The sequence below is a fragment of the Bufo bufo genome, chromosome 2 (assembly GCF_905171765.1).
Source record: "Bufo bufo chromosome 2, aBufBuf1.1, whole genome shotgun sequence".
NCBI classification, from domain to species: Eukaryota; Metazoa; Chordata; class Amphibia; order Anura; family Bufonidae; genus Bufo; species Bufo bufo.
The window spans coordinates 429,611,977-429,755,803 of NC_053390.1; the positions used below are offsets into that span (position 1 = coordinate 429,611,977).

Consider the following 143,827-nt stretch of genomic DNA (forward strand, 5'->3'; position numbering starts at 1 on the left):
ATGGAGAGCTGAACGCTTCCGTGGGACATTTTGGAGATGTTTGGTGACCCAGGTGGTGGTGTTGCTGGCAGATCCTCTGTTTAAGGGGTGGCAGGTGGCACTGTCACTCCAGAGGTGGATGAAGAGGCCGAGACTGCAGCAGAAGAGGAAGCAGGAGGAGCCAGAGACCTTTCTTGGTTTTTGAGGTGTCTACTCCACTGCAGCTCGTGCTTTGCACTTAGATGCCTGGTCATGCAGGTTGTGCTCAGGTTGAGATCGTTTATGCTTCACTTCAGGCTCTGATTGCACAGCGTGCAAACCACTCGTGTCTTGTCGTCAGAACATTTTCTGAAGAACTGCCACGCCAGGGAACTCCTTGGAGATGGCTTTGGTGTGCTCGGTCCCTTGCTGCAGTGGGCAGTAGCAGGCGTACTGTCTAGGGGACGGCTGCTCCGCTTTTGCACCCTGCTCACTCTTCTTCTGTGCTGGTGGCACTGTGCAACCACCGCCTCTTCCTCCGAACTACACAGGTCACTCGCATGACCTTGATTCCATGTGGGGTCGAGGACCTCATCGTCCTCCACCTCATCTTCCACCCAGTCTTCACCCCTGCCCTCCTTGTCGGTCTGCACACTTTTGAAAGCCACAGCAGTTGGCACCTGTGTTTTGTCATCATCCAAGACGTGCTGCGGTGGTCCTCCCATGTACTCATCTTGAAACATAAGTGGTTGGGCATCGGTGCACTGAATATCTTCCACTTCTGGGGCAGGGTTAGGTGGATGGGCCTGGGAAACCCTGCTAGCAGAGTCATCAAAAAGCAGAAGAGACTGCTGCATGATTTGGGGCTCAGACTGCTTGGCTGATTTGCAAGGGGGTGAGGTGAAAGACTGATGGACATCGGCTGCAGGTGCCAACTCTGATCATTCAGCAGGAGACTGGGTGGGAGACAATGTAAATGAACTGGAGGCACTGTCAGCAAGCCAATCTACTATCGCCTGTACTTGTTCTGGCCTCACCATTCGTAGAGCCGCATTAGGCCCGACAAAATACCGCTGAAGGTTCTGTCGCCTACTCGCACCTGGGGAAGGTGTTTCACTTGTGCGTGTAGCTGGCACAGATCGACCACTTCCTCTCCCTGCAACAGGAGCTCCACCAGCAGCACCACGAGCGGGGCCACGTTCCTTATTTGACGCTCTCCTCATATTTCTCAAATTTAGGATCTTGCCCAAAATGGGTGTTTTTTTAATAACAGAATAAAACAACAGTATCTAATGCGTGTATCTCACAATGACAAATGCAGCAAAGGCTGCAAAATTAAGATTTTTGCCCTAAATGGGTGTTTTTTTTTAATACCAGAATAGAACAACAGTATCTAAAGCGTGTATCTCACACGTACAGATGCAGACAAGGCCGCAAATTAAGATTTTTGCCCAAAATGGGTGTTTTTTTAAACTACTAGAATAGCACAGCAGTATCTAAAGCGTGTATCTCACACGTACAGATGCAGACAAGGCCGCAAATTAAGATTTTTGCCCAAAATGGGTGTTTATTTTATACCAGAATAGCACAGCAGCATGTAAAGGGTGTATCTCCCAATGACAGATGCAGCAAAGGCTGCAAAATTAATATTTTTGCCCTAAATGGGTGGTTTTTAATAACAGAATAGAACAACAGTATCTAAAGCATGTATCTCACACGTAGAGATGCAGACAAGGCGCAAATTAAGATTTTTGCCCAAAATGGGTGTTTTTTTAATAACAGAATAGCACAGCAGTATGTATAGGGTGTATCTCACAATGACAGATACAGCAAAGGCTGCAAAATTAAGATTTTTGCCCTAAATGGGTGTTTTTTTCATTAGCAGAATAGAACAACAGTATCTAAAGCGTGTATCTCACACGTACAGACGCAAACAAGGACGCAAATTAAAATCTTTGGCCAAAATGGGTGTTTATTTTATACCAGAATAGCACAGTAGTAGGTAAAGGGTGTATCTCACAATGACCGATGCAGCAAAGGCTGCAAAATTAAGATTTTTGCCCTAAATGGGTGTTTTTTTTTAATAGCAGAATAGAACAACAGTATCTAAAGCGTGTATCTCACACGTACAGATGCAGACAAGGACGCAAATTAACATTTTTGGCCAAAATGGGTGTTTGTTTTATACCAGAATAGCACAGCAGTATGTAAAGGGTGTATCTCACAATGACAGATGCAGCAAAGGCTGCAAAATTAAGATTTTTGCCCTAAATGGGTGGTTTTTAATAACAGAATAGAACAACAGTATCTAAAGCATGTATCTGACACGTACAGATGCAGACAAGGCCGCAAATTAAGATTTTTGCCCAAAATGGGTGTTTTTTTAATACCAGAATAGCACAGCAGTATCTAAAGCGTGTATCTGACACTGACAGATGCAGACAAGGCCGCAAATTAAGTATTTTGACCAAAATGTGTGTTTTTTGAATAACAGAATATGACAGCAGTATATAACGCTTGAATTTTACACGTACAGATGCAGCAAGGGCTGTAAAATTAAGTTTTTTTGCCCCAAAGGGGTGTTTTTTAAAACCCAGAAAATTATTGAAGTATTTTAAGCTTGTTTTAACAATAACAGATGAGGCAAAGGCTGCAATATTAAGTACTTTGCACAAAAAGGGTGTCTTTTTAATAACAAAATATGACAGTATATAACGCTTGAATTTCACACGTACAAATGCAGACAAGGTCACAAATTAAGTATTTTGCCCTAAATGGATGTTTTTTTAATACCAGAATAGCACAGCAGTATCTAAAGCGTGTATCTCACACTGACAGATGCAGACAAGGCCGCAAATTAAGTATTTTGCCCAAAATGCGTGTTTTTTAAAACCCAGAAAATTTTAGCTGTATTTCCAGCTTACATTGCACACTGACTAATGCGACAGAGGCCCCAGATGGAGGGTATTGCCAAAAATGGGTGTTTTTTAGAACCCAGAAAATCATTTAAGTATTTCAAGCTTGTTTTAACAATCACAGATGCAGCAAAGGCTGCAATATTAAGTTATTTCCCCAAAATGGGTGTTTTTTTAATAACAAAATATGACAGCAGTATATAACGCTTGAATTTCACACGTACAGATGCAGACAAGGCCGCAAATTAAGTATTTTGCCCAAAATGGGTGTTTTTTTATACCAGAATAGCGCAGCTGTATCTAAAGCATGTATCTCACACTGACAGATGCAGAAAGGGCTGCAAATTAAGTATTTTTCCCAAAATGTTTTTTATTTTAATAACAGAATATGACAGTAGTATATAACGCTTGAATTTCACACGTACAGATGAAGCAAAAACTGTAAAATTGAGTATTTTGCCCAAAAAGGGTGTTTTTTTAAAACCCAGAAAATTATTGCTGTATTTCTAGCTTAAATTGCACACTGACTAATGCGGCAGAGGCCCCAGATGCAGGGTATTGCCAAAAATGGGTGTTTTTTAAAACCCCAAAAATTATTGAAGTATTTCAAGCTTGTTTTAACAATCACAGATGCAGCAAAGGCTGCAATATTAAGTACTTTGCCCAAAATGGGTGTTTTTTTTAATAACAGAATATGACAACAGTATATAACGCTTGAATTTCACAAGTACAGATGCAGACAAGGCTGCAAATTAAGTATTTTGCACAAAATGGGTGTTTTTTTAAAATACCAGAATAGCACAGCAAGCAGTATCTAAAGCGTGTATCTCACACGTAAAGATGCAGACAAGGCCGCAAATTAAGATTTTTGCCCTAAATGGGTGTTTTTTTAATAGCAGAATAGAACAGTATCTAACGCGTGTATCTCACACGTACAGATGCAGACAAGGACGCAAAGTAAATTTTTTGGCCAAAATGGGTGTTTATTTTATACCAGAATAGCACAGCAGTATGTAAAGGGTGTATCTCAAAATGACAGATGCAGCAAAGGTTGCAAAATTAAGATTTTTGCCCTAAATGGGTGTTTTTTTTAATAGCAGAATAGAACAACAGTATCTAAAGCATGTATCCCACACGTACAGATGCAGACAAGGCCGCAAATTACGATTTCTGCCCAAAATGGGTGTTTATTTTATACCAGAATAGCACAGCAGTATGTAAAGGGTGTATCTCACAATGACAGATGCAGCAAAGGCTGCAAAATTAAGATTTTTGCCCTAAATGGGTGGTTTTTAATACCAGAATAGAACAACAGTATCTAAAGCGTGTATCTCACACGTACAGATGCAGACAAGGCCACAAATTAAGATTTTTGCCCAAAATGGGTGTTTTTTTAATACCAGAATAGCACAGCAGTATCTAAAGTGTGTATCTGACACTGACAGATGCAGACAAGGCCGCAAATTAAGTATTTTGACCAAAATGGGTGTTTTTGAATAACAGAATATGACAGCAGTATATAACGCTTGAATTTCACACGTACAGATGCAGCAAGGGCTGTAAAATTGTGTTTTTTGCCCCAAAAGGGTGTTTTTTAAAACCCAGAAAATTATTGCTGTATTTCTAGCTTAAACTGCACATTGACTAATGCGGCAGAGGCCCCAGATGGAGGGTATTGCCAAAATTTGGTGTTTTTTAAAACCCAGAAAATTCTTGAAGTACTGTATTTCAAGCTTGTTTTAACAATAACAGATGAGGCAAATGCTGCAATATTAAGTACTTTGCATAAAAAGGGTGTTTTTTTAATAACAAAATATGACAGCAGTATATAACGCTTGAATTTCACACGTACAAATGCGGACAAGGACGCAAATTAAGTATTTTGCACAAAATGGGTGTTTTTTTTAATAGCAGAATAGCACAGCAGTATCTAAAGCGTGTATCTCACACTGACAGATGCAGACAAGGCCGCAAATTAAGTATTTTGCCCTAAATGGGTGTTTTTTTAATAGCAGAATAGCACAGCAGTATCTAAAGCGTGTATCTCACACTGACAGATGCAGACAAGGCCGCAAATTAAGTATTTTGCCCAAAATGCGTGTTTTTTAAAACCCAGAAAATTATAGCTGTATTTCTAGCTTACATTGCACACTGACTAATGCGGCAGAGGCCCCAGATGGAGGGTATTACCAGAAATTGGTGTTTTTTAAAACTCAGAAAATTATTGAAGTATTTCAAGCTTGTTTTAGCAATCACAGATGACGCGAAGGCTGCAATATTAAGTACTTTGCCCAAAAAGGATTTTTTTTTTGTTAATAACAGAATATGACAGCAGTATATAACGCTTTAATTTCACATGTACAGATGCAGACAAGGCCGCAAATTAAGTATTTTGCCAAAAATTTGTGTTTTTTTAATACCAGAATAGCACAGTAGTATCTAAAGCATGTATCTCACACTGACAGATGCAGACAAGGCTGCAAATTAAGTATTTTGCCTAAAATGTTATTTTTTTTAAATAACAGAATATGACAGCAGTATATAACGCTTGAATTTCACACGTACAGATGCAGCAAGGGCTGTAGAATTTAGTATTTTGCCCAAAAAGGGTGTTTCTTTAAAACCCAGAAAATTATAGCTGTATTTCTAGTTTAAATTGCATACTGACAAATGCGGCAGATGCCCCAGATGGAGGGTATTGCCAAAAATGGGTGATTTTTAAAACCCAGAAAATTATATTGAAGTATTTCAAGTTTGTTTTAACAATAACAGATGCAGCAAAGGCTGCAATATTAAGTACTTTGCCCAAAAAGGATGTTTTTTTAAACCCAGAAAATTATAGCTGTATTTCTAGCTTAAATTGCACACTGACTAATGCGGCAGAGGACCCAGATGGAGGGTATTGCCAAAATTGGGTGTTTTTTAACCCCTTAACGCAACATCACGTACATGTACGTGGGGGAATGTGGTGCCTCACCGCATCCCCACGTGCATGTACGTGATCGGCTTTCTCTGTCAGCGCAGGGAGCGAAGCGCTGAAGGTTCATTGAAGCCGGCGTGCTGGGCTTGCTAGGCAACCAGAGACGCCGGCGGGAACTGCATCGGAGCTCTGACCCGCCCGCGATCTCTGTGATTGGTCCAATACTGCAGAGGGACCAATCGCAGCGCATCGGGCAGGTAAGGTTAGGGAGGGACTATGTGCTTCTCCTTCTCTGATCGTCCCAATTCCTGTCAGGGAAGCGATCAGAGAAGGAGAGAGTGTGAAAAGCTGCTGTACATTAATACCTACCAGATCGAATTAACCCCTTTTGTCAAGTACGGATCTTCTCCCTCACCTTGTTAATCATAGGGGTAATGTTTAAATGATTGTATCTAGTCAAGTCCGCGCTGATTCTAATGCCCAGATATCGAATAGTGTCGGTGGGTTCAAGTGGCCTAATACCTAGAAGGTCATCAGGGGGTGATTGGACAAGGGGAAGAAGTTCAGACTTATCCCAGTTTACTTTATATCCAGATATTAAGCCATATTCTTCCAAGATGTTCATAATGGAAGGAACTGCCTTCCATTCTTGTTTCAAAAAGACCAAGATATCGTCCGCATAAAGACTGATTTTATCTTCCTCTTCTCTCCCTCCGAAGCCAATAATCTTATTAGACTGTCAGATTCTGCATGCAAGGGGCTCTAAGGCCAGGGCGAAGATCAGAGGTGAAAGGGGGCAGCCCTGCCGAGTGCCTCGCTGTAGGGGGAACTGTTCAGAATCAATCCCATTTATCTTAACACTAGCGGTAGATCCACAATAGAGCAATTGCACCCATTTAATAAAGTGTCCACATTTAATAAAGTGTCCACCCAGGTTCATTCTGTCCATAGTTCCCCACAGAAAGGACCACTCCACCCTGTCAAAGGCCTTGTCGGCATCCAAGGACAGGATGGAGCGGTCCTCCCCGTCCCCAATGTAAATGTTGAGGAAGGTTCTACGGATGTTAGATTGTATGTTTCGTTTTGGGATAAACCCTGTCTGATCCGGATGGATCAGACAGTGAATAACCCTCCTCAACCTATTAGCAAGCAATTTAGCTAATATCTTGTAGTCAGTATTGAGTAGTGAAATTGGGCGATACGACCCAATTTCAGTCTTATCTTTGTCCTTTTTCAAAATTCAGAGAGATGGAGGCCTCCCTCAAGGAGGGAGGGAGTAGACCACTCCTCCAAGAGTCATTAAGCATTTGAAGAAGGAAGGGCAGTATAACTTTGCGATGTGCTCTATAGAGTTCAAAGGACAGGCCGTCTCTGCCTGGAGCTGTATTGCCTTTTATGCTGTCGACAGTAGTCTCCAGCTCATCGAGAGTAATTGGTAGATTTAATCTGGAACAGTCTTGATCGGAGAGGCGAGGGAGCACCGTGTTGTCTAAAAAGAGAGCCAGGGCTCCATCACCCTCCCCGAGATCCGACTGATATATAAATAAGAAAAATGTTTTATGAAAGCTGATTTGATATTTAAATGATTGTTCGTTAAGGGACCGGAGGGCAGTTTAATATGCTTTATTGGAATTTGACTTTTTTGGTTAGCAATTACAGATGCCAGCATTCTGCCTGTTTAACCTTTTTCAAAAAAGGCTTGCTGACCCGCAAAAAAGGACGTATTTTTCGCCCTATAAGACGCACCGGCCCATAAGACGCACCTATTTTTCTGAGGAGGAAAATAAGAAAAAATATATTTTTAACCAATAGGTGTGCTTTTGGTGGGCTTTGAACTAATTGTGGTCTGTGGATGGCACACTGTTATGGGGGATCTGTGGATGGTGAACTGTTATGGGGGATCTGTGGGTGACGCACTGTTATGGGGGATCTGTGGGTGACGCACTGTTATGGGGGATCTGTGGGTGACGCACTGTTATGGGGGATCTGTGGGTGACACTTATGGGGGATCTGTGGGTGACACTTATGGGGGATCTGTGGGTGACACTTATGGGGGATCTGTGGGTGGCTCTTATTGGGGTCTCTGGATGGCACTGTTATGGGGATCTGTGTATGACACAGTTATGGGGGGGGATCTGTGGATGACACATATATAGCATCTTATGCTATGTGTCATCCACAGATCCCCTCCATAACAGTGTCCCTGTAGTGAATGACCCTCAATACAAGGGGTGGGGGTCGCATCTGCTTTTATAATGACAGCGGGGCCCGTGCAGTGACTGTATTCTACTACACGGGCCCCGCTCACTGCATAATCGTATCTGTATTCTGTAATAGTTAATTGTGTATATAATGTAATCGCATAATCAGCACTACTTACAACTACAAGCGCTCGGTAGGTAGCAGAGAGGAGGGAGGAGGCAGGCCGGGAGGACGGGCGCTGGCAGCGTGAGTCACTACGTCATGCGCCCACGCCGCCTGCTTCATTCATAAAGTGGGTCGGCGCAGGCGCGTGACATAGTGAGTGACGCGCCGCCCGCCCGTCCTCCCGGCCTGCCTCCTCTCTGCTACCTACCGAGCGCTTGTAGTTATAAGTAGCGCTGATTATGCGATTACATTATATACACGATTAACTATTACAGAATACAGATACGATTATAGAGGGAGCGGGGCCCGTGTAGTAGAATACAGTCACTGCACGGGCCCCGCTGTCATTATAAATGCAGATGCCAGCCCCCAGCCCCTCCTCCCTCACAGCTGATACACCCGCCGCACGGCATTGCGGCAGGTGTATCATTGAAAATAAGGCAAAATCAGCAGCATTCGCCCCATAAGACGCACTGCTATTTTTCCCCCACTTTTGGGGGGGGAAAGTGCGTCTTATATGGCGAAAAATACGGTATGTTGCGCTTTTTCATATAGGAAGGTCTGATATTTCCTCTTAGCCTCCATTAATAATAATCGGATGTTTTCCCCATTCTGTCTGGCCAGGTCTGCCTCCAGTTCCCCAACCCTCTCAGCCAGTTTCTTTTCAGTATTAGCATATTCTGCCCTTTTTCTGCTGATCCTCATACAATATAACCCTCATACCATAGCCTTAAGGGAATCCCACACATAATGTACATGTGTGGATCCATAATTTTGTGCCCAGAACTCTGAGATGTCATTTCCGATCCTTTCTTGTTCACCAACCACTTGGATCCAGTGTGGGTTTAACCTAAAAGGTTTGCTACCGTCAGAGAGCATGGAGTCAACTATCGACAACAACATTGGGGTGTGGTCAGAAATACCGTGTGGCTCGAATTTCATTTTTTGGATCCTTTCCAGAAATTCTGAACTTGCCAAGGATAGATCTATTCTAGACATAGCCTTGCAAGATCTGCTAAAACAGGAGAAGGTGATTTTTTTCCCATACAAATACTGCCACACGTCCGTGAGACCCATCTCCTGGCAGATCCTGCTAAGGATCGTGGGCTGACCGATAAGGCTCCCTCCACCACTAAGCGCAGATACTCTATCCTTGTTGTCCATGACTGCATTAAAGTCTCCCAGCACTAATATAGGACACCCATCCCTCTTACATACATATTCCACGAGCTTCCTCATAACTTCAGAGGAGAAAGGAGGCGGGATATATACAAACGCAAGCACGCATACCAATCCCATCCATCGGCCATATAAGAATACAAATCTTCCCTCCTTGTCAATCTATTGATCATATGGATCATAATCTACATTTCTATGTATGTAGACACTTACTCCACGAGCATAGGCCGAGTAGTGGGAGTGGTACTCGTACTGCGTCCAAGGTTTTTGCATATAATACAGTTTTTCAGCAGTTAAATGCGTCTCAAGTAAACCTACGATGGCGGGTAGATGTCTGGAGATAGTATCATAAACCACCCTCCGTTTAAACTTGTCCGCCAGTCCGCGGACATTCCATGTCAAGATACGTGGCATTTATCCAATAATGGTGGGTGGTAAGGATTATCCGCTCCCCTCCCGGTTCTGCGTCTGGTCCCGCAACAGTGAAAAACCCACCCTCAACCCACCCCTCCCCATGGTGCACAGGTCAATGAAGTCCCATGCTCCTCTTACACATCACCTAGGCCTCCTCTCCCCCGCACCCACCCCCCCTCCCCCAGCCACTTCATACATTTTCTTTCAGACTATGCCTACGGTGAAAAAATAATATAAAACAGCATATAAGCATATAAAACACTAAAACAGGAGGGTAGCACAGAAGCACTTAAAAACTATAAGGAAAAAAATAGAACATGTAAAAAACAAATAAAAGCGGCCAAACTAGAGACCGAGAGATTAAATGCCAAAGAGAGTAAAACTAACCCTAAAATGTTCTTCAATTATATAAATGTTAAAAAGTATAAATCTGAAGGTGTCGGCCCTTTAAAGAGTAATGAGGAGAAAGCAAAGCTGTTAAATATTTTTTTCTCCAATGTATTCACTGAGGAAAATAAACTGTCAGATGAAATGCTGAATGTTGAAATAAATTCCCCATTAAAAGTGTCCTGTCTGACCCAGGAAGAAGTACAACAGCAACTTAAAAAGATTAAAATAGACAAATCGCCAGGACCGGATGGCATACACCCCCGTATCCTAAGGGAATTAAGTAATGTCATAGCCAGACCCTTATTTCTGATATTAGCAGATTCTATACTGACAGGGAATGTCCCACAGGATTGGCGCATGGCAAATGTGGTGCCAATATTCAAAAAGGGTCCAAAAACAGAGCCTGGAAACTATAGGCCAGTAAGTTTAACATCTGTTGTGGGTAAACTGTTTGAAGGTTTTCTGAGAGATGCTATGTTAGAGCATCTTAACGGAAATAAGCAAATAACGCCATATCAGCATGGCTTCGTGAGGGATCGGTCATGTCAAACTAATTTAATCATTTTCTATGAGGAGGTAAGTTCTAGACTTGACAGCGGCGAATCAATGGATGTGGTGTATCTGGACTTCTCCAAAGCATTTGACACTGTACCACATAAAAGGTTAGTATATAAAATGAGAATGCTCGGACTGGGAGAAAACGTCTGTATGTGGGTAAGTAACTGGCTCAATGATAGAAAACAGAGGGTGGTTATTAACGGTACATACTCAGATTGGGTCACTGTCACTAGTGGAGTACCTCAGGGGTCAGTATTGGGCCCTATTCTCTTCAATATATTTATTAATGATCTTGTAGAAGGCTTGCATAGTAAAATATCAATTTTCGCAGATGACACTAAACTGTGTAAAGTAATTAACACTGAAGAGGACAGTATACTACTACAGAGGGATCTGGATAGATTGCAGGCTTGGGCAGATAAGTGGCAGATGAGGTTTAACACTGACAAATGTAAAGTTATGCACATGGGAAGGAATAATGCAAGTCACCCGTACATACTAAATGGTAAAACACTCTGTAACACTGACATGGAAAAGGATCTAGGAATTTTAATAAACAGCAAACTAAGCTGCAAAAAACAGTGTCAGGCAGCTGCTGCCAAGGCCAATAGGATAATGGGTTGCATCAAAAGGGGCATAGATGCCCGTGATGAGAACATATTCCTACTACTTTACAAATCATTAGTCAGACCACACATGGAGTACTGTGTACAGTTCTGGGCTCCAGTGAACAAGGCAGACATAGCAGAGCTGGAGAGGGTCCAGAGGAGGGCAACTAAAGTAATAACTGGAATGGGGCAACTACAGTACCCTGAAAGATTATCAAAATTAGGGTTATTCACGTTAGAAAAAAGATGACTAAGGGGAGATCTAATTACTATTTATAAATATATCAGGGGTCAGTACAGAGATCTATCCCATCAACTATTTATCCCCAGGAATGTGACTGTGACGAGGGGACATCCTCTGCGTCTGGAGGAAAGAAGGTTTGTACACAAACATAGAAAAGGATTCTTTACGGTAAGAGCAGTGAGGCTATGGAACTCTCTGCCTGAGGAGGTGGTGATGGTGAGTACAATAAAAGAGTTCAAGAGGGGCCTGGATGTATTTCTGGAGTGTAATAATATTACAGGCTATAGCTACTAGAGAGGGGTCGTTGATCCAGGGAGTTATTCTGATTGCCTGATTGGAGTCGGGAAGGAATTTTTTATTCCCCTAAAGTGAGGAAAATTGGCTTCTACCTCACAGGTTTTTTTTTGCCTTCCTCTGGATCAACTTGCAGGATGACAGGCCGAACTGGATGGACAAATGTCTTTTTTCGGCCTTATGTACTATGTTACTATGTTACATCATCGAGTATTTAACGTTGGCGTTAATAAGACATTTCTTAATATCCCAGAATTGTCTTCTTTTAGATTGAGTAGAGTCAGGGTAAATCGAGATTTTATTTCCATTATAAACCAGATCACCAAGTTCTCTTTTTCGCCTCAATACTTTATCCCGATCACTGGTACACAGAATTTTAGCAAGGAAACTGCGTGGGGGGCCGCCAACAGGCGGTTTTTTATTAGGGACTCTGTGTGCCCGTTCCACCATAAACAGTGATGAGAAGGATTCTGGGCCCATAGAGTCTATCAACCATTTCTGAATAAATCCCCCAGGGTCATCTTTTTCTGATCCTTCAGGGAAACCTATTAATCGGATATTTCCTCTGCGTGATCTGTCCTCTGAATCAGTTAATTTATCCTTAAGGGCCTTGTGTTCTGAATCAATCATCTCAATTTTCTTGCCCAATAAGGAAACTTTGTTTTTAGTGTCGATTAGGGATAATTCCGTTTCATGGGCCTTAGAACGAACTTTATCCATATCATCCCTAATAAGAGAGATATCAGATTGCATTGAAGACACAGTAGTTGTCAATGTTCCTAAGGCTTGATTAGTAATTTTTAAAGTCTCCAAGATATCCCCCAATTTTTGCTCAATTGTTTCCATACGCATATGTATCTGATTATCCATGGCCTCCTTGCCGCTATTGTCGGTAGGCTGTAAAGTGTTTCTGGGCCCTTCCTTTTTCTCTAGACGGACAAGGGGTTTAAGTGTGCCTCTTGTTTTTGTGGGGGAGGATCTTAAGTACCTCTCTATGTTAGGTTTAGGGCTTTTATTTTCTGAGCCTTTCGGAGACGTATTGCCCAGAAATTTCCTATTTTGTGTTTTGGGGGCCATATTCCAGCTTTTAGCTGACAGAATGATCAATCACGTGGGAGAATTGCCCCCAGATACAATTCTACATAAAACGTAAAAAATAAAAAGTAAAATCCCCCCCAAACCTGCAATTCATTCAGGGTAACACTTAACACGTATATAGGTACCTGGATGGGGGGGGGGGGGGGGGGGGGGTTCAGGATATATCCCAGCAATTTCTTTATAGTACCAGTTATTCAAAAGTGTTCAACTTGTTAATATTGTTAGTGAGCTGGCTGGTGTACCCCACAAATAATGGCCTGTTTGGCCTAAAGTTCAGTTAGTGACAATATTAATGGTACAGTTAATAGGTGATTTCACCAAACTTGCCCGTCCTGGAGTCAGTCGATCGATGAATCAGGGCCAGCGAAGCGGTTCCAGACCGCAAGAGATCAATATAGTCCCCTTCGCCAAGATATCTGCTGCCTGCTGCTTACAAAGGCTGCACAGGGGTCGCCCGGTTTGGGGAGAATGCGTCCCAACCATATAAAGCGGAGGAGTAGCGTCGGCGTTCTCAGAGGCAGCACACCATCTCCATGCGAAGCACCGGATTAAAGATCCCTTTGAAGTCAATGCGCCGCACGATTGAATATTGAACATTGAACTTTGAATTTTAAACAATTCGAGCCACAGGAGGCCACCATTGACATATAAAATTGATCAATGCATTTTTAACCAGCCGTTTACTATATCTTTGATATTTTTGATATTGTTTTTAGGTTTTTATCTATTTCTCTACGTCATAATATATCAACATGGGGGCATCAATTGATTTTAGACATTTTAGTATTTAATACACAATCTTTTAAGATGAATATTGACTATTTATGGATTAACATAGCTTAAAAAGTGATTTCCAATAAAAACGCAATGAAAACGCATCAAAAACGCATCAATACCGCATATGCGTTTTTTTTGGATATGATGCGTTTTTTGGTGCAATGTGATCTATAGAATGTAGTGAGTTTGCACAGTGAAGACCAATGTGGAAGGTATTGATCTTATTAGAGAAAAGAGCATTATTCGATCCAAATCGATTCCATGGTAAAAATACATTACAGAATTTGAGGACAACCGGATTCATTTCCCATTTTGCAAACCCCCAAATCTCCCTATAAAAGGAGCAGCATTATGGAGGGGAGGTCAACCACTGAGGAAGGGGCCACTAAGAGCCACGAAACGCGTTTGGTACTGGACCCCCTCATTCAACACAAGGACCACCAACTTCTACAGCTCTGAATTCCTCTGGAGAAAACTTATTGAGGACATATCACATGCATTTGTGGAGCTGTGGACTGTGAAAGAAACTACTGGCGCCAGTAAGTGAAAGCTTGTTAAAGTAAAAGGACATCAGCTGTCGAAATTCCTTGAAAACTGCTGAGGCAAACCGCATATTACTATTCCACAAACAAAATCGATACTCACGTGAATAAAGCAGTAGCGGAGGATCGCAACTGGATCACCACGCGGGACGCCGCGGTTTGTCGATTGGATTCGCCTGCAGACATCTGTTTCGTGAGTAAATAACATAACCATAGATGGAATAAGTATTTGCGACTAATATAATCGGCACATAGTCCTATCTCTTGACGTTGCAACTTGGTCCTTATACAGACTAATCTATATACAAAACATTCGGATAATCTACGATTATTTGTAGATGTTGGGACATTGGATCGAATATCTTGAATATAATACCACTCTTTTCATATGATTATTTATACGAAATTTTGGACTTGTGTCTATTGATGCAAAATTTATGGACATCGGATTTAAGGATAACCATTGCGTTTTATTGGAACTCTGTGGTTTTAATAATTAATTGTTTTTATTGTGAAGGTACTATATAGTCTGGCCAGACCTATTTATTGTGTTTATTGATTGTAGTGTCATTATATATTTTTATCAGTATTATTGTTATTGCTAATTTTATCAGTATTATAGCATTTTATTTAATAAAGTACCACATACTCCATATATTGCGAGTGCCCAGCCCTTCTTTTGAAAGTTGTCCATAGAAACCAAATTCCAGCTTTAATTTTTTTCATTGCTATCAGCAACTGCGCCGCTGTTTCTTTGTACAAGGTTTGATAAATCTCCCCTATGACTAAATTAAATTGAAATTTGCTGTAAAAACATTACCACCAAAGAGGTGAAGAAAGTTATTTATTGCATCCTTTCGGTGCACAGAGCCGCCAGCAAAATGTCAGCGGTGTGGAAGCATTTTAAAATTTGTGAAGACAACCCACGCATGGCAGAATGCAATCTTTGTTCTGCAAAGATATCGAGAGGAGGTGCAAAAGTTAGCTCATCTTATAGCAATCTTATAAAACACCTAAAAATAAAACATAAAAATGAGTATTGAGAATTTGCTGCTGTTTCTACCAGCAGTGTTCGGTATCCAACACTGGAGGAAACCCTAGCAAGACGAGAAAAATTTTCAAGAGATAACCCAAGAGCTATAAAAATAACAGTGGCGCATACTCAGTTTATTATTCTTGATGATTAACCACTGTCAATAGTGGATAACATGGGTTTTCGAAGATTGGTTAATGTTTTAGAGCCGAAGTACGAGATTCCCAGTCGCCACTATGTCACTGATGTAATCTTACCACAAATACATGACACCGTTAAAAAGCATGTCACCAGCATGTTGCAGGTGAAGAAGAATGTCATCAGCTTCACTACTGACATACGGAGCTGCAGTGTGAGTCCAGTGTCTTTAATTAGCTTAACAGCGCAGTGGATAGATGAGGATTTCTCTCTAAAACAAGTTATGCTCCATGCGAAGGCATTTCAAAGGTTCTTACTCTGGTCAAGCAATAGAAAACATCCTTCAGGAAATGCTTGAGACTTGAGGCAATTCCTAAAATTTCTGTTCATGTTGTGGTCCGTGACAGTGCCAAAAATATGATAAAAGGCATGGATGAAGCTGGACTTTGCAGTATTTCCTGTGTGGCACATACACTGCAGCTGGCTGTCTCAGAGGGCCTGTTAGCACAGCGCAGCATTACTGATGCTCTGGGAATAGGGCGCAAAATAGTCGGCCACTTCAAACATTCAAACCTGGCATACTCTCGCTTACAAGATATTCAAAAGCAGCTTGGTCAACCAATTAAAAGACTTCAAACAAGACGTGCAGACTCGTTGGAACAGCACGTTTTACATGCTGCAGTCACTGAATGAGCAGAGATGGGCACTAGGAGTATATATGGCTCAGCATGAGCCACTTTCACTGCAAACCACTGGAATCTAATGGAGAAAGTGTTATACATCTTGGCTCCCTTTGAAGAGTTCTGCGGATGCTTTTGCGTCAGATGTTATTCCTGCTGTCACTGTGCTGCAGAGACTGCTATCAAAACAGGATGATGACCATGGTATTAAAACAATGAAGAGCACTTTGCTTGCTGCTTTGCAGAAACGTTTTTCTGATACAGAGCGCAATCCACTATACTACATAGCAACAATAATTGATCCAAGGTAATGCAGTAACTTTTTCTTATTTAAATCATTATTTTAAAAAAAATAAAGCTTTCATTTGCTCATAAATGTTGGGGGGGCGGGGGGAATGATGTATTTCATGCATCTATTTTTTTATTTTCTCATTCTAGGTATAAAGATCGATTCTTTTCCAATGCTGACAGTGCCAGGCAGGTCAAAGAAATGTTTGTTGTTGAACTTCAAAAGCTTTCGAAAGACACAGCCACGCTTGAGGAGGAACCAGCTGTCAAAAAACCACACCATGACAAGCCGAGTACCAGCCTGGACTGTGTTTTTCAGGAAATAGCAGATGAGCATCCCTCTACATCTGAGAGCATCACTCCAAAAGCTGCTACTGTTCAGCTGCTACAATACCTAGAGGAGTCCACTTAAATACTGGGCATTAAATAAAATACGTTTTCCAGCTTTGGCTGCAATGGCGCAAAGGTATCTTTCAGCCCCATGCAGTAGTGTGGAAAGTGAAAGACTGTTCAGCTCAGTGGCTCACGTTCTGACTTCTAGCTGACCATGCAGAAATGCTTCTGTTCCTTAAAAAAAAAACTTCCACTTATATTACAAAAAATAGTTGATACACTGCCTCTTGTACTTAAACAATGTTATAGTTCTGTTTTTTGGACCTTTGGTTGGTCAGTGGTCACAAAATAAATGTGTTATTTATTTCATTGTTAGAATTGGTATCGGTAATTGGTATCGGTGAGTACTTAAATAAAAGTATCGGTACTCGTACTTGGTCTTAAAAAAAATGGTATAGGGACATCCCTACTATTATTATGTGGCACATGGTTTCATCACATTAATAGCCAGTAACCTTATCATACTGTAGTACCCAACACCAACCCACACATTAACCCCATGTTGCCCAATGTCCATTATGTCAGGAAGTACTTGCTGGTGTTACTATTAATATGAGGCACATGGCTTTATCAATTTTGACCTCTATTTGCTTCACATTAATAGTAAGGGACTCCATCAAGTACCTCCTCACATAATGGGCAATTGATACTTTGCAAAAAATACTCACATGTTAACCCCATGCAAAATGTGAGTATTTTTATTTTTTGCATGGTATCGAATTGATATCGAGTGTTGTAAGACTTTTTTTGGTATCAAAATCAAACTTAAAATTCTGGTATTGGAGAAGACTTCATCTCTGCTCAGTGGACGTTGTATTCGCTCTAGCTGAGACGCTGTACAATTGCTGCGGACCTCTTCACAGCCAGGGAGAAGATGAGCTGTTCTTGCAAGAATGACCTAGTCTCGCAAGAACAGCTCATCTTCTCCCTGGCTGTGAAGAGGTCCGCAGCAATTGTACGGCGTCTCAGCTAGAGCGAATACAACGTCCACTGAGCAGGGATGAAGTCTCTTCCATCCTGAACCTAGAATTACAGATATTTAAATATACGGCGCTGCCTATACCTATACCATGCTACACTACATGCCAATCACAGCTTGACAAAGGGCATATCCACTGTTGCCCAAAACGTTACAGCAATATGTGAATATCCATATGTGGTGGTTCTCCAATAAAATAAATTCTTAATTGCAGAATTTATATGGGCCATGCGCCAAATAGGAGAACAAGAAAAGTGCAGTTGAACCTGTGTATAAGTCAAGTGAATACATACTAGGCGCGAAAAAGGAACAGGGGCTGTAGCAGAAGAACTGAGGGGCCAATAAAAAAAAAACAGAGCTCTATTCAGGGGAAGAACCGTAACAAGTGGACATAATAGTTTACATTTTTTCTCACTTGTGCACTCCACGCACCGATAAAATAAAGCCACAAGCTAATTAACCCTTGTAAAATGAGTAAAAAACAAACATTGCTGCAGAGTTTCTTTGAAAAGGGAGAAAGACCCAATAATGAGACAGCAGAACACTCCAACACTGCAAAAAAAAAGAAAGCTGCATTTAAAAGAAAATACCAAGAGTACTGCTTAAATTACGGGTTCATCGCAACAGGTGATTCACATGCCCCAAACCCGCAGTGTGTAATATGTGGCGAACGACTATCCAACAAGGCCATGAAGCCTTCAAAACTGCTTCGCCACTTAGAGACCAAGCACCCTGCATCAAAAGACAAGCCCTTTTTGAAAGAAAAAAAACGTGAATATGAAGGACAGAAGCAATTACTGAAGACCACCTCATCATCAAATGTGTCTGCACTAAAAGCATCATTCTTAGTGGCTAACCGCATTGCCAAGGCTAAGAAGCCCTTTACTATTGGTGAAGAGTTGATCCTGCCTGCCGCTAAGGACATCTGCCGTGAGCTTTTAGGAGAGGCTGCAGTTAAAAAGATAGCACAGGTTCCTCTTTCGGCTACCACCATAACTAGACGAATTTATGAAATAGCAGAGGACATTGAGGTACAATTGTTAGAGAGGATTAATGAGCCACTGTGGTACACAATCCAAGTTGATGAGTCTACTGACGTTGACAACAAGGCAATAATGCTTGTCTTTGTGCGATATATTTCAGGAGGATGTGCATGAGGATATGTTATGTGCATGAGGATATGTTGACGACCAACACCACAGCTGCTGAGCTATTCAAGTCTTTGGATGATTACATAACAGGAAAACTAAACTGGTCATTTTGTGTCGGTGTATGCACTAACAGAGCCGCTGCCGTGACTGGACGGCTTTCTGGTTTAACTACTTGGGTCAAAGAGGTTGCACCTGAATGTGAGTCTACGCACTGTGTCATCCATAGAGAAATGCTGGCTAGCTGAAAAATGTCACCCAAACTTGACAGCGTTTTGAAAGATGTGATTAAAGTAATAAATGACATCAAAGTACATGCCCTTAACTCACGTCTGATCGAGCAGCTCTGTGAGGAGATGGACACGGAGCACAAACGTCTTTTGTTATATACAGAAGTGAGGTGGGTTTCTAGAGGTAAATCTCTGGCAAGAGTTTTTCAGTTACGAGAGCCACTTCATAGATTTCTTTCAGAAAAAGAATCACCACTTGCTGCACATTTCAGTAGTAAAGAATGGGTTGTAAAACTTGCTTACTTCACATATTCAACTTGCTTAATGACCTCAATCTGTCACTTCAGGGGAGAATGACAACTGCCTTTAAGTTGGCAGATAAAGTGGCTGCATTCAAAGCGAAACTGGAATTGTGGGCACGGCGAGTGAAAATAGGGATATTTGACATGTTTCAAACATTAGCAGGGATTTTGGAAGAGACCGAGCCTGTACCTTCATTCTCCCAGCTGCTGCACGCCCACCTATCTCAGCTTTTAAAAGAGTTTGAGCGTTATTTTTCAACCACACAAGACCCGCGAACTAGGAAGGAATGGATCCGAGACCCATTTGTGAGCAAGCCTGGTGAGGCAACCTTGTCCGTGCTAGAAGAAGACCAACTGCTTGAGATTGCAAATGATGGTGGCCTTAAAAGTATGCTTGAGACGTCAAATCTCACAACGTTCTGGATTAAGTCAAGGCAGAACATCCTGAGATCTCCACAAAAGCGCTGAAGACTCTGCTGCCATTTCCAACATCCTATCTTTGTGAAGCAGGGTTTTCTGCAGTAACAGCAACCAAAACAAGATTATGGAGTAGACTGCACTTCGGGTGTCATTGTCACCCATCACCCCTAGATGGAACTGTCTCGTTGCACGGAAGCAAGCCCAGTGCTTCCACAAATTCTGCATTATGGTTAGTTGAGTCACATTTAAATAATAAATGTAATCATTATATAGTGTTATATATTTTAATATGCACCTTGTGTTTTGTTATGCGCGTGAATCAGTTGGCGCCGACCGGCACCCCCCTAGACCCCGCCCACCCCCTGAGCCCCACCCGGTCCCTGGGAAAATTGTCTTGCATGAAACTGGTCCTTGGTGCAAAAAAGGTTGGGGACCACTGTTCTAAGAAACCATAAGTTTTTTGCTTAGTAAAATTAGTATGAGAATGATACATGTGGCACTGCACCATATTAGACTAGGTACTTACTCGTCGAGGCAATCTTGGCGTGGTGAGTGGGCCTATGGATTTTGATCAAAACGTATACTAATGCCTTGTGTACAGAATGTAGATTAGGGCTTGGTATACTATTATTTACTCTGAGAAGCTTTATGAATTGTGCTGAGAAGCAATATTAGATAAATGCATAGTATGAGGATGTGCCATCAAAGCTTTTTTTCTTTTTTTGGAATGTGATGACTAACCTCCAGCTGTGATGAAACTATGACTCCCAGCATGCTCCATTCATTTCTGTGGAGTTCTTGGGAGTTGTAGTTTTACCACAGCTGGAGTGCCGGAGGTTAGCCATCACAGTCATAGTCTGTCTCTTTCCTATGGTATCAGCACTCCTCCCATTTGCCTCAGTTGCATTAAATTAGCAGTAGAATGCAGAAGGGTTAATAAACTCTTAATAGGTCCCACTTTGTAGTTCCTGAGATCACAGGGAAAGGTAAGCTTTTAACCCGTAGGATACCAGAGTTTTTTTTCATTTCATTTTTCTTCCATATTTTCCTTGAGCCATTACTTTTTTATTTTTCCGTTCACGTATCCATATGAGGGCCTATTTTTTGCGGGACAGGTTGTACTTTCTAATGCCATAATTTAATATGGCATACAATGTAGTGGGAAGCGGTAAAACATTCCAAATGGGGTGGAATTGGAAAACAATGCAATTCCTCCACCGTTTTACAGGTTTTGTTCCTATGGCATTCCCTTTGCTGCAAAACTCATTCTTTGGGTTAGTACGATTACAACTATACCACATATGTACAGGTTTTTTATGTCTAAATACTGTAAAAATAAATTGAAAATTTGAAAAAAAAAAAGTTTTTTTTTTAACATCACCATATTCTGACCTCATAACTTTTTTACAGTTATATCTACTGAGCTGTGTGGGGGCTAATTTTTTGTGGGACAATCTGTAGTTTTTATTGATACCATTTTGGAGTGTGTGTGACTTTTGATCGCATTTAATACATTTTTTTTGGGTAAGAGAAGCAATGAAAAAATGGTGAATCGTCCATTTTGACCCTTTTTTCCGTTACGTCATTCGCCGTATTGGAAAAATATATTTATATTTTAATAGTACGGGCATTTTTGGATGTGGTGATGCCCATGATGTTTGTATTTTTTATTTCTGTATTAATTTTTTTATTCTGCGGAAAGGAGGTGATTTAAACTTTTATATATTTTTTTATTTTTTATGGTTTTGTATCTTGTGTTTGAGGCTACAAAACTCTGAATTTTTATTTTCCATTCTGTACCGTGTATGTTTATTATTTATCCATATTGGTACAGAACTGCTCGTTTCTTATGTTGGCCTGGGACCCAGTGTACTGAAATCAATTACCGGTATCCTCATTGGCTGCAGATTATGTCGGTAAGAAGCCCGGGTTTTTCACCCTTTAGATGCCGTGACCACACTTGACCACTGCATCTAAAGGCTTTAATGATCACGATCAGCATTACTGTTGGTCTCGGTCAGTAGCCGTGGAGACCTGCCGACCATAGCGCCCACTGCCTGCGTGACCGAGCGCCATGTTTGCCCATCGATCCAGCGCCGTACATGTACATGTGGATGACGTCTTATCCACATTGCCTGCTGCAGCCATTCACTGATGGGTCCACAAGTGACACATAACCATTGAATATTTGTGGTGGAATAGAGGGGCTTTAAAATGGTGTGTTTTTTTTTTTTTTTTACAGTTTCCCGATGCTCAACAATTCGACAACCCCTTTAAAAATGAAGGAGAGAGTATGAATTCCTAGGTCATTTTCAGGTGTTGAAGATTTGCAGTCTGGATAACGCACCACAAATCCATGGCAAAGTAAAGTAAAATACATGTATATAGGGGTTTCAGAATCCCATCCACACATAGCACAAGAAGTAGGAATTAGTCCTACCGTTCTCCAGGAGTATAGAGAGGTTAAAAGGTCCCTCCCACCTCCACTTTTCAATGTCTTAAATATTACTAAACCAGGATGGATGCAACATATTTTATATTTCCCACCAAAGTTGGTTCACATAGCAGATACAAACCATGGGAGGGTAAATAAGGGCATTGTCATGTTGGACTCCTGGAAAGCCAAATTCCTACTTTCACGGGCAGCCATATGACAGCACCACGGGAGCAGTACCAAATTAGTAAGCTCAGGGTGGGCCTACTACCTGAAGGACTTTCTGTCCAAATGCTAAATCATAATTTGCCAGGATGTCTAGCCCTGCAGATCTGGTCTATGGCAGCTTCAGCCTTTTCACTCAAGAAGAGACACTTCTGCTGGAATCTGTCTTTATTCCTAAGGGACATAGAACTTCCACTCCCTGAGTGCCATAGGATAATTGAATGGCAGCCCTCATGTCCTGGGCAAGCACAGGCATCTCTCCATTCTCCCTGTGCATACTGGGACTAGTACTCAGTGAACTCCTTTCAGCACTATGAGAATTAATCCCTTCCTCCTGCCCAGGTGCTGGTTAAGTTGATGATCAGCCTTCCTATTTAGCTGGGCTGTGGATCCAGCTCGCCTGAGCTTTGAGGTCATCTACTTGCTAGTAACCAGTGAAGGTGTTCTCACCTGAATATCCGTGTACCAAAACTTGTCTGTCTATTGATTCTGTACTCAGTACTTAGCCTGCCCTGACTATTGGACTGTGTTCAGACTATGCTTTTTACCTTTGCTGTGCACCGTTGTCTCTGACCCCCGGTACAAACCTGGTGGGTTCCTTGCAACGAAGTCCAGATCCCGGTACAGGGGTTAAAGGGTGAATACCAGGGAACCGCCAGGATAACACCCTTAGGTTTAGCCCAAAGCCTAACTGGTTAGATGGCACAGTGGGTCCACACCCACTCACTATAAGACTGAGGTTTGGCTCTTTATTAGACAGAACTTGAAACTCCCCCAATCCTCCAAGCTAAGGTTATTGCCACTAGAAAAGCTTTTATAACGGATAGAAATGTAATACTGGCTGAAGCTATTGGTTCAAAAGGCTGATTACATAGTCATTTTAAGACTGAAGTGAAGTCTCATGGGAGGGGGATTAACAGATTTTTTTCATCTTGATCTGTCTCAATCAAGAAATAATTCTCTTGAATCACTGATGTCCCGCAAGTGGGAAATCCAGATAGCTCCTGAGCACTGAAATTTGAACCTTTGCACTAGGACTAGGACTGCTGTCAAAGTCCCTCTGAGGGAATCCCAAGCTTTTTGTAATGTCTAGAAAGAACTGTCCCCTCCTGTATGCTCTAAATTATACAGAAACATAATTTATTCCAAGTCTTATGGTAAGTAGCAAAAAAATAACTTTGCAACTCTGCTTTAAGGTAGCAATCACTTCATCTTAGCGTCCCCTTTCTCTAAGGATGTCCCTTAGGATAGAAGCTGTAGATTTCAATTTGTCTACCTCTTGGTAAAAAGCAGACCTTGCTAAAAGAGGTCATGTCTTTCTGGAAGAAAGCAAGGTTCCTCCAGAGCTAGATGTCCCCGTATTGGGAGACAACTGCATTTCAACCAAAAGGGAGCGATTAAAGTCATTTTGCCGCTTCTCTCCAAATTTTCTGAAAAACCACTGGAATAATAGGTAACAGAAGAAAAGCTTACACCAGTTCCATATATCCATATAGGCATGAGACAGTGTCTACCCCTACCGTCCTGTCTCTGGGAATGAATGAAAATAAACATTTTCTTTGAGCAGTTTTCCTTGTGGCAAATAAATCCATTATGGAGGGCCTATTTCTGCGACAGGAGAAGCAAATCCTCTTGGTTGAGGGTCCATTCACCTGTCTTCTCATAAAGTGCAATGTTAGATTTACGGACAGAACTGTTTTTTCGGCCCAAAACAATATTTCTGAAGCTAGATCGTGAAAATAGCAATATTTAGTTTCCTTGTAATGACATAGAAAGGACACAGTTGTAATATCTGAAAGAAATCTTTAAGACACCTGAGGGTGCCTGAGCCATAGGTTCTAGTTAGCTGGTTTCCTGTAAATGTGTGCCATTGTTGTTTGCCTGCATGTGTACCAATCTCCGTCTGCTTCAGGATTTGACCCTTCACTGTCTGACCTGACCTTAGCTTGTTCCTCATTTTAACATTGTGCTGCCCGCCCTAACCTTTGGACTGTTTACTGTATTGCTCGTCCACTGCCTGCCATGAACTCGGCTTGTTTCCTAAAGCTTAGCCTTACTCTTTGGTGCTCCACATCAGTTTCTCTTAGTCCCTGTGGGTCAGAAGCCAGGAGGTTCCCCTGCAGCAGAGTCCAAATCCCTGTACATGGGTTAACAGGTAAAGACCAGGGGGACCTTTAGAATTAGCCCTAAGTGAAATTTGTTTATTGGCACAGCAGATCCACATCCACTTACTTGACAGCCACAAGAAGGAAGTCATCTAAATACGGTATAATTGTCTTTTTTTTTTTATATAGAAATGCGAATACTAATATTCAGGTAAAAGCCCAGAATTTTTTGTTTCCAGATATCCTAATACTCTGCTGAATATGTCCTGTCCAGCTTATGCCACCAGAGACACACACCCCATAAACCATGAGGGATCTCCTGGATTATGACAATACTTCCCATATGGCTATTATCTACTGTCTGAGCACACAGCACGGCTCATAAGAGAAGGATCAGTATGCGGCCTTTAGGGCTACAGCCTTATTCACACATCAGTGTTGTGTACAATGTAGTGGGAAAATGGAATAAAATTCCCAATAGGGTGGAATTACAAAAAAAACTTAACAATTTCGCCACAGTTTTATTGGTTTTGTTTTTACAATGTTTCCTATGTTATGACCTGTTACTTACATTCTCCGGGTCAGTACGATTACAACAATACCACATATGTATCGTTTTTCTTGTGTTTTAATACTGAATTATTTTTTTTTAAGTTCGAACAAAAATAATTTTTTTCCTTGCGTCGCCAATCTGACCTACATAACTTTGTTTATTTTTATGTGTACAGAGCTGTGTGAGGGCTAATTTTTTGAGGGGCAATATGTACTATTCATTGATACCAATGGGGTGTGTATGACTTTTTGATCACTTTTTATTTCATTTTTTGTGGAAGGTGAAGCAACCAAAAAAAAAGTTGAATTCCATACGGCAATCGCTGGTTGCCATATAGAATAAATATTTTTATATTTTAATAGTACGGGCAGCGATGTCCTTTTTAAATTATGTATTTTTATTTTCATTTTGGGGAAATGGGGTGAATTGAATTTTGATATTACACTTTTTAATAGTTCCCATAGACTGCAATGCATTAGGGTCACAGTCTATGAGAATTACACTATGTTCCTATGGAGCCCTGCGCTAGGAATACAGTCATGTGAAAAAATTAGGACACCCTTTGAAAGCATGTGGTTTTTTGTAACATTTTTAATAAATGGTTATTTCATCTCCGTTTCAACAATACAGAGAGATTAAAGTAATCCAACTAAACAAAGAAAACTGAAGAAAAGTCTTTTCAAGATCTTCTGTAAATGTCATTCTACAAAAATGGCTATTCTAACTGAGGAAAAAGATAGGACACCCTCACATGTATTCCCTCTTAAATTGGCTCAGATCTCACACAGGTATATCACACCAGGTGCACATAATTAGTAGATCGTTACTCTGCATGTTGAATGAGGCTTGCCCTATTTAAACCTCAGACATTTAGTTTGGTGTGCTCCTGACTGTTGAAGTGAGAGTGAGCACCATGGTGAGAGCAAAAGAGCTGTCAGAGGACTTCAGAAAAAAGATTGTAGCAGCCTATGAGTCTGGGAAGGGATTTAAAAAGATCTCAAAAGATTTTGAAATCAGCCATTCCACTGTCCGGAAGATAGTCTACAAGTGGAGGGCTTTCAAAACAACTGCCAACATGCCCAGGACTGGTCGCCCCAGCAAGTTCACCCCAAGAGCAGACCGCAAGATGCTAAAAGAGGTATCCAAAAACCCTAAAGTGTCATCTCGAGAACTACAGCAGGCTCTGGCTACTGTTGATGTAGAAGTACATGCCTCTACAATCAGAAAGAGACTGTACAAGTTTAACTTGCATGGGAGGTGTGCAAGGAGGAAACCTTTGCTTTCCAAGAGAAACATCGAGGCCAGACTGACATTTGCCAGCGATAAAGTTGACAAAGACCAGGACTTCTGGAATAATGTTCTTTGGACAGATGAGTCCAAAATTGAATTATTTGGACACAACAGCAGAGGACATGTTTGGCGTAAACCAAACACAGCATTCCAAGAAAAGAACCTCATACCAACTGTGAAGCATGGAGGTGGAAGTGTCATGGTTTGGGGCTGCTTTGCTGCAGCAGGACCTGGTCAGCTCACCATCATAGAATCCACGATGAATTCTACTGTGTATCAGAAGGTGCTTGAAGAACATGTGAGACCATCAGTTAGAAAATTAAAGCTGAAGCGGAACTGGACCATGCAACATGACAATGACCCAAAACATACTAGTAAATCAACCAAAGATTGGCTGAAAAAGAAGAAATGGAGAGTCCTGGAATGGCCAAGTCAAAGTCCAGATTTGAATCCCATTGAGATGCTGTGGGGTGACTTGAAAAGGGCTGTACGTGCAAGAAACCCCTCAAACATCTCACAGCTGAAAAAGTTCTGCATTGAGGAGTGGGGTAAAATTTCCTCAGACCGATGTCGAAGACTGGTAGATGGCTACAAGAACCGTCTCACTGCAGTTATTTCAGCCAAAGGAGGTAACACTCGCTATTAGGGGCAAGGGTGTCCTATCTTTTTCCTCAGTTAGAATAGGCATTTTTGTAGAATGACATTTACAGAAGATCTTGAAAAGACTTTTCTTCAGTTTTCTTTGTTTAGTCGGATTACTTTAATCTCTCTGTTTTGTTGAAACGGAGATGAAATAACCATTTATTAAAAATGTTACAAAAAACCACATGCTTTCAAAGGGTGTCCTAATTTTTTCACATGACTGTATGCCCCTATTGTCTAATATGTACGGGTCCCAGAGGACCTGCACCTACACCGAGAACAGAGCCCTGAAAGTTGTGGACGACGCACTGCGCATGCGCCTTCCATTCGTTTCTATGGGGCCGCCAAAAATAGCTGAGCGCTGGCTCGGCTATTTCCGTCAGCCCCATAAAAAATGTAGGAGAGGAGTGGCTGCGCAAGCGCAGTGTGCTCCTATTCTCTTCTATTGGGAGAGCGCTTAGTGGTGGAAAGACCCGAGAAAACCAGGGGTCCTCCAGCCACCACCTTCCTCACTCCGTTCTCAATATAGGTGCGGATCCCAGCAGTGTGACCCGCACCTATCAGACAAAGGAGACATACTCGTATCCTAGCGATATGCCCCCATTGTCTCAGATGGGAATAACCCTTTAACCCCAAAAAGGAGGGCACCCGAGACCACACCTCCATCTCCACTAAGTCACACCCCCTCTCTCAGGAACCGTTCCCAGCTAGAAAAAAAAAAAAAGAGGGAGAGGAGGAGACTTTAATGTTAGTTACACACAAGTGCAGAGCCACAGAAAAGGAGGACACCCAAGCATCCTTTCAGGCTTTGTGCCGGACGTCTGGCCACCCTAGGTTAAACAGAAGGTGGCCGCACATGTGCAGTGTGCTCGCTCCACTTTGTGGGCCCAGATCTGAAGTCATGATCGAGTCCCAGAAGTGGGACATAGCAATATGCCCTTAATGTCCCTGATGGGAATACCTTTTTAGGCTGGGTTCACACCTGAGCGTTTTACAGCGCGTTCCTACGCGCTGTAAAACGCTCAACAGGCAAGAACCAATGATTCCCTATGGGCATGGTTCTCACCTGAGCCTACGCTCCAAGAAGTACAGGAGCTTCTTTGGGGCGTATGGTCGCGCATTCCCGTACATAGAGTTCCGGGAACGCGCGACAATGGGCGTTTGCATTTCCAGAGCCGCGTATGTGAGACGCCCGAAATAATTGCGCATACAGAGCGCTCCTTCGTACGCTCAGGTCTGAACCCAGCGTTAAGGGGTTAAAAAACCTAGCAAAAAGCCGCATATAAAAAAAATGTAATACATAAAGTAAAAAGGTGTCACCAGACAGAAAAAATGTCCCGGTCTTGAATTGACTAAAAAGTGGCACCTGTGAAGACCTGTGCCAGGGCTCTCTCCTGTCAGAACTGGCACTGAACCGCATCTCTCATTAGTCAGTACCTTCCCCCATTACACCCAATGTGCTGACAGCGTCCACACTACAGGCACAACCGTCGCCTCGCTCTACATGTAACAGCCGTGTACAAATCACTTCCAATCCTCAGCCCACACACGTACGGCTAGCAGGAAGCCAATCAGAAGCCCGCTACAGAAAGGGGGGGAGCTATACGTCAGAACGCGACGTTCTCCTCGCAGCCTCTCATGAAACGTGTCACTACCGTGCAGTTCCGCCATCTTTGTTGAGGGAAATGTCCGCATTCTGCCTATATCTAGAAACGTTTTAAAACTATTTTGCCATGTTGATTCTTATTTCTCTAAGCTGTATAGTTTCATAACCTGAGACTATAGCATTTAATGGTGGTATAGTTAATATTTGCTATGAGAACAGCGCAACCTGTGCCAGTGATAAAAATGGAGCCTAGAGTGCTGTCGCGATTTCATACGTCACTCATAACCCTGCTGATTTTCCTTATCGGGTCTGCCCGTGGGATTCTGCTGCTTGGAAGATGGCGAGTTCGGGGGGTGCAGCTGGTTCGTCTTCCTTGGCTTCTTTGTGGAGCGATGTTAACAAAGCTGGACAGAATGGCGACTTTACCAGGGTCCTGAAGTCGGTGAACAGGAGTGAGTGTGGATTACTAATATGTGTTGTCGTCTACTTGTGGCTGCAGCTCCCAGCCTGCTTTTTAGGGTGACATTTTGCAGTAGTGGAATTAGATATTAAGATATTGCAGGGGTTGTCTCCCTTCAGCACAGGGCATTCATCATGTAGAGGAAGTTAATACAAGGCACTTACTAATGTATTGTGATTCTCCATATTGTCTCCTCTGCTGGCTGGATTCATTTTTCCATCACATTATACACTGCTCGTTTCCATGGTTATGACCACCCACACCATAGGAAAAAGCACCAGCCCGTCTTGTGGCCAGGACTGTAGAAGCGTACGTAGGCACGCATGCAGCCGCTCCTGTCCCGGCCACCTTGTACCTGCTCTGCAGGGTGGTCGTAACCCCTGGAAACCAGCAGTGTATAATGTGATGGAAAAATGAATCCAGCCAGCAAAGGAGGCAATATGGAGAATCACAATACATTAGTAAGTGCCTTGTATTAAAGAGCAACTAAACTTTTTTGATTAAACTTTTGTTAAAATGTCCATAATAACACTTTTTGTAATATACTTTATTAATGGATTTTTAATTTTAATAGACTTTTCCCTCCCTAAAGCGCTCCACTTTTCTGTACACCGCTGACAGCTCAGCCGTGTACAGAGTACGGACTCTACACTTTATGAATTGGACCGCAGCAGTACTGTGAGTACGGGCAGGAGCGCAAACCTGTAACCATGTGTTATGCCAGGATTAGCTGAGCGGAGCGGGCTTCTGCCTGCTCTGCTAAGCTAAGAGAACTGCATGTAAGCAAAGCGGGTACAGGCAGGAGCCCGCTCCGCTCAGCTAATCCTGGCATAGCACATGGTTACAGGGTACCCATGTGCTATGCCAGATGTTAATAAACCTCTTGGGCAGGAGCAGCAATATACGCTCCTGCCCATACTCGCTGTGCTGCGGCCACATTCATAAACTGTAGACTCCGTACTCCACTGAGCTGTCAGTGATATACAGAAAAGTAAATTTTAGGGTCCATTCACACGTCCGTAGAATGGGTCAGCATCCGTTCCGCAATTATCTGGAACAGGTGCGGACCCATTCATTCTCTATGGGGCCGGAAGAGATGCGGAGAGCACACTATGTGCTCTCCGCATCTGCATTTCCGGAGCGCGCCCCAGATCTTCCGGCCCGCAGCTCCGCAAGAAAATAGAGCATGTCCTATTCTTGTCCGCAATTGCGGACAAGAATAGGCATTTCTATGGGGGCGCCATCAGGGATGTTAAACATCTTTTGTAATGTACTTTATTAGGGAAAGATGTTTCTTTGAATCAGTACAAAGAAACATCTTTCCCTGATGAAGTTTATTACATAAATGTTTATTACCCTGTCCCTACACTAGATTTAAAAATAAACTGAAACAGCAGTTACATTTTAAGCGCACAGGGAAAGGTGTGCTTTAGGGGGGCTGGGGGGTAAAGTCTATTAAAAATCCATTAATAAAGTACATTACAAAAAATATTACAGCGTTGGGGACATTTTAACAAAAATTTTATCAAAAGTTTAGTTACTCTTTAAAGAGGTTTTCTGGGATTTTAATATTGATGATTCCCCCACCGATCAGTTGGTTGAAAAGAAAGCCACTCTCCATACGAGCGCAGCCATCCCTTTAATGTCTAGCTGCTCACCATCCACATTGCAGCGGTGAGCAGGTGTAATTACAAGGCGTACCATTCACTTCAATTGGATGGCTCCTTCCTATTCCAGTGTTTAGGAATGGCGATCTGATATTGATGACCTATCCTGAGGATAGGTCCTCAATATTAAAAGCCTGGAAAACCCCTTTAACTTTGCATGATAAATGCCATTTGCTGAAGTGAGACAAACCCTTTAAAAGAGCTTTAGAACTGATGACCTATCCTCCGTATATAGTATAGCGGTTGTGCTTGGTATCATGCTAAGCCCCATTCACTTGAATGGAGCTGAGCTGCACCTAGGCCTCGTGACCGATGAACGTGTCATCACTGACCTAGGAAAAGCTGAGAGAAGGCCGCGGCACTCACAGTAGCGCCATTGCCTTCTCAAACAGCTGATCAGCGGGGGTCCCGGGTGTTGGACCCCAAGCGATCTGATGACCTATCCAGAGCATAGGTCAGTATTGAAGTGTTGAAAAACCCATTTAACAAGTTTGTCAGTTTTTCTACATGTTTCTGTTTATCAGAGGAACATAGAGCTTGTTTGAGTATTAGTGGTTAAACATCATGGTACTTTACTTGGAGGGTTTGCAGAACTATAGCCTTTACCTTGTTGTTTTTTTTTTTTTTTTTTTTTTTCTCTCCACCACGTGGATATGATTTCTTAAAGGGTTTGTCCAGGATTTTGATATTAAAGGCCTACTGATCCTCAGGATAGTCCGTCAATATCAGATTGGCGGAGGTCCAACACCTTGCACCCCAACTAATCAGCTGTTTGTTGGAGCCCTGGCATTGGACCTGTACAGCTCCGTCCACTTTGTAGTGGATGGAGCTGGCAACTGTAGCTCTGCTGCCATTGAATTAAATGGAAACTGCGTCATAGTAACCAGCTCTGCCCAGTACACAATGGATGGAGATGTGTAGTTCCGATGCCAGCGCTCCAACAAATGACTGATCGGGATTTATGACTGCTGGACTCCCCCCTTAAAGGGGCATTCCCATCTCAGACAATGGGGGCATATCGCTAGTATATGCCCCCATTGTCTGGTAGGTGCAGATCCCACCTCTAGGACCCGCACCTACACTGAGAACGGAGCGGGGAGAACGGTGGCTTGAGGTGGTGGGGTTCGGCCACTGCCAAGCGCTCTCCCGCTATAAGTGAATGGGAGCGCACTACGCTTTCGCAGCCACTGATGCCATTCATTTCTATGGGGCCAATGGAAATTTTCTGTGGCCCTATATGAATGAATGGAGGGTGGTACTTGCTGGTACGTTAAAACACTGCAGATTTGCCACATAATAATCAATAGCGTTTCAGTCCCGTGTTAACCAGGTTGAATTTCAGTTGTGGGTTTTGCTTTGTTTCCGCAATAAATCCACAGTAACATCTGCATGGGTTATATGAGGATTTCGCCGCAGATTTCACCCTTTGATTTGTATGCATTGTGATCTCTGCCGCACACACATTCCGTGACCAATAGACATATAGCTGTCAGTCACTGATAGTTGTACACAGGGCAGGTGTTATCAGTGATTGATAGTATTCTCTGTGTAAGTGTGTATACATAGATAGCTGTCAGTCACTAATGGTTGTACATGGGGGAGGTGTTATCAGTAATTGATAGCATTCTCTGTGTAAGTGTGTATACATAGATAGGCATCAGTCTCTCATAGTTGTACACAGGGAGGTGTTATCAGTGATTGATAGCTTTCTCTGTGTAAGGCCTCTTGCACATGACCGTATGGCTTTTTTAGTGTTTTGCTGTCCGCAAAAAACGGATCCGCAAAAAATACGGATGACGTCCGTGTGCATTCCTTTTTCTGTGAAACAGCTGGCCCCTGATAGAACAGTACTATCCTTGTCCTTATGCGGACAATAATAGGACATGTTCTATCTTTGCACGGAAATACGGAAACGGAATGGAGTACATTCCCTTTTTTTTTTTGCGGACCCATTGAAATGAATGGTGTCGTATACGGAACGCAAAAAGACAGAACGTAAACTGAAAAAAAACGTTTGTGTGCTAGAGGCCTAAGTGTGAATGCATAGATAGCTGTCAGTCACTGATAGCTGTACACAGGGGGAGGTGTTATCAGTAATTAATAGCATTCTCTGTGTAAGTGTATATACATAGATAGCTGTCAGTCACTGATAGTTGTACACAGGGGAGGTGTTATCAGTGATTGATATAATTCTCTGTGTAACTGTGTATACATAGATACCTGTCAGTCATTGATAGTTGTACATAGGGGAGGTGTTATCAGTAATTAATAGCATTCTCTGTGTATGTGTGTATACATAGATAGCTGTCAGTCACTGATAGATGTACACAGGGAGGTGTTATCAGTGATTGATAGCATTCTCTGTGTAAGTGTGTATACATAGATAGCTGTCAGTCACTGATAGCTGATAACACCTCCTCCATGTACAACTATCTATGAATACACACTTAAAGAGAATGCTATCAATCACTGATAATATCTCCCCCATGTACAACTATCAGTGACTGACTGCTATCTATGTATACACACTTACACAGAGAATGCTATCAATCACTGATAATATCTCCCCCATGTACAACTATCAGTGACTGACTGCTATCTATGTATACACACTTACACAGAGAATACTATCAATCACTGATAACACCTCCCCCATGTACAACTATCAGTGACTGACAGCTATCTATGTATACACACACAGAGAATACTATCAATCACTGATAACACCTCCCCATGTACACCTATCAGTGACTGACAGCTATCTATGTATACATACTTGCACAGAGAATGCTACCAATTACTGATAACACCTCCCCCGTGTACAACTATCACTGTCTGACAGCTATCTATATATACATTCTTACACAGAGAATGCTATCAATCACTGATAACACCTCCTACGTGATCATCAATAATAGCAGAGATTTAAATTTATAAACTACCAGTCTTACTGAATCTTTTTCCACCAAACTATATCTCAATCTACTCACTTCTCCTGCACTGTCCCATGCTGCCTGCAGATTGCTCTGCATGGTGACAGGTTCTCTTTAAAGGGACGTCTTGGGGATTTATATTTTCTGCAGATGGATGGAAGATGCATACTCTTTTACAACAGCCAGCTCTCTGCCTCCATTTTTATGTGTTGTGTTTTTAGCAGCCATGTTTCACTCTTATTCATATGTTTTATAGTATTGCAGGCGGCGAAGGATGATGTGAAGGCACTGCATTGTAAAGTTGTTTGTCTCATTCAGAATGGAAGCTTTAAGGACGCCCTGACTTTAATTAACAGCAATTCTAAAGTGCTAACAAGGTAAGCATTACATGTGTCTTACAGTTATTGGTGTTCATACTGTGTATAGAGCTGGCAATCCATATGAAGGAACTGTCAGCCCTGCCGCTCCATTCATTCTCTGTAGGACCGCCAGAGACAAAACTTAGAACAACCCCTTTAAGTGCAGGCGGGGGGGGGGGGGAAGACGAGCCTCCCTAGTGTCACTAGCGTCCCTAGCCTCCCTAGCGTCACCTCTTTAAAGAGGCTACTGCATTGATATAATAAACATCTATGAGCTAAATTTCAACCCTTTAAGGACTCATTGATTTTTCACTTTTGAAAAGCCTTAACTTTTAATTTTTCTTTTTAATGGCAACATTTTGGGGTACAACAGTTGAATTGTATATCTTTTAAAACTTTTTTGGTGTGACCGTTTACAAAAACTACCCAATTCTGCCACAGTTTTTTTCAGATTTCATTTTTATGGTATTCACTGCTGAGTAATAAGGATATTTTACCTTTATTCTGTGGGTTAGTGTGATTATGGAGCATATGGTATGTACATGGTTTTTATGATGTACAATTTTTTTGGGGGGTGGGGGGGAATTAAATGCTCTTTTAAAAAAGTTAAAAAATTGCTGTATTGCCATTTTCATACTCTTCTGGCAATGGACATAATTTTGGGCCCCCAAGGTGAAGGGAGAGCACATTGCGCATGTGCTGCCACCCTTTGTTCACTGCTATGGGAGTTCCGAAAATGGGTTGTGCTGGCAGGTCAATTTCCAGAAGTCCTGTAGGGTTGAATGGAGAAGTGGGTGTGCATGCAGGGCTTGCTCTCCACTTACCGCTATGGGACTTCCAAAAATAACTAAGTAAAGTCCCATAACAGTGAATGGAGAGCGGGCCAAGCATACTTGATGTGCTCTCCTTCACTTCAGGTGCCCCGTTCTCGAGATGGGTGAAGATTCCACCAAGTGTTGGGCGATTTGCCAGTACTCACTATATACCGCAATATTATGAAATGGCGATATTACCGTTTCTTAATTAAAGCAGTATTTTAGTGACGTCATAGGGGGCAGTCGCGCACTCACCACTTATGAAACAGCATTATGCCGCGCACTTACCTAGACTTGGTGTTCAATGCCAGGAGGCTGCACCGCCACTATATCTGTCCCTTCACTGCTTTCCCCAGCAACCATAGAACAGCAGGGGGCAGGCTAGAGCAGTGGCAATCGTAGAGGCCAGGAGGAGCGATAGCAACTGTGCAGGTGAGGCAGAGGCTGCTGGGAGTGAAATGTGGGGGAGCAGGGAGCGGACAGGATTCTGACCATGTAGGCTGTGCTGTACTCCATCTGTATACACTGACCCTGCACGGGCCTCATTACATGGTGTGGGGCCACAAGGAGGCATTACTATAATGTATGGGGGCAACACGGAGACATACTGAACAAGTCCCATGCAGTATAGTGTCTCCTTGTAGCCTTTTATAGGACAGCAAGCCTGGGCTTCCTGAGAACCAGAAATGTCAGTGGAAGTGGACGGAGTGTCACCAAACTTTCAGCATGTTTTGAGTGTTTTCTCCTTCTAAATTGGGTATTTATTGCAATATATATCGTTATCGCGATAAATTTCCTAATATACAGTGGGGGAAATAATTATTTGACCCCTCACTGATTTTGTAAGTTTGTCCAATGACAAAGAAATGAAAAGTCTCAGAACAGTATCATTTCAATGGTAGGTTTTAGGGTTGTTGCGGGTATCGAAATTTCGATACCCAATCGATACTTTTGTCCCGGTATCGATACGATACCGGGATTTCCGTTTTTTCGATACTGGGCTGCGCTGCTGCGCAGTCTAGTATCTCTGAACATGAGCGCGCTGCTATCGGCGCGCTCATGTTCTCTCTCAGCAGCACGGGGAGAAGGAAGCTGTCCTCCCTCCCCCTGTGCTGCTGCCGCTGCCACCAATGAGAAGAGAGGGGCGGAGGAGGGGCGGCAATGAGAAGAGAGGGGCGGAGGAGGGGCGGCAATGAGAAGAGAGGGGGTGGAGGAGGGGCGGCAATGAGAAGAGAGGGGCGGAGGAGGGGCGGGCGCACTGCGCCACCAATGATAGGATTACTATCGGAGCGATGGGAGGAGACATCAGCTTCACTAGTGGGCGTTCCTTTTCCCTGCGCTGCGATTGGACAGCGCTACAGCCAGGGAGAAGGAACGCCCACTAGTGAAGCTGATGTCTCCTCCCATCGCTCCGATAGTAATCAGCAGCATGTGGAGCAGGAGAGGAGACAGTAATGGGGCACTGCTAGGGTTGCCACCCGTCCGGGATTGACCCGGACAGTCCGGGTTTGTAATCCTGTGCCCGGGTACAAGCCTTTCTTAGACCCGGACACAGGATTATTCTATTCTATTCATTGAAACTGCAGACAGTCAGTGTGGAGTCCGTCCGATCGCATATTTAAGCTGCTGCTGTCTGAGTGCACTGCACTGTCACTGATGATCAGCTGAGCGGAGCGCTCCCTCCCCCAGTCCCCCTCCTCCTCCAGTCTACAATCACTACAGTGATGCGGCTGCCAGGCAGGCAGCGCAGCCGCAGCAGCTCACTCACTGTTTAGTAGTCTCCAGTCTCCTCGCTCCTCCTCTGCCTCTCAGTCCCTCCCTCCTTCTCTCTGATAAGGAACTAAGTCAAGTCCACAGGAAGTGACATCAGAGAGAGAGGCAGGGAGGGAGATTTGAAATCATTCTTCCAGCAGCTCCAGGCTCCAGCAGCCTGCCCAACTAGTGCCCAGCCCAGACTGTGCCCGCTGTGCCCTGCTAGTTTTTCAACATGACCAAGACTGAGTCTGACTGTGACACTAGGTAATCACTTACTTTACTTCTAAAAAGGTATAAATATAAAACATTTGAAGCATGTTTGTAACAGTGTTTAAACAGCCTCAGGTTTCTGAATCTGTCAATCAGAAAAAACATTTATGTTATGTAGCTGATTGACATTAGCGATGGGCTGATGTCAGCAGTACATAACAGTGTGTTTTATAACTCCCTGCCTGCTGCCGTTCTCTTAAAGGGCTTCTGTCACCCCACTAAAGTGTTGTTTTTTTTTGGGGCCAGTTAAATTAGTTATATAGCGAAATATGAAAATATAATGGTGTTACTTACTTTGATCCAGCAGTTTATTCAAAAAATGAAGTTTTATCATATGTAAATTCGGTCTCTACCAGCAAGTAGGGCGGCTACTTGCTGGTAGCTGCTGCAGAAAACCGCCCCCTCGTCGTGTTGATTGACAGGGCCAGCCGGGATCTCCTCCTCCGGCTGGCCCTGTCGGCATTTCAAAAATCGCGCGCCTGTGTTGATTCGGCGCAGGCGCTCTGAGATGAGGAGGCTCGTCTCCTCAGAACTCCCTCAGTGCGCTTGCGCCGATGACATCACCAAAATAGAAGACGTCATCGGCGCAGGCGCACTGAGGGAGTTCTGAGGAGACGAGCCTCCTCATCTCAGAGCGCCTGCGCCGAATCCACACAGGCGCGCGATTTTTGAAATGCCGGCTGGCCCTGTCAATCAACACGACGAGGGGGCAGATTTCTGCAGCAGCTACCAGCAAGTAGCCGCCCTACTTGCTGGTAGAGACCGAATTTACATATTATAAAACTTCATTTTTTTAATAAACTGCTGGATCAAAGTAAGTAACACCATTATATTTTCATATATCGCAATATAACTAATTTAACTAGCCCCAAAAAAAAAAATCACTTTAGTGGGGTGACAGAAGCCCTTTAAAATAAAGACATGATATGCTAATGAGCCTCTAGGTGCTATGAGGGCGTTGCTGCAGCACCTAGAGGCTCCGTCCATTCACCTTTGGCAGTGGCACGCCCATGTTTAGTTGATTGACGTCCGAGTTCTCCTCTTCGTCCCGTAAATCCTGCGTCTGCGTCGAATACTAAACAGTACGGCGCAGGCGTGGGATCAGGGGCGTAACGATTGCGGTGCGACAGCAATCAGGGGTGGAGGTGGGACATGGGCGTGGTTGGAGGCGGGGCATGGGCGTGGCTGGAGGTGGGACATGGGTGGGGCCTGGAAAGGGCCCTCCCTCCCTTCTGTTCGGGTTTGGCTTGAAGAAAAGGTGGCAACCCTAGGCACTGCGGGCGAACGGAGCGGCGCCCAGGACTAAATGGTGAGTGCTGAGACATCGCTGGGCGCCGCTCTGTGTGGCCTAATAGTGAAAGTCTGGACTCATATACAGTAGTCAGTCTTTAACACATACAGGAGGCGGGTGCTGGCAGCAGAATCGCATTGCCGGCACCCTGCCCCTGACAGGGAGCTGCGATCAGCGGTGGTCCAAAATCATTGGTGGTGCAGTGTGCCCCCCCCCCCTCAATCCCCCCATCCCATTAAAATCATTGGTGGCACAGTGCGCCGGCCCCTCTCAACCCTCTAGTATTAAAATCATTGGTGGCAGTGGCCACAGGGACCTCTCCACTCCCCCTCATTGGTGGTGCAGTGGCAGCTTCTGATCGGAGCCCCAGCTGTGTAAGCCTGGGGCTCCGATCGGTTACCATGGCAGCCAGGACGCTACAGAAGCCCTGGTTGCCATGGTAACATCCCTGATGCTGTGTGCACAAAGCACAGAGCAGCAGGGACAGTGTGGAGTCCTATTCACCCTGATAGAGATCTATCAGGGTGAATAGGAAAAGGGATGAAAGATCCCAGGTTCTCGCCCCTAAGGGGGGAAATAGTTATTAAATAAAAAGTGAAAAAAAACAAACACTAAAATATGAAGTATAAATCACCCCCCTTTTCCCAATTTCACATATAAAATATATAAATAAACATATTACATCGCCACGTCAGAAAAGTCCAAACTATTAAAATATAAAAAAAAAATCTAGGTGGTGAATGCCGGAACAGAAAAAATAAAATAAAAACTGCGCGATTCGCCATTTTTAAAAATGAGGAATGCACGTGGCTTTTTTTGTTTATTTTTTTCGCGTGGTATCGAATGGTATCGAGTATCGCAATACTTTTTCATGGTATCGAAACCGAATCAAAAATTTGGTATCGCAACAACTCTAGTAGGTTTATTGTAACAGTGGCAGATAGCACATCAAAAGGAAAATCGAAAAAATAACTTTAAATAAAAGATAGCAACTGATTTGCATTTCATTGAGTGAAATAAGTATTTGAACCCTCTAACAAAAAAAGACTTAATACTTGGTGGAAAAACCCTTGTTTGCAAGCACAGAGGTCAAACGTTTCTTGTAATTGATGACCAAGTTTGCGCACATTTTAGGAGGAATGTTGGTCCACTCCTCTTTGCAGATCATCTCTAAATCCCTAAGGTTTCGAGGCTGTCTCTGTGCAACTCTGAGCTTGAGCTCCCTCCATAGGTTTTCGATTGGATTAAGGTCCGGAGACTGACTAGGCCACTCCATGACCTTAATGTGCTTCTTCTTGAGCCACTCCTTTGTTGCCTTTGCTGTATGTTTTGGGTCATTGTCGTGCTGGAACACCCATCCACGACCCATTTTCAGTTTCCTGGCAGAGGGAAGGAGGTTGTCGCTCAGGATTTCACGATACATGGCTCCGTCCATTTTCCCGTTTATGCGAATAAGTTGTCCTGTGCCCTTAGCAGAAAAACACCCCCAAAGCAAAATGTTTCCACCCCCATGCTTGACGGTGGGGACGGTGTTTTGGGGGTCATAGGCAGCATTTTTCTTCCTCCAAACACAGCGAGTTGAGTTAATGCCAAAGAGCTTTATTTTGGTCTCATCAGACCACAGCACCTTCTCCCAGTCACTCTCTGAATCATTCAGGTGTTCATTGGCAAACTTCAGACGGGCCTGCACATGTGCCTTCCTGAGCAGGGGGACCTTGCGAGCCCTGCAGGATTTTAATCCATTGCGGTGTAATGTGTTTCCAATGGTTTTCTTGGTGACTGTGGTCCCTGCTAATTTGAGGTCATTAACTAACTCCTCCCGTGTAGTTCTAGGATGCTTTTTCACCTTTCTCAGAACCATTGACACCCCACGAGGTGAGATCTTGCGTGGAGCCCCAGAGCGAGGTCGATTGATGGTCATTTTGTGCGCCTTCCATTTTCGAACAATCGCACCAACAGTTGTCACCTTCTCTCCCAGCTTCTTGCTAATGGTTTTGTAGCCCATTCCAGCCTTGTGCAGGTCTACAATTTTGTCTCTGACATCCTTGGACAGCTCTTTGGTCTTTCCCATGTTGGAGAGTTTGGAGTCTGCTTGATTGATTCTGTGGACAGGTGTCTTTTATACAGGTGACTAGTTAAGACAGGTGTCCTTAACCACCTCAGCCCCCAGTGCTTAAACACCCTGAAAGACCAGGCCACTTTTTACACTTCTGACCTACACTACTTTCACCATTTATTGCTCGGTCATGCAACTTACCACCCAAATGAATTTTACCTCCTTTTCTTCTCACTGATAGAGCTTTCATTTGGTGGTATTTCATTGCTGCTGACATTTTTACTTTTTTTGTTATTAATCGAAATTTAACGATTTTTTTGCAAAAAAATGACATTTTTCACTTTCAGTTGTAAAATTTTGCAAAAAAAACGACATCCATATAGAAATTTTGCTCTAAATTTATAGTTCTACATGTCTTTGATAAAAAAAAAATGTTTGGGTAAAAAAAAAATGGTTTGGGTAAAAGTTATAGCGTTTACAAACTATGGTACAAAAATGTGAATTTCCGCTTTTTGAAGCAGCTCTGACTTTCTGAGCACCTGTCATGTTTCCTGAGGTTCTACAATGCCCAGACAGTACAAACACCCCACAAATGACCCCATTTCTGAAAGTACACACCCTAAGGTATTCGCTGATGGGCATAGTGAGTTCATAGAACTTTTTATTTTTTGTCACAAGTTAGCGGAAAATGATGATTTTTTTTTTTTTTTTTCTTACAAAGTCTCATATTCCACTAACTTGTGACAAAAAATAAAAAGTTCTATGAACTCACTATGCCCATCAGCGAATACCTTGGGGTCTCTTCTTTCCAAAATGGGGTCACTTGTGGGGTAGTTATACTGCCCTGGCATTCTAGGGGCCCAAATGTGTGGTAAAGAGTTTGAAATCAAATTCAGTAAAAAATGACGAGTGAAATCCGAAAGGTGCTCTTTGGAATATGGGCCCCTTTGCCCACCTAGGCTGCAAAAAAGTGTCACACATCTGGTATCCCTGTACTCAGGAGAAGTTGAGGAATGTGTTTTGGGGTGTCTTTTTACATATACCCATGCTGGGTGAGATAAATATCTTGGTCAAATGACAACTTTGTATAAAAAAATGGGAAAAGTTGTCTTTTGCCAAGATATTTCTCTCACCCAGCATGGGTATATGTAAAATGACACCCCAAAACACATTCCCCACCTTCTCCTGAGTACGGAGATACCAGATGTGTGACACTTTTTTGCAGCCTAGGTGGGCAAAGGGGCCCATATTCCAAAGAGCACCTTTCGGATTTCACTCGTCATTTTTAACAGAATTTGATTTCAAACTCCTTACCACACATTTGGGCCCCTAGAATGCCAGGGCAGTATAACTACCCCACAAGTGACCCCATTTTGGAAAGAAGACACCCCAAGCTATTCCGTGAGGGGCATGGCGAGTTCCTAGAATTTTTTATTTTTTGTCACAAGTTAGTGGAAAATGATGATTTTTTTTTTTTTTTTTTTTTTTTTCATACAAAGTCTCATATTCCACTAACTTGTGACAAAAAATAAAAACTTCCATGAACTCACTATGCCCATCAGCGAATACCTTGGGGTCTCTTCTTTCCAAAATGGGGTCACTTGTGGGGTAGTTATACTGCCCTGGCATTCTAGGGGCCCAAATGTGTGGTAAAGAGTTTGAAATCAAATTCAGTAAAAAATGACGAGTGAAATCCGAAAGGTGCTCTTTGGAATATGGGCCCCTTTGCCCACCTAGGCTGCAAAAAAGTGTCACACATCTGGTATCCCTGTACTCAGGAGAAGTTGAGGAATGTGTTTTGGGGTGTCTTTTTACATATACCCATGCTGGGTGAGATAAATATCTTGGTCAAATGACAACTTTGTATAAAAAAATGGGAAAAGTTGTCTTTTGCCAAGATATTTCTCTCACCCAGCATGGGTATATGTAAAATGACACCCCAAAACACATTCCCCACCTTCTCCTGAGTACGGAGATACCAGATGTGTGACACTTTTTTGCAGCCTAGGTGGGCAAAGGGGCCCATATTCCAAAGAGCACCTTTTGGATTTCACAGGTCATTTTTTACTGAATTTGATTTCAAACTCCTTACCACACATTTGGGCCCCTAGAATGCCAGGGCAGTATAACTACCCCACAAGTGACCCCATTTTGGAAAGAAGAGACCCCAAGGTATTCGCTGATGGGCATAGTGAGTTCATGGAAATTTTTTTTTTTTGTCACAAGTTAGTGGAATAGGAGACTTTGTATGGAAAAAAAAAAAAAAAAAAAAAAAAATCATCATTTTCCACTAACTTGTGACAAAAAATAGAAAATTCTAGGAACTTGCCATGCCCCTCACGGAATACCTTGGGGTGTCTTCTTTCCAAAATGGGGTCACTTGTGGGGCAGTTATACTGCCCTGGCATTTTCCAGGGGCCCTAATGTCTGGTAAGTAGGTAAATGACCTGTGAAATCTGAAAGGTGCTCTTTGGAATGTGGGCCCCTTTGCCCAGCTAGGCTGCAAAAAAGTGTCACACATCTGGTATCTCCGTACTCAGGAGAAGGTAAGGAATGTGTTTTGGGGTGTCATTTTACATATACCCATGCTGGGTGAGAGAAATATCTTGGCAAAAGACAACTTTTCCCATTTTTTTTTATACAAAGTTGGCATTTGACCAAGATATTTATCTCACCCAGCATGGGTATATGTAAAATGACACCCCAAAACATATTCCCCAACTTCTGCTGAATACGGAGATACCACATGTGTGACACTTTTTTGCAGCCTAGGTGGGCAAAGGGGCCCAAATTCCTTTTAGGAGGGCATTTTTAGACATTTGGATACCAGACTTCTTCTCACGCTTTGGGGCCCCTAAAATGCCAGGGCAGTATAAATACCCCACATGTGACCCCATTTTGGGAAGAAGACACCCCAAGGTATTCAATGAGGGGCATGGCGAGTTCATTGAAAAAAAAAAATTTTGGCACAAGTTAGCGGAAATTGATTTTTTGGATTTTGTTCTCACAAAGTCTCCCTTTCCGCTAACTTGGGACAAAAATTTCAATCTTTCATGGACTCAATATGCCCCTCAGCAAATACCTTGGGGTGTCTTCTTTCCAAAATGGTGTTATTTGTGGGGTGTTTGTACTGCCCTGGCATTTGAGGGTCTCCGCAATCATTACATGTATGCCCAGCATTAGGAGTTTCTGCTATTCTCCTTATATTGAGCATACGGGTAATGAGATTTTTTTTTTCCGTTCAGCCTCTGGGCTGAAAGAAAAAAATGAACGGCACAGATTTCTTCATTCGCATCGATCAATGTGGATGAAAAAATCTCTGCCAAAAAAAGAAAAAGGAGGGGAAAGGCGTCTGCCAGGACATAGGAGCTCCGCCCAACATCCATACCCACTTCAGCTCGTATGCCCTGGCAAACCAGATTTCTCCATTCACATCAATCGATGTGGATGAATAAATCATTGCCGGGATTTTTTTTTTTATATATACAAAGTGTTTGCCAAAGTATATGAACACCGCCACCTCCTCAGCTCATATGCCTCGGCAAACATATCTTTTACTGCAGAGGAGAAATCTCGTCTTGCAGCGCCGCATACACCGACTTGCGTGTAATCTGACAGCAGCACAATGCTTCTGTCCGAATGCACATCAGTGCTGCAGCTGGTCGATCGGTTGGTCCACCTGGAAGGTAAAAAAAACAAAACAAAAAAGAAAAAACCAGGCCGCAAAGCAATAACTTTATTAACTTTAGAACAGAACATATTAACTTTTTTAAACTTTTTTAACTTTTTTACTTACCGGTAATTTTTTTTTTGTTTAGTTTTTTTTACCTTTATAGAACAAACCTCTCCTTCCCCATGGGACAATGTGCAAAGCGCAAATCGCCCAAAGATGTGGCGAAGTACGTTATGCACTTTATCCCAGGTGAAAGGAGAGGTTTGCAGCAGCTGAGAGTAAAAGGGCCCTAATAGCCCTGTGTGCCTGTCCTGTGAGATGCAATCCCTATGCTAGGTGTACCTGTGTGTGGTACTTCCGGAAACACTCTCCATAGCATAGGGCAGGGTGGTCAGCACAGTCAGGACAGAAATAGCGGGTGTCACGCCTTATTCCACTCCTGCTACAGACACGACATCTTTTTCGGGGTGACGGTTGGGTTGAGGTACCAGGAACGACACTGGGGAAATGTCGCTCGTGTAGACGGCTAACTACACTGGGGGATGGGGCCACGGAACCTCCTGGGTAAAGGAGGTTCTCGATGATCTCTTCCTGGAATTTGAGGAAAGATCGTGTTCTCCCAGCCTTACTGTAGAGAACAAAACTATTGTACAGCGCCAATTGAATTAAATATACAGACACCTTCTTATACCAGCGTCTGGTTCTGCGGGAAACTAAATACGGAGACAACATCTGGTCATTGAAGTCCACCCCTCCCATGAGCGCATTATAGTCGTGGACACAGAGGGGCTTTTCAATGACACGGGTTGCTCGCTCAATTTGGATTGTCGTGTCTGCGTGAATGGAGGAGAGCATGTAAACGTCACGCTTGTCTCTCCATTTCACCGCGAGCAGTTCTTCGTTACACAAGGCAGCCCTCTGCCCCCTTGCAAGACGGGTGGTTACAAGCCGTTGGGGGAAGCCCACGCGACTAGTTCGCGCGGTGCCACAGGCGCAAATCATCCGTTCTAGAAACAAATGCCTAAAGAGGGCCACACTTGTGTAAAAATTGTCCACATAAAGATGGTACCCCTTGCCGAATAAGGGTGACACCAAGTCCCAGACTGTCTTCCCACTGCTCCCCAGGTAGTCAGGGCAACCGACCGGCTCCAGGGTCTGATCTTTTCCCTCATAGACACGAAATTTGTGGGTATAGCCTGTGGCCCTTTCACAGAGCTTATACAATTTGACCCCATACCGGGCACGCTTGCTTGGGATGTACTGTTTGAAGCCAAGGCGCCCGGTAAAATGTATTAGGGACTCGTCTACGCAGATGTTTTGCTCGGGGGTATACAAATCTGCAAATTTCTGGTTGAAATGGTCTATGAGGGGCCGAATTTTGTGGAGCCGGTCAAAAGCTGGGTGGCCTCTGGGACGGGAGGTGGTGTTGTCGCTAAAATGCAGGAAACGGAGGATGGCCTCAAATCGTGCCCTGGACATAGCAGCAGAGAACATGGGCATGTGATGAATCGGGTGCGTTGACCAATATGACCGCAATTCATGCTTTTTTGTCAGGCCCATGTTGAGGAGAAGGCCCAAAAAAATTTTAATTTCGGAAACTTGGACTGGTTTCCACCGGAAAGGCTGGGCATAAAAGCTTCCCGGGTTGGCGGATATAAATTGTGTGGCATACTGGTTGGTCTCTGCCACGACTAAGTCCAAGAGCTCCGCAGTCAAGAACAGCTCAAAAAATCCCAGGGCCGAACCGATTTGAGCCGTCTCAACCCGAACTCCAGACTGGGCGGTGAAAGGGGGAACTACAGGTGCGGCTGAAGTTGGTGACTGCCAATCAGGGTTTGCCAGCACCTCAGGGATTCTAGGGGCTCTACGGGCCTGTCTTTGCGGTGGCTGCGACGGGGTAACTAGTGCACGTGCCACCGTACCAGCTTCAACTGCCCTTCTGGTGCTCGCCACGTCACCATGTTGTACGGCAGTGCTGGTACTAGGTCCAGGGAGGGCTGCGCTGCTGGTGTATGCCTCACCACGTGATCCGGCAGCGACAGCCCCACTCTGCTGCTCTTGAAGCGGATCCTGCATAACCTGTGGTCTAGCGACATGGGGCCGGGTACGCCTGGTGCTGCCAGGGACCTCCACCTCCTCGTCCGAACTTTGGGTCAGAGAGCCACTGCTTTCCACAGGTTCATATTCTGACCCGCTAGATTCATCAGATGAGGGTTCCCACTCCTCATCCGACTGGGTCAGAATCCTGTAGGCCTCTTCAGAAGAATACCCCCTGTTTGACATTTTGGACTACTAAATTTAGGGGTATTCCCTGAGACTACCCAAGAAAAAAAGCAAACCTGTCTTACAAAGGGGAGGCTAGCGAAGTACCGGAGGCCGCTGCGGTTGATAAAAAATATCAAAACTGATTTTTTTATCGCCGCAGTGCGTGTAAAATGAATGTGCAGTGATCAAAAAATATATATTTTTTGTCACTGCGGTGGGGCGGGCGTGGGTGAACGCACGTGTGGGCGACCGATCAGGCCTGATCGGGCAAACACTGCGTTTTGGGTGGAGGGCGAACTAAAGTGACACTAATACTATTATAGATCTGACCGTGATCAGTTTTGATCACTTACAGATACTATAAAAGTACAAATGCTGATTAGCGATACGCTATTCAGCGAATAAAAGTGACTGCGGTGCGGTGCGGTGGGGTGGGCGCTAACTGACGCTAACTACCTAACCAAGGGGCCTAAACTATCCCTAAAACCTAACAGCCAATACTAGTGAAAAAAAAAAAGTGACAGTTTACACTGATCACTTTTTTTCCTTTCACTGGTGATTGACAGGGGCGATCAAAGGGGTGATCAAAGGGTTAATTGGGGTGCAGGGGGGTGATCAGGGGCTACAGTGAAGTGTTGGTGCTACTCACAGTTCAGTCTGCTCCTGTGCTGGATCCAACCGACGAAAAGGACCAGCACAGGAGCAGAGAAGCCATATAACAGATCATATTTACTAATATGATCTGTTATATGGCTTGTGATTGGATTTTTTAAAAATCGCCAGCCTGCCAGCCAATGATCGTTGCTGGCAGGCTGGTGACTAACTTGTTCTTTAACTTTTGCCGGCCCGCGATGCGCATGCGCGGGCCGGCTTGGAGCGAAATCTCGCGTCTCGCGAGATGACGCGTATATGCGTGACTGTGCGCAGCGCTGCCACCTCCGGAACGCGAATCTGCGTTAGGCGGTCCGGAGGTGGTTAATGAGGGTGACTAATTGAGTAGAAGTGTCTAACCACTCTGTGGGAGCCAGAACTCTTAATGGTTGGTAGGGGTTCAAATACTTATTTCACTCAATGAAATGCAAATCAGTTGCTATCTTTTATTTAAAGTTTTTTTTTCGATTTTCCTTTTGATGTGCTATCTGCCACTGTTACAATAAACCTACCATTGAAATGATACTGTTCTGAGACTTTTCATTTCTTTGTCATTGGACAAACTTACAAAATCAGTGAGGGGTCAAATAATTATTTCCGCCACTGTAGTTATCGTGGGAATATTTTTGATATCCGCCCAAGCCTAATCCCACCTTGAGACCCGCTCCTATTTCACATTGATGGCATATGTCCCAAAAAGTACTACCCCTTTAAAAAAATAAAATAAAAATAGATATATCTGCTTGTATGATTCCAGCCTAAAGGGTATGCTGTCTGATTTCTCAGTCTGTGTACTTCTTACTAATGTAGGTGTCAGTGCAGGACCCAAGAGACTGCGGAGAGCTTGTACCAGAGACACTTGGGCTTACATAAATGCTGTGGATATCATTTTACTTATATTCCACAGCACTTTACATCATCATTGCTTGCAGTCCCTAATAGGGCTCACAATCTAAGTTCCCTATCAGTATGTCTCTGGAGTGGGAGGAAACCCATGCCAACACATTAGATGCCTAAGAATAATATAAATAAATTTGACATATTCCCTGGATGGTATATAAATGGGTGATAGATACTGCACCTCTGGATTCACACCTGTCCGGAGAACAGGGTTCTGTTAGCACATGCCGCATATTCTCTACGACCACTGTCTCCAGGGTGTGCCCTCTACATTTCTCTATTTTTGTAGCCCCCTCCAAATCTAGGTGTCCTTTAAAGAGCACAGCACTGCTTGCTCAGCTCTTCGCATACCTCCTGTAAACTTCAGTACGTTCTTTTACCAGATTTGGCTGCTTGATTAGTGTGTCTATGTTTATATTTTCCTTTTTCCTCCTGTTTTTCTTATAGTGATGTTGTTGCTTTTGAAAAAGCATACTGTGAATACAGGCTAAATAAAATTGAGACTGCATTGAAAACAATAGAAACTGCACCTCAGAAAACGGAGAAGCTAAGCGAACTTCATGGACAAGTGGTAAGTCCTTCAGTACTTGTAAGGCCAGTGTCTGATGGCTGTGTTCGGGCTGGGAACAATGGTCTATGTGACAACCGCATCATCCGGACTCTGCATCATGGTGATTTATGATGTAATGAGTTCCTGTCTGACCACAGGACTTCTGTACCTTGCTGACATGATGAGCACTGTTGTAAGTCATTTCCTTTCCTATCATATAACAACCACATGCCAGTCTACAGCGGGGACCATACTCTGCCTGATGGCACCATCTATGTATATGCTTGTGTGGTTACCCATGTAGGTCCATCGCTTATTGAACATGCATCACTAAAGTCGCCTCATTTCTGGTGCAACAAGTGGAATCACTACAAGGCACTTACCATAAAAGTGCCATCTTTATTAATCTTCCATAATGTTAATGCAACAGGATACATAGGCTTTACTGGGCCTCTAATTGGGCAGACTAGATGGGCCAAATGGTTCTCATCTGCCGACACATTCTATGTTTCTAATCTCAGATCTGGCACCTTGCTATTCTAATAATGCTTTTAATTTAATAAAAGCATCACTTTACTTGTAGATACTCCCCCTTTATATTATAAGAAGGGGGGTTTCTAGTTCCCCTGATGCCACTCCAGTGACTTACTGTTAAAGGGGTTGTCTCACTTCAGCAAATGGCATTTATTATGTATAAAAAGTGAATACAAGCCACTTACTAATGTATTGTGATTATCCAATTACCTCCTTTGCTGGATTCATTCATTTTCCCATCACATTATACACTGCTCGTTTCCATGGTTACGACCACCCTGCAATCCATCAGTGTTGGCCGTGCTTACACACTATTGAAAAAAGCAACGGCCTCTCTGGTGGCCGGGATCGTAGGGGCTCACATAGGCTGGTTCTTTTTTTTTCTATAGTGTGCAAGCACGACCACTGCTGATGGATAGCAGGGTGGTCGTAACCATGGAAATAGGGTTGCACTGGGTATCGAATTATCCATACCCAATCGATACTTTTGTACCGGCATCGATTTGATACTGATTTGCCATTTACCGATACTGTAGTACGATGCAGTAGCGCAGCCTGTGCTGCTGCCACCAATGAGGAGAGAGGGGCGTAGGAGGGGAGGGGCTGTGATGATGATGATGACAACAAATACAGGAGGCGGGTGCCGGCGGCAGAATCGCATACTTTGCACCCGACCTCTGTGACAGGGAGCTGCGATCAGCGGCAGCTAACACCCGCTGATTGCAACTCCCTGTCATAGAGGTCAGGTGCCGGGTATGTGATTCTGCCACCGGCACCCGCCTCCTGTATTTGTATTAATGGTTTAAAAACATTGGTGGCGCAGTGCTTTCCCCCCCCCCCCCCCAGTATTAAATGATTGGTGGTAGTGGCCACAGGGTCCCCTCGCCTCCTCTTCATTCATTGGTGGTGCATTGGCAGTTGTGATCGAAGCCCCGCGACTTCACTGCTGGGGCTCCGATCGGTTACCATGACGCTACTGAAGCCCTGGCTGCCATGGTAAGCTCCCTGCTGCTGTGTGCACAAAGCAGCAGGGACAGTGTAAAGTCCTATTCACCCTAATAGAGCTCTATCACACTTGTGTGAAAGAGGCCTGACTGTTTGGCTCCGGATGCGTTCAGTGAAACTCGCACCATTTTGCAGTCAGTTTTGTCTGCTCGAGTGCAATGCGTTTTGATGAATTTTTCACGCGCGTGATAAAAAAAACTGAAGGTTTACAAACAACATCTCTTAGCAACCACCAGTGAAAAACGCATTGCATCCGCACAGTTTTTCGCTGAAGCCCCATTTATTTCTATGGGGCCAGGGCTGCGTGAAAAACGCAGAATATAGAACATGCTGCGTTTTTCACGCAACGCAGAACTGATGCGTGAAAAAAAACGCTCATGTACAGTCGTGGCCAAAAGTTTTGAGAATGACACAAATATTAGTTTTCACAAAGTTTGCTGCTAAACTGCTTTTAGATCTTTGTTTCAGTTGTTTCTGTGATGTAGTGAAATATAATTACACGCACTTCATACGTTTCAAAGGCTTTTATCGACAATTACATGACATTTATGCAAAGAGTCAGTATTTGCAGTGTTGGCCCTTCTTTTTCAGGACCTCTGCAATTCGACTGGGCATGCTCTCAATCAACTTCTGGGCCAATTCCTGACTGATAGCAACCCATCCTTTCATAATCACTTCTTGGAGTTTGTCAGAATTAGTGGATTTTTGTTTGTCCACCCGCCTCTTGAGGATTGACCACAAGTTCTCAATGGGATTAAGATCTGGGGAGTTTCCAGGCCATGGACCCAAAATGTCAACGTTTTGGTCCCCGAGCCACTTAGTTATCACTTTTGCCTTATGGCACGGTGCTCCATCGTGCTGGAAAATGCATTGTTCTTCACCAAACTGTTGAATTGTTTTGAAGAAGTTGTTGTTGGACGGTGTTTTGGTACCATTCTTTATTCATGGCTGTGATTTTGGGCAAAATTGTGAGTGAGCCCACTCCCTTGGATGAGAAGCAACCCCACACATGAATGGTCTCAGGATGTTTTACTGTTGGCATGACACAGGACTGATGGTAGCGCTCACCTTTTCTTCTCCGGACAAGCCTTTTTCCAGATGCCCCAAACAATCGGAAAGAGGCTTCATCGGAGAATATGACTTTGCCCCAGTCCTCAGCAGTCCATTCACCATACTTTCTGCAAAAGATCAATCTGTCCCTGATGGTTTTTTTGGAGAGAAGTGGCTTCTTTGCTGCCCTTCTTGACACCAGGCCATCTTCCAAAAGTCTTCGCCTCACTGTGCGTGCAGATGCGCTCACACCTGCCTGCTGCCATTCCTGAGCAAGCTCTGCACTGGTGGCACTCCGATCCCGCAGCTGAATCCTCTTTAGGAGACGATCCTGTCGCTTGCTGGACTTTCTTGGATGCCCTGAAGTCTTCTTAACAAGAATTGAACCTCTTTCCTTGAAGTTCTTGATGATCCTATAAATTGTTGACTGAGGTGCAATCTTAGTAGCCACAATATCCTTGCATGTGAAGCCATTTTTATGCAACGCAATGATGGCTGCACGCGTTTCTTTGCAGGTCACCATGGTTAACAATGGAAGAACAATGATTTCAAGCATCACCCTCCTTTTAACATGTCAAGTCTGCCATTTTAACCCAATCAGCCTGATATAATGATCTCCAGCCTTGTGCTCGTCAACATTCTCACCTGAGTTAACAAGACGATTACTGAAATGATCTCAGCAGGTCCTTTAATGACAGCAATGAAATGCAGTGGAAAGTTTTTTTGGGATTAAGTTAATTTTCATGGCAAAGAAGGACTATGCAATTCATCTGATCACTCTTCATAACATTCTGGAGTATATGCAAATTGCTATTTTAAAAACTTAAGCAGCAACTTTTCCAATTTCCAATATTTATGTAATTCTCAAAACTTTTGGCCACGACTGTACACAGACCCATTGAAATAAATGGGTCAGGATTCAGTGCGGGTGCAGTGCATTCACGTCACGCATTGCACCCACGCCGAAAACTCGCTCGTGTGAAAGGGGCCTAAGGGTGAATAGGACAAGGGATCAAAAGATCCCAGGTTCTAGCTTGTAAGGGGATACCCCTTTCCCAATTTTACATATAAAATATATAAACTATAAATAAACTTATGACATATCGCCACGTCCGAAAAAGTCCAAACTATTAAAATATAAAAAAATATTTCCTAGGCGGTGAACACCGTAACAGGAAAAATAAAAACTGCGTGATTCGCCATTTTTTTGTCACCTTGTTCCCCCCCCCCCCCCAAAAAAATAGGATAGGACTGTTCGCTTATGGGCTGGACATTCCATAAAATGTTTAATGCATGCAGCTTTTTTGGTGTTTTTATTTTTTTCGTGTGGTATCGAATGGTGTTGAGTATCACAATACTTTTTTTATGGTATCGAAATCTAATCCAAATTTTGGTATCGTGACATGGAAACAAGCAATGTATAATGTGAAGGAAAAATGAATCCAGCCAGCAAAGGAAGCAATATGGATGATCATAATATACACTGCTCAAAAAAATAAAGGGAACACAAAAATAACACATCCTAGATCTGAGTAAATTAAATATTCTTCTGAAATACTTTGTTCTTTACATAGTAGAATGTGCTGACAACAAAATCACACAAAAAAAAAAAAATGGAAATCTAATTTTTCAACCCATGGAGGTCTGGATTTGGAGTCCCCCTCAAAATTAAAGTGGAAAAACACACTACAGGCTGATCCAACTATGATGTAATGTCCTTAAAACAAGTCAAAATGAGGCTCAGTAGTGTGTGTGGCCTCCACGTGCCTGTATGACCTCCCTACAACGCCTGTGCATGCTCCTGATGAGGTGGCAGACGGTCTCCTGAGGGATCTCCTCCCAGACCTGGACTAAAGCATCTGCCAACTCCTGGACAGTCTGTGGTGTGACGTTGGTGGATAGAGCGAGACATGATGTCCCAGATGTGCTCAATTGGATTCAGGTCTGGGGAACGGGCAGGCCAGTCCATAGCATCAATGCCTTCATCTTGCAGGAACTGCTGACACTCCAGCCACATGAGGTCTAGCATTGTCTTGCATTAGGAGGAACCCAGGGCCAACCGCACCAGCATATGGTCTCACAAGGGGTCTGAGGATCTCATCTCGGCACCTAATGGCAGTCAGGCTACCTCTGGCAAGCACATGGAGGGCTGTGCGGCCCTTCAAAGAAATGCCACCCCACGCCATTACTGACCCAATGCCAAACCGGTCATGCTGGAGGATGTTGCAGGCAGCAGAACGTTCTCCACGGCGTCTCCAGACTCTGTCACGTCTGTCACATGTGCTCAGTGTGAACCTGCTTTCATCTGTGAAGAGTTGTTATGAAGAGTGATCAGATGAATTGCATAGTCCTTCTTTGCCATGAAAATTAACTTAATCCCCAAAAAAACTTTCCACTGCATTTCATTGCTGTCATTAAAGGACCTGCTGAGATCATTTCAGTAATCGTCTTGTTAACTCAGGTGAGAATGTTGACTAGCACAAGGCTGGAGATCATTATATCAGACTCCATGAGGGTGATATGAGGGCCCGACATCCACAGGTGGGGGTTGTGCTTACAGCCCAACACCGTGCAGGACGTTTGGCATTTGCCAGAGAACACCAAAGATTAGCAAATTCGCCACTGGCGCCCTGCCAGTGGCGAATTTGCTAATCTTTAGTGTTCTCTGGCAAATGCCAAACGTCCTGCACGGTGTTGGGCTGTAAGCACAACCCCCACCTGTGGATGTCGGGCCCTCATATCACCCTCATGGAGTCTGTTTCTGACCGTTTGAGCAGACACATGCACATTTGTGGCCTGCTGGAGGTCATCTTGCAGGGCTCTGGCAGTGCTTCTCCTGTTCCTCCTTGAACAAAGGCGGAGGTAGCGGTCCTGCTGCTGGGTTGTTGCCCTCCTACGGCCTCCTCCACGTCTCCTGATGTACTGGCCTGTCTCCTGGTAGCGCCTCCATGCTCTGGACACTACGCTGACAGACACAGCAAACCTTCTTGCCACAGCTCGCATTGATGTGCCATCCTGGATAAGCTGCACTACCTGAGCCACTTGTGTGGGTTGTAGACTCAGTCTCATGCTACCACTAGAGTGAAAGCACCGCCAGCATTCAAAAGTGACCAAAACATCAGCCAGGAAGCATAGAAACTGAGAAGTGGTCTGTGGTTACCACCTGCAGAACCACTCCTTTATTGGGGGTGTCTTGCTAATTGCCTATAATTTCCACCTGTTGTCTATCCCATTTGCACAACAGCATGTGAAATTGATTGTCACTCAGTGTTGCTTCTTAAGTGGACAGTTTGATTTCACAGAAGTGTGATTGACTTGGAGTTACATTGTGTTGTTTAAGTGATCCCTTTATTTTTTTGAGCAGTGTATTAGTAAGTGCCTTGTATTACCTTTCTCTACATTATAAATGCCACTTACTGAAGTGAGACAACTCCTTTTAATTGTGAGATTACACTTCTTTCCACCTAGAAGAGATTACAATGAATACCAATTGTGAATTCACAGGGGTGGTGTAAGTACGCGGCACCACAAGTACTGTTTATACCTTCTTACTCTATGCACCTCAAAATGGTTTTGCTAATGGGGGGGACCATTACAAATGTGTCACTGCTTTAATCTTTCTTGTGGCCTTTTCTTCTAACCTTAAGCTTTATAGATTGGAAAGATATGAAGAATGCTTATCTGTCTATCGTGAACTCATCCGTAACTCTCAAGATGATTATGATGAGGAAAGACAGACAAACCTGTCTGCAGTGGCCGCTGCTATGAGTCTCTGGTCAAAGGCAAAGCCCGTAAGTGTCCTCCTTTAAGGGGATATTATTTTAAGGCTACATTCACACGTCCGTAGTATTTTGAGGATCCACAAAACGCGGATACCAGCCCGTGTGCTTTCCGCAATTTGCGGCCCGCACATGGCCGCCGCTATCATAGAAAATGCCTATTCTTGTTTGCAATTGCAGACAAGAATAGGACATTCTCTATTTTTTGCGGGGCTACGGAACTACGGATGCGGACAGCAGGCGGTGGGCTCTCTGCATCTTTTGCGGCCCAAGTAAAATTGCGGAATGGATGCGGGCTTGTTCATACGGTTGTGTGAATGAGCCTTAATAATGTTTAAAAAGTCAAAGTAAGTCTATTGATGTAAGTTATCAGGTATACTCCATCAATGACCTCTTTCATTTATTGTTTTATAGGAAGACCTTGGTTTACAGGAGACATCTTATGAACTTTGCTACAATGCTGCCTGTAGACTAATTGGACAGGGAAGGCTGAGGGAAGCGATGAAAAAGCTGCGAGAAGCTGAAAGTAGGTTCCCTCTGTCCTCCTATGCAGAACACATGCTGATTTAGTTTCCCTGTCGGGGTCTTGCACCTTATGCTAACTTTGTGAATGATGGTAACAAGTACACCAGGACCACCAGCACATACATGGCATGCACACAGGAAGCTTTACTTCACATTTAACAGAGGGCAACATGGGCATGGGGTTTGTGGGTTCCCTCCCTTCTGTTTTTGTTTAGAAAGAAGATTGCACATTGTCCCAGGTTTATGACATTTGTATGAGAAGTTCTGCAAACTTTATAATATACAGGGTGAGGCAAAAATCTGGGGACTCCTTTTTAACTGGTGTAATCTGGGAGAGAAACTGCATTATTTGGTGTAGGAAACCTTTTCGGCCGACATATTGAATTCAGCTCAGGTTTTTCCAGTGGGAAGGGGGTCACGTGATATATCAGTCCTGGCTAGAATCTTCTCAGAAACACACTGGAAGTGTCCATTCGAAATTTCGAACTATCTTTAACTGATGAGGTGTTAAGCAAGGTCAACGTTTCCTAAAGTGTTTTACATCACACGTTCTGTGTGTCCACCATTCTGGCAGATGCACATAGTTTAATATTTAATCCACTCTTCGCGAACACGCTGAAGATCCGCAGGTGATGCTTCTTTACATGTTGCACATGGCTCACCTAAATGGCAAATCCTACAGTGCTGGACTAAGATACAAAATGGAGAAACCCCCTGCACTGGAGTAAGATGCATCTAACGTATTTGGAGACAGATGCCTCTTAATAAATTAGATGCATCTCTGGCACTCCATGCACCGGAAACTGAAATCTACGCCAGCCAGGCACGGGCATAGACATGAGCTATAACTTACGTCAGTTTCTGACAAAAGTTGTAATAAATTCGGCAGGCTGTGTTGAGTCCCGCCCCTGCCGTTAGCCCCATCTCCTCCACCCCCAACTTTTTTGGCATGTTGGGGTACATTCACATTAGCGGCAGGCTTTTCCGGCGGGTTCACGTGTGGGCCCTCCCGGACTGCCGCTCTGTCCCCGTTGACTATATTGGGGGCGGGGGCAGAGTTCCGGCGGCAGCACGGCGAGAGGCAGCTGGACTAAAAGTACAACATTCAGTACTTTTAGTCCGGCTGTCGTGCCGCCACCGGAACTCCGGCAGTCCGGGGTCACACGTAAACTAGCGGCAGGAAGGATCCGACAGGCTGTTCACCCGCCGGAACAGCCTGCCGGACTCCCCTGCCGCCAGTGTGAAACTAGCCATAGAAAAGTGTTGAAGCTCAAAGTGCGCCATAATTTGCAGATTAACACCAGAAAAGTGCTGTAAATAGAATCCTAAATCTCCTTGTTCGTCGGGTGTATACACCTATTAGGGTCCATTCACACGTCCGAAATTCTGTTCCGCATTTTGCGGAACGGAGTTGCGGACCCATTCATTTCTATGGGGCCGCACGATGTGCTCCCCGGATCCGGAATTGCGGATCTGCACTTCCCGGTCCGCAATTCCGTTCCATAAAAAAATAGAACATGCAATTGTGGACAAGATTAGGCATTTTCTATTAAGTGCGGGCAATGTGCGGTTCGCAAAAATTAAAACCGATATGTGAATGGACCGGATCTGCAAAACTCACACCGATATGTGAATGGACCGTTAGTTAAACGGCAGCATATTGTTTAGTGCATTTCGGATAACAGAACGACCCTGTCCTTATAATATGATGTTCATACATAGGAAGACCTGCTTTAATTTATTGAACTGATTGGAGGTAAACTACTTATTCACGTGTTCCAATGAAGCATCCCAATTTCAAACTGGCTGTTTAGCACTATAATGCCGCTACACAATTCTGTACTGATGGCCATTGTTTTATTTTTTGACTTTTTAAGATCTCTGCAGACAATCCATTTCAGAAGACACTGTGAGTATAATTTTCTAACCTCTGTGACTTAAATTATCTTCTGTAAAAATGTAATATATCTCCAGTTTTATTTTCTCAACTTGAAAACATTAAAAATGAGCTGCCTCCTCTTCTGACATGTCAGTTCTAGTAACTTCTTGCATTCCCTGTGTAATACCAATTCTGCAGCATCTATTCTTATGACTCTATGCTGTTCTATTCCTGTATTATTCCTGCTAGAAGTTTACAAATGACTTGCCAGCAGTCTGCAGTAAAGGTACTGCTGGGTGTTACCAGTAGCAGGTGGGTCTGACTGTCCGTTCAATGCTGCTGGTTTTATACTGGCAGGGACACACCCCCAACTGGTAACACCCATCTGTACCTTTACTGCAAGCTGCTGGCAATTCATTCAAAGGTTGTAGTAGGAATGTTAAAGGACTGGCACATCATAGAGTAATAAGAACAGATGCTCCAGAATCTTTATTACATGGGGAATGCAAGTAGTCACGACAGCAGACCTATCAGGAGAGGTGACAGGTCCTCTTTAAGCTAAATTACCCTTATATGTTCTCAGGATTTGACAGAAGAAGATATAGATGCTGAACTGGCCATCATTCATGGTCAGATGGCATATGTCATGCAGCTCCAGGGATCCATAGATGATGCACTCCAGCTTTACAATCAAATCATCAAGTTAAAGTAAGGGTTAAATAGAAGTCATCTCTCTCTCTCTCTATGTACCTGTGCTGATAGCCTAAAGGTGTTGTCCCATGATATAAACTTGTACCCACAAGATAGAGAAGTATGTGTGGGTTGGGCATGCACAGCGCTGCTCAATTCATTCTTTATGGGACTGCTGGAGATGGTCAAATACAGCACTTTCATATCTCTGGCAGTATGGATGCAGCGGCAACATGCATGCTTGACCACTGCACCATTTATTTGAGGGACACTGATTACATGGGGATGGGGTTCCAATGTGGGTCCTAGTTGTCGGAGCCCCAACAATCGGATGCTTAACTCGTATCCTGTTTGTATTTTAGGACAACCCCTTTAATGGTCTCCTTTCTTGCAGGCCCACTGATGTCGGTTTGTTGGCTGTTGTGGCAAATAACATCATAACTATTAACAAGGTTTGTATAGTTCTTTATTTTCTGGTTTGTATTTTTGTTTTTAAATTAACCTTTTTTTTCCCCCTATTAACGGTCAGTCATGTTCCTCCCTTTTATTAAGGACCAAAACGTGTTTGATTCAAAAAAGAAGGTAAAGCTGACAAGCGCTGAAGGAGTAGAACATAAGCTGGCGAAAAGACAACTTCAGGCCATAGAATTTAACAAGGCTTTGCTGTCCATGTATACAAATCAGGTATGTAGCTTTATGTAAAACCGTTCATCTTATTCGCAGAATGTCCAACAATAACTTCATTGCTTCTTTTTATTTTAGGCAGATCAGTGTAGAAAACTGTCCAGCAGTTTACAAGCCGAGAATCCCGAGAATCTTCTTCCTGTTCTCATTCAGGCTGCCCAGCTTTGTCGTGAGAAACAGCATGCGAAAGCTATAGACCTTCTACAGGTATACATGCATATAAAGCGGCCTGCCAACCATTAGGGTATATTCACATTCAGAGACTGGGTGCCAGAGAGCTGCAAACATTGCAACGACTTGTCGATGCGTCAACGAATCTCTAAGAAGGGTGCAGATTGGAGCCAATCTGCACCGTTAGGGTTTCTACAACTTTTTCCAAAGAAGGTAGGGCTTCATGGGAAAGGGGTGGGACCACAATTCTGCTGCAAAGTCAGCCAACCAATAGCACACTGTCCTCTCTGCAGGAGACTGAAGGCTTTCTTTTTAGTCTTTCTCACTTCCTCTGCTGCAGCGAGGGGAGAGAGAGCCCATGATGTGAGCACTCAGACCCACATCAACCAAAACTTTTGATACTTCGCTGTGATGCATCAAAAGTTTGGTGAAAGCTTAGTGACCCTCTAACATGATATTTTAAAGTGTTTGTCCACTTTCTTTCTATTGATGACCTATTCACAGGATAGTTTATCAATATCAGGTTGGCGGGGGCCTGTGCAAGCGCTGCCTTCTCTTCTCTGTTTTCCTGCTCGCCGTCGCAACTGCAGGGGTGTGCAGTGTAATTACAAGTATGGCGTCCCCATTCACTTCTATGGAGTGGCTCCGTCCTATTCACTTGAACAGCAGTTGTCCCATAGATGTGAATGGGGACGCCATACTTGTATTTGGACTGCTCGCCACTGCAGGTGCAACGGCGAGCAGAGAGAGAAGAGAAGGCAGCACTGGTACGAGTGCGTCTTTCTCTTCTAACAGCTGATCCGCAGGGGTGCTGATCTGATATTGATGACCTACCCTGAGCATAGGTCGTCAATAGGAAAAAAAGCGGTCAAGCCCTTTAAAGGGGTTGTCTCACTTCAGCAAATAGCAATTATTATTTATAGAAAGTTCATACAAGGTACTTACTAATGTATTGGGATTGTCCATATTGCCATATGCTGGCTTGATTCATTTTTCCAACTTTTTATACACTGATCATTTCCATGGTTACGTCCACCCTGTAATCCATCAGTTGTTGTCGTGCTTGCACACTTTAGGAAAAAGCACCAGCCTATGTGAGTTCCCATTGTCCCGGCCACCAGAGAGACCGGCCCTTTTTCCTCTAGTATGCAAGCATGACCACCACTGATGGGTTGAAGGGTGGTCGTAACCATGGAAACGAGCAGTGTATAATGCCATGGAAAATATAAATGAAGCAATATGGACAGTCACAATACATTAGTAAGTGCATTGTGTTAACTTCCTCTACATGATAAATGCCATTTGCTCTAGTGACACAACCCCTTTAAGCCTTTCATGATTAGGCCAATTTCACACAAGCGTATTTGGCCTAGGAAATGCGCTCTATGTAAATGCTGTATCTATGCTGCTGTGAGTTCAGTCAGTGGAGCAGTAATGATTTCCAATGCATTGACAGCATTATGTGAGTATAGTTGAGTAAACCCGGTCAGGCAAATCATTATGATGCTGGGCCTTCGGTCAAAAATACAGCCATGACACAGAGCGGGTTTCCCAGACTAAATATGCTTGTGTGAAATTGGAAGTGGGGTCATTAACCCTAATTAAGGCTCGGGTTTATCAACATTTCCATTTTTAGCTTAAGTCTAGAACAGGGATCGGCAAACTTCGGCACTCCAGATGTTCTGAAACGACAACTCCCAGAATTCCCCATTCACTGCTATGTTTGCATGCTGGGAGTTGTATTTTCAGAGCAGCTGGTGTGCCGAAGATTGCAGATCCCATTGTCTTGGATATAGATATTATGGGGCACATTTTCTGATACTGTCTAAGGCTACTTTCACACTGGCGTTTTGGCTTTCTGTTTGTGAGATACGTTCAGGGCTCTCACAAGCGGTCCAAAGTGGATCAGTTTTGCCCCAATGCATTCTGAATAAGAAAGGATCCGCTCAGAATGCATCAGTTTGCCTCCGTTCCGTCTCCATTCTGCTCTGGAGGCGGAAACCAAAACACTGCTTGCAGCTTTTTGGTGTCCGTCTGGTGATGCGGAGCCAAACGGATCCGTCCTGACTTACAATGTAAGTCAATGGGGGCGGATCCGTTTTGACTTTGTTCTTCATAGTGCAAACGGATCCGTTCTGAACGGATACAATCGTTTGCGTTATAGGTGTGGATCCGTCTGTGCAGATACCAGACGGATCCGCACCTAACACAGGTGTGAAAGTAGCCTAAACTTACAACGTCTTTAAAATGCAGCAGATTTCTCACAGTAGCTGATGCTGGATGACAAATCGAGTGCGTTGGTAGACAATAGTTGGTGTATACAATCTATTGGTTGGTTTCTTTGTACCATATGGATGCAGTTCTTTCACACATTGATATAACTTGGGACTTTTCCAATAAGCCAGAGAAGGTGGAAACCGTGTCTAAACCACATGAATTTGGTGCCCGACATGTTGGTCAGTTTTTCTCACAATTTAAGGCACCTTTAGCTGTATTTCTAAATTTGTATTTCAGTAAAAGAAACTATGGCTATGTTTATAGTCCATAGCCGTGGAGATGCATAGTAGCTGTAGACACAAAACTACTATATTTTTATCAAGACACTGTTAAGTTGCTTTAATTTTTGTTTAATTTTTTTTTTATTGCCAAAAAAAGCCTCCATTCGCTGTTGATCTTTATCTGAAATATATTGTCTCATCTGTCATACTGAATCCGTTATGAATGTTAATATTTTCATAGGAATTTGCTGATCAGAATCCAGAGCATGCCACCCAAATTAAACTAACAATGGCACAGTTGAAACTCGCACAGGGTATGTTTACCAGGAAATGAGATGTGTTACTGTCTCTTTAAAATGATAAAACGTCAGTATCAGCTAAGTTAATTATTGTTTTCAGGTAACGTAACCAAGGCATGCATGATCATGAAAACTATTAAGGAACTGGAGCACAAACCGGGCATGGTGAGTTCTAGTCCTTTTTATTTATGGTTTGCATGGGTTAATTACAGATTAACAAGAGGATAAGGACATGAATTGGAACAGCTAATCCACTTTCAGCATACTCTAAGACCCCCAAACAGTCTGCAATATCTTCATTACATCCACCTAGGCAGTAAACTAAGATTTTTCCATTTTCCTTGTGCAAAATTCGTTTGGGATTTCTGCAGTAGTTTTAAAGCCTTTTTTTTTTTTTTTTTCTTTTTTTAAAGATGTTTCCATTAGCAGAATGTGTGGTAATTTCGGATCCACGTGTACATAAAAATCCATTAAACGCCACTATTTCTTGGTAGTCTCAAATCCAAAAGTAAAAATGTTAGGCGCAGAGGCGTAAAAATGTCTTGTGTAACCTCCCATAGAAGCAGACAACTCTATGGTGACCATGGGGAAGGGACCTTCTGTTTCCTAATGTATGTATTGTATTTTCCTTCTGCCGCTGCTAGGGGGAGCTCACTGACAGTTCCATTAGGTTCAGTAATACAGGGTGGGCCAGAGAACAACCCAACATTATTTTCTTTGCGTGTGTCCGACGGGGTATTACTTATCAGGCCTCATTCATCCAAACTGACTTACAGTTTAGGGGCTCATGTGCGCAAACATATTTTTTATTTATTATTTTCCATTTCCAAGCTTTTTTTTTATTTTTATTTTCATTGGGTCCGCATATAAAAAAACGGAATTTTACTTTGTGTGCATTCAGTTTTCATATGTCCGCATGGCAATTCTGCAAAAAAAACAGAACATGTCCTATTATGGTCCGAATTACGGACAAGGGTGGGACTGTTCTGTTGTGGGCCAGACATTCCATTACACAAAATGCAGGACACACGCGGCCGGTATCTGTGTTTTACATATCCACAATTTGCGGACCGCAAAACAGGCAACGGTCGTGTGCATGAGCCCTGATTCTTAGTTGCACAGAGCAACCAGTGCTCAAGCTTTCATTTTACAGTGTCTCCTATAGCTGGTAAGTACAGCAGTCATCAATTATCCTGTACAAAACTGCACAAGGTTCTATTCTTCATAGCCCACCCTGGAGTTGTATCCATATTCATTTTTACCCATGAACTGTGAAAAGGAAAGTATGGCTTTTGGAAAGTGGGTTAGCGTTATACATTTATTTATGCCAGTTATCGGCCTTAACCCGTTCAAGACTAGGCCATTTACCCCCCCCCCCCCCCCCCCCCCTTTCTGACCAGATGCATTTTCCATTTATTTAGTGCATGCATATTCAAAACCAATAACCTTTTTCCCATTCAGTTACATAAATAATTTAGTTTCCATTACATTTCTTTTAATTGCTGATTTCTCCTGACATATTAGCCCCAGTTACAGTGGGAACACAGGCTGTTGAGGCTCATTGGACAGCTAATCTGGGTCTGCCAAGTGCCAGTGGCTCCTGAGGTTACCCGACCCCTGCAATCACATGATCACAAGGGCCAGAGCAGGAAGAAGCATTGCCTTTTCCTGATCTGTATAAAACGTGCTCTCTGAGCTCTGTGTATACAGCAATGGAGAAGGCAGAGACTGTAATAAACCATCTTTGCCTACATTATGGGAAGCCTGGCTGACACTGACAACCGGGTCACCATTCCTTCAGCCGCATACTCTGCAAGGATGTTCAGAAGGGTTCTTCCAGAGTTAAATGCGGACTGCCTGGATGTATATTGTCAACAGGCAGTCCCAAAGTAGTAAAGGACTTTGAATAATATGGCGTTTGGACTGAGCACCATACTTTTGAATTGCGCCTACAATGACTTGTGTATTTCTACTTAGAAGGAAGTCAGAGAACAGAGCCAAAATGGCTTTGTTCACCTAAGTCTTTCTGCTGGGTCTACTTGCACACAGCTCAAACTATTATTTCTTTCTGGTCATAACTGGGGAGTCAAACGTTTAGTTAACCATTTTCAGAGCCTTTGTAGGTACATTCCAGTCCAAAAATGTTAATAGAAGTTTTATATTGCAACGTAGACTTTGTCAGACCTTTATCAAGTCTGACATTTCAAACATGCAAGATTTTCAGTTTTACTTTATTTTACTTTGTATGCACTTTTTATTTTATAATTTTTATTTTTTGTTTTGTTTAGGTATCCACATTAGTGACTATGCATGGCCATGATGAAGACATTGACAGTGCTATAGAAGTGTTTAACCAGGCAATCAGTTGGTACCAAGAAAAGCAAGTAAGAAAACATATATTAGTATAAATGCTGAAAATGGATTCACTATGTACTTTTTATAAAGTAAGTCCAAATGTGTTTTTATCTTCTTTTATAATGGCCCCCTAATTTCAGTCCACTGTGTACGGCTCCCGGGGCACTTCCAGAGCTTTAGTGGGGGCGGTTCCTCTGCTGTGAGTGATGCAACAGGCAAGCGGTGCTAGGATAAAATAGTCCTGCCCCTTGCCTGCACGTGTGTGCTCCTGAAGCTGCTAGTGTATCAGAATCACTAGCAGTCTCAGTGGAGCAGACCCTGTACAGATAGTGACAACCAATTATAAGAGGTTCTTATAGGAAAGAATTTCAGAGGTGGCCGGGAACGGGAGCTAATGTGCATGCGTGCGGTCCCGTGCGCACTTGCTCCATCAATTTCCGGTCGGCTTTTTTTCTTGCTGTGCACAATCTCTGCCATCGCTGCTGCATTGCAGCGGTGCCCGTAACCCCTAGAAACGAGCAGTGTATAAAGAGGAAGAAGAAAGAAGATAGTGGGGACCAGAGCTATTACTGCTAATGCATCTACATTAGTAAGTTACTTATATCAATGTTATAAAGATAATAAATATAACTTGGAGGTGACAACCTCCTTAAAGAGGTTTTCCAGGCTCCTAATAGTGGTTAACTCTCCTCAGGATAGGCAGTTGAAATTTTCCCTCACTAGGAATTAAACCAGGGCAGCAGTGGTGGGAGCACAGAACCTTGCCACTAGACCAGGAGGGTTTAGCAGATGATTTTGTGGAGGACTTTTATTCTTTACTGATTGTGCCTAGCAACAGCAAAGTAGGGAGCGGACAGTCGGCTAAACCCGCTAGGTGACATCACCTGTGCCTGCATTTACTGTTGTGCAGTAAGAGCTTCTAGTTTTCCCTCTAGTTAAATTGCCAGCAGTCTGCAGTAAAGGTCCAGCTGGGCATTACCATTTGGTCTGTCCCTGCACAGTCTGACAATGTCCATTCGGTGCTGCCAGTGTCAGACTATACAGGGACCCACCCCCAACTGGTAATGCCCATCTGTACCATTATTGCAGACTGCTGGCAAATTCATTCATAAACCTCTATTAGAAATAATAAAGGAATGGCAGAACATTAGATGCGCCAGGATTGTAACATAGAGAATGCAAGTAGTTACTAGAGCAGACATGTCAGGAGAGGTGAAAAGCCCTCTTTAACTTTTGACTAAGCCTCGGTATACAAGGGTTTTTGCATTTGCACTTTATTCATGGTTATGTTCATTTTTCAGCATATGGAAGGTATCTATTGTGTTATACGGTCAGCTTAAATTGACGGTTACATAGTGTCAAGAGTCTTATTTGTATAGGTAATGTTTGTGCTGTGTACTGCTTCAATATATATAATATATATTTTAATCTTATTTCACCACCATCCTGATCTGTGGTTGTTTTAGATGGATTTAATAAAATGTTTTATATATATATATATATATATATATATATATATATATATATAATTTTTTTTTTTTTATTTGAGGTGTGCTGTATTGCTTCATATGTGACTTTTTAACTCTTTGTGCAGTCATATTCCTTCACACATGTAGCACCTAGGTTTAGTTTTCTATTTTGTGGTTCCCTCTCTTTTTTGCTTTTTTATACTATCCTTAGGGTAGGTCATCAGTATCTGGATTGTTGGGGCGTCAGACCCTCCACCAAATGGGTATTGATGACCTAGCTTAAGAATAGGTCAACAATATTGGGAGTCTGTGAAATCCCTTAAACCAAAATGAATGAGCAAAATTTTTTTTTAATAAAGACAATTTATAATATTTTTCCAACAGCCAAACTCTCGAGCACACTTAGCCCTAATAAGAGAAGCTTCAAACTTCAAATTAAAACATGGACGAAAGAAGGAGGCCATCACCGACCTGGAACAACTATGGAAGTGAGTTCCTCCGGATCTTCATGTTTTCTAGGCTATTAGGTGAAGGAACAATGCAGTAATCAATTTTCTCATTTTATTACAGACAGAACCCCAAAGACATTCATACGTTGGCGCAGCTTATATCTGCATACTCCCTTGTGGATGCTAATAAAGCAAAAGTGTATCTTTTTCTAACGGTTTTCCATATGTAACATTGTGGTCAGATAGGTTTTATGTTTGTATGCAATTATGGTTTTTAAAGGGGTTTTCTGAGACTTATCCTTTTTCACAGGTCATCAGTATCTGATCGGTGGAGGTTGACACCCTGGACCCACGCCAATCAGCTGCCTCCCTGCAACTGTGTCTAGACCATGTGACGTCATGTTCATCGGTCACATGGCCTAGGCACAACTCAGCCCGATTGAATTGAATGGGGGCTGAGCTGTGATACAATGTACGGCACTATGCTTGTAAGCTGCAAGGAGGCTAAGGCACTACTGCGAGCGCCGCTGCCTTCTCAAACAGCTGATCAGTGGTATTCTAACTACTAAGCTTCATGGCTGTACATCTTCCTTACATCACACATTCAGTCTTAGCGAGCATCTGCCTTCATCTGACTCTATGCACTTAAAAGTGGATGTCGATGCCTTAGAAAATTCCACTGGGGCTACATTCATCCGGAAAAAAGCTGCTAAAGTGGCTGGAGAGCAGGCGAAAGTGCAAGGGTATGTTATTTGTATACTTTAGAAATAGATTGCCCTGAATAAATGAAACAATACATTATCATAAGTTCTTCAGATCATACTGTAAAAAGGACATATATTCAAATTACAGAGCATGAGCAGGCAGACTTTAAAACATTAGACCCAATTAAAATAATGATTTCCCCGCTATGTTACTAGGGAGAAAAGCTCTGTACATGTGGCTTCTGATGGGACATGACTATTTAGTACAGAGAATGATTGATTATAATAAACAAAAACTATACGGTAGAGACCCCATGCACCTCTGTCGGATCCCGATCACTTCCTCAGGCCTGTAAATTGCAGCCACACTCTGTTTTCTTTACTGAACACTTACTATTAGACACACATTATATGACATCCCCTATGGTAGCCACATGTGATCCATATGGCAATAAACCATAGGTTTATCTCTGAATCTATATGTATCCTTTACCAATTTCCTTTGGTTTGGAATCAGAAACATGGTGCATATGTGTATCTGTGTTAGAAGTGAAACCCACAAGAATAACCTCTTGGTTATGTAGCCGAGAAGAGCTATTTCCTGTAGTTGGTTTTCTGGCAGACAGGCATTCACATGGCGGGATGTTCAGTGTAATTTATTGCACCTCTTTTTAACCTTTTTTTTTTCCCTATCCAAAACAGGCAAGTGGAGATTAAGAAAAAGAAGAAGAAAAAGAAAGGTATTTTCTTATTTTTTTTTAATAAAAAATATTTAAAAAAAAATATTATGCATCCGTTGTAAAGTCAGGTTCACACAGGGGAGGGAGGCTAAAGAGTGGAAAAGTGTAAAGGAAAGACCTCACTTTTTCCAATTCTTTTTACCTAACAAAAACTGGATAGTGTGAAACTGGCCTTAATTTCTGTTTGCTGCAAATATAATTATTAAAAAATTGTTAATTCCCTCCACAGAGTGTTTGCTAGGTCCACACTCTTCTTGCAGTTTGCCTTCTTGGTGAAGGAATGGGTACTGTCAGCCAGTGCAAATTATCACTTGCTAGCCACTTCCCATGACAACTGGTAACCTAAACATACAGGGTGGAATCTATTAAGATAGAAATTTGTTGGCTTAGCCTCATTGGATCATCAGATAGGATTCCTGATCAGTTGCAAATGTTTCTCCTAACCCATAGAGAGGAACCGAATCCTGCCCTCCTGCATTGGGATACTCTTAAAGAGCATCTGTCGCCTCTGCTGACTTGTCTGTTTTAGGAACTACTTGAATTCCCCATGTAATGGCAGTTCTGGAGCATCTGTTCCTATTACTCTGTTATCCCGTTCCTTTATTATTCCTGCTAGAAGATATGAATGAACTGCCAGTATTTTGCAGTCAAGGTTCAGTTGGGGTGTCCCCGCACAGTCTTACACTATCCAGCCAGTGCCTCCAGTATCTGATCAACAACAGGTAACGCCTATCTGGACCTTCATTGCAAACTGCTAGCAAATTCATTCATAACTTCTAGAAGGAAAAATAAATGAATGGTATAACCTGGAGTCTTAATAATAGATCTAGAATTACATGGGGGATGCAAGTAGTTACTAAAACAGACATGTCAGGAGAGGTGACAGGCCCTCTGTAAAGGTGTAGTCCGGGCTTTTAATATTGATGACCTATCCTCAGGTCATAAATATCAGATTGGCAGGGGTCCGACACCCCTGCCGATCCATCTGTATGAGGAGACGGTGCGCGCAGTGTGAATGTGCCGTCTCTTCCTGCTCACGGTTGCGGTCTATGGCAAAGCAGCAGGAAGAGAGAAGGGAGACTGCACGTGCACACCGTCTCCTCATACAGCTGATCGCCGGTGTCTGACACCCGGCGATCTGATATTGATGAATCGTCAATATTAAAAGCTCGGACAACCCCTTTAAGAGATTTAAGGGGCTGTCTACAATCTTGTATAACAAAGAAAAAAAAAAGTAGAGGCGAAGCTCTAAGTTTATATGCAGCGATCGCCTCCACAGTATGAGGACGAGGGATCGCTATTGCTATCCCTTGTACTCATACAGCTGCAGTGTTTCTGGGCAGCAGATTGCTGTTTAGACAGCACGCTTTGCAGTCCAGAAACATTTATTTGCAAGCACTAATGACAGTTTCACCCGATGAACAAGCAAATTGGCTGCAAATTGTCGGGAATGAGCATTCGCAGGAATATTTGTCCCTGATGATCTGCCTGCATAGCCCATCTAAAGCAACCTTTAGTCAGAATTCCGGAAAATGATTCTTATCTGGATGATATTTCTCTCATTGTCAGACATGCAGTGCCCCCTATTACTTGAGATCAGCATAGAAGAGGTTGTTCCAACCACTGTTGTCTTAAATAATGGGAAATCTCTGGGGCCTGATGGCCTTCCTAAAGAGGTCTATGATAGATACCTGTTGACTCTGACATTACTATCTACTTACCTGATTGCATTACAAGAGGGTGCACGTCCTACCTTCGTTATGGAGGCTACAGTGGTTCTTCTGTTAAAACCACATAGAGATCCGTTAGTGTGCATCTTGTAGACCTACCACTCTTAGGACATGCTATTGAGATAATTAATGAGTTTGGCACTTATTCAAGTTTACAGGTGAATTGGGATATATGCCACTCAGGAGATTCGGATGGGAGGGTCCATCTCACTTAATAAGATTAAAAGTGGTGGACTTCTTTTAAAGGGGGTTATCTCACTCTATGTAACCAATGATCTGTCCTCTGGCTAGGTCATCAGTATATAATCAGTGGGGGACCCCCCGCGGATCAGCTGTTTGAGAAAGCTACAGCACTCCTGTGAGCTCCACAGCTTACCTTAGGCCAGTGACGTTGTGACCATCGGTCACGTCATCTAGGCACAGCTCAGCTCCATTCACTTAAAGGGAACCTGTCACCAGTTTTATGGTGTCTTAAACAAGGGCAACATAAATAAGTGACTGATTCTCTTAGCAAAATGCTGGGTCACTTTCTTTAATTGACCCAGTCAATCTGCCAACATCTTGTATTGAAAAGCTCCAGCTGATAATGAAGAGTTATAAATATTCATGAGCTCATGACTCTCCCCGCCCACCTGCTGCTGAATGACAGTTTTTCCATATGAATCAGCAGCAGGTGGGCAGGGGAGTGGCTATAGCTCTGAATTAAATATACGCTGGACTCAATGACATCACGCCGGACTCAAATCAGCTCATTAGCATGTGGCATCTTTGTGTGTATATTAGCAGGTAACCATCTGTCACACCAGTAAGTGAATACATCTAAGGCACTTTTTAGTAGTTAATGATTGTATATAATTAGTTAGATTATAATCAAATATCCACATGACAGGTTCCCTTTAAGTAGCTCTGATACATCATAAGTGCCCACATCAGGGTTTGAGGGGTTTGGTGTAACTCACCTCTGGTACAGTATTCACCTCAGAGGTTTTGTCAAGCCTTATTCAGACGTCGCCAAGATGCTATACTGAATGTTCCTCCCACACAACACTAAACACTTTGTATTAATGTGATGGCCTTCGCCCAGAGTAAGATTTCTGAATGCAACTAATTGGAATATATGTTGCTACTGGCCCTGTGTGACCGTGTGCTTAAAGGTGTATTCCCATCACAGACTATGGGGGCATATCGCTAGGATATGCCCCCATTGTCTGATAGGTACGGGTCCCACCTCCGCCCTCCATTCATTTCTATGGGGCCGCTCAGCTATTTCAGTCTGTCCCATAGAAATGAATGGGAGCAGGAGACGGGCATGCTCGGTGCGCTCCCATTCACTTTGAGCGCTTGGTGCTGGATTGACCCTGGGAAATCTGGGGTCCTCCAGACACAGTTCTCCCCGTTCTTTTCTTCTTGTAGGTGCGGGTCCCAGAGGTGGGACCTGCACCTATCAGACAATGGGGGTATATCCTAGCGATATGCCTCCATTGTCTGTGATGGGAATACCCCTTTAATCCTCCTGATACCTCTACTATACTATTATGTATGTTTATGTACACTGGTGGCCAGGATCATTATTATATATTTTGTTTTTGTGCAAATATCAGTAAGACATGTGTATGTAAAGGTTTTATTCTCTTATATTGCATTTACTTTTCAATAAAATCAAGTATAAAATATTTTGGTATGCCACTCTAAAAGGGATTCCGTCACCACAAAATATACTGTTAAACCAGGTACAATGCCTTGTAGGACCAGCTCAGCTGAATGTAATGATACATTTCACTTAGTGATCCCTTGCTTCATTTTACTTTTTATTCCCTATTCAAATAACCCTTTAAGTGCAACGAGGGCAGGGTCAAGCCACTCTGTGCACCCTTGCTCCACTGCCAGCCCCTATATCTTCTTTAGTGACAAGACCAAGTTCCTGCATAGTCATCTCACCTGGACCAGTCAGTCGTGAAAGGAGAGGGAGGCTGGCATAGAAAGCAGGAGGAGCAGGGGGTGCACAGAGGAACTTGGGCCCGCCATTTGTGCCCTTCACTCTTCATGTGTGTATTTCTCCAGAATAAAGCAATGGTCCACTAAGTGAAAGGTATGTGTATATTCAGCTTTCCTGGTAACAGACTCCATTTAATAAAAAAATAATAATTGCCTCCTGCCTTTCTAATGTTTAATGCGCCTCTTCAAGAGGTCCATGCGCAGTAAATTTAAATCCATGCCATCAAGGAGCAAGCAAAGATTTCTGGTGTGATTATGTATATTATCATATAAATTGAAACCTACCATATAAACATGATATAAATGTCTCCACTGTTTTTATGTCCATAAAATAGGAAAGTTACCCAAGAATTATGACCCCAAGGTTACCCCAGATCCAGAGCGATGGTTACCTATGCGAGAGAGATCCTATTATCGTGGCAAAAAGAAGGGGAAGAAGAAGGAACAGATTGGAAAGGGAACTCAGGGAGCCACATCTGCTGCAACTGCTGAACTGTAAGTGAGACTTTGCTCATCTAACAGTGTTGTCTTCCATTCACATGATGGGCAAGTCAGGTGATAAAAAGAATGTTAACTAGCTGCTATTGTTCTGTACTGTTGGATCACCTACCACTTAGGGGGGTTCACATCACGTTTTATGCCTCCGTTTGACGTAAACATTCCAATAAAAAGGATACAAAAAACGCAGCACACCACGTTCTTGTATCCTGCACAGTCCGGTGAAAAAAACGTATACGTATTTTTTACAATGGTAAAAAAAGTATACTTTTTTTTTCTTTTTCTTTTTACAATGGAACTCTATGGTGACTGGATGCCACTGTATGGCATGAGGCAACTTTCACACTAGCGTTTTTGCGGAATCCAGTAGGGCTCAGCAAAAACGCTTCTGTTACTGATAATGCAACCATCTGCATCCGTTATGAATGGATCCGATTGTATTATCTTTAACATAGCCAAGACGGATCCGTCATGGACTCCATTGAAAGTCAAAGGGAGATGGGTCCGTTTTTATGTTGTCAGAGAAAACTGATTCGTCCCCATTGACTTGCATTGTGGGTCATGATGGATCCGTTTTGCTCTGCATCCCATGATGGAAAGAAAACCGCAGCATACGGTTCGCTATCTGGTATGGGGACTCAACCAAACGGAACGAAATGCATTTTGTAGAATTCCGTTCTGTTCAGTTACGTTTTGTCCCCATTGACAATGAATGGGGACAAAACAGAAGTATTTTTCTCCAATATTAAAGGGTTTCTATCACTTTGTATCACATAATTAGCTGTCAGACACTAGCGATCTGCTAGTGTCTGCTCTGGCCAACCATCCTACTATAATCGCTTGTGGGGCAGCGGTTTTGCTAAAAAACGAACTTTTATAAATATGCTAATGAGCCTCTAGGTGCTATGTGGGCGTCATTAGCACCTAGAGGCTCCGTCTACCTTCATAAACAGTCGCCGCCCAGCGCGTCCCTGCAGCCCGCCCATGTCCTGCTGAATGCGATCCTCCGTGTGACGCAGCGGACGAATTCTCGCGCACACGGCGCATGCGAATACAGCCGCGCACGGCGCATGCGGGAGAATTCGTCCGCTAGCTGACATCTCAAATGGGCCGAATACAGCCGCGCACGGCGCATGCGCGAGAATTCGTCCGCTGCGTCGCACGGAGGATCGCATTCAGCAGGACATGGGCGGGCTGGAGGGACGCGCTGGGCGGCGACTGTTTATGAAGGTAGACGGAGCCTCTAGGTGCTAATGACGCCCACATAGCACCTAGAGGCTCATTAGCATATTTATAAAAGTTCGTTTTTTAGCAAAACCGCTGCCCCACAAGCGATTATAGTAGAATGGTTGGCCAGAGCAGACACTAGCAGATCGCTAGTGTCTGACAGCTAATTATGTGATACAAAGTGATAGAAACCCTTTAAGATCCTATGACTGATCTCAATACCGGAAAATAGAAACGCTAGTGTGAAAGTAGCCCGAGTCTGAGGCATCCTTTTAATGTAAAAGGATGGGAAAATCGTGATGTGAACCCAGCCTTACATAACTGTTAGGCCTCATGCACACAGCCGTTGTGTGCCCGTGGTCGTATTGCGGCCCGCATTCGGCTTGTCTGCAATACACTGGCATCGGCCCATGTGCACTCCGCATCACTGATGCGGAACCCCATCACTTGAATGGGTTCCCAATCACGGAGATGCGGAACAGAAGCACGGATCGGAACCCCACAGACCTGTTCAAGTTGAATGGGTCTCGATCCGTCCCAGCTGCCACACGGATGTTGCCCGTGCATTGGGGACCGCAAATTGCGGTCCTCAATGCATGGAACGGACCCAAAACAGCCGTGTGCATGATGCCTTAAAGGGATTGTGCTGTAAGACAGCTTTCAGTTGAAGTTTGAAGAGGACGCAGTGCTCACACTAGCGCCTCATCCTCTTCTAACAGCTGATCTGATATTGATAACCTATCCTGAGGATAGGTCATCAGTATTGGGGTCCATTCACACGTCCGTAGAATGGGTCCGGATCCGTTCAGCAACATTGCAGAACAAATCCAGACCCGTTTATTCTCTATGGGGCCGGAAGAGATGCGGACAGCACACAGTGTGCTGTCCACATCCGCATTTCCGGAGCACGGCCCCCAATCTTCCGGTCCGCGTCTCCCAAAAAAAATAGAACATGTTCTATTCTTGTCCGCAATTGTAAACAAGAATAGGCAGTTTATATGGGGGTGCTGGCCGGGTGTATTGCAGATCCGCAATACACTACGGATGTGTAAATGGACCCTTATGCCACTCCACAACCCCTTTAAGTACTACAAAAATTGGTTGTTAGTAGTTTTTTATGCAGTTGTACTTGGGTGGTTTCTCTTCAGTATTATTTTTTATTTTATTTAGTATGATCCTGTATATATTTTCAATGAGTCACATGGTAATGAGGGGTTTGACCTGCACGATGAAATAATGGGCCTCCATATGATGTGGGAGGTACTGTCTCTTCTTACAGAGCGCCTTAATTGGCATGAGGAGGCTTATAGGCCATACATGCTCCTCTGGATTTCTGGGAAGAAGGGATGCAAATGACAAACCTGACATTAGCTGCTTTTTTATATATATTAGCAGAAGGACCCGGCTTCGCAAGGGTATATTTCATGTAATGTTTTTAATGTTTCTGTGTGTCGTTAAGATATCGACGGTATCCCCCATAACAGTGACCTCTAAAGCACCCCACCCCTTTAACAGTGAACTCCCCAGTTCCCCACCCCTTAACACTGACCCCCCCCACTTTAAAATGGGACCTCCACAGCAGCCCATCCCCTTAACTTTGACCTTCACAGCAGCCCGTCCCTTTAACAGTGAGTTTCACAGCACCCTACTCTTTTGACAGTGACCTCCTCAGGGTACCGCTCCTTTAATAGTGGCCCCCGCCCCTTTAGCGCTGACCTCCACGTTTTTTTTTTGTTTTTTGCGTTCACACCTTTTATACAGACAACTCCTCCAAATTTTACATTTTCAAACCACTGCCTCTATAAACAGGCCAATCTATCTCTCTGCTCAACATACTGGGGGGAATTTATCATCGATTCTATGCCAGTTTTCTGCCGTGGCAAAAAAAATTGACTTCCTTTTAATGCTAGGGCTACACGATGACGTGTCACGTGACATATATATATTTTTTTCTCAACAGTTTTTATAATAGGCTATGGTGTCGCACTGCGACATGACAGTCGCAAAAAATCCATCCAAGATGGATGCATGTAGCAGTGTAGTTGTGCCCTATGTGTCTTGCCACTTATTGTCGTCTTGTAGCCCTAGCCTAAAGCTGACCTACAGCAGTGAAGAAAAATGGCTGCGTTTTTATGGAAACCTGGAGTAAAACTGTGTGTATGTGGAGACTAAGGGCCTCTAAGCCTCTTTTGGCTTCTAAAGGGACATGTGACCGTGTGTATGGCAGTTCGGATTTAAGTGAAAGGCTTGCTGGCTTCTATTGGCTAATGCAGGTCATTTTTGGGGAATATCTCAGGAACGTACGTCCTAGAGGGCTGAGACCTGGTCTAAAACCTTCCGGGACACCTGATGTACCTGTGTGCCAAATTTGGTGAAGATCGGTTCAGTTGTTCATAAAGAACAGACAGACAGAAACTTGTGCACAAATTTGAGTTTTATGTCATTTATTTTATTATCCTCATAATTCATAAATTTATTTATTTTTAGGGATGCAAGCAAAACAGCCAGCAGTCCACCAACATCTCCAAGGCCTGGAGCTGGAGTGACAACGGCAAATGTGCCAAACAGCAATGTTGTTCCACCAAGACATCAAAAGCCAGTAGGTGCTGCTGGCACAAAGAAAAAACAGCAACAAAAGAAAAAGAAAGGCGGAAGAAGTAATTGGTGATGATGCCTCCTGGGAGTATGGTGTCTCCAAGTTTCACCCACCAACTGTAGTCCATGTCTTACCATGTGCTGTTTAATGCACGCGCATTTTTTTAGGAAATCTAAAAGGTTGATTTTGGAAGCAATTTTTTATTTAAATTTGGGTTCTGACTAACGATTGCAAATCCTGCTCCCTTTTTATTTCCCTAAATACAACATTTTTTTTTTGTTTTACCTTGACACTATTCCTGAAATCATGACAGTTGTTAGGACCACCTTCCACCTGGAAGGCTTTTAGTTGTATAAAACTATGGTCTTTAAGTTGTGCATTAAAGCGATATCAGCAACAGCCATATGAGTTTTTTGCGTTCACACCTTTTTATACAGACAACTCCTCCAAATTTTACATTTTCAAACCACTGCCTCTATAAACAGGCCAATTTATCTCTCTGCTTAACATACTGGGGGGGAATTTATCATCGCTTCTATGACTTCTTCCCTGCTTACACTCCCACTCGCCACTTTTCTAAAAAAGTGAGAGCTGTTATGCCCATCATGTCTCAAAAGATATTACGGGCACTGGAAAACTGGTATAAAGTCCACCAGAAATCTGTTCCCATAAACTTCTGTTTTTGGCACACAAACAACCTATGATGCACCCCTGAATAAATTTTGTGCATTTTACACTGGTGTTATTGTCTCCCCATAGAGTTGATGTTAAACCTAGAGATTCTGTGGGGAGATTCAAGTACCCTACCATCATTGTTTGATCTGGCACTCTGCCTTGCAGGCTTCAGGCGGAGTGCACATGCGCAGTAGTGACAGGCTAACTGCCTGGCACAGTAGTCAGTGTGTGTGACCATATATCACATTTCTGGTCATTTGGATTACTACTGCCAGGATCATAAATGGAGTGTTATGGTCTCGGTAAATTGTTATTCTTTGCATATTGAAGTACTGATACTGTTCTGCATCAGTTCTTCACATTTTGTAAGAGCTCTGCTTACTGTCATTCAATAGGAACCTTTGTTTATTTCCAGTGAAGATAAATCTGTCCTGGTCATATGATGGACACACAGGTCTGATATCTATACAGTCACTGGTCTAGCACGTGGTTGCATATCACATGACCCGGACAGATTTGTATTCACAAATTAGAAAATGTCAATTTCTTGCAACATTTCTGGGACTCTCCTTTCTTCTACGATGCACCACTGTTTCCTTTCCACGGTGCAAGCGTTGATGCAATGCCAGTCCGGTATCTCACGGACCGTGTTCCACAGACGTCTGCATGAGGCTTAATCGGTAGTGATCCGACACCCTGCACTCCTACCGATCAGCTGTTTTGCAGTAGCTACAGCACTGTTGATATAGTAAATGGAGCAGGTTACAGCACAAAGGACAGAGCTGTGTACTTCTGGTGCTGTAGCTACTGCGGAACAGCTGATTAGTGTTGGCAGAGAGGTGGGTCATGTTTGAAATTTTCGTCCAATAATTGGCAAAAATATCTTTGGAAGAACATTCACAGAAAAAATATTCATTCTTCGCTCATTGTCGCTAAACATGTATGAACAGCTGCAGCAAGCAATATGGAATAAAAATGTATATGAGAAACAGATCAGACCATCGGACAATTGTTCGTTCAACTGTTCAAACATCAGCCTACTTCCATCTGTAGCTGCAGCGCCCTTAACTCAGAATAAAGGCACTTCAGTGTTTACACATTTGCATTTTTGTTGCACAAATTTATGTAACAGACAGTTCCATACATCTTAGGCCCCATTCACACAACCATATTTTTGGTCTGCCTCCGCTCCATACTTTTTGCGGATTGCATGCGGATGGACCCATTCATTTCAAAGAGGCTGCAAAAAAATGTCCACATCTGTAGTCCCACAAAAAAGATAAAACATGTCCTACTCGTATCTGTTTTCCGGACAAGAATAGATGTAGTTACAATGGGTCCATAGACATGTGAATGCACCCTAAATGGGATTCTTTGTTGCAAAATGTGCATGGATTTCCGTCACAGCCATTTCTCCAATTTGCTGTGTGAATGCACTCCTATCAAAATATCCATGTCAAAATAATAATAAATAAATAATAAAAATAATATAAAATATCTATGTCAAAATAATATTGCTGAATTGGTGATTTTTGGCCATTGGGGAGGGAGCGTTGTACACAGAAAGCAGTAGATTGACACATGAAATATTGGATTGCTTCTCACCCTATGTGGTCACGCAACTAGATGCGATTATGCATACAACCTTATGAACAGGTCTTTGAGCACAGTTACCGTAGTGTTCTATGGTGATCTACGTTTGGCAGAGGCATCCACTTGTTATTGCTGTGGTATGGATAATAAAAAGTGAAAATGGGTGAAATTAGCAGGGGAATATGGCCTAATATGACATGTTCCTTTTTCTGGACAGACCACATACCGTATCTAACAAAAGGGAGTACACCCCTCACGTTTTTGAAAATATTTTATTTTGTCTTTTCATGGGACAACGCTGAAGATATGACACTTTGATACAATGTAAAGTAGTCAGTGTACAGCTTGTATAACAGTGTAAATTTGGTGTGCCCTCAAAATAACTCCACACACAACCATTAATGTCTAAACTGCTGGCAACAAAAGTGAGTACATCCTAAGTAAAAATGGCCAAATTGTGCACTCTATCTAGAGGTTATAGGAGTGCTGCCAGAATTGCTGTAGAGGTTAAAGGGGGGGGGGGGGTGCACAAGAAAGCCCACAAACAGTTTGCTAAAGACAAGCAGACTAAGGACATGGATTACTGGAACCATGTCCTGTGGTCTGATGAGACCCAGATAAACTTATTTGGTTCAGTTGGTGTCAAGTGTGTGCGGCGGCAACCAGGTGAGGAGTACAAAGACAAGTGTGTCCAGCATGGGGCGTGGGAGAGTCGTGGTTTGGGGCTGCATGAGTGCTGCCAGCTGTGAGGAGCTACAGTTCATTGAAGGAACCATGAATGCAAACATGTACTGTGACATACTGAAGCAGAGCATGATCCCCTCCCTTCGGAAACTTGGCCGCAGGGCAGTATTCCAACATGATAAGGACCACAAACGCACCTCCAAGACGACCACTGACTTGCTTAAGAAACTAAGGGCAAAGCCTCATGCACACGACTGTATTTTGCGATCCGCAAAAAATACGGATGATGTCCGTGTGCATTCCGTACTTTGCGGAATGGAAGAGCTGGCCCCTAATAAAACTACTATCCTTGTCTGTAATGCGGACAATAATAGGACATGTTCTATTTTTTTTGCAAAACGGATATATGGGAATGGAATGCACACAGAGTAATTTCCAAAAAAAAACGGAACGGACACTGAAAGAAAATACGTTCGTGTGCATGAGGCCTAAGCCTACTGTCACACGAGCGTGATGGATTGGCTCAAGATGCGTTCAGTTAAAAACACGTGATTTTGCAAGCAAATGATGTCAGTTTTGTCTGCGATTGCGTTCAGTGTTTGCTTTTTCCCCCACATGGATGACATCCGGATGGCATGCGGTTTTAACGAGTGTGGAAAAAAAACCACATCCATCCTCTATAGTCACATGTTTACTTCAAACACAGATGGAAAAAAAAACAGCATGCTCTTCTGTTTGAGAAACAGAACAAGTACAGATTGCAGGTGCAGTGTATTTGAATGGAGAAGGCATCACATAGAGGTTATTTGCCTGGTCAAATGACCCTCCATCAGCAGCCATCTCATGGACAGGATCTCTATTCAGACAGCACAAAACTTTTTGTAAACAAGGGGATATACCTTATGAAATATTAGAAATGGTGCCATATTTTGACAAAGAACCAGAAAGTGACCAACCCCTTTACCTGCCATTGGCAGCACTGACTTAGATCACACCATGTGAAGAAGGAAGCAGACCAGAAGCACTAAGCATGATCATCATCATGCTTGGCTTTCCTGGACTGCCTACTTCTTCATGTGGTCCGTTACATACTGCTGATCCTAAAGGTGTAGTGGCTGGCGTAGAAGCCAAGAACAGTACCCTTTCAAAACGTGAATTCAAAATTCAAGCCACTTCTGGACTTGTTTTTCCTTTTTTAAAACATCTTAGGGGTCCAAAGGATCTTGCTACTCTTCTAGTTATGACTGAAAAGTTTGATGTGCCCAAAAATCATCAGATGCAATGGTGGATGTTTTATCCAAGCTGGTGTAAAAGAAAAATGAGCAACCAATGGCTGTTACCCATAGCAACCAAACAGATTTCAGCTCTGATCTTCCCAAAGCCCCTTTGACAATAAAAGTAGTAATTTGATCTGATGCTATGGGCAAACACCAGAGGCGGACTGGCCATAGACCCTTCAGGGAATTTTCCTGGTGGGCTAATGCCCATAGGGCCACCCGAGCCCTCCTCACTGCTGCTGTCCAGGTTCTAACTACTGGGGGAACTATAGAGGTCATTATTATTGGAAGTCTAGGAAGCATGCTGAAGGTAGGGGTAGCTTGGTGTTGTAGCCCACATCTCACCTCCTAAGCTCCCTGCTCCATATCCATATTAGAGACAATTGTAGGAGGAGAACAGAAGATGGGAGCTTTTGAAGGCCACCAGAAAGGGGTAGCTTCTGGGGGGGTATTTTGTGCTGCACTTTGGTATTTGGTTCTATGGGATGGTATTCTGTGCTGCACTATGGTGTTACTGTTCTTGGCAACTTGTACTAGCCCCATCTACTTGTGTTGCCCCCACCTTCAGTTTGGATCCACCTACAACATTGGGACCACTTTTAGTTTCTTTTTCCAGGGCCACTTAAAGTTCCCTATCCGCCCCTGGCAACCGCTCCACTGTATGTACCCATCTTGACATATAAAATAAAGTGCACTACCTGCTGTTGGCAGATAAAACGTAAAAACTAAAAACCGTCAAATCCTGGAGACTGCACCAGACAAAGGCTGATTTTACACTGGTGTAATATGGGCCACTTTTTGTGCCTGTACTATGGTCACAGATTCTTCAACCTGATGACCTGAACTAACTTTATATCACTACCTGACCAATCACTGTTTTTGGTAGAAATGTATTTCTACATGGCAAATAATATACTAGCAGGTGTAGTATAGTAATAGAAATCCAACAGACCCAACAGTCATGACATGCATGCTCCTGATTCTGTGTAATTGAATCACTAATTGAAAGGGGCATGTTCAAAATAATAGCCGTGTGGAGTTCAATTAGTGAGGTCATTCATTCTTTGAAAAGCAGGTGGCAATTATTGCCCTTATTTATGGAAGGAAGGCAGCAAATGTTGTACATGCTGGTTACAGTGCATTTCTCTCAGAAATTCTGAGGAAAATTGGTCATTCCAGACATTGTTCAGAAGAACAGCGTACCTTGATTAAAAAGTTGATTTGAAGAGGAGAAAACATATAAAGAAGTGCATAAAATGATAGGCTGCCCAGCTAAAATGATCGCAAATGCTTTAAAATGGCAACCAAAACCTGAAAGACGTGGAAGAAAGCGAACAACTACCATTCAAATGGATAGAAGAATAGCCAAAATGGCAAGGACTCAGCCAACAATCAGCTCCAGGAATATCAAAGAAGGTCTAAAGTTATCTGTGAGTACTGTTACAATTAGAAGACGCCTATGTGAAGCCAAGCTAACTGCAAGAAGCCCCCGCAAAGTCCCACTGTTGAAAATAAGACATATGCTGAAGAGGTTACAATTTGCAAAGAGCACATTGACTGGCCTAAAGAGAAATGGCGCAACATTTTGTGGACTGATGAAAGTAAGATTGTTCTTTGGGGTTCGTCTGATAAACAGTCTCCGGCCACTAGACCCAAAAACACTGAATTCAAGCCACAGTACACTGTGAAGACAGTGAAGCATGGTGGCGCAAGCATCATGATATGGGGATGTTTCTCATACTACGGTGTTGGGCCTATTTATCGCATACCAGGGATTATGGATCAGTTTGAATACATCAGAATACTTGAAGAGGTCATGCTGCCTTATGCTGAAGAGGAAATGCTCTTGAAATGGGTGTTCCAACAAGACAACGACCCCAAACACACCAGTAAATGTGAAACATCTTGGTTCCAGACCAACAAGATTGACATTATGGAGTGGCCAGCCCAATCCCCGGATCATAATCCAATAGAAAACTTGTGGGATGACATCACAAATGCAGTTTCTGAGGCAAAACCAAGAAATAGAGAAGAACTATGGAATGTAGTCCAATCATCCTGGGCTGGAATACCTGTTCACAGGTGCCAGAAGTTGGTTGACTCCATGCAACACAGATGTACAGCAGTTCTCAGAAACAGTGGTTATACAACTAAATATTAGTTAAGTGATTCAAAGGAAAGCAAAATCTTCAAACATTTTTCAGTTTATATCGTGAATGTTTGAGTTCGTAAAGAAGAATACAAACACTACTATTTTTTTGAACAGTCTAATATTCACTTTTCTTCAATTTTTTTAGAGGAACAACACAAATTTGATATATTTTTCTTCATGTTTTGATTTGGAATATAATGTGTAGTGTTCCCAATGCATTTGTGCATATGGAAATAAAAGCTATTAGAAGGATTTTGAGCTTCATTCACTTTTTTAAACACACTGCTATTATTTTGAACACAACTGTATGTATACTATAGTGCTATATACACTCACCTAAAGAATTATTAGGAACACCATACTAATACGGTGTTGGATACCTCCTTTTGCCTTCAGAACTGCCTTAATTCTACGTGGAATTGATTCAACAAGGTGCTGATAGCATTCTTTAGAAATGTTGGCCCATATTGATAGGATAGCATCTTGCAGTTGATGGAGATTTGAGGGATGCACATCCAGGGCACAAAGCTCCCGTTCCACCACATCCCAAAGATGCTCTATCGGGTTGAGATCTGGTGACTGTGGGGGCCATTTTAGTACAGTGAACTCATTGTCATGTTCAAGAAACCAATTTGAAATGATTCGAGCTTTGTGACATGGTGCATTATCCTGCTGGAAATAGCCATCAGAGGATGGATACATGTTCTCATTCTGTTTACGCCAAATTCGCCATTTGAATGTCTCATCAGAAATCGAGACTCATCAGACCAGGCAACATTTTTCCAGTCTTCAACAGTCCAATTTTGGTGAGCTCGTGCAAATTGTAGCCTCTTTTTCCTATTTGTAGTGGAGATGAGTGGTACCCGGTGGGGTCTTCTGCTGTTGTAGCCCATCCGCCTCAAGGTTGTGCGTGTTGTGGCTTCACAAAGGCTTTGCTGCATACCTCGGTTGTAACGAGTGGTTATTTCAGTCAACGTTGCTCTTCTATCAGCTTGAATCGGTCGGCCCATTCTCCTCTGACCTCTAGCATCCACAAGGCATTTTTGCCCACAGGACTGCCGCATACTGGATGTTTTTCCCTTTTCACACCATTCTTTGTAAACCCTAGCAATGGTTGTGCATGAAAATCCCAGTAACTGAGCAGATTGTGAAATACTCAGACCGGCCCGTCTGGCACCAACAACCATGCCACGCTCAAAATTGCTTAAATCACCTTTCTTTCCCATTCTGACATTCAGTTTGGAGTTCAGGAGATTGTCTTGACCAGGACCACACCCCTAAATGCATTGAAGCAACTGCCATGTGATTGGTTGACTAGATAATTGCATTAATGAGAAATAGAACAGGTGTTCCTAATAATTCTTTAGGTGAGTGTATATATATATATATATATATATATATGTGTATATATATATATATATATATATTTGTGGTCACGGCTACGAAAGAGAGCTAGTACCCTGAAGAACCGGGACCTAACTGATTAATGGCTTGCTGACCTATCTAAATGGCTGGCGGGGTGCCCTTAGCCATGCAGTGGGTAGGCCTATAAGGGGGCATACCCTGAGGAATATGGAAAGAAAAGGGGAGGAAGGGTGGTGCACCGGAAACGCACGCAAGTAAGGTGAGGGCGTGCCTCTGTTTTATAGGTGCCTGCGCCTCTCCCACAAATGCAGGCTGACTTGTCAGCCTTACCTATTTGTGGTTACGGCTACGGAAGACAGCTAGTACCCTGAAGAACCGGGACCTAACTGATCTAACTAAATGGCTGGCGGGGTGCCCTTAGCCATGCCGTGGGTAGGCCTATAAGGAGGCAAAAAACAAACCAAGTAGAGTAGAGAGTAACTTTATTGAAGCTGAACAACTCACAAAGCCAAACTGCGAAAGGCCTTGGATATCTCGGCCTGGGGGTTCGGGATAAAACCACGCAAAGCACGAGGAGTGCCAGCGGCCCATTTTACGAATAACATGGCCGGGGACATTATGCTTTGAAGCTGCGGATGCCGCCCCAATGCGGAAGGTGTGCCCTGAAATTGCCTTGGGGTCGAAGTCCAAACCAGATGCCTGGATACGAATGTGTGAGATGAACGGGGAAGCCGTGATGGCCCTGACTTTAAACGGGAGCAAAGGACTGTCCAGGGCGGAGTCTCCCAAAACTGACAGCAAACTCCTGAGAACTTGAACTGGGCACCATGCGTTGAAAGCTTGAAAGTACTTCACCTCCACTGGTGGCCCTACCTGAAAGGTTTTGGAAGTAAGAAGGTATAGGGAGAAATGGCCGCCTCGCCATACCAGCTGATCCCTAGTTAAACCCTTGGCCTTGGCCGAAACGCTGGTAAATTCGCTCGGACTTAAGAACCCGTAGAAGCTAAGGTACATGGCCGCCTTGATGACTGTGCTGGAATGTAGCCCAAAAGGAAGACCATCTAGGGAGGTGGAAAGCTTCCTGAAGAGTTCCCCTGACACCGGCTGTCTGCTCGGAACGGCCCCTTTGCTACTCTTCTGAACGCCTCTGAGTGTCGCTCTAACTGCCTGGGACAAGAAAACCGACATACTCTCTGGATCTTCCAACATGGAAAAATGCTGGACCCCGGCCAAGTACAACTTGATAGTGTTATAGGACAGTTTGAGGTCAGTATGACAGTAAGCTATGAAGGCTGTGATGTATGTGGTCCTGTCAGTATCCTTTCTTGGATGAAGGAGTGTGAAACTGTTGAAAGTGTTCCAAGCGGTTTTGTAATTCCTGGCTGTGTTAACAGGCAGCGACTTCTGCAACAGAGACTTGGCTGAGGAAATGAATGATTTTAATCCATTATTAGTGTTTGATAAATCGGAGGGGGGAGCCCCACTCGTTCTGCCTCCGGCATGATCTGGAAGAAAGTATTGAAATTAAAACGAGACAAAGTATCTGCGGCGACATTACGTATGCCCTGAATGTGCCTGCATGACACGTGGAAATTAAACTGCAGGAAGAGCCAAAGCAGCCTGCGGACAAAAGACATGATCTGGGGTGACTGGGATCTGCCCCTAGCAATGATATCTACCACTGTATGGTTGTCGGTGATGAACGCCATGGAAGAATTGGCCCATTGCCTGCCCCAGACTTGGGCGGCCACCACAATTGGGTAGAACTCCAACAATGGAGAAGATTTCAAAGCGACTCTGGCTGACGAAATCTCTGATGGCCAAGCGCCCGCAAACCACTGATTCCCGCAGATTGCCGCGAAACCCCCGGAGACGGCAGCGTCCGAGAAAATCAAAGTGGATGCTGGCTCCAGTTGCGGAACGAACAGGGAGACTCCGTTCCATTCGGCCAGAAAGTCCCTCCACATGGCCAGGGCATCTAAACTAATGAGGCTGTCTTGCTCGGGAGCTGAGGGGACTAGCTGCAGGAGCCTGGACATGAAGGCTCTATCTTGGGGCATGACTCTAGTGGCAAAATTAAGCATTCCTAGCATGGACTGCAACTCTACTTTGACACACGTCCTACTGCCCACTGCCTTGGAGATGGCCTCCTTAATTTTTGCGAGCTTCTCAGCTGGTAACCTGGCCTCCATTTTGACTGTGTCCAAGACTATGCCCAGGAAGGTGATTACCGTCGCGGGGTCTTCTATTTTTGAGGGTGCCACCGGTAAAAAAAAAAGCTGGAGAAGAGCCTGGAGCTTGCTTGGCTTTCAGTCTGGCCTTTCTATCAAAAGAAAATCACCCAGGTAATGGATGACCAGCGGACAGTCGCATTGGTTGACCAAGATCCAGTTCAAGGCCTGCGCAAACTGGTCAAACAGCCAGGGGCTGCTTTTGGACCCGAAAGTCAGATGGTTCGCAAAGTAGTATTGGTCCTGCCACTTGATTCCATAGAACTTCCAAAGCTGCGGCTGGAGAGGTGCAGACAGGTCATAAATCAAACGTTTTTTATTGGAAAATTGTTTCGACACGATGCCTATAGGGTTGATTCTCCAAAGGTCGAAGGGGACAACGGAAAATAGACCGATGAGTAACCCCTTCTCTAATTCAGACTTGATTAGAGTCCCCACCGGCTCAGGATCCCCGGCTGCTGACAAGAGGTTGGGACCCTCCCAAGTGGACTGGGGAAGAGCTACTAGGCCTGTGTGAAAGCCTGTAGCGAACCCAGAAACCAAAAATTGGACAAACTGCGAGTTGTGGTGGCCCTGCAGAAGGGCTGCCAGTAAATCCACGTTGACCCCGGTTAGTCAGGAAGGCCTGGAGGATCTTTGAGGACAAGCCATTTGGGGGTGTGCCCTGAAACATACGGAACATACGTGGAGGGCCCTACATTTATTGTAGTAACAGGCGTTCTGGTTGAAATTGTTACAGACCTGGCTGTTACCCAGGAAAACTATGGGATGCCCCAACTTATCCGTGGTTGGGCCAGACCATTGTTGGGACCTGAAGCTACTGGAAAGGGATCTGCCCTGGGACATGGAGGGTCCTGCATTGGGGCACCAATCTGAGGAGTGGGCAATTGACTGGCAGGAGGCACACGCCGGGGCCTTGAGCCCTGCGAAGTGCCGGCAAAAAAGCTCCATGTCCATGAAAGCCCAGTTTGTGACGTGCTGGAAGTGGGCCCGAGCGGCGGCAGCTTTGGCCGAAAACGAGGGGTGGTAGTCGTAGAAAGCATGCCCACCGTACTTATGGCCCAAGTCCGTGACCCGGTAAAGGTAAGTATCCAACTCCTCCCGCCTCTCAGGGTAGACTGAGCTAAGGACATTCCTGAATAGACTGAACACCAGGACGAACTCGATGATGGACAGCTTTTTGTTTAGGCGGGGATCCCTGGCCTTGAGGACGATGGACACGTCGCGGCACGCGATAGTTTTGCTTTCTATTGTGTAATGCGTAGCTATTAGAATGGATGCTAGGTTGATGTCTTTACCCTCTAGGATATCTTTTTTTATGTTGCTAGGGATGAAATGTGAGGGAGCTACTTCTGGCGCGCTTAGGACCCTACCTGGGGGAATGGGCCCTGTAGTGAATGCTACTAGCAAGGGTGGAGCAGACTGGGTAGCTGCCAACCCTTGGTAGGATTCGACTGCCAGGAGTCTAGTCTGCACGTCCGAGACTGAGGAGGCAATGTTGTTCATAATAGAATGAAGTTGAGTCAGTGATAGTTGGAGAGTAGACATGGAGACTTGCTCCAAGTCTGGGGGCTGCCGGTTCAGCCATCAGAAGTCTAAATAATTCTGCCTTCCGGGCGGAAGCAGGGTGTTGAATCCCTCTCCTGTTTAGTTCTGTGATTAACTTTGGAATTGTCCAATTCCTTAAAGATGAAAAGCTGGCCCGCTCGGATGCGGGGGTTTCAGGAACCGACAAGGCCTCCTCGATGTTGGAAGTGTGCGACATACTGCAGCTGCGAGATGACAAACAGAAATTAATTGCGGAGCTGGAGGCCCTGCAGTTCGGAAGAGAGATCCGAGCCGTGAATGGTGGTCGAAGAAAACTAGTGAGTTGGGCGAGAACATAGTGCTTTGAAAAAAAAAACGGGCGCTACTGTGGAGGACCTGGGCGGACTAGAGGGTGAAATGGCGTAGGGAAGCTAAAGTGACGTGGCAACAAAACAGGAAGGATACAGAAAAGGATGAAAATGAACACCAAACCTGAAATCGTACCGGAGGAAAAGAAAATGGAAGCGAGTCTGAAACATGACAGGCGACAGATATGGTAATTAATAAACGTAAACCTGAAACGTAACCGGCAACAGACCTGGCAATCAATAAGGTAAGCCTGAAACGTAACAGGCAACAGATATAGTAATTAATGAATGTAAGCCTGAACCGTAACAGGCAACAGACATGGTAACTGCTAAACGTAAGGCTGAAGCGTAACAAGCAACAGATAAGGTAGTTACTAAACGTAAGCCTGAAGCGTAACAGGCAACAGATATGGTAATTAATAAACGTAAGCCTGAAACATAACAGACAACAGACATGGTAATTGCTAAACTTAAGCCTGCAGCATAACAGGCAACAGATAAGGTAAATAATAAACGTAAGCCTGCAGCGTAACAGGCAACAGATAAGGTAAATAATAAACGTAAGCCTGAAGCGTAACAGGCAACAGATATGGTAATTAATAAACGTAACAGGCAACAGATATGGTAATTCATAAACGTAAGCCTGAAACGTAACAGGCAACAAACATGGTGATGTGAAAACGTGAGCCTGCAACGTGACAGGCGACAGACATGGTGACTGAAAAGTGAGCCTGAAACGGCCGGCAATAGAAATGGTAGCTACCAAACCCTAGGGGGCCAACCGTGACTGGTAGCGACATTCGTAACTAACGTGGGACTGAGTGACGGAATGAGTGTGTGGTGGGAATAGAAATGTAGTTACCGAAACAGATGTAGCAGAGTGGAATAGGCGGCGGTTGGCTCAGACAGAACGCCTGACAGACTATTAGAGAGAACCTCGGCTGATGGTATGCAGCTAGAACAGGGGAGCACCCAGGGTCTGCAAAACAATCAGTATCGTGACGAGCAGGCCAAAAAAATGTTTAATATATATATATATTTTTTATTTATTTATTTTTTAGACACATGAGGGTTTTTTTTTTCTTTTTTTTGAGGGGTCCGGATTTATTATTATTATTATTATTTTTATTTTTTAAGAAGGGCCAATAAATGCAGGGTAAATAACCATTAAATAATTTTATGTAATAAGTGTGGATACATGCTCATTAGTGACTTCTTTAATTAAATCATCCCCACACATAGAAATGACGTACTGCTGTGATTTCTGCTGTGCCTGCTTGTCTTTGATATACATCGTATGCTGTAACTAAGCACATGCTATCTCTGACGGCCCCCCCTAACCGGAAAGCAGCCCCAGGCCCTGTGGAGGCAGCCGGAGACTAACAGGCACAGCCGCACCGAAAACTGCGAACCACTCTCACTCTCATCGTGGCACAAGATCTTACAGGAGGCAGGAAGGAAGCACAGTTATATGAATAGCACCACCCCACGACCGTTTGTGCCAAACCATACAGAGAGTAGGAAGGAGCACCATTATATCAGCAGCACCACTCCCAGCCCCTTGTGACACTAAACCCTACAGAGAGTAGTAAAGAGCACCGTTATATGAACAGCACCATTCCTATTCCCTGGTGACACTGTACCTCACAGGGAAAAGTAAGGAAGCACTGTTCTATGAACAGTACCACCCCCTTCCCCAGTTGTACCAAACCCTATAGAGTGGGGGGAGAAGCAACTGTTGTGGAAATTTTATTATGCAGACATTTTACTTTAGGATGTGTGTGTGTTTTTATAGTTTGTCATCTGTCTCCCTGTGTCTGATTTAGCCAAGGAGCGCTCTAGCAGAGGGTACTTTGGCTGAATCGGGACCAGTGGCAAAACCGTCAGTATGAAAACCTTCTCATTGGCTTGGAGACATATCTGCTTTTAAGACATGCATATCTGCCTTGTCGGTATACTAGTACCGTATACTGACAATAGCCGTAGCAATGTCTCACAGATAATTTCAAACCTATGGGAACCAGTAGAATGATCTTTATTAGATACTGATCACCTTTGAGCAGTATTGAATGAGGTCCATGCTGACAGTGATGGGGGGTGGGCGGCCATCTGGCTGATCAGACAATGGACATGACTCATCCTTCCTTATACAGGGATGGGGCGTGTGCATTGTCTGCCCAGCCACATTGATTGCCCCGCCCTGTCCTTTGACATCACTTCCTGTATCCTTGTCTTGGGCCAGCCCCTTTTACACCTTTTGTTAGTAAATAAAGGTGAGCAGACTGAGAAGGGGGGAAGGAGCTGCTCAGAATTTTCAATCAAGATGGTAACGCCTGGGTTTGTCTTTGACTGGGGCTGAGAGAAGGGATTCACCTTTTTCCTTACACAAACTTTGATGCGAGCGGATTACAACTATTAATATTTACCACAACAGTTGGCGACCACGAATTAGAAAGCTAATTTTTTTCCCCGTTATTAGCAGAACTTAAAGGAGACACAGCTTAATTTTCAAAAAGCAAAAAAGGCCGGAATAAGGTAATATCCTTTTCCTTACTCTCATTTTTGAGAAAGTTTTGCTCTATGTGAATTTAAATCTGTGTACTCCAATCTGCTGATATCGGGAAAGAAATCTACTTAAAAGAACCTTTTGGTGTATATGGTTGTTGTCTGCTGCGTCAAGGGGTGTGAGGATAAGGTAGGTTGATTGTACAGAAGTTGTATGATGAGATTGTATGATGAGTAGTACAGGGTATTGTGTTTTTTGTAACTTCTTAACTTTTATGTTACTTTGATTTTGTAAGAGGCAATTTTATAGAGGTTTATAGAGGCAGCAATTGGTTTTAGTGTTTGTACATTAGAGACAGCATTTAGAGAGTATTTTTATATTGTTAACCTGTAAATCAACCACAGAGTGGAGGTTTAGCTCTGGTTTCAAGGGGTAGGGAACAGGAAATATAGAAACTGTTTTTATTGCTGGATTTTGTAGACACTATCTTGATTTCCTCTGTGTGATGACCATGTGCTTGTCGGCCATCTTGATGACCAGGTGCTTGTCGGCCATCTTTATGACCATGTGCTTGTCGGCCATCTTTACCGTGTGCTTGTCGGCCATCTTAGTCAGTTTACTATGGAAAGCGATCTGATTGTTTTTGCCTGAAATGTTAGTTTTGTCGAATAGTTATCTTGTCTTTTTGTAACCTTTCTATGTACAGTTTTATTTTGTGTTGATAAGTTTTGTGCGGGATATCAGTTGAGTGTTCGGTTATGGTATAGTGCAGTGACCAGTATAATACAGGAATCATTGTGTGAACATTAGTGGCAGTTTAGTGGTGAAATCGTCCTATAGTTGATGATTCTTCTTAATGTTTGTATATCTGTGGCTGTTACACTGAATTGTAGACTTGTTTGGCATAATTAATACGGGTACTACAGTGTAGAAAGGTTCTGTGCCAAAAGTATTGGGACAACTCCTAGAAATTGGTACTAGTGTTTTGTTTTTTGTAGCAACCATTGTGGTGTTTGTTTTCTTGTGCAATTGAAAGTATTTTTAAAGAAGTTGCAAAATTGAAGGACACGGCGGCCATTCTTCAGGCTATGCAGGGATCTACTGATCCATGGCTGCAGGCCCAGAATTGTGTAGCAAACCTGATCGGTGCCAAAAAATGGCGCAAAAGGAAAGGCAAGTATGCTCTGATTTTTGCTGCTGGGTGGATAGCGGATAAATATCAGGAGTCTTGTAGGCTGAAGCTGAGTTTGGAAGGAGAAGTGGAAGATTTAAAAGTGGAAATTGTTAAATTGAGAACTCTTGTCCAGCAGGCAGCTGAAGCTAGCGCTGATTATGAATGTACTGTGAGGTATAATACTGAGCTGCGCAAGGAAAATGAATGTTTATCTGAAAGCCTGACGCACGCACAGGGTGCTGTAAGGGAATTGTCAGAGTCATTGAAACAACCGTTAGAGAGTAATGTGTCTGGGATTAGAGACAATGTATGCACTGTAAGCATGGGGAAGTCTGAGGATTGTGGTTCAGATAGTGGAACCGACTCAGGAATGGAGATGGACAATGTGTCTGACCCTGGAGTTGGAAGCATTAACACAAGGCCAGAAGATTCCTCAGATGAGTCCGTGGTAAGTGGACTCAATACAGATAGTAGTGTGGGGTCTAGTCATGCTAGGATGGTTGATGTTGTGCGCCAAATCAAATCGCCATGTGCCCAGACTAGGTATTATGCAAGGAGGCGAGCTATCCTTTGTTTTCCATGCAGGGAATACGGGCACATTGCACAATATTGTAACGTTGCTAATGGCAACAGACACAGGTATGTTAAGTACCCCAGAACCACACCTAGAAGTGAAGTGGTTTATTCAGCAAGGTGGTGTAATGGTCCCAGACATGCTTCTTTGCAAAGGCAGAGAACCCAGGGACAACCAAGGTCCTTGAAAAACCGGTTTTGGGACATTGAAATGTTAAATCCTGCTTCTCTGGTAGGAATCTGAAGCTGTTTAGGGCTGGGCAAATTAACATTTCAATGACTGGGTGGGTAGAAATTCTCCTGTACGGTTTCAGGGGAACCCTCCAAGACATTGATTTGTTAATTTAGTCCTATACAATTGTATGTGTCCCTAAGGGTTTAGTTCTTGTATGAGTTTTGGGTTTTAAGTTAAAATTAACTTTTTACTGAATCTCAATGTATGTAGCAGGACTGTGTGTAACTGAAGTTTGTTATGTTTGTTTTTCTCTCCTGTTTACAGGTCTTAATCCATTTTTTTTTTTTAGGTTTTTATTGAAGTTTCTTTCATTTTTTCCTTATTTACCAAACCATTATTTTTTTTTAGCCTATTATTAATTTTTTCCTTTTTATTAATTTTTTAGGTTTTTCATATTTTGGCGCTTTTCTCTTTTTCTTTTTTCTCTTTCTTTCCCTCTCTTTTCTCTGTAGATTTGGTTAGGAGTACTGGGGGTCTCATGATATTGTGTGGGAACTACTGTCTGAATTCAAGGGTTGCTGCTGAGTGAGAGGTTTTTGATCAGTCACTGCAAAAAGGGCTTTGTGTGCCGTTCAGATTGACTATATAGAATCATATCGGCAAAGGAAAGTGAGTTGATGAGCATTTTTTTAAGGAGACAAGGTGATATATATCACCTGGGCATACCAATAGCTGTGTGAGTAACCCCATTCCCCACAGGAGTACTGTGTGTTTGTTTCCTGTGCACCTCTCGTCCCCACAGAAGGTACTGTGTGTTCTCTGTGCACCCCTTTTTCCACTCCAGGTCAATTGGAAGCCCTATCCTGTGGTCAGGTCACTATTCAGAGCCAAAACCGAGGCTGGTATATCTCATTAGGAGACTCAGAGGGCCGCCGTGTGTCGGCGAGAGCCCTTTTCCTCACACTGTTACTCCTTTTCCTGAGGTCTAACTAGGGTGAACGGAGTCCGTGTGTCGGTGCCAGAAACCCTAGGGCAACTCAGAGGCGAACGAAGCGGAGTAGCAGCCGTCCAGGCGTTTGTCGGGGGACACTGGAGGTGGACGCACCTACTTTTAGAAAAATTCCTTGCGTAGGTCGCGGGAAACTGTAGCTCAAGCAGGAGTTTAGGGAACAGAAGGGTACCACTTCTGACTATAGTACAGCCAAGCAGTACATTAAATCCATCTATGGAGGAGGAGTTGTTAAGCCCCTCAAAGATTGGCACCAATGGACTGTAGGTTCAGAGTGGACCATCCCCAAAGAAGCGACCTTTGAGGTCTGGATTTGGGAAAAGTTTGTCCGTGAATTCCCCACTAGACTCCAAAGCCATGGTTCCCTCCAGAAGGCAGAACTGTGGCTGCACGAATCCATCGAGCTCCAGCAACAGGGCATTCAAAAGTCCCAGACAGTGCGAACTAACACTGTCATGTACTCCCGTCCCGCAAAGACTGCAGAGTCCAAGAGAAGCACCCTATCTCTTTCTCCTTTTCTCTTTCTCTATCTCTCTCATCCCTTCGTCATCTCTCCATCTAACCTTGAGATGATGCACCATGTTTAATCCAGCTTCTCTTCGTCCTGGTTTTAAGGACGATGAGAAGGGGGGAAAGTGGTGCAGAAAACAACGATCTTCAAACTTTCTAACCTCTCAAATGTCAATCCTTTTCTTTGCTGGTACTTGGGTCCGATTTTTGCAAAGAAGGTAAAAATCACGGCCGATCCATGGCCTGAATGTTCCACTGTAACCCTTTTATTCCATCATGCCCCCAGGCAGCCCCACGGGTTATCACCCGTGGTCCACCACCGGGTTCGGGGGTTTTTATCCGGACCCAGACTCAATAACCAGTGTTCATTCTAGTCAACCAGGTGATTGGGTCGTGCTAAAGAAACATCCAAGGACGGGACTAGAGCCAAGATATCTTGGGCCATTCCAGGTGCTGCTGATGACGCCAACCTCTCTGAAGTTCGAGGGACGAGACAACTGGATCTACACCGGTCACTGCAAGAAGCTGCTCAACTAAGTCAAAGAATGCAGAGTATCACTTTTGTTTATTTGTTACAAGAAGGCATTTGTTGATAACGATACATTCCTAGAGGGTAATATTAATATTAGCTCTGGCTCCTGCTCCTTGCTTATTAATCCTGTATAGGTGTCCGGGCAGCTAGGCGACCCGTAGATGTGGGATCCTCCGGTTGTGAGGAAGGTTATGCCTGGCTAGCAGACACCATTGACAAGGGTCAGGCCCATACTGACAGGAGCAGGACAGAGGCGGAGCTATGACTAGTGAGGGTCAGAATCCTTTTTAAAGCTTTGGGAGGTCTTGGGGCTCACTGGTTTTCCATTGGATCCGGGTGAAAGGAAATGGGATATGTACTTATGTTTTTTGTTTCCATTCCTTCTATACGCCGGAGTGAGATGTTCCTGATGTCTAATCGACTGAGTTACCGAAGACCGAACAGACAAGACGCCCTGAAGACCAAACCATGGACCAGATGCAGAGGATCCCAAACCAGCCGGCGACCAACGCGAAACGCCACCTCCTAAGTCACCTCCCGAAGAAAAGTAGACGTGTCAAGATTGACTTTCTGTTTTCCATCATCTGTTATGTTTTACAAAGACTGTTTTTTTCAAAGAAGAAGATCGAGATCCGTCGAGGGACATTGGCGAGCATATGACAAAGAGGAGGGACTGTTGTGGAAATTTTATTATACGGACATTTTACTTTAGGATGTGTGTTTTTATAGTTTGTCATCTGTCTCCCTGTGTCTGATTTAGCCAAGGAGCGCTCTAGCAGAGGGTACTTTGGCTGAATCGGGACCAGTGGCAAAACCGTCAGTATGAAAACCTTCTCATTGGCTTGGAGACATATCTGCTTTTAAGACATGCATATCTGCCTTGTCGGTATACTAGTACCGTATACTGACAATAGCTGTAGCAATGTCTCGCAGATAATTTCAAACCTATGGGAACCAGTAGAATGATCTTTATTAGATACTGTTTCCCTTCAGGGACCCTTGGACCCGGGATTTAAATTATTTCGATTCAGATAGCCAGATGGCTAATGGATTCCCGTTTGCGGTCTATTTTAAAATATAACATTTATTTACTATTCTTTAAAAATGTATACGGGAAGACAAAGAAAAAGAGAAAAGGAAATGTCTTACAATTAAAGTGCACTTGTGCTTGGCAACAATCAGTATTTGTTTGCTGATAATTTACTGCTTATATTTGCAGTCACTTTTTCTTCTTATAGCTACCACTCTATCCTAAGGAATAGTTCCTGATCTACTTTCCTCCTCCGGGTTGGTGGAAATATAACCAAATGACAGCTCCCTGTCAATCCTGCACCGGAGAGACTCTAATATATATAGCTATAGCTATGTTCCCTTGTTAAACTTAAGTGGATAGATGGTTGCTATTTGTATCGGCTACAGCCGGTGTCTGCAGCTCACCGGGAGCCGAACACCAAGCACACACACTCGCTTAAAACCTAACTTGCAGCTCCCCCGACATGTTTCGCCACAGATGTGGCGTCTTCAGGGGCAATGGAGCTACTATCAACAAGATCGCCAGGTGATTTAACATTTACAGTCAGGTCCATAAATATTGGGACATTGACACAATTCTAACATTTTTGGCTCTATACACCCCCACAATGGATATAAAATGAAACGAACAAGATGTGCTTTAACTGCAGACTGTCAGCTTAAATTTGAGGGTATTTACATCCAAATCAGGTGAACGGTGCAGGAATTACAACAGTTTGCATATGTGCCTCCCACTTGTTAAGGGACCAAAAGTAATGGGACAGAATAATAATCATAAATCAAACTTTTACTTTTTAATACTTGGTTGCAAATATTTTGCAGTCAATTACAGCCTGAAGTCTGGAACGCATAGACATCACCAGACGCTGGGTTTCATCCCTGGTGATGCTCTGCCAGGCCTCTACTGCAACTGTCTCCAGTTTCTGCTTGTTCTTGGGGCATTTTCCCTTCAGTTTTGTCTTTAGCAAGTGAAATTCATGCTCAATCGGATTCAGGTCAGGAGATTGGCTTGGCCATTGCATAAAATTCCACTTCTTTCTCTTAAAAAACTCTTTGGTTGCTTTTGCAGTATGCTTTGGGTCATTGTCCATCTGCACTGTGAAGAGCCGTCCAATGAGTTCTGAAGCATTTGGCTGAATACGAGCAGATAATATTGCCAGAAACACTTCAGAATTCATCCTGCTGCTTTTGTCAGCAGTCACATCATCAATAAATACAAGAGAACCAGTTCCATTAGCAGCCATACATGCCCATGCCATGACACTACCACCACCATGCTTCACTGATGAGGTGGCATGCTTAGGATCATGAGCAGTTCCTTTCCTTCTCCATACTCTTCTCTTCCCATCACTCTGGTACAAGTTGATCTTGGTCTCATCTGTCCATAGGATGTTGTTCCAGAACTGTGAAGGCTTTTTTAGATGTCGTTTGACAAACTTTAATCTGGCCTTCCTGTTTTTGAGGCTCACTAATGGTTTACATCTTGTGGTGAACCCTCTGTATTCGCTCTGGTGAAGTCTTCTCTTGATTGTTGACTTTGACACACATACACCTACCTCCTGGAGAGTGTTCTTGACCTAGCCAACTGTTGTGAAGGGTGTTTTCTTCACCAGGGAAAGAATTCTTTGGTCATCCACCACAGTTGTTTTCTGTGGTCTTCCGGGTCTTTTGGTGTTGCTGAGCTCACCGGTGTGTTCCTTCTTTTCAAGAATGTTCCAAACAGTTGTTTTGGCCACGCCTAATGTTTTTGCTATCTCTCTGATGGGTTTGTTTTGTTTTTTTCAGCCTAATGATGGCTTGCTTCACTGCTAGTGACAGCTCTTTGGATCTCATCTTGAGAGTTGACAGCAACAGATTCCAAATGCAAATAGCACACTTGAAATGAACTCTGGACCTTTTATCTGCTCATTGTAATTGGGATAATGAGGGAATAACACACACCTGGCCATGGAACAGCTGAGAAGACAATTGTCCTATTACTTTTGGTTCCTTAACAAGTGGGAGGCACATATGCAAACTGTTGTAATTCCTACACCGTTCACCTGATTTGGATGTAAATACCCTCAAATTAAAGCTGACAGTCTGCAGTTAAAGCACATCATCTTCGTTTCATTTCAAATCCATTGTGGTGGTGCATAGAGCAAAAAATGTTAAAATTGTGTTGATGTCCCAATATTTATGGACCTGACTGTATATATCCGGTGGGTGTTATATATCCGGTGGGTGGGTCCCTCCCTCCCCACTCTCCAATGAATTAGCGGCGATCCTGTGATAGTCATATAGTTAGGCCAATAAAATCCATCTCTGCGTCTGGTCCGGCACCGGACTAATCAGTATTATTGTCAGGTATGCACCTGCGTACAGAATCTTCCCCATATATACTGCCTACCTGTTCCGACTGTAGTATGTCTCCTGCCAGAAGGATTCTCCTTACAAGCGTTAAGTATGTGCACATGCGCACCACACTCCATCTCGCTTGCCCGTCCTTTGTCCCCACTGCGCATGCCCACACACTTAGACCATGAGGCCATACAGAGCCACGATCCAAGTTACCTCTGCGCATGCGTCCATACTCTATGAATCCTGAGATCTTCCGATTCTGCTCTCCACTTCTTCTGCCAATTATAAGTCGGTGCGCATGCGTTCTAGACTCTATTAATATTTCATTCGTTGTTACTCCTGCGCATGCCCACAGACATAGTCTCAGAGTGCATGATTCCCCCAAAGGTGCATGCATCTATGCTTTATTGATGTTTCATTCATTTTTACTCCTGCGCATGCCCTTAGACTTAGTCTCAATTCTCCCATGATCAAACCTTTAAACATTTTATGTCCCTATTAGTTGGAAATTGCTGATATATAACTTCCACTACATGTGTTCTTTTTTGAAAGGATTTTTTTCCCACCCTTTATATTTATCTTCCTGTTACATTTATGGGACTCCAGGCTTGGTTTACTTATTCTCCTTTTATTCTCCTAAGAGATGGGGATAAATCCATCGTATAGATGGTGAATCATGTAATATTCCTGAGGGATGGTAAAAAGAGGAAAGAAGGGAGAAAGAGTAAAAGAGGAGGGGACAGAAGGAATATTGGATGTTTTATATTCCATAAGGGATTACAAATCCATCCTGTTCTCAAGGGAGTTATCTACATAGCTGCTTGCCCATGCCCAAAACTGTATGTGGGTAAAACTATACAAGAGTTGAGACGTCGGATCTCAGGACATCTAAGCACAATTGAAACAGACAAAGATACCCCTCTAGCTAGACATGTCAAATATATACATGGTAACCAAAGCTCGATCCTGAGGTTTTGGGGAATAGAAAAGTTATCCATGGGACCAAGAGGAGGTAATCTAGATAAAAAACTGTTACAATGTGAAGCCCGCTGGATTGATAGATTAAATACCATGAGTCCGTTTGGACTGAATGAAGGATTTTCATTCGCAGCATTCATCTAGTAGAAAATTATATATTTATATAAAAAGGAAACCTAATATGTCAAATAAAAAATATAATATCAGAAATTACAGTAGTAGTGTCCCTTGAGAACAGGATGGATTTGTAATCCCTTATGGAATATAAAACATCCAATATTCCTTCTGTCCCCTCCTCTTTTACTCTTTCTCCCTTCTTTCCTCTTTTTACCATCCCTGTCTGTCACTCAGGAATATTACATGATTCACCATCTATACGATGGATTTATCCCCATCTCTTAGGAGAATAAAAGGAGAATAAGTAAACCAAGCCTGGAGTCCCATAAATGTAACAGGAAGATAAATATAAAGGGTGGGAAAAAAATCCTTTCAAAAAAGAACACATGTAGTGGAAGTTATATATCAGCAATTTCCAACTAATAGGGACATAAAATGTTTAAAGGTTTGATCATGGGAGAATTGAGACTAAGTCTAAGGGCATGCGCAGGAGTAAAAATGAATGAAACATCAATAAAGCATAGATGCATGCACCTTTGGGGGAATCATGCACTCTGAGACTATGTCTGTGGGCATGCGCAGGAGTAACAACGAATGAAATATTAATAGAGTCTAGAACACATGCGCACCGACTTATAATTGGCAGAAGAAGTGGAGAGCAGAATCGGAAGATCTCAGGATTCATAGAGTATGGACGCATGCGCAGAGGTAACTTGGATCGTGGCTCTGTATGGCCTCATGGTCTAAGTGTGTGGGCATGCGCAGTGGGGACAAAGGACGGGCAAGCGAGATGGAGTGTGGTGCGCATGTGCACATACTTAACGCTTGTAAGGAGAATCCTTCTGGCAGGAGACATACTACAGTCGGAACAGGTAGGCAGTATATATGGGGAAGATTCTGTACGCAGGTGAATACCTGACAATAATACTGATTAGTCCGGTGCCGGACCAGACGCAGAGATGGATTTTATTGGCCTAACTATATGACTATCACAGGATCGCCGCTAATTCATTGGAGAGTGGGGAGGGAGGGACCCACCCACCGGATATATAAATGTTAAATCACCTGGCGATCTTGTTGATAGTAGCTCCATTGCCCCTGAAGACGCCACATCTGTGGCGAAACATGTCGGGGGAGCTGCAAGTTAGGTTTTAAGCGAGTGTGTGTGCTTGGTGTTCGGCTCCCGGTGAGCTGCAGACACCGGCTGTAGCCGATACAAATAGCAACCATCTATCCACTTAAGTTTAACAAGGGAACATAGCTATAGCTATATATATTAGAGTCTCTCCGGTGCAGGATTGACAGGGAGCTGTCATTTGGTTATATTTCCACCAACCCGGAGGAGGAAAGTAGATCAGGAACTATTCCTTAGGATAGAGTGGTAGCTATAAGAAGAAAAAGTGACTGCAAATATAAGCAGTAAATTATCAGCAAACAAATACTGATTGTTGCCAAGCACAAGTGCACTTTAATTTTAAGACATTTCCTTTTCTCTTTTTCTTTGTCTTCCCGTATACATTTTTAAAGAATAGTAAATAAATGTTATATTTTAAAATAGACCGCAAACGGGAATCCATTAGCCATCTGGCTATCTGAATCGAAATTATTAGATACTGATCACCTTTGAGCAGTGTTAAATGAGGTCCATGCTGACAGTGATGGGGGGTGGGCGGCCATCTGGCTGATCAGACAATGGACATGACTCATCCTTCCTTATACAGGGATGGGGCGTGTGCATTGTCTGCCCAGCCACATTGATTGCCCCGCCCTGTCCTTTGACATCACTTCCTGTATCCTTGTCTTGGGCCAGCCCCTTTTACACCTTTTGTTAGTAAATAAAGGTGAGCAGACTGAGAAGGGGGGAAGGAGTTGCTCAGAATTTTCAATCAAGATGGTAACGCCTGGATTTGTCTCTGACTGGGGCTGAGAGAAGGGATTCACCTTTTCCTTACACAAACTTTGATGCGAGGGGATTACAACTATTAATATTTACCACAACACAACGTTATATGAACAGCACCACTCCCGGTCCCTCATGGCACTGACCCTTACAGGGGGAAGGAAAGAAGTACCGTTATATGAACAGCACCACCCCCGTAACCGGTTGTGCCAAACCCTTCAGAGGGTGGGAAGGACCACTATTATATGACCAGCACCATTCCCACCGCCTCGTGGCAATAAAATTACAGGGGGTAGGAAGGAAGCACCGTTATATAAAAAGCACCACCCCCACCACTAATTGTGCCAAACCCTGCAGACAGTGGGAAGGAGCGCCTTTATATAAACAAAACCAATTGTGCCAAACTCTACAGAGAGTGGAATGGCGCACCGTTATATGAACAGCACCACTCCCACCCCTTAATGGCACTAGACCTTACAGGGGATAGGAGGAAAGCACCGTTATATGAACAGCATCACTCCCACCCCCTGATGCGCCAAACCCTATGGAGATTGGAAAGGAGCACCGTTATATGAACAGGACCATTCCCAACCACTCGTGGCGCTAAAACTTACAGGGGGTAGGAAGGAAGCACCGTTATTTGAAAAGCACCACCCCCACCACCAATTGTACCAAACTCTACAGAGAGTGGGAGGGAGCACCGTTATATGAACAACACCACTCCCACCCCCTCATGGCACTAGACCTTACAGGGGGAAGGAAGGAAGCACTGTTATATGAATAGCAGCACTCCCATCCCAGATGTGCCAAATCCTATAAAGAGTGGGAAGGAGCACCATTATATGAACAGCACTATTCCCACCCACTCGTGGCACTAAACCTTACAGGTCGTAGAAAGGAAGTACCGTTATATCAACAGCACAACTCCCAGAACCGGTTGTGCCAAACCCTACAGAGAGTAGGAAGAAGCACTGGTATATGAACAGCACCACTCCCACCCCCTCGTGGCACTGAACCTTACAGGGGGTAGGAAGGAAGCACCATTATATGAACAGCAGAAGAAGAAAGAAGATGAACCTTTGGATGGCGCTGTCAGCAGGAGTCAGAAGCAGGTAGGTATTGATAACACAATACTTTTTTTATTTTCAGTCAACGCGTTTCAGGGGCGGAGAGCCCCCTTCATCAGGACAATATACAATTGTATATTGTCCTGATGAAGGGGGCTCTCCGCCCCTGAAACGCGTTGACTGAAAATAAAAAAAGTATTGTGTTATCAATACCTACCTGCTTCTGACTCCTGCTGACAGCGCCATCCAAAGGTTCATCTTCTTTCTTCTTCTGCAACTCACTTCTCCCCGACGAATGCTTCCAAGGCACGGGGCTGGAACCTAGGCAGCAGCGCAGGCACCCCGCACGCTGATCGGGAAAATCAGCACATGCTCCATATAGGTGTTGTGACTCTTCACAACATCTTCTGGTAAGAGTTTTTTTATTTATCTCTTGCACCTACTATTAGACAATACCACACATGAGGCGCTGCCTCCTATCTCGCTTTTATCTTCATTATATGAACAGCACCACAGGTTGTGCCAAACCCTACAGAGGGTGGGAAGGAGTACCATTATATGAACAGCACCACTCCCACCCCCTCGTAGCAATGAACCTTACAGGGGGTAGGAAGGAAGCACCATTATATGAACAGCACCACGCCTACCACCGTTGTGCCATACCCTACAGAGTGTGGGAAGGAGCACTATTATATGACCAGCACCATTCCCACCGCCTCGTGGCACTAAAACTTACAGGGGGTAGGAAGGAAGCACCGTTATATAAAAAGCACCACCCCCACCACTAATTGTGCCAAACCCTACAGAGAGTGGGAGGGAGTTCCGTTATATAAACACCACTCCCACCCCCTTATATCACTAAACCTTACAGGGGGTAGGAAGGAAGCACTGTTATATGAACAGCACTACTCCCAATTCCTCGTGGCACTAAACCTTACAGGGGGTAGGAAGGAAGAAACGTTATATGAACAGCAGCAATCCCACCCCCGGATGTGCCAAATCATACAGAGAGTAGGAAGGAGCAGCATTATATGAACAGCACCATTCCCACCCCCTTGTGTTACTAAACCTTACAGGGGATAGGAAGGAAGTACCATTATATCAACAGCACCACTCCCATTTCCGGTTGTGCCGAACCCTACAGAGAGTGGGAAATAGCATTGTTATATGAACAGCACCATTCCCACCCCATTGTGGCACTGAACCTAAAAGGAGGAAGGGAGGAAGCACCTTTATATGAATAGTACCACCCCCACCACCAATTGTGCCAAACCCTACAGAGAGTGGGAAGGAGCACCGTTATAAGAACAGAACCACTCTCACACCTTAGTGGCACTAAACCTTACAAGGGATAGGAAGGAAGCACCGTTATATGGACAGCACCACTCCCACACCTTCGTGGCACTGAACCTTACAGAGGGGAGGAAGAAAGCACCGTTATATAAACAGCGTTACCCCCACCACCGATTGTGCCAAACCCTATAGAGAGTGGGAGAGAGCACCGTTAAATGAACAGCACCACTCCCACCCCCTCGTGGCACTGAACCTTACAGGGGGAAGGAAGGAAGCACCGTTATATGAACAGCATTACCCCCACCACCAAATGTGCCAAACCCTACAGAGAGTGGGAAGAAGCACCGTTATATGAACAGCACTACTCCCACCCCCTCGTGGCACTAAACCTTACAAGAAGTAGGAAGGAAGCACTGTTATATGAACAGCACCACTCCCACCCCCTCATGGCACTGAACCTTACAAGTGGTAGGAAGGAAGCACTGTTATATGAACAGCACCACTCCCACCACCGATTGTGCCATTCCCTACAGAGAGTGGGAGGGAGCACCATTATATGAACAGCACCACTCCAACCCCTTCATGGCACTAAACGTTACACGGAGTAGGAAGGAAGCACCGTTATATGAACAGCGCTACTCCCACCCCCGGATGTGCCAAACCCTACAGAGAGTGTGAAAGAGCACCATTATATGAACAGCACCATTCCACCCAGTGATGGCACTGATCCTTACAGGGGGAAGGGAGGAAGCACTGTTAAATGAACTGCACCACTCCCACCCCCTCGTGGCACTGAACCTTACAGGGGGAAGGAAGGAAGCACCGTTATATGAACAGCATTACCCCCACCACCAAATGTGCCAAACCCTACAGAGAGTGGGAAGAAGCACCGTTATATGAACAGCACTACTCCCACCCCCTCGTGGCACTAAACCTTACAAGAAGTAGGAAGGAAGCACTGTTATATGAACAGCACCACTCCCACCCCCTCATGGCACTGAACCTTACAGGTGGTAGGAAGGAAGCACTGTTATATGAACAGCACCACTCCCACCACCGATTGTGCCATTCCCTACAGAGAGTGGGAGGGAGCACCATTATATGAACAGCACCACTCCAACCCCTTCATGGCACTAAACGTTACACGGAGTAGGAAGGAAGCACCGTTATATGAACAGCGCTACTCCCACCCCCGGATGTGCCAAACCCTACAGAGAGTGTGAAAGAGCACCATTATATGAACAGCACCATTCCACCCAGTGATGGCACTGATCCTTACAGGGGGAAGGGAGGAAGCACTGTTATATGAACAGCAGCACTCCCACCCCCTTCGGGGCACTGAACATTACAGGGGGGTAGGAAGGAAGCACCATTATATGAACAGCACCACCCCGACCACTGGTTGTGCCAAACCCTACAGAGAGTGGGAAGGAGAACAGTAATATGAACAGCACCACTCCCATCCCCTCATGGCACTAAACCTTACAGGGGGGAGGAAGGAAGCACCATTATATGAACAGCACCACCCCCACCACCGGTTGTGCCAAACCCTACAGAGAGTGGGAGGGAGTACCATTATATGAACATCACCACTCCCATCCCCTCGTGTCACTAAACCTTACAGGGAGTAGGAAGGAAGCACTGTTATATGAACAGCATTACCCCCACCACCAATTGTGCCAAACCCTACAGAGAGTGGGAAGGAACACTGTTATATGAACAGCACGACTCCCACCCCCTCATGGAACTAAACCTTACAGGGGGTAGGAAGGAAGCACTGTTATATGAACAGCACCACCCCCACCACTGGTTGTACCAAACCCTACAGAGAGTGGGAGGGAGCACAGCTAAATGAACAGCACCACTCCCACCCCCTCGTGGCACTGAACCGTACAGGGGGAAGGAAGGAAGCACCGTTATATGAACAGCATTACCCCCACCACCAATTGTGCCAAACCCTACAGAGAGTGGGAAGGAGCACCGTTATATGAACAGCACCACTCCCATCCCTTCGTGGCACTAAACCTTACAGGGGGTAGGAAGGAAGCACTGTTATATGTACAGTACCACCCCCACCACCATTTCTGCCAAACCCTACAGAGAGTGGGAGGGAGCACCATTAAATGTACAGCACCACTCCCACCCCCTCGTAGCACTGAACCTTACAGGGGGTAGGAAGGAAGCACTGTTATATAAACAGCACCACCCCCACCACCGGTTGTGCCAAACCCTACAGAGAGTGGGAGGGAGCACCGTTAAATGAACAGCACCACTCCCACCACCGGTTGTGCCAAACCCTACAGAGAGTGGGAGGGAGCACCGTTAAATGAACAGCCCCACTCCCACCCCCTCGTGGCACTAACCCTTACAGGGGGAAGGAAGGAAGCACCGTTATATGAACAGCATTACCCCCACCACCAATTGTGCCAAACCCTACAGAGAGTGGGAAGGAACACTGTTATATGAACAGCACCACTCCGACCCACTCATGAAACTAAACCTTACAGGGGGTAGGAAGGAAGCACTGTTACATGAACAGCACCACCCCCACCACCGGTTGTGCCAAACCCTACAGAGAGTGGGAGGGAGCACCGTTAAATGAACAGCACCACTCCCACCCCCTCGCAGCACTGAACCTTACAGGGGGGAGGAAGGAAGCACCGCTATATGAACAGCATTACCCCCACCACCAATTGTGCCAAACCCTACAGAGAGTGGGAAGGAACACCGTTATATGAACAGCACCACTCCGACCCACTCATGGTACTAAACCTTACAGGGGTTAGGAAGGAAGCACCGTTATATGAACAGCACCACCTCCACCACCGTTTGTGCCAAACCCTACAGAGAGTGGGAAGGAGAACTGTTATATGGACAGCACCATTCCCAACCACTCGTGGCGCTAAAACTTACAGGGGGTAGGAAGGAAGCACCGTTATTTGAAAAGCACCACCCCCACCACCAATTGTGCCAAACTCTACAGAGAGTGGGAGGGAGCACCGTTATATGAACAGCACCACTCCCACCCCCTCATGGCACTAGACCTTACAGGGGGAAGGAAGGAAGCACTGTTAAATGAATAGCAGCACTCCTACCCCAGATGTGCCAAATCCTATAAAGAGTGGGAAGGAGCACCATTATATGAACAGCACCATTCCCACCCACTCGTGGCACTAAACCTTACAAGTCGTAGAAAGGAAGTACCGTTATATCAACAGCACAACTCCCAGAATCGGTTATGCCAAACCCTACAGAGAGTAGGAAGAAACACAGTAATATAAACAGAACCACTCCCATCCCCTCATGGCACTAAACCTTACAGGGGGGAGGAAGCACCATTATATGAACAGCACCACCCCTACCACTGGTTGTGCCAAACCCTACAGAGAGTGGGAAGGAGCACAGTAATATGAACAGCACCACTCCCATCCCCTCATGGCACTAAACCTTACAGGGGGGAGGAAGGAAGCACCATTATATGAACAGCAGTACTCCCACCCCCCAGATATGCCAAACCCTACAGAGAGTGGGAAGGAACACCGTTATATGAACAGCACCACTCCGACCCACTCATGGAACTAAACCTTACAGGGGGTAGGAAGGAAGCACTGTTATATGAACAGCACCACCCCCACCACCGGTTGTGCCAAACCTTACAGAGAGTGGGAGGGAGCACAGTTAAATGAACAGCACCACTCCCACCCCCTCGTGGCACTGAACCTTACAGGGGGAAGGAAGGAAGCACCGTTATATGAACAGTATTACCCCCACCAGAGTAGGAAGGAGCACCTTTATATTAACAGCACCACTCCCAGCCCCTCATGGCACTAAATCTTACAGGGGTTAGGAAGGAAGCACCGTTATATGAACAGCAGCACTCCCACCCCTAGATGTTCCAAACCCTACAGAGAGTGGGAAGGAGCACCATTATATGAACAGCACCATTCCCACTCCCTTGTGGCACTAAACCTTACAGGGGTTAGGAAGGAAGCACCGTTATTTGAAAAGCACCACCCCCACCACCAATTGTGCCAAACTCTACAGAGAGTGGGAGGGAGCACCGTTATATGAACAGCACCACTCCCACCCCCTCATGGCACTAGACCTTACAGGGGGAAGGAAGCACTGTTATATGAATAGCAGCACTCCTACCCCAGATGTGCCAAATCCTATAAAGAGTGGGAAGGAGCACCATTATATGAACAGCACCATTCCCACCCACTCGTGGCACTAAACCTTACAAGTCGTAGAAAGGAAGTACCGTTATATCAACAGCACAACTCCCAGAATCGGTTATGCCAAACCCTACAGAGAGTAGGAAGAAACACAGTAATATGAACAGAACCACTCCCATCCCTTCATGGCACTAAACCTTACAGGGGGGAGGAAGCACCATTAGATGAACAGCACCACCCCTACCACTGGTTGTGCCAAACCCTACAGAGAGTGGGAAGGAGCACAGTAATATGAACAGCACCACTCCCATCCCCTCATGGCACTAAACCTTACAGGGGGGAGGAAGGAAGCACCATTATATGAACAGCAGTACTCCCACCCCCCAGATATGCCAAACCCTACAGAGAGTGGGAAGGAACACCGTTATATGAACAGCACCACTCCGACCGACTCATGGAACTAAACCTTACAGGGGGTAGGAAGGAAGCACTGTTATATGAACAGCACCACCCCAACCACCGGTTGTGCCAAACCTTACAGAGAGTGGGAGGGAGCACCGTTAAATGAACAGCACCACTCCCACCCCCTCGTGGCACTGAACCTTACAGGGGGAAGGAAGGAAGCACCGTTATTTGAACAGTATTACCCCCACCAGAGTAGGAAGGAGCACCTTTATATTAACAGCACCACTCCCAGCCCCTCATGGCACTAAACCTTACAGGGGTTAGGAAGGAAGCACCATTATATGAACAGCAGCACTCCCACCCCTAGATGTTCCAAACCCTACAGAGAGTGGGAAGGAGCACCATTATATGAACAGCACCATTCCCACTCCCTTGTGGCACTAAACCTTACAGGGGTTAGGAAGGAAGCACCGTTATATGAACAGCACCACCTCCAACACCGTTTGTGCCAAACCCTACAGAGAGTGGGAAGGAGCACTGTTATATGGACAGCACCACTCCGACCCCCTCGTGGCACTGAACCTTACAGGGAGTAGAAGGAAGCACCGTTATATGAACAGAACCATACTTAAAAAATGGCCCTTTACTGCTCTGGACTCACTAGATTTTAAGCTATGAGTAGAATTATATTTACTGCCTGACTTCATATATGGTTTTAAGCTTCTAAAAATAAAGAATAAGGGTACTTTCACACTTTCACGCGTTTTTCTTTTCCGGCATAGAGTTCCGTCCTAGTGGCTCTATTCCGGAAAAGAACTGATCAGTTTTATCCCCATGCATTCTGAATGGAGAGCATATCATTCAGGATGCATCAGGATGTCTTTGGTTCAGTCTTTATGACTGATCAGGCAAAAGATAAAACCACAGCATGCTACGGTTTTATCTCCGGACAAAAAAACTGAAGACTTGCCTGAATCCGGCATTTTTTCCATAGGAATGTATTAGTGCCCAAAAAAAAAGCTAAAAAAAATAAATGCCGGATCCGGCATTTCAATGTATTTTTCTGACCGATCAGGCATTTTTAAGACTGATCAGGATCCTGATCAGTCTTAGAAATGCCATCAGTTGGCATACACTTTGCCAGATCCGGCAGGCAGTTCCGGCGACGGAACTGCTTGCCGGATCACTCTCCGCAAGTGTGAAAGTAGCCTTATATCTGTTGTCTGGTTGGTTTCTTTCTGATATCTAAAATTTAATACATGGAAATCAGATACAAATCACTGCATCGATCAGTCATGAAAGCTATCCCTTGCTAAACAATGTACAGATCACTTTTCTGTCTATATACAATATACATCACAAACAAGAAGCCTGACACCCTCCAATAGATCAGATTGGACCAATAGTCAAGATTTGCTCCTTTAAGGCCTCTTTCGTAGTGGCATTTCAAATGTCTACCTAATAATAACATGTCTTAATAAAGTAGAATTGATAAATGATTAATTGTCTTATTCTCTTCTGGACTCACTAAAACCACATATGGAGCATTTCTGTTGCTAATTACTAATTCTCTCCACAGTTCTTATTATTTTCTGGAGCCACCACTAATGGTCCGTTAATATGGGCACAAATAGTCAACTAATGACATACAAGCTCTCTTCTCACTGTATGGTCAGGGGTTCACACAGCAGAATTTAGCAGGTTGCTGGACAAGGTCATCTTGAAGGCGTTGGTCATCCTCATATTTCTAGAGTTTGCTGGAGTCTTCTAGCTGCTAGCACCTTCAAGGTGTTGCTTGGTCTTTCTTCTCAGTGTAGCTTTGATCTTCTTGGTATAAAATTAGGGTCTTCTTCTAGGTGTAGCTTGGATCTTCTAGAAGTAGGTTGATTTTCTTCTTCTAGGTATAGTTTGGTTTCTTCCTTTAGGCGTTCAGCACTCATTGACAGTTGATAACCCCATCCGAGGCTCACAGATTTAGACAATGATCTAAAAAACACAAGAATTATTTTTTTTTTAGAGAAAACACTTTATGATCTGCAGGATTTTTGACTTATAGAAAAAGGACACAGAATCAGTAGTAACAAAAGCTGTATAAAAGGGCAAATAATTCCTGGATTATATAATTGTCCTCATACTTTGAGGTCTCTACACACATGCAGTATACATCACATGTCCTTATTTTTATATGGGGGCCCCCCTTTCACAGAAAGGATGAGGTATCCCCACTATTGTGTCAAGGACTGTCTGCTGAAGTTGAAGCCCATACACCAGGCCAGCCATCTGGGGTGTAATTATCTATATCTATAGATCTTGGTTTTGGCTTTGATTATAACATATTAGGGAATTTTTCTCCATAAAAAGTGTTTCCATATGTGAAGCATCGCTCTGAGTGACTTGCCATTGTAACTATACAGAAATAACACTGATATATGACCTTTTTTAGGAATAATTTTTTTACAGGGTTTCCTGCTGTAGACTGTCCCTGTGTTAACCACCTCAGCCCCCAGAGCTTAAACACCCTTAATGACCAGGCCACTTTTTACACTTCTGACCTACACTACTTTCACCGTTTATTGCTCGGTCATGCAACTTACCACCCAAATGAACTTTACCTCCTTTTCTTCTCACTAATAGAGCTTTCATTTGGTGGTATTTCATTGCTGCTGACATTTTTACTTTTTTTGTTATTAATCGAAATTTAACGATTTTTTTGCAAAAAAATGAAATTTTTCACTTTCAGGTGTAAAATTTTGCAAAAAAAACGACATCCATATATAAATTTTTCTCTAAATTTATTGTTCTACATGTCTTTGATAAAAAAAAAAATGTTTGGGTAAAAGTTATAGCGTTTACAAACTATGGTACAAAAATGTGAATTTCCGCTTTTTGAAGCAGCTCTGACTTTCTGAGCACCTGTCATGTTTCCTGAGGTTCTACAATGCCCAGACAGTACAAATACCCCACAAATGACCCCATTTCGGAAAGTAGACACCCTAAGGTATTCGCTGATGGGCATAGTGAGTTCATAGAACTTTTTATTTTTTGTCACAAGTTAGTGGAAAATTATGATTTTTTTTTTTTCTTACAAAGTCTCATATTCCACTAACTTGTGACAAAAAATAAAAACTTCCATGAACTCACTATGCCCATCAGAGAATACCTTGGGGTGTCTTCTTTCCAAAATGGGGTCACTTGTGGGGTAGTTATACTGCCCTGGCATTCTAGGGGCCCAAATGTGTGGTAAGTTGTTTGAAATCAAAATCTGTAAAAATTGGCCGGTGAAATCCGAAAGGTGCTCTTTGGAATATGGGCCCCTTTGCCCACCTAGGCTGCAAAAAAGTGTCACACATGTGGTATCTCCGTACTCAGGAGAAGTTGGGGAATGTGTATTGGGGTGTCATTTTACATATATCCATGCTGGGTGAGATAAATATCTTGGTCAAATGCCAACTAAGTATAAAAAAATGGGAAAAGTTGTCTTTTGCCAAAATATTTCTCTCACCCAGCATGGGTATATGTAAAAAGACACCCCAAAACACATTGCCCAACTTCTCCTGAGTACGGAGATACCAAATGTGTGACACTTTTTTGCAGCCTAGGTGGGCAAAGGGGCCCATATTCCAAAGAGCACCTTTCGGATTTCACCGGCCAATTTTTACAGATTTTGATTTCAAACAACTTACCACACATTTGGGCCCCTAGAATGCCAGGGCAGTATAACTACCCCACAAGTGACCCCATTTTAGAAAGAAGACACCCCAAGGTATTCCGTGAGGGGCATGGCGAGTTCCTAGAACTTTTTATTTTTTGTCACAAGTTAGCGGAAAATTATGATTTATTTTTTTTTTTCTTACAAAGTCTCATATTCCACTATCTTGTGACAAAAAATAAAAACTTCCATGAACTCACTATGCCCATCAGCGAATACCTTGGGGTGTCTTCTTTCCAAAATGGGGTCACTTGTGGGGTAGTTATACTGCCCTGGCATTCTAGGGGCCCAAATGTGTGGTAAGTTGTTTGAAATCAAAATCTGTAAAAATTGGCCGGTGAAATCCGAAAGGTGCTCTTTGGAATATGGGCCCCTTTGCCCACCTAGGCTGCAAAAAAGTGTCACACATGTGGTATCTCCGTACTCAGGAGAAGTTGGGGAATGTGTTTTGGGGTGTCATTTTACATATACCCATGCTGGGTGAGATAAATATCTTGGTCAAATGCCAACTTTGTATAAAAAAAATGGGAAAAGTTGTCTTTTGCCAAGATATTTCTCTCACCCAGCATGGGTATATGTAAAAAGACACCCCAAAACACATTCCCCAACTTCTCCTGAGTACGGAGATACCACATGTGTGACACTTTTTTGCAGCCTAGGTGGGCAAAGGGGCCCATATTCCAAAGAGCACCTTTCGGATTTCACCGGCCATTTTTTACAGATTTTGATTTCAAACCACTTCTCACGCATTCGGGCCCCTAAAATGCCAGGGCAGTATAACTACCCCACAAGTGACCCCATTTTGGAAAGAAGACACCCCAAGGTATTTCGTGATGGGCATAGTGAGTTCATGAAAGTTTTTATTTTTTGTCACAAGTTAGTGGAATATGAGACTTTGTAAGAAAAAAAAAACAAAAAAAAACAACATAATTTTCCGCTAACTTGTGACAAAAAATATCAAATTCTAGGAACTCGCCATGCCCCTCACGGAATACCTTGGGGTGTCTTCTTTCCAAAATGGGGTCACTTGTGGGGTAGTTATACTGCCCTGGCATTTTCCAGGGGCCCTAATGTGTGGTAAGTAGGTAAATGACCTGTGAAATCCTAAAGGTGCTCTTTGGAATGTGGGCCCCTTTGCCCACCTAGGCTGCAAAAAAGTGTCACACATGTGGTATCGCCGTATTCAGGAGAAGTTGGGCAATGTGTTTTGGGGTGTCTTTTTACATATACTCATGCTGGGTGAGAGAAATATCTCGGCAAAAGACAACTTTTCCCATTTTTTATACAAAGTTGGCATTTGACCAAGATATTTATCTCACCCAGCATGGGTATATGTAAAATGACACCCCAAAACACATTGCCCAACTTCTCCTGAGTACGGCGATACCACATGTGTGACACTTTTTTGCAGCCTAGATGCGCAAAGGGGCCCACATTCATTTTATGAGGGCATTTTTAGACATTTGGATCCCAGACTTCTTCTCACACTTTGGGGCCCCTAGAATGCCAGGGCAGTATAAATACCCCACATGTGACCCCATTTTGGAAAGAAGACACCCCAAGGTATTCAATGAGGGGCATGGCGAGTTCATAGAATTTTTTTTTTTTTTGGCACAAGTTAGCGGAAACTGATATTTTATTTTTTTTCTCACAAAGTCTCCCTTTCCGCTAACTTGGGACAAAAATTTCAATCTTTCATGGACTCAATATGCCCCTCACGGAATACCTTGGGGTGTCTTCTTTCCGAAATGGGGTCACATGTGGGGTATTTATACTGCCCTAGCATTCTAGGGGCCCTAAAGCGTGAGAAGAAGTCTGGAATATAAATGTCTAAAAAATTTTACGCATTTGGATTCCGTGAGGGGTATGGTGAGTTCATGTGAGATTTTATTTTTTGACACAAGTTAGTGGAATATGAGACTTTGTAAGAAAAAAAAAATAATTTCCGCTAACTTGGGCCAAAAAAATGTCTGAATGGAGCCTTACAGGGGGGTGATCAATGACAGGGGGGTGATCAGGGAGTCTATATGGGGTGATCACCCCCCCTGTCATTGATCACCCCCCTATAAGGCTCCATTCAGATGTCCGTATGTGTTTTGCGGATCCGATCCATGTATCAGTGGATCCGTAAAAATCATACGGACATCTGAATGCAGCCTTACAGGGGGGTGATCAATGACAGGGGGGTGATCAATGACAGGGGGGTGATCAGGGAGTCTATATGGGGTGATCACCCCCCTGTCATTGATCACCCCCCTATAAGGCTCCATTCAGATGTCCGTATGTGTTTTGCGGATCCGATCCATGTATCAGTGAATCCGTAAAAATCATACGGACATCTGAATGCAGCCTTACAGAGGGGTGATCAATGACAGGGGGGTGATCAATGACAGGGGGGTGATCAGGGAGTCTATATGGGGTGATCACCCCCCTGTCATTGATCACCCCCCTATAAGGCTCCATTCAGATGTCCGTATGTGTTTTGCGGATCCGATCCATGTATCAGTGGATCCGTAAAAATCATACGGACATCTGAATGCAGCCTTACAGGGGGGTGATCAATGACAGGGGGGTGATCAATGACAGGGGGGTGATCAGGGAGTCTATATGGGGTGATCACCCCCCTGTAAGGCTCCATTCAGATGTCCGTATGTGTTTTGCGGATCCGATCCCTGTATCAGTGGATCCGTAAAAATCATACGGACATCTGAATGCAGCCTTACAGGGGGGTGATCAATGACAGGGGGGTGATCAATGACAGGGGGGTGATCAATGACAGGGGGGTGATCAGGGAGTCTATATGGGGTGATCACTCCCCTGTAAGGCTCCATTCAGATGTCCGTATGCGTTTTGCGGATCCGATCCATGTATCAGTGGATCCGTAAAAATCATACGGACATCTGAATGCAGCCTTACAGGGGAGTGATCAATGACAGGGGGGTGATCAGGGAGTCTATATGGGGTGATCACTCCCCTGTAAGCCTCCATTCAGATGTCCGTATGTGTTTTGCAGATCCGATCCATGTATCAGTGGATCCGTAAAAATCATACGGACATCTGAATGCAGCCTTACAGGGGGGTGATCAATGACAGGGGGGTGATCAGGGAGTCTATATGGGGTGATCACCTCCGTCATTGATCACTCCCCTGTAAGGCTCCATTCAGACGTCCGTATGATTTTTACGGATCCGATCCATCTATCAGTGGATCCGTGAAATTCATACGGACCTCTGAATGGAGCCTTACAGGGGGGTGATCAATGACAGGGGGGTGATCAGGGAGTCTATATAGGGTGATCAGGGGTGATCAAGGGTGATCAAGGGTGATCAAGGGTGATCAAGGGGTTAATAAGTGACAGGGGGGGGGTGTAGTGTAGTGGTGCTTGGTGCAACATATTACTGAGCTACCTGTGTCCTCTGGTGGTCGATCCAAACAAAGGGGACCACCAGAGGACCAGGTAGCAGGTATATTAGACGCTGTTATCAAAACAGCGTCCAATATACCTGTTAGGGGTTAAAAAAATCGCATCTCCAGCCTGCCAGCGAACGATCGCCGCTGGCAGGCTGGAGATCCACTCGCTTACCTTCCGTTCCTGTGAACGCGCGCGCCTTTGTGCGCGCGTTCACAGGAAATCTCGCGTCTCGCGAGATGACGCGTATATGCGTCCACCCAGAAGAGCAGGGCTGCCGCCAGGACGCGATCCTGCGTACGGCGGTCCTGAGGAGGTTAAAGGGGTTTCCCGATACTTTTATACTGATGACTAGGGATGAGTGAAGCGAGCTTCGGATCCTAGATCCAAAATTGCTTCGCTCAAAACAGTTTTAATCCGTCTCTGTGCAGCATTAAAATGTACAGGGAGTGCAGAATTATTAGGCAAGTTGTATTTTTGAGGATTAATTTTATTATTGAACAACAACAATGTTCTCAATGAACCAAAAAAACTCATTAATATCAAAGCTGAATATTTTTGGAAGTAGTTTTTAGTTTGTTTTTAGTTTTAGCTATTTTAGGGGGATATCTGTGTGTGCAGGTGACTATTACTGTGCATAATTATTAGGCAACTTAACAAAAAACTAATATATACCCATTTCAATTATTTATTTTTACCAGTGAAACCAATATAACATCTCAACATTCACAAATATACATTTCTGACATTCAAAAACAAAACAAAAACAAATCAGTGACCAATATAGCCACCTTTCTTTGCAAGGACACTCAAAAGCCTGCCATCCATGGATTCTGTCAGTGTTTTGATCTGTTCACCATCAACATTGCGTGCAGCAGCAACCACAGCCTCCCAGACACTGTTCAGAGAGGTGTACTGTTTTCCCTCCTTGTAAATCTCACATTTGACGATGGACCACAGGTTCTCAATGGGGTTCAGATCAGGTGAACAAGGAGGCCATGTCATTAGATTTTCTTCTTTTATACCCTTTCTTGCAAGCCACGCTGTGGAGTACTTGGACGCGTGTGATGGAGCATTGTCCTGCATGAAAATCATGTTTTTCTTGAAGGATGCAGACTTCTTCCTGTACCACTGCTTGAAGAAGGTGTCTTCCAGAAACTGGCAGTAGGACTGGGAGTTGAGCTTGACTCCATCCTCAACCCGAAAAGGCCCCACAAGCTCATCTTTGATGATACCAGCCCAAACCAGTACTCCACCTCCACCTTGCTGGCGTCTGAGTCGGACTGGAGCTCTCTGCCCTTTACCAATCCAGCCACGGGCCCATCCATCTGGCCCATCAAGACTCACTCTCATTTCATCAGTCCATAAAACCTTAGAAAAATCAGTCTTGAGATATTTCTTGGCCCAGTCTTGACGTTTCAGCTTGTGTGTCTTGTTCAGTGGTGGTCGTCTTTCAGCCTTTCTTACCTTGGCCATGTCTCTGAGTATTGCACACCTTGTGCTTTTGGGCACTCCAGTGATGTTGCAGCTCTGAAATATGGCCAAACTGGTGGCAAGTGGCATCTCAGTTATTTTGCGCCTTGGTTTTTCCACACGCTTCTTGCGACCCTGTTGACTATTTTGAATGAAACGCTTGATTGTTCGATGATCACGCTTCAGAAGCTTTGCAATTTTAAAAATGCTGCATCCCTCTGCAAGATATCTCACTATTTTTGACTTTTCTGAGCCTGTCAAGTCCTTCTTTTGACCCATTTTGCCAAAGGAAAGGAAGTTGCCTAATAATTATGCACACCTAATATAGGGTGTTGATGTCATTAGACCACACCCCTTCTCATTACAGAGATGCACATCACCTAATATGCTTAATTGGTAGTAGGCTTTCGAGCCTATACAGCTTGGAGTAAGACAACATGCATAAAGAGGATGATGTGGTCAAAATACTCATTTGCCTAATAATTCTGCACGCTTCGGTGAGGCAAAATTAGTTACCGGTAACTTTGGCATTTGATTATTAAACTGGAAAAACATTTTGAAACAGGTATCCGAAGTCAGCTTCAATACCGACTGGTATCTCGGTACCGAAGACGACTTCAGAACCAAGTTTTAAAATGGTTTTCAAGTTGAAAAATGAAATCCCGAAGTTATTCACCGAAGTCCCGCAAAACTTCAATGATAACGAATTTGCCTCGCTGGAGCCCATACATTTTAATGCTGTACTGAGACAAAGCTCCGCACAGCATTAAAACAAAGTTCTGAGCGACGCGAATTTGGATCTAGGATCTGAAGCTCACTTCGCTCATCCAGGGTTTGGGGAGAAGAGATATAGGCGGCACTGCCAGACGTCACATATACAGTTGCAAGAAAAAGTATGTGAACCCTTTGGAATGAAATGGATTTCTGCACAAATTGGTCATAAAATGTGATCTGATCTTCATCTAAGTCACAACAATCGACAATTACAGTCTGTTTAAACTAATAACACACAAAGAATTAAATGTTACCCGGTCCCCAGCAAAGAGATGTTACCCGGTCCCCAGCACCTGTCACTTTAACACTGTCGGTGGTGCACAATCTCAATAGTATGAGTATACAAATGTGGAAGATGATAGAACAGGCGGCACTCACCAGCGTTGATAGACGGTTCTTTATTCTTACAAAAGTTAAAAGAAAGGCACTTCGGGCTGGAGCGTGTGGTGCGGTAAGACACAGCTGAAGTCAGCGGCGACGGCCGTTTCGCGCTAACTTGCGCATCGTCAGGCCAGTGACTGAGTAGCGCTCACGGGATGCGAAACCCCCCCCCCCCAAAAGACAAATACTTTTTTTGACTGTTATAATTAAAGAAGAAGCAATTCCCACACTTGAAATTGCCCTTGGGTCTCCTTGATGACAGCTAATTTCCGGTTACCTTATTCTTGAACCTACTCCTTACAATTTTCGTCTTTTATTGTGTGACATTTTTGGAAGGCTATGAGTGGCCTATTATTTGCCACTATCTCCAGACCCTCTTCATTTTTCAAAATGTCCCAATCATTGCAGATGGCCCGTTTTATGAGATTTGCTGCGGGGCTATATTTGAAAGTAAAGACGAATCTCTCCATCTCTTTAGGGGTGTGTTTCTTTTTGTCACCTAATAACTCTTGTTGGGTATGGGAGCCTGATTTTTTTCTTTCTATATCTACATCTCTTTCCTTGTATCCCCTGTCTAGTAATCTACCTCTTAGTTCTTCTGACTGTCTGCTATATGCCTCCTCAGTGTTGTTTATTCGTTTCAGCCGCATGAACTGACCGTAGGGTATGGATTTTTTGATGTTAGTCAGGTGAAAACTCCTGTGATGCAAGAGGGAATTTGTGGCCGTAGGCTTGCAATAGCCGCTAGTGTGAATGCCGTCCTCCCCAGCCTCTATGAGCACATCCAAGAATTCAAGTGAATGGCCCCCAGAATTGAGGGTAAACCTCATATTTATATTGTTGCTGTTATTTAGATAGGACACGAATTCCCTGCATTGCATCTCAGTACCTGACCATATCATAAAGATGTCATCGACATATCTTAAAAATGACTGTATGTATTGCAAATATGGATTCGCCGTGGTGAAGACATATCTGTCCTCAAACACGGCTAAAAATAGATTAGCATAGGTGCATGATACAGGCGTACCCATGGCAGTTCCTACCCTCTGTCTATACCATTTGTCATCAAACGTAAATACATTATTAGAGAGGATGAAACTGATCGCCTCCGCTATGAACTGGCAGTATATCGACTTTTTATCAGTTTTTCCCAAAACCTGGTTGATAGCCTGGATCCCCACGCCATGCGGTATCCTAGTGTAAAGGCTCTCCACATCCAGTGACACCAAAGCGAGCCCATCACGCCAGTCAAATGAATTGATGGCCCGAAGAAAATCGCCTGTGTCACTAAGATACGTGGGGGCCCTTGACAAAAGGGGTCTGAGCAACCAGTCCACGTATTGGGAAAGGGGTTCAGTAAGCGACCCTATACCTGCCACAATGGGGCGGCCCGGTGGGGCTGTGATAGACTTGTGTATTTTGGGAACAAAATAACAGGCCGGCTTGCTGGGGTATTGTGGTACTTCTGTATTGTAAAGCATTGGCTGTAAGTGTATTTCAGTGTAATACACTTACAGCCTGCTTGCCTGTGAAATCCAAGGGGCTGGATCTCACAGGCTCTGCCGGAAGGCAGCCACAATGCCGAAGTAAGGCATCGGGCTGCCTTCCATGCCATCGGGTCCCTGTCACAGCAGTGCGGGGACCTGATGGCAGCTTCGATCCCCGCATGGACAGCGCATGTGCCGCGGTCAGCGTGGACCACAGCACATCAAGGGTTAATGCGCCGGCATCTGTGTTTTCACCGATGCCGGCGCATGCAGCAGGGGTCTGACTATCAGTGACTGCCGGACCCCTGCCGCAGCGCTGGTCCTTAAGTACATGTACGGCATGGGTCCTCTACGGGTTAAATGAATCTGGATGTTAGTACAACGTTAAAATAAAAATTCAAATGGGCTTTCTTTTTCATTTGACTTTTGGCAGGGAAAATGCATGCAAGAGATGAAATTGAAATCTCAATCTACCATTTTCAGCTTCTACATGGTGTTTTCATTTGATTTATAAGGCTACTTTCACACCTGCGTTCGGGTGTCCGCTCGTGAGCTCCGTTTGAAGGGGCTCACAAGCGGCCCCGAACGCAACCGTCCAGCCCTAATGCATTCTCAGTGGACGCGGATCCGCTGAGAATGCATCAGTCTGCCAGCGTTCAGCCTCCGCTCAGCGAGCGGACACCTGAACGCTGCTTGCATATGACTATGACTGGCCGTGCGGAGGCAAGCGGATCCGTCCAGACTTACAATGTAAGTCAATGGGGATGGATCCGTTTTAAGATGACACAATATGGCTCAATCTTCAAACGGATCCGTCCCCATTGACTTTCAATGTAAAGTCTGGACGGATCCGTTCAGGCTACTTTCACACTTAGAAATTTTTCTAAGTTATAATGCAGACGGATCCGTTCTGAACGGATACAAACGTCTGCATTATAGGAGCGGATCCGTCTGATGCTCTGAACGCTAGTGTGAAAGTAGCCTAATTTTGACATGAAAAACCCACTATAGGAAGAGGAGAATTAGTTGACTAAGTGGAAATTTAAAATGAAAAAGGCTATTTATTTTGACATTTATTTTTGGCACTTATGACCCAAACTGGAGTTGGAAAAAAAATTCAAATTGAGAAATTGAATTTTCTTTTTCATGAAATTACAATGTTAAAACATTATTTTAATTATAATTTTAGGTTTTTCAATTTCATTTTAATTTTGGCAAGTTTTACCTCCCACAAAATGTATCATTACCACCTTAATTCCTGTTTACAGAGCTGTGCCGTAGCTATAGACAACAGAACACTGAACATTATGGGGGAGATTTATCAAAACTGGTGTAAAGGAAAAACTGGCTTAGTTGCTGATAGCAACCAATCAGATGCTACCTTTCATTTTTCAGAGCTCCTTTGACAAATGAAAGGATCAATCTGATTGGTTGTTATGGGCAACTAAGCCAGTTTTCCTTTACGCCAGTTTTGATAAATCTCCCTCTATGTTCTAATATTTAAGGGGGAACTCCACCTCCTGCAATATTGGCTGCCAAAGGATACAGTTAAAGGGAATCTGTCACTAGCATATTAGCAAAAAAAAATTTTTATGAATCCATGTGTAATAAAGTACCTTATTTCCATATGTCTTGTTCTTTTTATTCTGTGTCTTGTCATTTCTTCAAAAAAAACGCTTTTTATGATATTCAAATGAAGCTGTAAGGAGCCCAGAGGGGCGTTATTCTTTGTCCACGGTGCCCAGGAACGCCCCTCTGAAGTGCCGTGCCCGCCTAAATTTGAAAACTAAGAACTCCTCCAAGATCGCCTCCCAGAGGCGAGGCTAAGTGCTCCCCCCCCCCAGCGCCGCGCTCTGCGGCAAACACCCCCGATCCTCCTCTCGCCCACATCCGAAATCCCACGCAAGCGCAGTGCCGGCGATTGCCTGCGCCTGCACGATGATAAGACGACTGAGGGCAACAGCTTCAACAGCGTCACTGGGCATGCGCCGATCCCAGCTGGCTGAGGAAACAGCGAACACGTCACTGGGATCGGCGCATGCCCAGTGACGCTGTTGAAGCTGTTGCCCTCAGTCGTCTGGGGGGGGAGCACTTAGCCTCGCCTCTGGGAGGCGATTTAGGAGGAGTTCTTAGTTTTCAAATTTAGGCGGGCACGGCACTTCAGAGGGGCGTTCCTGGGCACCGTGGACAAAGAATGACGCCCCTCTGGGCTCCTTACAGCTTCATTTGAATATCATAAAAAGCGTTTTTTTTTTAAGAAATGACAAGACACAGAATAAAAAGAACAAGACATATGGAAATAAGGTACTTTATTACACATGGATTCATTAAAAAAAAATTTTTGCTAATATGCTAGTGACAGATTCCCTTTAATGGGGCTCATGAACCAAGACTTCCCACTGATTCTCATAATGAAGAGGACACAGTACCAAAATCCCTTTAGCATGGCCAAGAAATATGGACATTTCAGAACAGCACCAATGGGGAACCAGGGCTTCACTGAGAGCAGCTGCCAGGAGATAGAGATTTCCTAAGGTGTAATTCCCCTGTAAGTTACTGACATATGACAACCCAGCTCTTCCATGTGACCAGGCAGGTGACCAGTAACTGCCACCGTCCAGTGCCAACTGCCATCCTATGCCCAGCAGATGTACCTGCACCCTGCAGTGTCTCCTTCTCACACCAGTGACTGGATCTATAGGAACATCATATCTGGTGAGATCAATAAGTAGGAAAATAAAGAACTATACAGTTCCTGATAATGAATATTGTGCCATTGATTTTCTTCCCCGAGCACAGGTCTATCGACCCCCTGCTGTGAAGAGCCAGCCATGATATAGTCATCAGGGTGATAATCGCTGGGTCTAGGGTTATAATTGGATTGTTTCAGACCAATGAAAATTGGTCTGTAAATTCAATAACTGATGGGAATATTGTCTGCTGGGAGTTATGATCATAAATCTTAACACTAATGACAAATTAGATAATAATGAATGACCACCTGAATCAGACAAGAGAAACATGTAATGAGTGGTCAAAATTAAAACTTAACATTTAATTTGAAAATTTTAGAAAATAGGTCCCATGGGAGTAAATTACAATATATAAACATATAAACAAGAAGCAACGCGGCGGTTTGCCACACAGGTGGTAATAGTGCACAAAACCAAGTCATACAATGAAAAAAGATGCTCGGCGGCACCAGAAAATAACCAGGTGGTCCTACCGCTCTGATGAGATGCTCCTAAGACAACAATTGTCTAGCCGGTGTTGATAGATGAGCACACCGTTGCTAGCGGCAATTGTGTGATACAGGGTAGGATGTAGTACTGGCTGGCCCTAATGATACCCTAGAGCCCTACAATGGCCTATGTGACCGGATAATGGTGACCCGCTACCAGTCACCTACAGGAACCTCAACCTGGAATTAGTGCGCCCTAGAAAGCCCTCGCTTATCTGGTCCCTACACGCATGTTTCGCTGGAGGAGATGAGTAACAAGCTCATCAGGGGAAACACGGGAGCTTGGGCTGGACCTGTGCAGGGTGCACTGACAATGGTGTCAGATGTGCGCTCTGCACAGAGACAAAGTTTCACCACGATCCAGATATGGATCAACGTGGGCAGACTAGCTATAAGGGAAGAGGGGAATCAGGATATAAAGCCCCTCTCCTAATAACCAACTCAGACGCATGGGCTGATGTAGCCTAGGTAGCACATGAAAACCACTACCTTTTAAAGAAGGAGCCAGCCTCAGAATGAGGCTTGGCTAAGACACTCCTACCTCATTCGAAGAGAGCGGTGCACGCCCGCGCATGCGCGGAGCGGTAAATCGCATAGAGAGAGGGAGGTAAGTGGGCGGACGTGAATGATAGAGGTGACGTCACCGCGTCCTATCTCGTTGATACACGCGAGATCACGCGACGGTTGCCAAGCAAACGGGACGCTGTTTCCAGGCACCGTCGGACCGCGCAGCTCCAGATATGTGGCTGTGCTCAATATAGATATGGTATTTAATGGCAAAAAATGAAGCAATATTAGAATCAAGAATATGTTGGCAGTATGAACACATATGAAGAGGAGAAGGGATGATGGTATCAAAGGAAGGGGCAGGAAGGCAGGGGGGGGGGAATAGGAATTAAAGGAGACAAAAAGGGGGACAGCATGGAGACAAATAATGAATTAAGAAGTATACAGGCAAACACTGGTTGACTAAATGAAACAGCTATAATTGAGCTGTTCATTAAGTCCCGTGGGTGAGACTGTACCTAGTGTGTAGATCCAGCGGGATTCTCTCTGGAGTAACACACGGTCCCAGTCTCCACCACGGGTTGAACGCACAACTTTCTCAATTCCCATTGCCTTAAGGCAATTTGGATTCCCCTGATGGTGGTCATGAACATGCTTCGACACTGCTGTGTCCCTGTTATTGGCAATATCGCCAAGATGCTCGCCAAGCCGCCTGCGCAGCTCACGTCTAGTTTTTCCCACATATTCCAAACCGCAATCGCAGGTGAGCTTGTAAATAACGCCCTGCGTCTTGCAATTAATAAAATCCTTAATGGGAAACGTTTTTGACAGATTAGAGCTGAAGAAGGTTTTGCCTGTTTGAATAAAACCACAGGCTACACAACCACTGCACCTAAAACAGCCCGTGGGCCTACGGTCAAGCCAGGTGCCCTGTCTAGGCACTGGTGTAAAATGGCTGTGCACGAGGAGATCCTTCAGATTGCTACCCCTTCTAAACGTTATCTGGGGGTAGTCATGTATGGCTTCCTTAATATCTGGATCCAACATCAAGATGGGCCAGTGCTTACTGAGGATCCCTCGTATTCTGTCGGCACAGCCATCAAAGGTGCCTAGCAATCGGATCTTCTGGTCCTGAGGTATTCTCACCCTAGGCACCAGGAGGTCGAAACGGGCCGTGTCGGCTGCCCTGTGGTAGGCCTGCCTGAGTACATTGTCAGGGTACCCCCTATTGAGAAACCTAGTCCTTAGATCATTTGCCCTTTTCTTAAATTCTGGTCCCTTTGAGCAGTTGCGCCTGAGGCGTAGGTATTGACCACACGGAATACCCCTCTTCAGGGGGGTAGGGGGGCTACTGCTCCAATGAAGGACCGAATTAGTAGAAGTGGGCTTTCTAAAGATAGTTGTTGAAAGTTCATCAATGCATTTCTTAGAGATGGAAATATCGAGGAAAGGGAGGCTTACTGGATCAGATTCATGTGTGAACCTCAGACCTATGTCGTTACAGTTCAATTTGTCGACAAAGTCAGAGAAGGATGATTTGGAATCGTTCCAGATGATGAAGATGTCGTCGATGTAACGGGCCCACAATCCTATGGGCCCGGTACTCGACGACAGCTCCTCAGAGAACACACAAGTAGACTCCCACCAGCCCAGGAGCAAATTTGCGTACGCCGGCGCACAGGAGCAACCCATCGCCGTGCCCCTGAGCTGGTGGTAGAGCCTCGTGCCGAAATAGAAGAAATTGTGCGTCAACAGATACTCAAGGAGTCTCAGCACAAAGGTGTTGTGCTGAGAAAACTGACAGCCCCTCATACTCAGATAATGTCCTACTGCCTTAAGACCGGCTAGATGGGGAATAGACGAGTATAAAGCCTCGACGTCGATACTACCCAAAATAGCCTGTGGTTCGACGTTCACGCCATCAAGTCTTTTAAGCAGGTCCATAGTGTCCCTGACATAAGATGGCAGGGACACTACGAAGGGCATAAGGACTTTATCAATGTATATACCCAGATTCTGGCTAATACAGCCAACACCCGAGACAATGGGCCTCCCTTTAAGGGGAGTTGTCCCCTTATGGACCTTCGGTAGGCTGTAAAAAGTGGCGATTACCGGGTGTTTGGGATACAGAAAGTCCAGTTCTTCCACGGAGATTAATTTCTTTGTTTTAGCATCCTGCAGGATATCCATGAGTTCAACTAGATATGAGTCTGTTGGATTATATGACAAGACTTCATAGCTTTTTTTATCCCGAAGGATCTGTTCACACATGACCCTGATGAACTTTCAACAACTATCTTTAGAAAGCCCACTTCTACTAATTCGGTCCTTCATTGGAGCAGTAGCCACCCTACCCCCCTGAAGAGGGGTATTCCGTGTGGTCAATACCTATGCCTAAGGCGCAACTGCTCCGAGGGACCAGAATTTAAGAAAAGGGCAAATGATCTAAGGACTAGGTTTCTCAAAAGGGGATACCCTGACAATGTACTCAGGCAGGCCTACCACAGGGCGGCCGACACGGCCCGTTCGGACCTCCTGGTGCCTAGGGTGAGAATACCTCAGGACCAGAAGATCCGATTGCTAGGCACCTTTGATGGCTGTGCCGACAGAATACGAGGGATCCTCAGTAAGCACTGGCCCATCTTGATGATGGATCCAGATATTAAGGAAGCCATACATGACTACCCCCAGATAACGTTTAGAAGGGGTAGCAATCTGAAGGATCTCCTCGTGCACAGCCATTTTACACCAGTGCCTAGACAGGGCACCTGGCTTGACCGTAGGCCCACGGGCTGTTTTAGGTGCAGTGGTTGTGTAGCCTGTGGTTTTATTCAAACAGGCAAAACCTTCTTCAGCTCTAATCTGTCAAAAACGTTTTCCATTAAGGATTATATTAATTGCAAGACGCAGGGCGTTATTTACAAGACCTGCGATTGCGGTTTGGAATATGTGGGAAAAACTAGACGTGAGCTGCGCAGGCGCCTTGGCAAGCATCTTGGCGATATTGCCAATAACAGGGACACAGCAGTGTCGAAGCATGTTCATGACCACCATCAGGGGAATCCAAATTGCCTTAAGGCAATGGGAATTGAGAAAGTTGTGCGTTCAACCCGTGGTGGAGACTGGGACCGTGTGTTACTCCAGAGAGAATCCCGCTGGATCTACACACTAGGTACAGTCTCACCCACGGGACTTAATGAACAGCTCAATTATAGCTGTTTCATTTAGTCAACCAGTGTTTGCCTGTATACTTCTTAATTCATTATTTGTCTCCATGCTGTCCCCCTTTTTGTCTCCTTTAATTCCTATTCCCCCCCCCTGCCTTCCTGCCCCTTCCTTTGATACCATCATCCCTTCTCCTCTTCATATGTGTTCATACTGCCAACATATTCTTGATTCTAATATTGCTTCATTTTTTGCCATTAAATACCATATCTATATTGAGCACAGCCACATATCTGGAGCTGCGCGGTCCGACGGTGCCTGAAAACAGCGTCCCGTTTGCTTGGCAACCGTCGCGTGATCTCGCGTGTATCAACGAGATAGGACGCGGTGACGTCACCTCTATCATTCACGTCCGCCCACTTACCTCCCTCTCTCTATGCGATTTACCGCTCCGCGCATGCGCGGGCGTGCACCGCTCTCTGCGAATGAGGTAGGAGTGTCTTAGCCAAGCCTCATTCTGAGGCTGGCTCCTTCTTTAAAAGGTAGTGGTTTTCATGTGCTACCTAGACTACATCAGCCCATGCGTCTGAGTTGGTTATTAGGAGAGGGGCTTTATATCCTAATCCCCCTCTTCCCTTATAGCTAGTCTGCCCACGTTGATCCATATCTGGATCGTGGTGAAACTTTGTCTCTGTGCAGAGCGCACATCTGACACCATTGTCAGTGCACCCTGCACAGGTCCAGCCCAAGCTCCCGTGTTTCCCCTGATGAGCTTGTTACTCATCTCCTCCAGCGAAACATGCGTGTAGGGACCAGGTAAGCGAGGGCTTTCTAGGGCGCACTAATTCCAGGTTGAGGTTCCTGTAGGTGACTGGTAGCGGGTCACCATTATCCGGTCACATAGGCCATTGTAGGGCTCTAGGGTATCATTAGGGCCAGCCAGTACTACATACTACCCTGTATCACACAATTGCCGCTAGCAACGGTGTGCTCATCTATCAACACCGGCTAGACAATTGTTGTCTTAGGAGCATCTCATCAGAGCGGTAGGACCACCTGGTTATTTTCTGGTGCCGCCGAGCATCTTTTTTCATTGTATGACTTGGTTTTGTGCACTATTACCACCTGTGTGGCAAACCGCCGCGTTGCTTCTTGTTTATATGTTTATATATTGTAATTTACTATCATGGGACCTATTTTCTAAAATTTTCAAATTAAATGTTAAGTTTTAATTTTGACCACTCATTACATATTTCTCATAAATCTTAACAGCCATAATGGAGGGATGATGGGGAAATACTGGAGATAAGATGGAGATAAGGAGAGCCCCTCTGGAGATGCTTCCTGCTGCTGGTTGGTTGGAGATACTATAGTTGTATACTATAGATCAGAGATGGCCAACCTGAGGCTCTCCAGCTGTTGCAAAACTACAACTCCCAGCATGCCCACACTCCTACAGCTATTAGCCTACAGCAGGGCATGGTGGGAGTTGTAGTTTTACAGCAGCTGGAGAGCCGCAGGTTGGCCATCCCTGCTATAGATACTTGATACTATAGATGATGATTGTAACAAAGGAACCCAACAGTCACTATGGTGATGAGCAGAAATTAAAGGGCCAGCTACTCATCCTACGCAGGGTTCTGTGTAGAAGAAGTAAAATTCATGTTGATTCTTCTTTTTTTATATAGTGCGAACATATCCTGTGGCGTTGTACAGGGAAGTCCCTCAGCATAGCACTCGCACCCCATACTAAGGACCATTTTATAGGAGACCAATTCATTTACCAGGATGTTTTAGGTCTAACTGGATTTTAAAAATATGGAAATATGTTTTATTTCCAAGCATTTTATAATCCTCTGTGGTTTATTGTATATATGAGAATAAATTTCATATATGTTCCAAACGTTAGACTGCCTGGACACCACCACACAACGCCCCCCTAATGCGCATTTATCTACAGAACCATAACTACATTTACCTAACCAGGGTCTAACTGGCTTCTAAATTTAAGATCTGTGTGGTCTGCCATATGACAAAAGGAAGGCTGCAAGAGACATACTGTAGGCTGCAGATCAAAAACATCTGTTATTTGAATAGAGGGGAAGTAAGCCAAAGACTTCTTCTTCTGCTAAGAAAATCCCAGCCACAAATAGGGACGGGGGGTTGTTCAGGGCAAATTATCCACCCCCCCAAATACAAAGGACACCCCTGTGCCACAAGTCATAAACCCAACCTAATGTCACTGTATTACAAGGCTTCATGGGCCAATAGTTGCGTTTTTTTCTGTTTGCAGGGGTTAAATACACTTACACCTGGTAAATGAATTGGTCGTCTAAAAAATTGTTCCTTGTATGGGGTGCGATTGTGAGCGTAATGATGAGAGACTATATTCCCTGTACAATGGCTGTACAATGCTGTAGTATATGTTGGCCTCTCCTCGGTGGGATCAGCTGAATACACTAATGTATTAACTTGTATTAATGTATTTGGCTCAAGGACCTGTATAACTGGATTCATTGACTAAAAGTTCTTGCGCATGTAACATTATCCAATAGCAATAACACAATTATTCACTAGGTGGCAGCATAACCCTAGAACGAAAACAGTATTAGGGCTCACGCATACGGTAGTTAGTGTTTTGCACCTCACAAATTTCAGATGCGCAAAACACAGATCCCAGCTATGAGCAAAAAAATCTTGTCTGAAAAACGGACAAGAATAGGACATTATTTTTTTGTGGTGCCGCGGAACGGACTTACAGATGCGGGCAGCACACGGGTGTGCAGTCCCATTGAGAAGATGTCATCTTAGCCACGACCGAAACTAAGGCCGCGTGCGTGAGGCCTAACATCCTTCATGAGGGAATACGATTGAGTTTAGTGTTTCCTCCGATATGTAGCTCATTAGCAATGTCACTATTCTTTAGTATGCCACATACATGTGTCCTCTGTGCGCTGGGTGTTTATGCAGTAACCCAGAGCAGAGAGTATCTGCAAATGGTTTATGTAATGTATTGTATTGTATTGTTATGCATTTTCATGTTTTGTACAGGGTGGCCCACAAAAAAGTAGCCGGCCTCCAATATCTCCAAATCAAACTGTCTAATAGTAAATCTGTCTTAGGCTACTTTCACACTAGCCAGGGTTCAGCAAAAACGCTTCCATTACTGATAATACAACTGTCTGCATCCGTTATGAACGGATCCGGTTGTATTACCCTTAACATAGCCAAGACAGATCCGTCATGAACTCCACTGAAAGTCAATGGAGGACAGATCCGTTTTCTATTGTGGCAGATTGTGTTAGAGAAAACGGATCCGTCCCCATTGACTTGCATTGGGGGTCATGCCGGACCTGTCTTTCTCCGCATCCCAAGACGGAAAGCAAACTACAACATGTTGCCGTTTGTTCTCCAGTATGGGAACGCAACTAAATAGAACGGAAGACATTTTGGAGCATTCCGTTCTGTTCAGTTCAATGAATGGGGACAAAACGTAAATGTTTTTTTCCGGTATTGAGCCCCTATGACGGATCTCAATACCGGAAAACTAAAACGCTAGTGTGAAAGTAGCCTTAGTTGTCCATAGCAACCAATCAGAGCTCAGCTTTCAGTTTCTACAGAGCTCTGAAAAAAATGAAAGCTGAGCTCTGATTAGTTGCTAAGACAGATTTACTATTAGGCAGTTTGACTTGGAGATATTGGAGGCGGTCTATTTTTCATGGGCCACCTTGTATTATAACCAGCATAGTTGTGTAAGGATCAGTGCAGTTTCTAGGTAAAATTTCTCTCAGGGCAAGTGTCAACCCCCCAATCAAAACTGCTCGATGAAATCATATCAGAAGAGTACTTGCAACCGTCTCACCATATATATATATATTTTTTTTTTTCATGCTTAACACAAAATTTATTGAGAGCAAAAGAAAATCATAAATTACTGCTTAACCACTTAACCACCTCAGCTCCCCTAGCTTAAACCCCCTTAATGACCAAACCACTTTTTACAATTCTGCACTACACTACTTTCACGGTTTATTGCTCGGTCATACAACTTACCACCCAAATGAATTTTACCTCCTTTTCTTCTCAATAATATAGCTTTAATTTGGTATTTGGTGGAGCTTTCATCATTGGTGCTGACATTTTTACTTTTTTTGATATTAATCTAAACTGACCAAAATCTTTGCAAAAAAAATGAAATTTTTCACATTCTGTTGTAAAATTTTTCAAATATAACTACATTTCTATATAATTTTTTCTCTAAATTTATTGTTCTACATGTCTTTGATAAAAAAAAATGCAATAAGTGTATATTTATTGGTTTGCGCAAAAGTTATAGCGTTTACAAACTATGGTACAAAAATTAGAATTTCCGCATTTTGAAGCAGCTCTGACTTTCTGAGCACCTGTCATGTTTCCTGAGGTTCTACAATGCCCAGACAGTAGAAACACCCCACAAATGACCCCATTTTGGAAAGTAGACACCGTAAGGTATTCGCTGATGGGCATAGTGAGTTCATGGAAGTTTTTATTTTTTGTCACAAGTTAGCAGAAAATGTTTTTTTTTTTTTATATATATTTTTTTTTTTTTCTTACAAAGTCTCATATTCCACTAACTTGTGACAAAAAATTAAATTTTACATGAACTCACCATACCCCTCACGGAATACCTTGGGGTGTCTTCTTTCCAAAATGGGGTCACTTGTGGGGTATTTATACTGCCCTGGCATTTTAGGGGCCCTAAAGCGTGAGAAGTAGTTTGGAATCCAAATGCGTAAAAAATGCCCTGTGAAATAGTAAAGATACTCTTTGGAATTTGGGCCCCTTTGCGCACCTAGGCTGCAAAAAAGTGTCACACAAGTGGTATCGCCGTACTCAGGAGAAGTAGGGCAATGTGTTTTGGGGTGTCTTTTTACATATACCCATGCTGGGTGAGATAAATATCTCTGTAAAAGACAACTTTTCCCATTTTTTTATACAAAGTTGTTATTTTACAGAGATATTTCTCTCACCCTGCATGGGTATATGTAAAAAGACACCCCAAAACACATTGCCCTACTTCTCTTGAGTACGGCGATACCACATGTGTGACACTTTTTTGCAGCCTAGGTGCGCAAAGGGGCCCAAATTCCAATGAGAATCTTAACGATTTCACGGGGCATTTTTTACGCATTTGGATTCCAGACTTCTTTTCACGCTTTAGGGCCCCTAAAATGCCAGGGCAGTATAAATACCCCACAAGTGACCCCATTTTGGAAAGAAGACACCCCAAGGTATTCCGTGAGGGGTATGGTGAGTTCATGTAAAATTTTATTTTTTGTCACAAGTTAGTGGAATATGAGACTTTGTAAGAAAAATAATAATAAAAAAATAATAATCATTTTCCGCTAACTTGTGCCAAAAAACAAAATAGTCTAGGAACTCGCCATGCCCCTCACAGAATACCTTGGGGTGTCTTCTTTCCAAAATGGGGTCACATGTGGGGTATTTATACTGCCCTGGCATTTTAGGGGCCATAAAGCGTGAGAAGAAGTCTGGAATATAAATGTCTAAAAAAATTTACGCATTTGGATTCCGTGAGGGGTATGGTGAGGTCATGTGAGATTTTATTTTTTGTCACAAGTTAGTGGAATATGAGACTTTGTAAGAAAAACAAACAAAAAAAAATAAAAAAAATTTCCGCTAACTTGTGCCAAAAAATAAAAAATCTTCTATGAACTCGCCATGCCCCTCAAAAGTGATCTTTATAGCGCCGCAGCGATTTTACGGTGTTTTTGCAGTGATCAGAAAAAAAAATATTCTATCACTGCGGTGGGGCGGACTGAACGCAAGTGTGCGCACAAGATCAGGCCTGATCGGGCGAACACTGCGATTTTTGTAGAGCCTATAGAACATGTCGTATTCTTGTCCGCAATTGCGGACAAGAAAAGGCATTTTCTATATAGTTCTGGCAATGTGCGGATCCGCAAAATGCGGAAAGCACATTGCCGGTGTCCGTGTTTTGCGGATCCGCGGTGTCCGTGTTTTGCGAATCCTCGGATCCGCAAAACACATACGGACGTCTGAATGGAGCCTTACAGGGGGGTGATCAATGACAGGGGGGTGATCAGGGAGACTATATGGGGTGATCACCCCCCTGTAAGGCTTCATTCAGACGTCCGTATGTGTTTTGCGGATCCGCGGATTCGCAAAACACGGACACCGCGGATTCGCAAAACACGGACACCGGCAATGTGCTTTCCGCATTTTGCGGATCCGCACATTGCCAGAACTATATAGAAAATGCCTTTTCTTGTCCGCAATTGCGGACAAGAATACGACATGTTCTATAGGCTCTACAAAAAACGCAGGTGTCCGTGTTTTGCGGATCCGCGGTGTCCGTGTTTTGCGAATCCTCGGATCCGCAAAACACATACGGACGTCTGAATGGAGCCTTACAGGGGGGTGATCAATGACAGGGGGGTGATCAGGGAGACTATATGGGGTGATCACCCCCCTGTAAGGCTCCATTCAGACGTCCGTATGTGTTTTGCGGATCCTCGGTGTGAACCCAGCCTAAAAGTACTCGTTGGACTTTAGGCCCCTTTACACACCTAGGCTGCAAAAAAGTGTCACACATGTGGTATCGCCGTACTCAGAAGAAGTAGGGCAATGTGTTTTGGGGTGTATTTTTACATATACCCATTCTGGGTGAGAGAAATATCTCTGTAAATTGACAACTTTGTATAATTTTTTTTTAAAAGTTGTCATTTACAGAGATATTTCTCACACACAGTATGGGTATATGTAAAAATACACCCCAAAACACATTGCCCTACTTCTTCTGAGTACTGCGATACCACATGTGTGACACTTTTTTGCAGCCTAGGTGCACAAAGGGGCCCAAATTCCAATGAGTACCTTTAGGATTTCATAGGGCATTTTTACGCATTTGGATTCCAAACTACTTCTCACGCTTTAGGGCCCCTAAAATGCCAGGGCAGTATAAATACCCCACAAGTGACCCCATTTTGGAAAGAAGACACCCCAAGGTATTCCGTGAGGGGCATGGTGAGTTCATAGAAGATTTTTTTTTTTGCCACAAGTTAGCGTAAATTGATTTTTTTCTTTTTTTTCTTACAAAGTCCCATTTTCCACTAACTTGTGACAAAAAATAATATTTTACATGAACTCACCATACCCCTCACGGAATACCTTGGGGTGTCTTCTTTCTAAAATGGGGTGCCCCCGTAGATGACCCCATAGTGCTCCTCTCCCCCCTTCCCCATAGTACCCACCATAATGTGTCCCAGTATAAAATGCCCCTATACAGAGCCCCCCATATAAAATACCCCTTCTTTTTAGCCTCAGTAGATGCCCCAATAATTTGCCAGTAATAAGTTCCCCAATAGATGCCCCCCAATCATGTGCCAGTAAGATGTGCCCCCATAGATGCCCCCTAATTATGTGCCAGTAAGATGTTCCCCCATAGATGCCCCCAATCATGTGCCAGTAATAAGAGCCCTCATAGATGCCCCCCAATCATGTGCCAGTAATAAGAGCCCCCACCATCATGTGCCAGTAGCCAGAGTGCCCCCCCTATCATGTGCCAGTAGCCCCCTTATGTGCCAGTCGCCCCCCTATCATGTGCCAGTAGCCCCCCTATCAAGTGCAAGTAGCCTCCCTTATGTGCCAGTAGTCCCCCTTATGTGCCAGTAGCCTCCTATCATGTGCCAGTAGCCCCTCTTATGTGCCAGTAGCCTACCTTATGTGCCAGTAGTCCCCCTTATGTGCCAGTAGCCTCCTATCATGTGCCAGTAGCCCCTCTTATGTGCCAGTAGTCCCCCTTATGTGCCAGTAGCCTCCTATCATGTGCCAATAACCCCCCTTATGTGCCAATAGCCCCCCCTTATGTGCCAGTAGCCTCCTATCATGTGCCAGTAGCCCCCCTTATGTGCCATAGCGAAGAAAGAGAAATGGAGCTCAAAGTACCAAAGAATAAATATTTTATTGAGTTATATCAAAACATTATTAAAAATACATGAAAATAATGCCATGGACAAGGTGGATCGGAGCAGGGAAAGGGAAAGAACAAGCGCCACCCTGGGAGAACACACAGGTCACAGAATCAGTAATACATGTTAATGAAGGTCATAGGAAAATGCTAGGTACAATGACCAGCCCATAAACCAAATAATCAGAGAAAATAAGAAATGAGAGAAAGGTCAGCTGGAGACCAACCACGGCAGTGATACATAGTATGCTGAAGCAAAAAGCTAAGGGTAAAGGATGGTGAATAACCAGCAACTAGAATAAAGAGCCAGATGTGGGGTTCCAACACCGGCGACAAGAAGCCATGGGGGTAAATGCTGCGACCTAAGCTCACCTGAAATGGACCGTGTGTAGGAAACAACCCAGGATGGCGCTACCCCAACGCACGTTTCGGGGTAGCGCCATTTACCCCCATGGCTTCTTGTCGCCGGTGTTGGAACCCCACACCTGGATCTTTATTCTAGTTGCTGGTTATTCACCATCCTTTACCCTTAGCTTTTTGCTTCAGCATACTACACTGCGTGCAGAATTATTAGGCAAATGAGTATTTTGACCACATCATCCTCTTTATGCATGTTGTCTTACTCCAAGCTGTATAGGCTCGAAAGCCTACTACCAATTAAGCATATTAGGTGATGTGCATCTCTGTAATGAGAAGGGGTGTGGCTAATGACATCAACACCCTATATTAGGTGTGCATAATTATTAGGCAACTTCCTTTCCTTTGGCAAAATGGGTCAAAAGAAGGACTTGACAGGCTCAGAAAAGTCAAAAATAGTGAGATATCTTGCAGAGGGATGCAGCACTCTTAAAATTGCAAAGCTTCTGAAGCGTGATCATCGAACAATCAAGCGTTTCATTCAAAATAGTCAACAGGGTCGCAAGAAGCGTGTGGAGAAACCAAGGCGCAAAAGAACTGCCCATGAACTGAGAAAAGTCAAGCGTGCAGCTGCCAAGATGCCACTTGCCACCAGTTTGGCCATATTTCAGAGCTGCAACATCACTGGAGTGCCCAAAAGCACAAGGTGTGCAATACTCAGAGACATGGTCAAGGTAAGAAAGGCTGAAAGACGACCACCACTGAACAAGACACACAAGCTGAAACGTCAAGACTGGGCCAAGAAATATCTCAAGACTGATTTTTCTAAGGTTTTATGGACTGATGAAATGAAAGTGAGTCTTGATGGGCCAGATGGATGGGCCCATGGCTGGATTGGTAAAGGGCAGAGAGCTCCAGTCCGACTCAGACGCCAGCAAGGTGGAGGTGGAGTACTGGTTTGGGCTGGTATCATCAAAGATGAGCTTGTGGGGCCTTTTCGGGTTGAGGATGGAGTCAAGCTCAACTCCCAGTCCTACTGCCAGTTTCTGGAAGACACCTTCTTCAAGCAGTGGTACAGGAAGAAGTCTGCATCCTTCAAGAAAAACATGATTTTCATGCAGGACAATGCTCTATCACACGCGTCCAAGTACTCCACAGCGTGGCTGGCAAGAGAGGGTATAAAAGAAGAAAATCTAATGACATGGCCTCCTTGTTCACCTGATCTGAACCCCATTGAGAACCTGTGGTCCATCATCAAATGTGAGATTTACAAGGAGGGAAAACAGTACACCTCTCTGAACAGTGTCTGGGAGGCTGTGGTTGCTGCTGCACGCAATGTTGATGGTGAACAGATCAAAACACTGACAGAATCCATGGATGGCAGGCTTTTGAGTGTCCTTGCAAAGAAAGGTGGCTATATTGGTCACTGATTTGTTTTTGTTTTGTTTTTGAATGTCAGAAATGTATATTTGTGAATGTTGAGATGTTATATTGGTTTCACTGGTAAAAATAAATAATTGAAATGGGTATATATTTGTTTTTTGTTAAGTTGCCTAATAATTATGCACAGTAATAGTCACCTGCACACACAGATATCCCCCTAAAATAGCTAAAACTAAAAACAAACTAAAAACTACTTCCAAAAATATTCAGCTTTGATATTAATGAGTTTTTTGGGTTCATTGAGAACATGGTTGTTGTTCAATAATAAAATTAATCCTCAAAAATACAACTTGCCTAATAATTCTGCACTCCCTGTATGTATCACTGCCGTGGTTGGTTTATGGGCTGGTCATTGTACCTAGCATTTTCCTATGACCTTCATTAACATGTATTACTGATTCTGTGACCTGTGTGTTCTCCCAGGGTGGCGCTTGTTCTTTCCCTTTCCCTGGTCCCTTCCACCTTGTCCATGGCATTATTTGCATGCATTTTTAATCATGTTTTGATATAACTCAATAAAATATTTATTCTTTGGTACTTTGAGCTCCATTTCTCTTTCTTCGTTATTGTACTCAGAGCTTGTACCGAGTTACTTCCCACGGGTGCCCTTTGTGGTTACATTGGGTAGGCACTGTCCTCCTCCCCTTTGGGACACCCAGGGTCTCCCTCTTTTTGTTTTCCCCCTTATGTGCCAGTAGCCCCATTTATGTGCCAGTAATCCCCCTTATGTGCCAATCGCCTCCTATCATGTGCCAGTAGCCCCCCTTATGTGCCAGTAGCTCCCCTTATGTGCCAGTAGCCCCCCTTATGTGCCAGTAGCCCCCCTTATGTGCCAGTAGTCCCCCTTATGTGCCAGTAGCCCCCCTTATGTGCCAGTAGTTCTCCTTATGTGCCAGTAGCCCCCCTATCATGTGCCAGTAGTCCCCCTTATGTGCCAGTAGTCCCCCTTATGTGCCAATAGCCCCCCCTATCATGTGCCAGTAGTCCCCCTTCTGTGCCAGTAGTCCCTCCTTATGTGCCAGTAGTCCCCCTTATGTCTGTGCCAGTAGCCCCCCTTATGTGCCAGCAGCCCCCCTTATGTGACAGTATTGTAATTTGTACATATATATAAAAAAAACGTATACTTACCTCCTCCAGCGATGCGATGCAGGCCTCTTCCGGCCTGTGTCCCTCGCTGGCTCAGGCGGCCGCCTGCACCGGCCTTTGATAGGCTGCCGGTCTAGTGCTGGCAGCCTATCAGAGGAACAGGGAGGGAAGACACCTCTCCCTCCCCTGCTGCAGCACAGACATTTGTATCGCCGTCCTGAGGATGGCGATACAGATGACTATGGAGATGAGTGAGCGCTTCCACAATGGAAGCACAGTGCTCATCTCCTGCTGTGCCCTGCCGGCGCCCTCCTTCTGACAGCGCCCCGGGGTGGCCACCCGGCCCGCCCGGTCCAAGAAACTGCCCTGGTAAGGATAACACAGCCAGGGTTAACAATCCTGGCTCAGACCTTGTAGGAAGCTATGTGGTGGCTGGCTCAACCCGGAGCTTGAGATTGTTCTAGGGCAGGCATGCTCAACCTGCGGCCCTCCAGCTGTTGTAAAAACTACAACTCCCACAATGCCCTGCTGTAGGCTGATAACTATAGGCTGTTCGAGCATGCTGGGAGTTGTAGTTTTGCAACAGCTGGAGGGGCGCAGGTTGAGTATGCCAGTTTTAGGGATAGTTCAGAGAAAGAGAGGATACAAAGTCCATGTGCTCCCTCTTCTCAGGCCTAGAGAACTTCAGAGACTAATCTCTTCAAGATATAGAGACAGAAAAGGAGAGAAAAAAAGGAGAGAATTGGAGAATTTGGAATCTGCATGTCCAAGCATAGGAGTCATTAAGTTAACCTGCTACTATAGCTATTCAGACTTTGCTGCAGTGAAGAACACCGTTAAGACACCCATCACGCTTGGACACGTCCTGGCCAGATGTGCCTTCAAAACCCTGTATCCCACAGTGGACATTACAGCCATTCTTGCAAGAGTACTATTGCCCGCTATAGATTCTACTGAGAGATACTTTAGCAAAATAGTTTACAAAAAGTGCCATACATCCCATCCGTGCCTTAATTCATACTGTACATCGCTATCTGGGACAGAATTGCACTGTGTACATTGTTAGAACCGTGTAACTGAGACCATTGCACACTCTACACTCCCTGCCTTGCACCCATACAGACATTTAACATCATAGACACCTCAACTACCATCAGGCAGGAGCCCTCAGAAACAGAGTGTGCCCCGGGGGGAGAGAAGGTGCATCTTTCTTTCACTGCATGGCCCTAGGGCGCAGCGGTGTGAAGAAAGCCACTGTAATACATAGTGATATGACAGCCAGAGCCACTACCACGCCACACCTCTGTTCCAGCTCCCGTGGGTCACTGCATTTTTACCCACAGTAGTGCATATATGCAGTATCCCAGAGAAGAGAGTATCTGCAAATGGTTTATTATTTAATGTAATGTTATGTTATATTTTCTGCCCTATATAGCTATATATGGATGGCACAGCCAGTGTTAACAAAACTGGCTCTGCCCTTGTAGGATGTTTGTATGTGGGCTAACCTTAGGGGAGTGTAGACTGGAGTTTAGAGAGAGAGAGAAGTGGCAAAGCCCATGCGCTAAGGCCTATTTCACACGAGCAAGTTTTCCGCGTGGGTGCAATGCGTGACGTGAAAGCATAGCACCTGCACTTAATCCTGAAACATTCATTTCAATAGGTCTGTGTACATGAGCGTTTTTTTTCACGTTCAGTTCTGCATTGCGTGAAAAACGCAGCATGTTCTATATTCTATAGTTTTTCATACAGCCCTGGCCCCATAGAAGTGAATGGGTCTTCAGTGAAAAACGCATTGCATCCGCAAGCAGGTGCGGATGCAATGCGTTTTTTACTGATAGTTGCTAAGGGGTGTTGTTTGTAAACCTTCAGTTTTTTATCACTTGTGTGAAAAACGCATCAAAACGCATTGCACCCAAGCAGAAAAAACTGAACAACTGAACGCAATCACAGACAAAACTTACTGAGCTTGCTTGCAAAATGGTGCGAGTTTCACTGAACGCACCTGGAACACATCCGGACCTTATCCGTATCATTTTTGTGAAAGAGGCCTAACTCTTCTTAGGCCCAGACAGCTACAGAAATTAACAGATTTCTGCATGATCAACCGAAGGAGAAAGACAAAAAGGAGAGAATTCGAAAACTTGCGTTGTTGAGTATATGAGTCAGTAAGGTAACCTGCTACAAAAAGCTGCCAAAACTTTACTGCTGTGTGAGACACTGTTAAAACACCCTTCACACTTAGACACGTCCTGGCCAGACGTGCCATCAAAACCCTGTATCCTGCAGCAGGGGCGTAGCTACCATGAAAGCAGGGGAAGAGGATGCTACGGTGCCTGAACTCAGTAAGGGGCCCTGATGCAGTGTTTTCTTTAAGCCGCATGGCCACACAGCGTCCATAGTGCCCCTGTTCAGAGCCGCTGAAGGCCCTCTCACCCCCGAAGCCCACAGGCCTGCCCCTGAACTTTAGGTTACACAGTGCCTGCAGTGAGGGACCTGTACAGAATTTTTTTTTTAAAAAGAATGCCCAGTCACCACACCCGGCAGTGTTTGGGCCCATATGATTTTAATATGGTAAAAGGCAGGGGCCTGTTTTTTCACCACATTAAAACCATCAGGCTCTCCCTGAAAGCTTGCCCAGCCCCCTGCCACCAAACACACACAGGAATATCCCACCCCCTTTTCTATTCTCCTCCTTCAACCTCATAGGCCTCAGGCCGCTTTAAAATTTTAATACTAAACCTTAGCACTACTGGCGGCATTATATTTAACTGGCACTACTGGGGGCACCAAGGAAGAAGGGGACCATTATAAATTCCTGGCAATACGGGGGCACCTAGGAAGGGGGGAGCAATATAATATATAGACCTGGCACTACTGGGGGCACCAAGGAAGGGGGGAGCATTATATAGAACTGGCACTACTGGGGCCACCAAGAAAGGGGGTCATTATATATACCTGGCACTACTAGGGGCACCAAGAAAGGGGGGTCATTATATATACCTGGCAATACTGGGGGCACCAAGGAAGGGGGGGGGGGGTCATTATACAGTCCTGATCAAAAGTTTAAGACCACTTGAAAAATGGCAAAAAATCATATTTTACATTGTTGGATCTTAACAAGGTTCCAAGTAGAGCTTCAACATGCAACAAGAAGAAATGGGAGTGAGACAAAACATTTTTTGAGCATTCAATTAATTGAAAATAACGATTAAACTGAAACAGGCTGTTTTTCAGCTGATCGAAATTTTCATAGCCAGGCTATGAGCTGAGCGCTGCGATTGGCCAGCGGTACAGCATAGGAGAAGAAGACCACGGCAGGATCAAGTGGGTGGAGCCTAACTACGAACATACTGGAGGCTATAACCGGAGAACGGAGCGGCGCCTGGGGATAACAGTAAGTGCAGCGGGATCCCTGGGCGCCGCTCTACACTTCTGTATAGTCAGTTTAGAGGCTTTCTTCTGGTGAAAGGTCCTCTTTAAAAGGGCAAATCTGTGCAAAGATGTGGATTCATTGTCATTTTCTGTCAGGTAGTCACACGTTGTGATGGCAAAGGCAAAAAAACTCTCCCTTTTTGAACGTGGTCGGGTTGTTAAACTGCATAAGCAGGGTCTCTCACAGCGCGCTATCGCTGCTGAGGTGGGACGCAGTAAGAAGTTCTTAAATGATCCTGAGGGTTATGGAACAAAAAAGTCAAGTGGAAGACCCCAAAAAAAAATGTCATCAGCACTGAGCCGGAGGATCCAATTGGCTGTCCGTCAAGCCACTGGACGATCCTCGACCCAAATTAAGGCCCTTACTGGTGCCGACTGCAGCCCCATAACCATCAGACGGAATCTGAGACTGAAGGGCTTCAAAAACAAAAAACGTCTTCAAAGACCTCATCTCCTTGAACGCCACAGAACTACTCGTTTGGACTTTGCAAGAGAGAACCAAACATGGGACATTCAAAGGTGGAAGAAAGTTTTATTCTCTGATGAGAAAAAATGTAACCTTGATGCTCCTGATGGTTTCCAACGTTACTGGCATGACAAGCAGATCCCACCTGAGATGTTTTCTACGCACCACAGTGGAGGGGGCGCCATAATGGTCTGGGGTGCTTTTTCCTTCAGTGGAACAATGGAGCTTCAGGAAGTGCAGGGGCGTCAAACGGCCGCTGGCTATGTCCAGATGTTGCAGAGAGCATTCCTCATGACTGAGGGCCCTCGTCTGTGTGGTAACGACTGGGGTTTTCAACAGGACAACGCTACAGTACACAATGCCCGCAGGACAAGGGACTTCTTCCAGGAGAATAACATCACTCTTTTGGCCCATCCTGCGTGTTCCCCTGATCTAAATCCAATTGAGAACCTTTGGGGATGGATGGCAAGGGAAGTTTACAAAAATGGACAACAGTTCCAGACAGTAGATGGCCTTCGTGCGGCCGTCTTCACCACTTGGAGAAATGTTCCCACTCACCTCAAGGAAACGCTTGCATCAAGCATGCCGAAACGAATTTTTGAAGTGATAAACAATAACGGCGGAGCTACTCATTACTGAGTTTATGTTTGGAAGTTGGATTTCTGTGTTGGGGGGGTTTAATTTTTTTTTGGAGGTGTGGTCCTAAACTTTTGATCAGCTGAAAAACAGCCTGTTTCAGTTTATTTGTTGTTTTCATTAACCACCTCAGCCCCCAGTGCTTAAACACCCTGAAAGACCAGGCCACTTTTTACACTTCTGACCTACACTACTTTCACCGTTTATTGCTCGGTCATGCAACTTACCACCCAAATGAATTTTACCTCCTTTTCTTCTCACTAATAGAGCTTTCATTTGGTGGTATTTCATTGCTGCTGACATTTTTACTTTTTTTGTTATTAATCGAAATTTAACAATTTTTTTGCAATAAAATGACATTTTTCACTTTCAGTTGTAAAATTTTGCAAAAAAAACGACATCCATATATAAATTTTGCTCTAAATTTATTGTTCTACATGTCTTTGATAAAAAAAAATGTTTGGGTAAAAAAAAAATGGTTTGGGTAAAAGTTATAGCGTTTACAAACTATGGTACAAAAATGTGAATTTCCGCTTTTTGAAGCAGCTCTGACTTTCTGAGCACCTGTCATGTTTCCTGAGGTTCTACAATGCCCAGACAGTACAAACACCCCACAAATGACCCCATTTCGGAAAGTAGACATCCTAAGGTATTCACTGATGGGCATAGTGAGTTCATAGAACTTTTTATTTTTTGTCACAAGTTAGCGGAAAATGATGATTTTTTTTTTTTTTCTTACAAAGTCTCATATTCCACTAACTTGTGACAAAAAATAAAAACTTCCATGAACTCACTATGCCCATCAGAGAATACCTTGGGGTGTCTTCTTTCCAAAATGGGGTCACTTGTGGGGTAGTTATACTGCCCTGGCATTCTAGGGGCCCAAATGTGTGGTAAGGAGTTTGAAATCAAATTCTGTAAAAAAATGACCAGTGAAATCCGAAAGGTGCTCTTTGGAATATGGGCCCCTTTGCCCACCTAGGCTGCAAAAAAGTGTCACACATCTGGTATCTCCGTATTCAGGAGAAGTTGGGGAATGTGTTTTGGGGTGTCATTTTACATATACCCATGCTGGGTGAGATAAATATCTTGGTCAAATGCCAACTTTGTATAAAAAAAATGGGAAAAGTTGTCTTTTGCCAAGATATTTCTCTCACCCAGCATGGGTATATGTAAAATGACACCCCAAAACACATTCCCCAACTTCTCCTGAATACGGAGATACCAGATGTGTGACACTTTTTTGCAGCCTAGGTGGGCAAAGGGGCCCATATTCCAAAGAGCACCTTTCGGATTTCACTGGTCATTTTTTACAGAATTTGATTTCAAACTCCTTACCACACATTTGGGCCCCTAGAATGCCAGGGCAGTATAACTACCCTACAAGTGACCCCATTTTGGAAAGAAGACACCCCAAGGTATTCGCTGATGGGCATAGTGAGTTCATGGAAGTTTTTATTTTTTGTCACAAGTTAGTGGAATATGAGACTTTGTAAGAAAAAAAAATCATCATTTTCCACTAACTTGTGACAAAATATAAAAAATTCTAGGAACTCGCAATGCCCCTCATGGAATACCTTGGGGTGTCTTCTTTCCAAAATGGGGTCACTTGTGCGGTAGTTATACTGCCCTGGCATTCTAGGGGCCCAAATGTGTGGTAAGGAGTTTGAAATCAAATTCTGTAAAAAATGACCAGTGAAATCCGAAAGGTGCTCTTTGGAATATGGGCCCCTTTGCCCACCTAGGCTGCAAAAAAGTGTCACACATCTGGTATCTCCATATTCAGGAGAAGTTGGGGAATGTGTTTTGGGGTGTCATTTTACATATACCCATGCAGGGTGAGAGAAATATCTTGGCAAAAGACAACTTTTCCCATTTTTTTATACAAAGTTGGCATTTGACCAAGATATTTATCTCACCCAGCATGGGTATATGTAAAATGACACACCAAAACACATTCCCCAACTTCTCCTGAATACGGAGATACCAGATGTGTGACACTTTTTTGCAGCCTAGGTGGGCAAAGGGGCCCATATTCCAAAGAGCACCTTTCGGATTTCACTGGTCATTTTTTACAGAATTTGATTTCAAACTCCTTACAACACATTTGGGCCCCTAGAATGCCAGGGCAGTATAACTACCCCACAAGTGACCCCATTTTGGAAAGAAGACACCCCAAGGTATTCGCTGATGGGCATAGTGAGTTCATGGAAGTTTTTATTTTTTGTCACAAGTTAGTGGAATATGAGACTTTGTAAGGAAAAAAAAAATCATCATTTTCCACTAACTTGTGACAAAAAATAAAAAATTCTAGGAACTTGCCATGCCCCTCACGGAGTACCTTGGGGTGTCTCCTTTCCAAAATGGGGTCACTTGTGGGTTAGTTATACTGCCCTGGCATTTTCCAGGGGCCCTAATGTGTTGTAAGTAGGTAAATGACCTGTGAAATCCGAAAGGTGCTCTTTGGAATGTGGGCCCCTTTGCCCACCTAGGCTGCAAAAAAGTGTCACACATCTGGTATCGCCGTATTCAGGAGAAGTTGGGCAATGTGTTTTGGGGTGTCATTTTACATATACCCATGCTGGGTGAGATAAATATCTTGGTCAAATGCCAACTTTGTATAAAAAAATGGGAAAAGTTGTCTTTTGCCAAGATATTTCTCTCACCCAGCATGGGTATATGTAAAATGACACCCCAAAACACATTCCCCAACTTCTCTTTAGTATGGAGATACCACAAGTGTGGCACTTTTTTGCAGCCTAGATGCGCAAAGGGGCCCACATTCCTTTTATGAGGGCATTTTTAGACATTTGGATCCCAGACTTCTTCTCACGCTTTAGGGCCCCTAGAATGCCAGGGCAGTATAAATACCCCACATGTGACCCCATTTTGGAAAGAAGACACCCCAAGGTATTCAATGAGGGGCATGGCGAGTTCATAGAAATTTTTTTTTTTTGGCACAAGTTAGCGGAAATTGATTTTATTTATTTTTTTCTCACAAAGTCTCCCTTTCCGCTAACTTGGGACAAAAATTTCAATCTTTCATGGACTCAATATGCCCCTCACGGAATACCTTGGGGTGTCTTCTTTCCGAAATGGGGTCACATGTGGGGTATTTAAACTGCCCTGGCATTCTAGGGGCCCTAAAGCGTGAGAAGAAGTCTGGAATATAAATGTCTAAAAAATTTTACGCATTTGGATTCCGTGAGGGGTATGGTGAGTTCATGTGAGATTTTATTTTTTGACACAAGTTAGTGGAATATGAGACTTTGTAAGAAAAAATAAATAATTTCCGCTAACTTGGGCCAAAAAAATGTCTGAATGGAGCCTTACAGGGGGGTGATCAATGACAGGG

At 44.0% G+C, this 143,827-nt stretch overlaps 1 protein-coding gene across 1 annotated transcript; it reads left to right on the forward strand.

The window, feature by feature from the left end:
- The first annotated feature begins 29,013 nt into the window (after window positions 1-29,013).
- Window positions 29,014-75,651, forward strand: SRP72 (signal recognition particle 72). The gene is made up of 19 exons (XM_040417389.1): window positions 29,014-29,182; window positions 34,047-34,167; window positions 48,273-48,396; window positions 54,612-54,755; window positions 55,158-55,269; window positions 57,146-57,177; window positions 57,731-57,855; window positions 58,232-58,289; window positions 58,390-58,521; window positions 58,600-58,728; window positions 61,432-61,504; window positions 61,590-61,654; window positions 63,778-63,873; window positions 65,698-65,801; window positions 65,884-65,961; window positions 66,371-66,505; window positions 67,169-67,206; window positions 71,267-71,426; window positions 75,144-75,651. Exons 1-19 carry the CDS (start codon window positions 29,068-29,070, stop codon window positions 75,322-75,324), a joined length of 2,022 nt encoding a protein of 673 aa, XP_040273323.1. The 5' UTR covers window positions 29,014-29,067; the 3' UTR covers window positions 75,325-75,651.
- Window positions 75,652-143,827: the final 68,176 nt, after the last annotated feature.

What these genes read in the sequence shown, in the direction of transcription:
- SRP72 (XM_040417389.1), top strand. Translation starts at nt 29,068, where the DNA reads ATGGCGAGTTCGGGGGGTGCAGCTGGTTCGTCTTCCTTGGCTTCTTTG. An exon ending in GTTGGTACCAAGAAAAGCAA is followed by an intron (nt 63,874 to 65,697) that starts GTAAGAAAACAT and finishes TTTTTCCAACAG; the next exon opens with CCAAACTCTCGAGCACACTT. An exon ending in AAAGAAGAAGAAAAAGAAAG is followed by an intron (nt 67,207 to 71,266) that starts GTATTTTCTTAT and finishes TCCATAAAATAG; the next exon opens with GAAAGTTACCCAAGAATTAT.